Source organism: Brassica napus, chromosome C1 (assembly GCF_020379485.1).
Source record: "Brassica napus cultivar Da-Ae chromosome C1, Da-Ae, whole genome shotgun sequence".
NCBI classification, from domain to species: Eukaryota; Viridiplantae; Streptophyta; class Magnoliopsida; order Brassicales; family Brassicaceae; genus Brassica; species Brassica napus.
The window spans coordinates 41,570,356-41,711,701 of record NC_063444.1 but is presented as its reverse complement, the minus strand read 5'-3'; the positions used below and the strand labels follow the sequence as shown (position 1 = coordinate 41,711,701).

The 141,346-nt window shown below is 35.0% G+C and overlaps 19 protein-coding genes across 21 annotated transcripts in view; 10 read left to right on the top strand and 9 right to left on the bottom strand.

Annotated features, from left to right (window-relative positions):
- LOC106390297 (NADH dehydrogenase [ubiquinone] 1 beta subcomplex subunit 10-B-like) overlaps nt 1-652 on the top strand; it is a 1,345-nt gene extending 693 nt beyond the window's left edge. Inside the window, exon 3 of the mRNA XM_013830729.3 lies at nt 448-652. The gene's annotated coding sequence lies outside the window, so the exon portion shown is untranslated. The remainder of the gene's footprint in view (nt 1-447) is intronic.
- A 1,454-nt stretch (nt 653-2,106) lies between these two features.
- On the top strand, nt 2,107-4,889 carry LOC106390296 (aluminum-activated malate transporter 9-like). The gene is made up of 6 exons (XM_013830727.2): nt 2,107-2,660; nt 2,954-3,091; nt 3,172-3,441; nt 3,522-3,658; nt 3,740-3,886; nt 4,037-4,889. Exons 1-6 carry the CDS (start codon nt 2,261-2,263, stop codon nt 4,733-4,735), a joined length of 1,791 nt encoding a protein of 596 aa, XP_013686181.2. The 5' UTR covers nt 2,107-2,260; the 3' UTR covers nt 4,736-4,889.
- A 348-nt stretch (nt 4,890-5,237) lies between these two features.
- Nucleotides 5,238-9,859, top strand: LOC106390295 (protein CASP). The gene is made up of 19 exons (XM_013830726.3): nt 5,238-5,525; nt 5,790-5,900; nt 6,023-6,201; nt 6,275-6,424; nt 6,617-6,705; nt 6,795-6,904; nt 7,069-7,163; nt 7,258-7,313; nt 7,428-7,593; nt 7,714-7,806; nt 7,943-8,071; nt 8,200-8,319; nt 8,521-8,601; nt 8,689-8,796; nt 8,894-9,037; nt 9,120-9,221; nt 9,298-9,377; nt 9,456-9,548; nt 9,640-9,859. Exons 1-19 carry the CDS (start codon nt 5,417-5,419, stop codon nt 9,698-9,700), a joined length of 2,076 nt encoding a protein of 691 aa, XP_013686180.1. The 5' UTR covers nt 5,238-5,416; the 3' UTR covers nt 9,701-9,859.
- A 21,598-nt stretch (nt 9,860-31,457) lies between these two features.
- LOC106390292 (protein ASPARTIC PROTEASE IN GUARD CELL 1) lies at nt 31,458-33,493 on the bottom strand. Its single transcript, XM_013830724.3, has one exon. The coding sequence runs from the start codon at nt 33,287-33,289 to the stop codon at nt 31,784-31,786; it is 1,506 nt and encodes a 501-aa protein (XP_013686178.1). The 5' UTR covers nt 33,290-33,493; the 3' UTR covers nt 31,458-31,783.
- Nucleotides 33,494-48,452: 14,959 nt separating this feature from the next.
- BNAC01G34120D lies at nt 48,453-49,538 on the top strand. Its single transcript, XM_013836211.3, has 2 exons — nt 48,453-48,890; nt 48,979-49,538. Exons 1-2 carry the CDS (start codon nt 48,783-48,785, stop codon nt 49,075-49,077), a joined length of 207 nt encoding a protein of 68 aa, XP_013691665.1. The 5' UTR covers nt 48,453-48,782; the 3' UTR covers nt 49,078-49,538.
- A 2,286-nt stretch (nt 49,539-51,824) lies between these two features.
- LOC111201973 (small polypeptide DEVIL 7-like) lies at nt 51,825-56,695 on the top strand. The gene is made up of 6 exons (XM_048744547.1): nt 51,825-54,076; nt 54,180-54,225; nt 54,367-54,899; nt 54,981-55,026; nt 55,106-55,275; nt 55,357-56,695. The coding sequence occupies exon 1, from the start codon at nt 51,978-51,980 to the stop codon at nt 52,146-52,148; it is 171 nt and encodes a 56-aa protein (XP_048600504.1). The 5' UTR covers nt 51,825-51,977; the 3' UTR covers nt 52,149-54,076; nt 54,180-54,225; nt 54,367-54,899; nt 54,981-55,026; nt 55,106-55,275; nt 55,357-56,695.
- Nucleotides 56,696-70,209: 13,514 nt separating this feature from the next.
- On the top strand, nt 70,210-73,844 carry LOC106394954 (transcription factor TCP18-like). Of its 2 annotated transcripts, XM_013835496.3 has the most exons (6): nt 70,210-71,364; nt 71,483-71,523; nt 71,628-72,357; nt 72,470-72,565; nt 72,882-73,312; nt 73,621-73,844. In XM_013835496.3, the coding sequence occupies exons 3-6, from the start codon at nt 71,664-71,666 to the stop codon at nt 73,690-73,692; spliced, it is 1,293 nt and encodes a 430-aa protein (XP_013690950.2). In that variant the 5' UTR covers nt 70,210-71,364; nt 71,483-71,523; nt 71,628-71,663; the 3' UTR covers nt 73,693-73,844. The 2 variants fall into 2 exon arrangements, with proteins under 2 accessions (XP_013690950.2, XP_048600503.1); XM_048744546.1 differs by having other exon boundaries at nt 71,483-72,357.
- Nucleotides 73,845-88,664: 14,820 nt separating this feature from the next.
- BNAC01G34080D lies at nt 88,665-89,547 on the top strand. Its single transcript, XM_013831898.3, has one exon. The coding sequence runs from the start codon at nt 88,761-88,763 to the stop codon at nt 89,343-89,345; it is 585 nt and encodes a 194-aa protein (XP_013687352.1). The 5' UTR covers nt 88,665-88,760; the 3' UTR covers nt 89,346-89,547.
- A 1,354-nt stretch (nt 89,548-90,901) lies between these two features.
- LOC106394442 (oleosin G) lies at nt 90,902-92,518 on the bottom strand. Its single transcript, XM_013835012.3, has one exon. It carries the CDS (start codon nt 92,458-92,460, stop codon nt 91,936-91,938), a length of 525 nt encoding a protein of 174 aa, XP_013690466.2. The 5' UTR covers nt 92,461-92,518; the 3' UTR covers nt 90,902-91,935.
- A 93-nt stretch (nt 92,519-92,611) lies between these two features.
- Nucleotides 92,612-93,806, bottom strand: LOC106394441 (single-stranded DNA-binding protein, mitochondrial). Its single transcript, XM_013835011.3, has 4 exons — nt 93,509-93,806; nt 93,199-93,425; nt 92,943-93,043; nt 92,612-92,858 (listed from the first exon to the last, which is right to left on the bottom strand). Exons 1-4 carry the CDS (start codon nt 93,752-93,754, stop codon nt 92,779-92,781), a joined length of 654 nt encoding a protein of 217 aa, XP_013690465.2. The 5' UTR covers nt 93,755-93,806; the 3' UTR covers nt 92,612-92,778.
- A 2,986-nt stretch (nt 93,807-96,792) lies between these two features.
- On the top strand, nt 96,793-102,550 carry LOC125580267. Its single transcript, XM_048744545.1, has one exon. It carries the CDS (start codon nt 97,635-97,637, stop codon nt 101,220-101,222), a length of 3,588 nt encoding a protein of 1,195 aa, XP_048600502.1. The 5' UTR covers nt 96,793-97,634; the 3' UTR covers nt 101,223-102,550.
- LOC106393503 lies at nt 101,355-101,711 on the top strand. Its single transcript, XM_013834200.2, has one exon. The coding sequence runs from the start codon at nt 101,355-101,357 to the stop codon at nt 101,709-101,711; it is 357 nt and encodes a 118-aa protein (XP_013689654.2).
- Nucleotides 102,551-106,871: 4,321 nt separating the features above from the next.
- On the bottom strand, nt 106,872-107,372 carry LOC125580034 (U3 small nucleolar RNA-associated protein 25-like). Its single transcript, XM_048743976.1, has 2 exons — nt 107,111-107,372; nt 106,872-106,999 (listed from the first exon to the last, which is right to left on the bottom strand). Exons 1-2 carry the CDS (start codon nt 107,370-107,372, stop codon nt 106,872-106,874), a joined length of 390 nt encoding a protein of 129 aa, XP_048599933.1.
- A 1,414-nt stretch (nt 107,373-108,786) lies between these two features.
- On the top strand, nt 108,787-113,897 carry LOC106393502 (early nodulin-like protein 3). Its single transcript, XM_048743975.1, has 3 exons — nt 108,787-108,952; nt 111,158-111,219; nt 113,252-113,897. The coding sequence occupies exons 1-3, from the start codon at nt 108,787-108,789 to the stop codon at nt 113,618-113,620; spliced, it is 597 nt and encodes a 198-aa protein (XP_048599932.1). The 3' UTR covers nt 113,621-113,897.
- LOC106391029 (DEAD-box ATP-dependent RNA helicase 51-like) lies at nt 113,755-117,750 on the bottom strand. Its single transcript, XM_048744544.1, has 13 exons — nt 117,592-117,750; nt 116,866-117,266; nt 116,592-116,777; nt 116,207-116,392; nt 115,792-115,875; nt 115,476-115,517; nt 115,325-115,393; nt 114,939-115,238; nt 114,800-114,838; nt 114,602-114,706; nt 114,457-114,525; nt 114,253-114,378; nt 113,755-114,161 (listed from the first exon to the last, which is right to left on the bottom strand). Exons 2-13 carry the CDS (start codon nt 117,226-117,228, stop codon nt 114,000-114,002), a joined length of 1,731 nt encoding a protein of 576 aa, XP_048600501.1. The 5' UTR covers nt 117,229-117,266; nt 117,592-117,750; the 3' UTR covers nt 113,755-113,999.
- Nucleotides 117,751-118,109: 359 nt separating this feature from the next.
- LOC106391296 (uracil-DNA glycosylase, mitochondrial) lies at nt 118,110-120,069 on the bottom strand. The gene is made up of 7 exons (XM_013831912.3): nt 119,744-120,069; nt 119,445-119,665; nt 119,203-119,361; nt 119,084-119,114; nt 118,864-118,999; nt 118,701-118,784; nt 118,110-118,525 (listed from the first exon to the last, which is right to left on the bottom strand). The coding sequence occupies exons 1-7, from the start codon at nt 119,994-119,996 to the stop codon at nt 118,459-118,461; spliced, it is 951 nt and encodes a 316-aa protein (XP_013687366.1). The 5' UTR covers nt 119,997-120,069; the 3' UTR covers nt 118,110-118,458.
- Nucleotides 120,070-120,246: 177 nt separating this feature from the next.
- LOC106390289 (zinc finger CCCH domain-containing protein 38) lies at nt 120,247-123,318 on the bottom strand. The gene is made up of 5 exons (XM_022695185.2): nt 123,266-123,318; nt 123,104-123,190; nt 122,411-122,733; nt 120,638-122,327; nt 120,247-120,550 (listed from the first exon to the last, which is right to left on the bottom strand). Exons 3-5 carry the CDS (start codon nt 122,683-122,685, stop codon nt 120,521-120,523), a joined length of 1,995 nt encoding a protein of 664 aa, XP_022550906.2. The 5' UTR covers nt 122,686-122,733; nt 123,104-123,190; nt 123,266-123,318; the 3' UTR covers nt 120,247-120,520.
- Nucleotides 123,319-123,723: 405 nt separating this feature from the next.
- On the bottom strand, nt 123,724-128,140 carry LOC106393501 (agamous-like MADS-box protein AGL103). Its single transcript, XM_048744542.1, is given in 2 exon segments — nt 123,724-125,020; nt 125,022-128,140. Coding segments are annotated over 2 exon segments (1,038 nt in total). The 5' UTR covers nt 125,103-128,140; the 3' UTR covers nt 123,724-124,063.
- Nucleotides 128,141-129,408: 1,268 nt separating this feature from the next.
- LOC106391020 (UDP-glucuronate:xylan alpha-glucuronosyltransferase 1) lies at nt 129,409-132,835 on the bottom strand. 2 transcript variants are annotated; one of them, XM_013831587.3, is made up of 5 exons: nt 132,635-132,835; nt 132,312-132,548; nt 131,490-132,109; nt 130,247-131,019; nt 129,409-129,850 (listed from the first exon to the last, which is right to left on the bottom strand). In XM_013831587.3, the coding sequence occupies exons 1-5, from the start codon at nt 132,709-132,711 to the stop codon at nt 129,572-129,574; spliced, it is 1,986 nt and encodes a 661-aa protein (XP_013687041.2). In that variant the 5' UTR covers nt 132,712-132,835; the 3' UTR covers nt 129,409-129,571. The 2 variants fall into 2 exon arrangements, with proteins under 2 accessions (XP_013687041.2, XP_013687042.2); XM_013831588.3 differs by having other exon boundaries at nt 132,312-132,545; nt 132,635-132,830.
- Between the last annotated feature and the right edge of the window lie 8,511 nt (nt 132,836-141,346).

Genomic DNA, 141,346 nt, shown 5'->3' with positions numbered 1-141,346 from the left:
GATCTTTGTCTGTTAGATCAACTAAGTGATCAGTAACCATTTGTGTTAGCTGTTATGAAAGAAAGTATAGTCCAAAGTGTATATATTTCTTGTGAAGTTCACTGATGAGATGTTGGAGTGGCTCTATTTTGAGGTATTTGGGAATTTCCCTGGTGGTTGATAGTTTCCAATCTACTATGTTCTCATACTTTACCACAGTGCTAATTTTACAATTGTATGTATTATAATATTTTTAGGGGTGAAACATGTTTTGGACCCATCTCCTAAGTGTCTAGTCTAGGTGAAAACCTCTTAAGTCGTTGTGTACATAAACTATGCGTAACTTTTTGCATCATAGAAGATGTTGTGATTAATATTTATTAGTCCTTGTTGACAACAGCTACTGTTTTCACTTTTATGGCGAGCTTAGTGATCCTAATGTTCTTTGTGTTTGTATTGCTTCTGCAGGTGACGGAGCTTTTAATACAAGACATGAAAAGGTCTTTGGACTCTGCAGATTTGCTCTTGTTTGTTCTTTTTCTTTTGTTGAAACATGTCAGTCTTTGGACTGGCGGATACATGGAAGGGTTTTTATAAGCTTCAGTAATGTATTGAAGAAACTACACTCAACATTAGTCTTTCATTATGCTACCCAAATAAGTCCATTTTTTTCTTTGTTCCGGGCTTCCGGCTAGTTTTTTACTTTCTTGCCAAAAACTGTAGCTTAAATTCTCAGGAAAACAGTCTGGCTTCTGTGTCTTATTCATCAGAGATGATTGAGAGCTATTCTGACTCAACTCAATTATCTTCGCCACTAGGAGCTTCATCCTAGATAATGGAGTTGTCAAGTACCCTTCAACTTCAAATATCTTTGGAAAAGCTCTTTGTATTTCGCAAATTGTTCCTTCGCTTCAGCGTTCTTGTCAAGCAAGCTATAGATCATACCACGACAAAAGTATGGTCTGAATCCCTTTGGATCCTCTTTAGTCAGCTGCTCGTAGCTCTTCAATGCTTCATCCACGTTCTTCTGCAAGAACTCTATGTACGCAATGATCAGTCTCACGTCTCTAATTTCCTTCACCATAATCTCAGCTTCAGCTACAGCTAACGCATCTCCTTCTCCAGACCGATCCTTGACCAAAGAGATGTATGTGTAGATAGTTGGCAACTATTTTTAGGCATCCTTAAGTTTTGTTGATAAATTGTAATACTATATATATTCACGTTTTGAATGCATGTGATTTCGGGCTACTTTACCATTCATCAAGATTTCACATGATTACGTTTTTTGAACAATGCTACACAATATATAGTTATGAAACTCAGCAAACAAGTGTTTTCACCAATGACAGGGTACACCAATGACTCTTTTCTTAACACTCGAGGATTTCGTTAAGGTATATCATATCTGTTCGTTACTATTGTAGCATCATCATCATTACAGAATGCATACATAATGTTATGTTTTTTTTTCAGACTGATACTTTTAGTATAGGATTCTGATGACTGCATCTCCAATGTGGCAGGTCTTTGGGAGACGGAGGTTGAAATTCCTGTGGATTAGGTTTATGAGGTTCATATCATATATGGTAGTGAACAAAAAAAAAAAGAGGTTCATATATGGTAAAAAAACACTCTAAAAACTCAAAAATATCATCATGTTTTTGATCACACAATTGCAGGTTTTGTCACTCCCAGAACTGGATAATTTCTTCTTTAAGGCTCTTTTCAATTGATTAGGTGGATACTTATCATACTAATTGTTTTCTCTGCTTGACTTCTCTTTTATATATATAGAAAACTCTGCTTATCTTCTTGAATTAGCTTGTGTTAAAAAAAAAAAAAAAGCTTCTTGAATTAGCAACAATGGCATCGATGATAAAAGAAAGGTTTTTCTTTATGCGATGCGTGGCTTATAATATAAGATTAAGGAAAATGACAATAACCACTATTTTAGGTAGTAGGTTGGCAAATCGAATGTCGACAAAGAATCGTAACGTGACGTAACGCACGTGACAAACGTCTTTAGTCAGAATTATTTATTATCGCCCACATAAATATTATAAGAGTTTGGAATTGAAAACGTCGTCACTTTGCTTCATATTAGTGGACCATCTCTTTTATTCAGTTTTCCTTTTCTCCCATTCACACTTCTCCTTTTGCAAGGGCCACCACCACACCACCCCCCACCATCACTTAAAGCAGTTTCGATTCTCGTCATAATCAATAATATCTCCGCCATTAAAGTAACCGCCCTCTCTTTCCTTCTGAGGATTCAGTAATGGCGGCGAAGCTAGGCTCCTTCCGAAACGGTAACCACGCGGAGAAACGCGAGCGGCTTCTCTCCAACAACGGTTTCTCCGATATGAGATTCGGCGACATCGAGTCCAACGATCTTCTCGAAGGCGATGGTCATGCAAGGACGCGGCTGTGCTGCTGCTGTTCGTGCGGTGACATCTCCGGTAAAATCTCCGGAGTGTATGAGGACGCTAAAGATGTGGCGCGAAAGGCGTGGGCGATGGGAGTCTCTGATCCGAGGAAGATCGTCTTCTCCGCCAAGATTGGCCTTGCTCTGACGATTGTAGCGGTTTTGATTTTCTACCAGGAGCCTAATCCGGATCTCAGCCGTTACTCGGTTTGGGCTATTCTCACCGTCGTCGTCGTCTTCGAATTTACAATCGGTAAGGACGGCTGGTTCTAGGTATTGCGAGCCTTTTCAAATTGTTACTAAAAATATTTAATAATTGTTTAAATGTTTAAGTTGGTAAGTATATGTGAAAGAGTGTTCATGGTCAATTTATAAGCTAATTATTTTTATATTGGAAGCCTATTATAAACCCGAATTTTAAGAATCTATATGTAGTCGTGTAGTTTATTCATATGGAAACTTATTGGAATAGTCTGGATCTGGCTTGTTTCCTTCTTTTAAACAGTCGTTTGTTTCAATGTGATGACTGTTGTTTGGTTATGATAGGAGCAACTCTAAGCAAAGGGTTTAATCGAGCGCTTGGGACGTTATCAGCCGGAGGTCTTGCACTTGGAATGGCTGAGCTTTCAACACTGACTGGAGACTGGGAAGAGCTCTTCTGCACCGTTAGTATCTTCTGCATTGGTGTGTGTTCTCTTCTTTCATACCAATGGTTTTGTTGGTTTTCTATTTGTGATTTTATAGTAGGCGTCTCTTGTTTTCAGGGTTCATTGCTACTTTCATGAAACTGTACCCGGCGATGAAAGCTTATGAGTATGGTTTCAGGGTTTTCTTGCTGACGTATTGCTACATTCTCATCTCTGGGTTCAGAACAGGACAGTTTATTGAGGTGGCTATCTCCCGGTTTCTGCTTATAGCTCTTGGTGCTGGTGTTAGTTTAGGGGTTAATATGTTTATATATCCTATTTGGGCTGGTGAGGATCTTCATAACTTGGTTGTGAAGAATTTCATGAATGTAGCTACTTCCCTTGAAGGTTAGTACTCATAGAATTTATAGCTTTTGAGTCTCGAGAAGATGCTTGACTGATATTGTCTGTGACTTGGTGTTTTACAGGTTGTGTGAATGGATACCTCCACTGTTTTGAATACGAGAGAGTCCCATCCAAAATCGCCACTTACCAAGCCTCCGAGGATCCGGTTTACAAGGGTTACAGATCAGCTATTGAGTCTACTAGCCAAGAAGAGTCTCTGGTATTTTTCATCATTAAAACGTTATGTTTCTTCTTACATTGTTTCTTGTTTCTGAATCAATTTGTTTTTTTTTTTTTAAAGATGAGCTTTGCAATATGGGAGCCGCCACACGGACCATACAGGACATTTAACTACCCATGGCAGAACTATGTCAAGCTCAGTGGCGCTCTCAAGCATTGTGCATTCACTGTGATGGCATTGCACGGCTGCATTCTCTCAGAAATCCAGGTAACTCTCTCTCTCTCTCTCTCTCTCTCTAGCTTCATTGCTCCTCGTGTCTGAGTAAGATTCGCACTTTTGTCATCTGTTTTCAATACAGTGATGCTTTTAGGGGTAAGAGAACAAAACAGTTGCTCAAAGTTTAGAAACGTTTCACAGGCACCTGAAGAAAGGAGACAAGTTTTCCGACAAGAGCTTCAGAGAGTTGGCGTAGAAGGAGCCAGGCTCTTAAGAGAGCTCGGCGAAAAGGTGAAGAGGATGGAGAAGCTAGGACCAGACGACATGCTCTTCGAAGTCCACTTAGCTGCCGAAGAACTACAACACAAGATCGACAAGAAGTCTTACCTTCTCGTCAACTCCGAACGCTGGGAGATCGGAAACCGATCACGGTCAGAGCCTCAAGAGCTACTCTCCATGGAAGATTTAGATCCACCAGAGAACCTCAAGTCTCCCATCTACGCCTTCAAGTCCCAAAGCGAGGCGGTTCTTGAGATACCAAAGAGCTGGGGAGAGAAGAATCACCGCGAGCCGTTGAATCACAGGCCTACTTTCTCGAAACAGGTGTCGTGGCCTGCACGGCTTGTGCTTCCGACCCATATGGAGACGACGAACGGGAACTACCAGCTGCTGGAGACGACGGAGACGTACGAGAGCGCGAGTGCCTTGTCTTTGGCGACGTTTGCATCGCTCCTCATAGAGTTTGTCGCTCGGTTGCAGACCGTGGTCTACGCGTTCGAGGAGTTGAGTAAGATAGCTAATTTCAAGGAGCCGGAGATTGCGACGTCGGACTCGGATGTAGAGGTAGACGGAGAGAGTGTCGGGCTTGGCCGGAAGATCCGCCGGTGTTTCGGGGTGTAAGGGTTTTCTGTTTGAAAATTCGCATCGGAGGCGTTTTACTTAAACGCGCGAGACTTTAAACTGTTAATTGTAAACTAAGTAACCCAAAGTACACAACTAAACTAGTTAATAAATGGTAAACAAGCAGAGGCGTTTTTAACCCTTATTATCATCATATACTGTGCATGTGATTTGGGGTGTAAGATTTTTATGGACACATAAAATGAAAATATGCTACATATTTTTTTAGCATTAACTCACAACCATACTATTAAGGAAACTTTCATAATTAGTTTGTAGTATTTTGAAATATTGAATTCACTAAGAACCACAATTTACGCGTCTTGGAAAGCATGAATCATTCTATCATTTTGTTGTGAAACTGGAAAATATTTTGGACATACATTTGAGCCTTTAAATAGCCCACGTATCGGTCCATTAAACTTCATATTGATCCTGGTTAGATATTGCTAAGCCTGTTTAGGACCAAGACCCATACAAAAGCGGAGCAGATTACCATTTTACCACCAAAACTCTGTGCAGATCCGATCGAACTAGAAAAATTTCCAGGGAAAATTAAAACAACATTGGTAGAATTCACTTGCTGATTCGAAGAAGAAATCACTTCCCAGAAACTTTATTCGCACTGAAGTCTTACTTCTGTTCTTCGGAGAGCGAGATCAGGATCCGAGGACGAGGATAATGGAGGCCGTACCAGATGGATCGGAGAGAGATAAAACAACTCCTCCTCCATCTTCTTCTTCTTCTTCTTCCTCCTCGCCCATTCCCGTCGTCACCAGTTTCTGGAAAGGTTTGTTCCAGATTCATATATCGAGCTGTCTATTCGCTTGCTTTGAGTCCTCGGTGGTAGCTTGTTGTGGTAGGAGAAATTCGTTTTTTAGGTTTATTTTGGATTCCATTTTTAGTTAGTAAGAGTGAATCAAACTAGAGACGTGATGAATATTTCCATTAGATGTTCCGGAGAAGGCATTGATAGCGTAATGTGATCGGATTGAGAAAGTTTCAGTTGATTGCTTTAAATGATTTCACCAGTCTCTAAAATGTTTTGTTTCAGAATTTGATTTGGAGAAGGAGAAAAGTCTGCTTGACGAGCAAGGGCTTAGAATAGCTGAGAATCAAGAAAACAGCCAGAAGAATCGGCGGAAGCTTGCTGAGAGCACCAGGGGTACCTTTTTTGTTTCACCTTTTATTTTGATTAAGACCTGCTTTTTTTTTATCCTACGTTATTATTGTTTTGAAGATATAGGAGATGTTAACAACGTATTATATGGTTTGTATTGATAACAGACTTCAAAAAAGCATCAGCTGAGGACAAACTTGGTATGTTTAACTCCTTGCTCAAGGGTTATCAGGAAGAAGTAGATAATATTACCAAGAGGGCCAAGTTTGGGGAGAATGCTTTCCTTAACATTTATCAGAAACTCTATGAAGCACCAGATCCCTTTCCTGCGCTTGCCTCTATTGCTGTAATTCTCCGGACATCTTTTGAAAAACTGCCTAAATGATATGCAACTGAACTTACTATTTGATGTGTTTCAGGAGCAAGAGCGTAAATTATCTGAAGTGGAATCTGAGAATCGAAAAATGAAAGTTGAACTTGAGGAATTTAGGACAGAAGCGACTCATCTGAAAAATCAGCAGTCCACAATAAGGAGACTAGAAGAACGGAACCGCCAGCTTGAGCAGCAGGTCGGTCAGCTTTTGTTTTTTTTTTATCTCGTGTTCTAAACTAATGCGACTGTTGTCAGTAAATCTTAGCTTCCTTGAATGCTTAACCTAACTAATACTCCCAGTCTAATAGAAATGCTGTTTTGTGATCTTGTAAATGATAACTGTTGAAGATATTCACATTGATGTCGTGTTGTTTTTATTTGGATTCAGATGGAAGAAAAAATTAAGGAGGTTGTTGAGATCAAGCAACGAAACTTGGCTGAGGAAAATCAGAAAACGTTGGAGCTTTTAAAGGATAGGTAAAAAGGTTTTTCCTCCCTGAATGATTCGCGGGTGTTTTGGAGTTTTGGAGCCATCACCAACATTTCCATATCCACCTTTTGTACAGGGAGCAAGCTTTGCAAGATCAGTTAAGGCAAGCAAAAGACAGTGTCTCCACCATGCAAAAATTGCATGAGCTGGCACAGAGCCAACTTTTTGAACTTCGTGCTCAATCAGGTTGTGCATTGACTCTTACTATGGTGAATCATTTTTTGTGCTTTCATAATCGGTCCTTTACATGATTAGTCTTCTAAGACCTTATCAGTTTTCATTTCAGTCTTTCTTATGTATTTGTTCCTTCATGTCTTGTTAATAAACATTACTTTTATGACTAACATCAGACGAAGAAAAAGCGACAAAGCAATCTGAACTTAGTCTATTGATGGATGAAGTGGAGCGTGCTCAAACGCGACTCCTTTCACTTGAGAGGGAAAAGGTCTTTCACAGAATGCTCTTGAAATGTCATGTTTGAATTAAGGGAATATCCCAAGATGAGCGCCTAATTTTTGTTTTTTTTTGGTTTGTATCAGGGACATCTACGCTCTCAGCTGCAAACAGCTAATGAAGATACTGAGAACAAGAATAGGTGGGGTAGTTAACACTTAAGTGCCCATTTAGCAATGCACATACATTTAAATAGGTCTCTTCTAAGTTTTTCTTTGTTTTGATTTCTTATTTTTGTTGTTCTCGTTTACTGCAGTGATAATGTTGATTCAAATAGCATGCTGGAGAATTCCTTAACAGCAAAAGAGAAGATTATATCAGAGCTTAATATGGAGATTCACAATGTTGAGACAGCTTTAGCAAATGAGCGAGAAGATCATGTTGTCGAGATAAAGAAATTGAACTCGTTGCTCAATAAAAAGGTGAAAATTGTGCTATTCTTTGTCGTTTATACTCTGAATTTTTACTCAGGTTATGGAAATAGGTTTCCCATCGCGTCCATGTCTAATGTTTGCATGCGTCATTTTCTTGTATTAAACTAGGATACTATCATTGAAGAGATGAAGAAAGAGCTTCAAGAAAGACCATCAGCAAAATTAGTTGATGATCTGCGCAAGAAAGTGAAAATTCTGCAGGTATTTATCATTTCTGGTGTTTTTTTGTGGTACTTACTTATTTTCACTTCTATTTAGCTTCTTGCCACAGATCCGTCCTATATTCTTCCTCGTAATAATATTACTGTGTAAGTGTAATGCTGTTATTGCGTATTAGGCTGTAGGTTACAATTCAATTGAGGCCGAGGACTGGGATGCTGCTACCACCGGTGAAGAGATGAGCAGAATGGAGTCGCTTCTTCTTGATAAAAACAGAAAAATGGAGCATGAGGTCACTCAATTAAAGGTACATAACCTTGTACGTAATTAACTGGCGCCACTGTAATTATGTCTCTTCGTTACTCTTTCTCTATTCAGTGACATGAATGTGCACAAGTCAATGTCATTGGTCGATTAAACCTCTTTTTAGCACAGGTTCAACTTTCTGAGAAAACCTCCTTGCTTGAGAAGGCTGAAGCCAAGGGAGAAGAACTAACAGCTAAGGTTAATGAACAGCAAAGACTGATTCAAAAGTTGGAGGATGATATTTTGAAGGTATGTAAGAGTATCTCTTCTCATTGTGTTCGTTTGCTGTTTTCGGATTTCCTTTCATGGTTCTTCTTTGTATTTGTGTTTCTAAGATTATGAGGATTTTCTCACTCTATACACACAAAAATACTGTATGTGGTAACTCGAGAGTAGAAAACCATATCAGAAACTTTGATTACACTTAAACCTCCTCTACTAGTTACACAGGGTTACAGTTCAAAAGAGCGAAAAGGTGCTCTATTTAATGAGTGGGAGTTCTCTGAAGCTGGTGTGACTGAGCAGTCCGAGGTACTTCTGTTTGACCTTTTTTATACGAGTCATGTAGTCTCTCATGCAACATTCTTCTTATCATTTTTTTGGTTTTCTTTTTATAAGGCTATGGATCAGAAACATGTACCGTCAGATCAAGATCAAAGCTCAATGCTGAAAGTTATCTGTAGTCAAAGAGATCGGTTCCGAGCACGGTTGCGGGAAACAGAAGAGGTAACAGGAGTGCACTTGGAAGATTCACTTTCATCTGTCTCGTCTATTTCCTGGTTAAACTCTCTGAATATTTTGGTGGTCTCTTGATATTGCACAGGAAATAAGGCGATTAAAAGAGAAGATAGGCTTTCTCACAGACGAATTAGAGAAAACCAAAGCAGACAACGTCAAACTCTATGGCAAAATCCGCTATGTCCAAGACTATAACCACGATAAAGTTGTTTCACGAGGATCCAAAAAGGTATTTTTCTGTTCGACATTACATTTCCCTTTTGAACACTTGTCTGTCACATTGTTGATTGAAATGTTTCCTCCAACTTCAGTATGTGGAAGATGTGGAAAGTGGATTCAGCTCGGACGTGGAGTCTAAATACAAGAAGATATACGAGGATGATATCAACCCATTTGCTGCATTCTCGAAAAAGGTAAAACAAAAAGAAATTGTCTTCACAAGCCGTACTTAGTATTTAACCATTGGAGTGTATGTGTGTGTTGAAACAGGAAAGAGAGCAGCGGATCAAAGATTTGGGAATTAGAGATCGGATTACACTAAGCAGTGGCCGTTTCCTTCTAGGAAACAAGTAAGCCACTCGTTCTTCATATTCAGAATTAAGTGCATCACAAGATGTATGTTGGGGCTGATTGGGTTTAATTTTCAGGTATGCGAGGACATTTGCTTTCTTCTACACAATAGGATTGCATGTACTTGTCTTCACTTGTCTCTACCGTATGTCTGCTCTCAGCTATCTCAGGTAAAAAGAACTCCACCAAATCTTTGTTTCTTGTTTTTTTTTTGTAACTCCGATATCTGTTTGATTTTGGTGTTCGTTTCTTTCTTTTTAGCCATGGAGCTGAGGAGACTCCAGTCACAGAAACAACCACAAACCTTCCTCGCGGTTTTTAATCTTTCATCCCTAAACTTTTTCGTCTCTCTTTTGTCTGTCTTTTTTCGTCTTCTGGGCATTAAAAGGAAAAAGCTGGATTATGAAATATTTTGTACAGAGGGATACAAATCACTACATACATATAAGCCATAGAAAAGTTTAAGAACTGAACTTTTATATATTACGGTATACAGACGATGAAATAATCAGTGTTCACATTAACCAAAAAAAAGTAACTAGGTGAAAACTCACACAAAGATCGCAAACAGAAATAAAAGTCATGCATGGCGACTCTCAAGTTTTAACGAGTCTTCTCCATCCGTCACACCTTTGGTTAACAACCAATGGTTATTCTCTGTATCTGTCAATGAAATGCCATTCATTTTCAGTCCCCATGTTATAGTTACAAACATTAAAAAGCCAATCCTCTCTTCTTCTTTTTTTGCTTTGACAAATAAGGTCCTCCATAATTACTCGTCACCACCCTTTAAAACAAGTCCATTCCCCTCCAGCTTAGAAAGGTATAATAATTGCTTAGGCCCTACAAAAAGTGTGTTTGTATGTGTGTATCCTCCATACATACATACATATATGTTCATCCAAGAAGAAGAATGTCAATAGAAACGAGATCCAGGTAAAGGAATCAATATGAATAGAGTAATCACGAGAAGAAGTATCCAATGCGATATGCATCTTGGAACTTGTAAGTGGAATTTAATGGATTCCATGAAACTATTTAATACGTAAATCAGTTACACAAAACGTATTTAATGTCGCGTTCTGTTGTCTTTGCATGATCCCAATTTTTCGTATTTAAAAATAACCATTCTGTATATTTTTATTTTCAGTTATGCCATTGATTAATTATTAGATTGAGCTTTCGTAATCTATCCAAATGTTTCATATTTTGATAAACTAAAATTTATTTTTGCTTATCATAAGCAATTGGTTATATAATTGTTTGCCTAGTAGTTTATAGATGTTCTTCTAGTATTGTGAAAGCTATAAAGTATATATACTCTTTATATTTCTAAATAAGTGTCATTTTACCTTTTTTTTTCTTTGTTATATAAAAAATATCATTTTACAATTTCAATGTAATTTATAATTATTTTCAGCTAAATATTAATTGCAAAATGCATTGATCTTACAAATAAATTTGTTTATCTTAAATACTACACCTTTCATTTTTGAATAAGTGTCACTATGACATTTTTCACACAGATTAAGAAAGTTACTGAAATATATGTAATTGTTATTAATTACATCTCTCTAACCAATAATATTTGAGATAAATAAAATTCTTTATAAAATCAATGCAGTTTGCAATTAATTTTCAGTTGAAATTAAGTATAATTTGCATTGACATTGTAAAGTGACATTTTTCGTGTAACAAGAAAAAAATGTTAGAATGACATTTATTATGAAACAGAGAGAATATTGGTTAACTAGTTGTAATTAATGAAAACATATATATTTCATTCATTTTCTTAATACTCCCTCTGTTCCTGAAAGTAGGATTTTTTGGGGGTTTTTCCTTGTTCCACAAAGTAAGATTTTGTGTAATAATATTAATGTTTTTTTCATTTAGAATTAACTCAGTCAATGCTTATTTATGAGAACTTCTTAAATGCTTTATGGGTAAAAGACAAATTTTTTGGGTAACGTTAAGTTTCTTACCAACTTCATTTTTTTCTTTATAGTTTCTTTTTTTTCTTAAGTTCAAAGAAAAGAGGAAAAAGTGAAGCAAAAATGAAACCAGAAGCAAGAATCTTCAAAGGTGAATCAAGAGATGTCTACAGGATCAAATCATACACCGCCCAAGAACTGGATTTGAACAAGGCGTACTATGATGAAGAGGAGCTTCATCCCAAGAAGAAGATGGAACCTAATGTGATGGATCTGCTTAAAATTTATTTGCCTAAGTATTTTTAACATTTTGTTTTTCTGATTTTAATTTCTTTTAAGTTTGCTTTCTTTCTCTCTATAACTAAATAATTTTTCTTGTTTTGATTTAAGTCTCTAAGACCTTTGATGTTGTTTGTTTTCATGACGCTATAAGAAAGACTATGTAACATGGAAGAAAGATGATAAATAAAAGAGCTTAAGTTGCTAAATAATTGATTACATCACGAACTAAAAGACGATCACAACTCATCTGCGAAGGTAGATTACCTTCCTTTTCCATGATAGCTTTCTTCAAATGTGGAATCTTGTATGTGTTTTCACCTTGGACTTTCATAATCTTCTGCATGCATGACTGCAAAGTCAAAAATATCCTATTCACATGCTTTGTGGAGTACTCATCAAATGAGTTTTCTACTGCAGAAACAAGTTCTTGGATGGTCCTTGGACACACTTGGTGTTGTAGTGTTTGAATGGCGTTGAAATATCCGAGGTCTAAAATATTCAAATCCGGTGAATTCGGTGGCTGACAGATTAAACGAATATCAAAACCATGCTGAGAAGCAGCTGCTAGGAAATCTTCATCTCTCGGATCAACGTGTGTCCGTGCGTTATCCTGTTGGATATAAATCGTTTTCCCGAAATCTTCTTGTGGCCATCTTTCACGAATTCGTGGCAAAACTTTGCCAATTAAAAACTCTTTTATATCTTCTCTTTTGATGGAGGTCATCGGTTTCAATTCCATAGTTTCGGCTGCTCGATTTTTACTTCCTCTTTGAGCTGGCTGCATCTTAGCAAATGGAAAAATGCCTATTTTCCCAGAAAAAATCTCATTACCTTCTCCGTCAAAACGTGGACGTGCCATGGCTGCTAAGAACATCACCTTCCCGATATAATTTTTACTTTGACAACTGCGGTACAGCGGATCTTCAACGGGATGAAGATAATAAGTCTCTGTCTTTTTTGTCATATAAAACCACTTCTCGTCGATGTGTACAACGTCGTGCATAGCAGCAAACTTCGGGTGGTCGGGCATAGTGCTACTGTCGAGCATGGAGATACAAAACTCTAATCGAGCTCTCATATTGTCTTCGTTCAAAGACGGCTTTATAGCATTGGTATGACGTTTGATGTGCCCTTCTTTTAGACATCGAAAAAGTGATATCTTGCACACGTCCAAAGAAGCAGCTAACGATCGTAAATTTTTACGACGACGAAGTGGAACATCAACAATTCGAGAAAGATCAATATGAATTTTCTTTCGACCGCAATTACCTTTTCTCCTATGTGATACATCAACAGCTTCACCGCTAGAAGTATTTTTGGCCCTCTTCCAAATTTTTTGTACTGTTTGTAAAGGTACAGAGAATGAATGAGAGACCTCTGTTGTGTGATGCTTTTCTAATTCTCCATTGATGCTTTTTTCCAATAGAGCATGGTAAATCTCCAATCTTTCTCCATCTGTCATTTGTTTCCGATGAGTTGTTTCTTCTTGAGAACTTTGTAATATTCCAGTGCCTAATCATACAAGAAACAAGTAAGCAAGTTACGGTAATCAAATTTGATAAACTGATGTACAAAAAAGGTTCCAAGTAAAGACGTTCTAATTAAATTGTAGGTTAATACAAAGAGATATGACAAAAAAAAATTCATTATAGTAAAGGATAAACACGTTGAAAGTAAAGTGCATGACAAAAAGACACATAAGTAAGCACATCGTAAGTACACCACGTTTCAAAATATAGTCCACTAATACATGCATGAATTAACAAAAAACCTGGATTCATCTGCGAATAATCTTCATCTTCATGAATTGGAAAGGTTGAAATAATATTGGATGAAGTAAACTCTCTTGTTGGACTTTGATTCAAATCAAACAAAAATTCTCTTTCATTGCTTTCAAATGGTATATTTAGGTCAAAATCATGAAAAGCCCTGAAAGAAGTTTTACTTAAACGTTGGAAAATGATCTCTTAATATAGAGTATTTTAGAACATGATTATGATAATTTGGCTCCATTCTAAAATTCTACTTTTGGCTTCTTTCTAAATTTTACAAAGGATAGTTGGCTCCATTCTAAAATTTTGACTTTAATTGTACGAATAGTTTGGCTTCATGTTTGAAGTTTTTAACCAAAATTAAAATGATTTCTTACTAACTTACATTTAATTTTCAAGAATATGAAGAGGTGAGAAGGTGTGCATAAATTGATTAAATTCAACAGATTTCAATGCAAAAATATCTATACATTAAAGACAAAAAGTGCATTAATTATTTTTTAATCTACGTAAAAAATCTAAAAAATCCTATATTCAGGAACAGAGGGAGTATGTATTTTTATGAAATGGAGGGAGTATAAGAGATTTTTATTTGAGCTGCTATTTTCATATCATTTCGAAATTTCTTAAACGAAGGCGTCGAAAACTATCGAGTCTTTAGCGTCGTCCAGACTCCAAGACATCTTTTCCCAACACAAGTGAGGAGTGATAGATGCATACTTGCATAGTATATATAGCGACATCACGAAGACGAGAAAATTTAGTGAAACTCGATTGACGTCTTCTTAGTTCTTACCAATCCCAACGTTATTAGTGTTTCTAAGAATACTACTACTATGTCGACATATACACTAGAATAAGTGATTCAAACTGCGTATCATTTGGATAAAACGTCTCTGAGGTTGTTTATACGTACATTTTTAATAACAATCAAAAGGAAGTTAATTTTTTTTTTTTGACGTCAAAAGGCCATTCTATTATTCAAGCTTGAGGTGGACTAGGTAACCAGACCGGAATATAACAACTAATAAAATGTAACTTCCTATGGAAGGATCTAGCAGTCTTAGCTAAAAAATCTGAAAACTGATTGCGCGCTCGTGGAACATGAATGATGTTGAAATCCGGAAAGCAAATCAGCAGCGTCTATATCCTTTCCAATTATGTCGCAAAGCTAGGCCAGACATGAGGATCATTTATCATTGCTATCAGCTCTTTGGAGTCTGTCCCAAAATTTTGGCAAGTTGAGTGTTGAAGCATGTTCTCCATTGCCCATCGCAGAGCTTCTACTTCCAAATGCAAAGCTGATTCACGTCGATTGAAATTTCTTATCCCCAACAATTGAATGTTTCCTCCACTGTCCCACCTAGTGATGTCAACCGAGAACCTGGACCGCGGGACATGCCCGTTAAGGCTTGAGGCGGGGCGGGTTTGGGCCGAAGATTTAATATCCCGCAAAACGGCAGGCCTCGCGGGTTGGTACTGTGCGGTATTGGGCTCAAAGCGGGATGGCCCAAAAGAATCGCGGTCAACCCTAATGTCCCGCACCCTCTTGCCTCCTCATTTCATCGGGGACCTGAAAAAAACAAAAGAGAGAGAGAGAGTGAGAGAAAGACGAGTCACCGACAGAAGAAATGGAGATCCGGCTACAGAGAAGCTACGGTTAGTCCATCTCGGCTTGTAAACTTCACAGATCAAACTCGCATCTACAGAGATAAGCCTTTTCACCTCTTCTTCTAAGTTTTACATGTAATATTTTCAAGTTCTTTATCCATCAAACTCTCTGCTCTACACCTCTAACGATTTACTCTTGTATAACATGTTCAGGTTGTTAGCTACCTAAGGAAAGAGATCCGTAAGATGCATGCAAGATCCGAATAGATGTAAGACTCTCTAAGACTCCTTGCTCAAGAAAAAGAGATTCGATCAAAGCTAATAATATAATAAGTAGCCGTTAGGATGATGTTTAGTTAGTTGTTGTTTGAAATAAAGATTCGCTTTGTTACTTGTTTGAAATAAAGATTTGCTTTGTTACTTGCAACTATATAGTTCAGCGGATCTTCGCGGTGTAGCTTATGAAAAATCATTCAAAAGAATGAAGAGTGATTGTTCGTTGGGTACACGGCAAGATCCGCTGTGAAGTTAAGACAAGAATTATATAGTTGTTTGTTGCTTGTTGTTTCAATTGTCTATCCTGGTTCGCTTGAACTTGAGTGACTCAGTTTCTGATATCTCTTTTGTTTTTGTAGGTGAACAAGGAGGAGGCTGGTTATGACGGTGAAAGCTGGTGTAGGCTCAACACAATATAGTTGGTTATGGTGTTGACTTAATGTATGTGTTGAGCACACACATGCTTTCCTGTTATAACCAGCCGCTGTCTTGCTTGTTTAAGAAAATCATATACTACTGAGAGCTGAAAGCATTGTAAGTCTTTAGTTTGTACTCATGTTCTTAATCTTATATCAAGTCTCTGATATGTCTTTTTTTTTGTTGGTTTCTTTGTCGAGCTGTTGGAGTGTTGGTGAACAAGGAGGCGTCAGGACGTCAGCTTCCCAATCTTTCATTCTGAGATAGCAGCTTAAGGACCTCAGGTTAGTCACTTAGAAGTTAGAAATAGGAAGAATTGATAGGACAACTTGAAATTGATAGGAGAACTTGATGTCATGTAGCGTAGAACTTGCAAAATTGATTGAAGAACTCGTTGTGTTGCCTTGATGTCTTGTATATGCTGCATTGCTGCTTGTCTTGTCTAGGAAGAGCTCGTTTATGCTAAGAAATAGGAAGAATTGGTATGAAATAGGAAGAATTCGTTAATGTTGCATTGTTGTTTGTCCTCAATCAAATTTAAATTTTAATACTTTAAGTATAAAATTTAATTGCAAAATTTGGTAATATTAAAAAAAAAAACCCTAACACCACTAAACCACGTAGCTTAGGTCACGGGCCGTAACTTGCTAAGAATTATTGAAACTTTAAACAAACCAACCAAAAAGTGAGAGCCGAGAGACGATATGGGATCAAGAGGCGACTCAGACGATCAGTTCACTTTTGATTCAAGCTACACGCCCCTAATACGCTTGACTTCGAGACTCAACAAGTGATGGCCAGACTTGGTGCAGTTGAGGAGATCGCAAGTCAAGTTGCTGATGAAGTTGTTAACGCTGGAGAGAAGCAGAGTTCCAAAAGAAGGCTCATCAGTCTTGATGATTCAGAAGAGGATTCTGATGTTGAAATCACTCCAACAACCCAAACAACGAAGCCTCGCAGACCAACCAGTTTTGGAACTGCTTCGCAGAAACCCATGATCCAATCGACACTGGATCTTGGTAGTGGCTCATCCAAGCAGGCGTGTAGTCAGAAGAAGTATGTTCCTGTGAAGTCGGTTATCCGTGGAGGTAGAAGAAACAAGGGCGTGTCTAAGGGCTCCGGTAGTCAGTCGAAGAAGAAGAAGAAGAAGAAGAAGAAGAAGATGGAAGAGGAGATACCAGAGCTTGAGGATGAACTGGATGAAGAAGGGCTTGATGAGGATGAGCTCGGTGAAGAGGAAAGGGAAGAGAGGCAACGATCAGATGTGTGGAAAGATTTTACGGTGGTCCAGAAACCCAATGGGAAGCTGAAAGCTGCTTGCAATCATTGCAAAAGGGAGTATGCATGGCAGTCCCACTCGCATGGAACTAGTGGGTTGAGAAGGCATCGTTTAAGATGTAAGATGTATCCTAGGAATGGAGGAAAGCAGCAGCAACTCAATGTCGAGGGGAAAATTGTGTCTCGAAAGTATGATCATACTGTCTTCAGGCAACTGGTAGCTAAGACAATAGTGCAGCATGATCTACCATACTCGTACGTGGAGTATGAAAAGGTGAGAGACACATGGAAGTATTTGAATGCTGATGTCCAAACCATATGTCGAAACACAGCGAGAGCTGATGTGTATTGACTATATGAGAGTGAGAGAGAGACGCTGAAGAGAGAATTGGCTAGTCTTCCTGGACGAGTCTCTTTCACCTCTGACTTGTGGACATCAGTGAAACGGGAAGGATATATGTGTGTGAGAGCACATTACATTGATCGGAATTGGAAGTTGAATAGCAAGATCCTGACGTTTTGTGCTCTACCACCACCACATACTGGTATGAATGTTGTTATTCAGCTCCTTGATTCACTAAAAGAGTGGGGAGTTGATAAGAAGGTGTTCTCAGTGACATTAGACAATGCCACCAGTAATGACTCGATGCAAGATATTGTGAAGTCACAGCTGAATTTGGATGATGCTTTGTTGTGTGGAGGAGAGTTTTTCCATGTGAGATGTGCAGCTCACATTCTTAACCTCATAGTACAAGATGGGTTGAAGGTAATTGGAGACTCTTTGCACAAAGTAAGAGAGAGTGTTAAGTATGTATTGTCATCGGAAACGCGTGAAAACTTGTTCCAGAAATGCGTTGAGGCTGCGGATGTAGTAGAAACTGGGGGTCTACTCCTGGATGTTCCGACAAGATGGAACTCCACTTTCTTTATGCTTGAAAAAGCCATCAGGTACCGTAGAGCCTTTGGCAAGTTGGAGACATTTGATAAGAAGGGTTATAAAATGGCTCCCACTGCTGAGGAACGGACAAGAGCTGAGAATATCTGCAATTTTTTGGGTCTGTTTGCTGTGATCACAACCTTGATGTCTGGTTCGAACTACCCGACTTTGAACTTGTATTTCTATCAGGTTTTCCAGATCCATAATTGGCTTCGGATCAATGAGGGAAGCGAAGATGAGATTGTGAGATACATGGTGCCACCGATGAAAGAGAAGTTCGATAAATATTGGGATGATGTCAGTGGTCTTTTTGCAATGGCAGCAGTCTTCGATCCAAGGTTTAAGCTTTCCATTGTCGAATTCTGTTTGGAAAAGCTTGACATGAGTACATGTGATGCAAAGCTAAAGAACTTGCGTGAGAAGCTCAGTATTCTGTTTGAGTCGTACGACAAAAAATCTAAGAATAACTCACCGTCTACAGAGCCACGAGAGACTGTTTCGCAAAAAGCTTCTGGAGCAGGGTCAATGAGACTGTTTGGGAACTACGGTGTGAGTGTTTATTAATTTTTAAACCTTTTGTTCATCTCTCTTTTTATTTCTAATTTTTTTTCTAAATAACCTTCTTAGGATTTCTTTGCATTTCGCAAAGTCAGTCGGGTTGCGACTGGAAAAACACCTCTAGAAGCTTATCTTGATGAACCACCTCTGGACATTAATAATTTTCAGAGCTTGGACATCCTCGATTGGTTGAAGGATAATGCCCATCGGTATGGGGATTTGCCTGCAATGGCATGTGACCTGCTAAGTATTCCAATCACAACAGTGGCTTCAGAGTCCTCCTTTAGCATTGGATCTAGAGTTCTTAACAAATACAGGAGCCGTCTTCTCCCAAAAAATGTGCAAGCTTTGGTATGTACTAGAAATTGGATCAAGGGATAAGAATCTTATGCACATGGTAATTAATTCACATTGTTATTTCTTGTAGAGTACCATTATCCCTTAATCCTAAGTAAATGAAATTTCTGATATTTACAGATGAAGAAATCGATGGTGATGGTGAAGAAGAGAAAGTACCATCATTTCAGTCCATTGTCAATGGGGAAGATGAAGATGAGGAAGCTTGAATTGTTATCTTGATTTGGTGTTTTTATTTTTTACAATCTGCTACATCTTGTTTTACTTGCTTGGTTTTGTTTTGACTGCTATGATTTGGTGTTTTTCTTTATTTAAAATTTGTTAAGACTAAACATCTCATCTTCTACATGCACTATAAGATTTGGTTATCATCAATAACTCGAGCTTGGTTATCATCAGTGACTTTAAGATGAACTTTCAAATTGGTTAAGACTTAACTGAACTGAAATTGCATTCTTAATATACAGACCATCCAGTTCCAATAAGTCGAGCTTGTTTGTGTGTACATGACTTCAAGAACTGATATGAACTGAAATTGACTACAAGAACAATATGAAGTAAGATATGTAGTATGACTACAAGAACAATATGAAGTAAGATATGTAGTATAAAAGCCTGAATTGTACAGCTTTAACACGTAGATGAAGCGTCCTGGTCTCATGGAGCAGCATGCAGCGTAAATAAGTGTTATGGAGCAGCACACAGCGCTTAGAAGTCGATTGGTGCACCTTTTGGTTCGCAGCCCGCGGGACGACCTGTAAAGGACTGTGCATTTCGGCGGGGCGGGCTTGGGCCGAGCTTTTGGAGACTGCATCCCGCGCGGGCCTGACCCGCCGTAACCCGCACAAGAGAAAGCTCGTAGCGGTCCGGGCCGGGACGGGACGAAACAACCTGTTTGACAACACTAGTCCCACCATACCCATCCACATCCACTATACTGAGCCGATGCTGTCCAAGATCCATATAGCAAGCAAATATTATTCAAGCTTATGACTTGGAGCTCCTCAGGAATGACTTCTTGTACCACAGGTTGTACCACTTCGTTCGCATTAAACCAGACTTGACATTCACTCTCTGCATATCGAACTAGCTCCAAAGGATCTATGTCTATCTCCTGAAAAGTTTGTCATTCCTACCTTTCCAAATGCACCAAATTATCCAGGGAAATTTTTAAATTCAAATTGTCTTACTTTATGATAAAATATCTTAGTTGAAGATAAAAAAAATATTACCACCCTTCTAACTTTTTAAATAAAAACAAAAAAAAAGAAACAAAATCCAAAGAATTTTCTTTTTAAACACACAGACAAAAATATGTAATTTTAGGATAACATTGTGTGTTTATAAAAAATATCATCATAAAAAGTATATCATTTGACTCAATTCTAACTAAGGGAACATGTTCAGATAGAACATATTTCAAAATGAATCAGTTTGAATTTTAATTTCAAACTATATATATACATTTTCTACCGGCTAATTTCAGTTTGCACGATAAGTAAGTTGTATCATAGTACTAATATGTAGTAGCATGTAACTATATCCACGTGACTGATGTGAAACTTCTCAACTAATATTGGTAAGTAACTGTAACTCATCATCCGCAAGGCTATACTGACACGTGTCGTGTCACACTTGGGTTACGATCCTGCCGACAAACTGATTCCAGTGGGCCCGGATGCGTAATGGGGACCACCAGGGAACGGTGCTCCTTGACTTTCCTGTCCCTTGTGTCTAATTTGGACGCTTAAATTTGGTAATACACATCACTTCTATGCAATCAATAGTTGCTAATACATCACTACAAATCAAACTATTCCAGAATTAATTACATACAAATCTGATTTTAAGCCAAGAAAACCTTGAACATTCAGTAAATCTTTGTATTTTTTTTTGTCAACTCAGTAAATCTTTGTAAATGATCCGCTTTATTAAATTGTGCTATGTTGGTGTACAATTTTAGTATAAGATTAACATTTTTCAAAAAAAAAAATATGTTTTCGTGAGACTAAATGTTCATTATTTGAGAAGAAACTTGGCGAAAAACACAAAGAGTAAGAACACTCTCTTCCCTTCGCGACTAGAGACACCGAAGGAGCACAAACCCAAGCTCCGACGGTCAGGTATCAGAGCCGGAGGCGACACCTCCTATCTCTCTCTCATTTTCTCTTTGCTGTCTTTTTCCCCGTGTTCCTTGATCAATATACTTGTTGTTCTGTGCTGTCGCAGCCGCCTATGAAGGTCTTCACGACAAATGGAGTCGGCTCCAGGCCTCTTATGGAGGAGCGGTGAGACCCAAGGCGACACGGTGGAGGCGAGAGTCGGCGTTTAGGGTTGAAGCTTCCGACAGATCCAATTTTCAATTTTTGAGAGTTTCGGCTAAGCTTCTCGACGTTCGGCGCGTGATAAGGCGTGACAGTTCCGCCAACATGGATATGTCATCCCTGGCGGCGGTGAGACTGTAAGAGAAGGGATGAAACAGGCAGCGAAAAGAGGTTTTCGGTTTTCGGAGTAGTCGTGCGGCAGTGAACTCGACAATGGCGTTGTCAACCGGAGGAGAGGACCTTGCCGGTGAGCGTGGTGGAACTGTACATCCCAGCGCTGGTGTCAGGCCGGGTTGGACCAATGGTACGAGCTTTGCACTCTTCGATACTGCGATTTGGTCGTCCTCTTTCGTCAACTGAAGTCAAGCTCGCCTTTCAGTCCGGACTATCTTGTTCAGTTCTTGGCCTAGAGTCGGGATGGAATAGGTTGAAGGATTGAAATTTTGGTCGGAATGCACTTTCGGCGAAAGTCTACTAGTACACGGACTGAAATCAAACTCTAAGGATACTACGAGGCGGAACATTATTGGATCCGATCCAGGTTTCACTGTCCAATAGTTCTCATTCCATCTTCGTAATGTGGGGTCAATTTTTTAGGGTTTAAGAGTCGGTCATTTCGAGTCGTGGGATGTACTCAGCTCACTGTAGTGAAAAATATAGCGACAATTTAGATTAGGTAGCGTAGGATTTATCTAATTGATTATGGGTGTTACTAGATCTCGTCGTCTGTATGTTGGGTTTTAATCTCGTGGTTGTAATATGTATTCACCTTGTTGGTAAATGAAAGTCGATGTTGAGAAAAAAAAATATCATTATTCTAAATTTTCATAGGATGGAGCTACCATTTTACTTCTTTCGGCTTTATAATTAACCTTAATATGATTAGATTTTAATCTTAAATACATAAATGGTGTAGGCAGCATTCATATGGCATAATGAAATGGGCGTTGAGAGAGGTGAGTTAATTAAGATTCGTGGAAATTGTGTAGGCAGCATTTCATATGAATCTTAATTAACTCACCTCTCTTAATGCCCATAACGACACTACGTTCATTGGTAAACTTTTTAAAGTGGCTATGGATGACTAGCTAGAACATTAATATAGTTGGTATACTTCGAGAACAGTCTTACAATTTTTTTTTTCATAAAAACAAAAAGAAACAGTCTTACAATTTAATCAGTAATTACCATGAAATTTTCATTAGCAAGAGCGTTGGGGAATTTTTTTCAACATGTTTGTGAAATTTCAACATTAACCTAATCTAGTATGTATTGTAGCTAGCATACATATAAAGTGATCGATCTAACATACACATGCAAATATTAAGTTAGTCCAAGTTTTCTGAAATTCTCCCAAAATGATTAGTCCAAGAATATTATGCCGGTACCGCTTACGTCATCTAACTTTAAATACGATCTGGCTTTGTTGAAGTTGTTAAAATTATGTTACTATAAATTTTTTGTCAAACTCAGAATCTAGCTTATATCAGATACAGATGTCAAGGAAAAATGAACCCATCATCTCCAACAACCAGCACCGGTCCAGGCCTGATGGATGCTCTAATCGAAACCAAACTATGTACATTAGTGAGGTGGATGAATTAAAAAAGAAAAATTAATGAAAAAAATGAACTGTAAAAAATAAAAATATTTTTTTACGTGCTCTAATCCACCGTTTACTTCCCTGCCAACAACAGATAATATTCTTAGAACCACTAGGCTAAAGTTTATTTAGTAATTTTGTAGCCGATAAAATATTTATTACTTTGGCCGTCGGAAGCCAATATTTCTCTACTTGTGGTTAGGGCCGGCACTGACAGATACCACCGCATATAGTGAAATAGTGAACCGTATTTTCCATCACTGTAAAATGCGAATCACTCTTTAAGGAAAATAGATACTTATACGTTGACAAAAAAAAAGGATATTTACAGAAAAAAAAAACTCGAAGAAGAAATAAAGAAAAAATAAAAACAAAGGTCATAAGGATACAACTTTAATGACGAAACTAGAAGCGAGCCAGCTAACTCACCCGTGACTTCATATATGCACATGTCTCACTCTATAGTCGCTAAAATGGCTAAGCAAAATAAATCCTAAAAGTCCACCCTTGTCTATCGTACCAAGACGTGGCTTTCTGCATGTGATCTTACGCACACATAATGTCATAATTTTCCCAAAATTTGTTTAATTTCTTACGTAGTTAATGTGAACCAAAATAAAAAATAAATTATCGTATATTTTTTTCCAATTATTAGTAGTATAAGTTTGTCTTTTTGTGGATAAGTTGTCTTCACTATTTAATCGGCAATCAATCAGTGAATGGATAGATTTTCTGATTCACTCACAGTTCCATGTAAATTTAAATACTGGCATGGCTTAACTTTTCACATTCGGGTGAGAAAAAAAAAAATTTAGAGCATGATTATCGGAGGGTTTTTAAACGATCTTTAACCATAAATCTCATATGGATTGCTTAACTAGTATTTAATTAATTAATTGAACTTTGATCGGACCTAAGTACTTTAGTTAAGATTTCATTAAGATGTGTTCTCCAATAGAGGGATTTTAATTAGGGGTGCTTGATATATTTTTGGTTTTTTAGATAAAATTAAAATAAACATAATAAAATATAACATTTTAAACATAAAATATTAATTAAAACAACAAGGATTAATAAAATAAACGAGCCGACTAATTTGAAAGAAACATTCGGAACTCAGTTGTTGTCTTCATCACGTCCAAATTTAGTCCACAAATGTTCAACCAAATCATGTTTGAGTTGTCGATGCATTTGTCGATTACGAATTCTTGTTTAAAACACTCATCATATTGGCGATATTTGTAGGCATATCCGTTGAAAAAGCGAGATCGACATGTGCAGTTCCGGTGTCTTCTCCTTGTTGGAACTCTGAAACATCAAATTGAGTGTATCCATCTCGTTCGTCTTCTATGATCATATTATGGAGTACGATACCAGCTCTTTGCTCGTTACCTACCACCGGGTCTTTGCTTGTGTTAAGCCAAGCGCTAATGAGAGCAACATCATCTACAGGCGTCCAAGACCTCCTTTCCTTACGCTCTCCAGGAGTCTCTGCTTCCATTGCTTGACTGCTAAAGAGAGGGATTGGGAGGAAGAAACTGTAGAAGCCGGAAAACCGGATCAAAAGAAACGATATAATATAAACGACGTTAAGGAAAATATATATACGATTCAAAACCGTAACGAAAATGAAACCATGGAGTCGAGACAAATCTCTTTCCTTAACTCTTAATATTCACTTCGTTGGTGCGACGGATCTGTACGAATAGGAGTCCCACAATAAAACCATGATAGGTTATCACGCGGCACTCGTGAAGAACCTCTAACGAACTAATATTTCTACGAAACACTCTCTAGACTTACGCTATAGGATTTGCTGGTTTTGGTTGTGAAAAAACGTAATGAGAAATGAAGGAGGAGACGAGTTTATAAAGAGGAGAAGACGAGCCACTTTCCGCAACTGATGCAACACGTGTTGTTTTAAATAAAATGCATGCTGTTTTTTCGGGAATTAAATTGCAAAACTTTGAGCTTAACTTGGTCCAAAAAGAATAGTCTTATTGGGCCGGATGCCTTCCACCAAGACCCAAGACCCAAGACCCACGCCCACGCCGAGCCGGCCGGACGGCGGCGGCGGCGCGCGCTTGGGGAGCCTCCTCCTCTCTGAAGCTGGTTAACCCATGATAGCATGAATGCATATATATATCACTCAGCCTTGGTGTTGCTCCCCGATATGGGAATTTTGCTTCCCTTTCTCCTTCATTTAAGCCGAATTGGCTTTTATTATTATGACCCAAAGGTCCATTTCTTTTCACAGATTTTTAATTATTCTGATCAGCCATGGGCTTAGAATAATCGATCCAATAATCCCCCACATAAATAGAAATGACTCTAAACATATGCAGACTAAATGCAGACTCGAAGGACTCTAAAACTATACTTATTTTAATCCTGACTAGACTAGACAGACTTATCGAGAGTGTTTGCGAAAAATTCACTGTGTTTGAGTTGGTGGCATTTTTAAGCCTTGAACCACTCATAGTTAATATCTGTTGGGTTTACTTTACCAGAAGGTGAACATGATGTCTTGAACCAACCGGTGTTTTATGTAGACCGAGACAACATGCATAACGCAGCTTCATTTTCTTGTAGAACTTAGTTCTCTATTGTGTTCATTGTGGCCCTGAACTATTCCTGGTTTTCATGAGTGAACTTAGAGAGTATAACCTTGCATTTATTCTCCTAGAAACGGCCCCATTTCACACTCATTAAATGATTGACCATGAAAAGTATTGAGTAATACTCCGCTTTATAAGCTATGGAATCATTAAAAGCTTATGATTATCCTTCTCACATTTGTTAGCACTTTTATCATCTTAGGAGCTGGGAAGAGACTACTTTGTTTCAAGTGCTTTGGTTAGATTCTGTTTGATGATTTGTAGGGTTTCAATCAAGCATCCTCATTCGTTATAGGCTTTAAACCCATTCCTTTTGATGATTTAGCAACAACATCTCGTGGCAAACTTTTAGTAAATGGATCCGCTAGGTTGTCAGCTGATTTGATGTAGTCTATTGTGATTACACCAGTTGAGATAAGTTGTCTAATGGTTTTATGTCGTCTTCTGATGACGAGATTTACCATTGTAGAGATTATTCTGAGCCCGAGCTATTGCTGATTGACTATCACAATGTATGCGTATAGCTGGCACAGGTTTCTCCCACATAGGAATATCCAAAAAAATTCTAAGTCATTCAGCTTCTTCTGCTGATTTGTCTAAGGCTATGAACTCAGACTCCATGGTTGATCTGGCTAACACTGTTTGTTTGGTAGATTTTCAATATAATGCTGCTCCTCTTAGTGTAAAGACATATCCACTCGTGGATTTTGAGTTTTTAGAATCTGATATCCAGTTAGCATCACTGTATCCTTCTAAAACTGATGGTTCTTTACCATAGTGAAGCCCAAAATCTTTGGTGTAGCGCAAGTAATTGAGTACTCTCGTTATAGCTTTCCAGTGTGTATGACCTGGATTAGTTGTATATCGACTAAGTACGTTTACTGCATGCACTAGATCTGGTCTCGTACAATTAGTCAAGTACATGAGACTTCCGATCACACGTGCATACCCGTTTTGTGAAACCGCTTCACCTAAATTCTTTGTCAAGTGCATTTGGGGATCTAACAGAGTTTTTGCCGTACTATTAGAGTAATTTTTAAATCTCTCTAATATTGTTTGAGCATAATGAGATTGGGTTAAGATAATTCTGTTTGAATTTCTTGTGACTTTAACCCCGAGAATTACATCTACTAATCCCAAGTCTTTCATCTCAAATGTCCCTTTGAGCATGTTCTTTGTTTGATTGATAATGTCTTTATTGCTTCCGATAATGAGCATATCATCTACATATAGACATAGTAAAACATACGCATTTTTGGTAGTTTTGTAGTATATGCATTTGTCACATTCATATATTTTGAAACCATTTGACATCATTGTATTGTCAAATATTTCGTGCCATTGTTTAGGAGCTTGCTTAAGCCCATAAAGTGACTTTACAAGTCGACATACTTTTTCTTCCTGTCCGGGAACGACAAAACCTTCAGGTTGTTTCACGTAAATTTCCTCTTCTAAATCACCATTTAGAAAAGCGGTTTTTACATCCATTTGATGGATTTCTAGGTCTCTTAAGGCTGCGATTGCTATCATCAGTCTTATTGATGTTATTCTCGTTACTGGAGAATATGTATCAAAATATCCAAAGCTTTCCTTTTGTCGGAATCCTTGAACTACAAGCCTAGATTTGTATTTTCCACCACGTTTTCGTGTCATTATCCATTTATTTCCTAATGCTTTGCAGCCAGGTGGTAAATCTGTTATGTACCATGTATAATTTTACATGATAGAATCAAATTCACTACTGACAGCTTCGTTCCAAAATGGAGCTTCTGGTGAAATCATGGCTTTTGGCAAAGTTTTTGGAACATTTTCGACTAAAAATGCCATTAGGAAATCTTCACTAAAATATTTTTTCTTTCGAGCTCTTTTGCTTCTTCGAGGTTCATCTTTTTCTTCATTTTCTGAAATATCATTTATAGAAATCTCGACGTTTGTCTCAGTTTCTGAGTTCTTGTCATATTCTCTTTCTTCTCGAGTTCGTTTTGAACCTTGTTTTTCCTTATATGGAAAAATATTTTCGAAAAAAGATGCATTTCTTAATTCCATGACTGTTTTTTCATGAATGTCTGATATTTCAGATTTATGTACCAGAAATCGATATGCATTACTATTATATGCATATCCGATGAAGATGCAATCCACGGTTTTAGGTCCAATAGTGACCTTCTTTGGTGGCGGTACCGAAACTTTTGCCAAGCACCCCACACTTCGAGGTATTTATACGAAGGTAAATTACATTTCCATAATTCATATGGAGTTTTGCTAGTTACTTTGTGTGAAATTTTGTTGAGGATATAATTAGTGGTAAGCAATGCTTCTCCCCACATGTTCCGGAGTAACCCAGATTCCTGCAACATTGCATTCATCATCTCTTTTAGAGTTTGATTCTTGCGTTCAGCAACTCCATTAGATTCTGGTGAGTAAGGAGCTGTAGTTTGATGGATTATTCCATATTCTTTAAAGAATGCATTGAATGGACCATCATACTTGCCTCCTCTGTTGCTTCTAACTACTTTAATAGTTGTTTTAAGCTGATTTTCGACCTCGAGTTTAAATTCTTTAAATTTTTCTAAGGTTTCGTCTTTGCTATGTAATAAATATACATAACAATATTTTGTGAAGTTATCTATGAAGGTCACAAAGTATTTTTTCCCACCTCTAGTTTGTATGTATTTTAAATCACATAAATTGGTGTGAATTAAATCTAGAGGTTTATTTGTTCTTTCAACATGAGATGATGGCGTTTTTGTGAGCTTAGCCTGTACGCATATTTCACATTTTTGTTTACTTGTTTTGCATTTAGGAATTAAATTTAAATTCATTAATCTTTGTATAGATTTGTAGTTTACATGGCATAATCTTTCATGCCATATATTAAAAGACTCAACCAAATAAGCAACTGGCTATTTCTTATTCATTGAAACTTTTGGAGCTACAACTTTCGGAGGAACTGTCATTACATTCAACTTGACAAGTCCACCCTTAACATACCCCTTTCCCAAATACATCTCATTCTTCCTAATCACGAGCTTGTTCGCCTCAAAACTTGTGGCGAATCCATTCTTGCTGAGCAAGGTTCCGGAGACCAGGTTTTTCCTCATGTCAGGCACATGCTTCACATTCGTCAGAGTGACCTCACGTCCAGATGTCATCTTTAAAATCACATTGCCGCGTCCTTCAATCTTGGAGACTGCAGTGTTTCCCTTCCTGAGCTTCTCCTGAGTCTCGCTTTTCTGATAGGTGCTGAAAATCGCCCTATCGGTGCAAATGTGGGTGGTTGCACCAGTGTCATACCACCATTCCTTGGGGTTGTTGCTTTCAACCATGTTGGCTTCAGTCATCACATCAACGAGATATTCCTCAGTGAGATTTGCCTGAGCCTTCTCATCCTTGATCTTTTTGCGACACTCAACAGTCTTGTGCCCCACTTTGTGGCAGTAGTGACATTTCCCCTTGAACTTCTCTACATTCGTATTGATCTCAATACCTTTGTTCTTGAAGTTTTTTTCCAGAAGCCTTCAAGGCTGCAGCAGTTTTGGAAGGCCTGGCAGGAGAATTAGTGTGTGCCTTTCCTTTGCCTTTGTGCTCAGCCATGTTGACACTGTGCTCCTTAGCAGTGACTTTGTCAACAGTTCGGTTTCTGGATTCCATCTGAAGCCTCATGATGAGCTCCTCGAGCCCCATCTTCTTCTTCTTGTGTTTCAAATAGTTCTTGAAATCCGCATAGCTTGGAGGAAGCTTTTCAATGAAGCTGAGAGTTGTGAAATAAGGCCGTTTCTAGGAGAATAAATGCAAGGCTATATTCTCTAAGTTCACTCATGAAAACCAGGAATAGTTCAGAGCCACAATGAACACAATAGAGAACTAAGTTCTACGAGAAAATGAAGCTGCGTTATGCATGTTGTCTCGGTCTACATAAAACACCGGTTGGTTCAAGACATAACCTTCTGGTAAAGTAAACCCGACATATATTAACTATGAGTGGTTCAAGGCTTAAAAATGCCACCAACTCAAACACAGTGAATTTTTCGCAAACACTCTTGATAAGTCTGTCTAGTCTAGTCAGGATTAAAATAAGTATAGTTTTAGAGTCCTTCGAGTCTGCATTTAGTCTGCATATGTTTAGAGTCATTTCTATTTATGTGGGGGATTGTTGGATCAATTATTCTAAGCCCATGGCTTATCAGAATAATTAAAAATCTGTGAAAAGAAATGGACCTTTGGGTCATAATAATAAAAGCCAATTCGGCTTAAATGAAGGAGAAAGGGAAGCAAAAGTCCCACATCGGGGAGCAACACCAAGGCCGAGTGATATATATATGCATTCACCAAAGACAGTCTCCTGCTGACTATTCAGAAGGTCTACAAAGTTTGAGAACGATATATATGTATTGGAATCCATATTTGAATGTCTCAACATAGAAAGAAAAAAAGTCAGTTTTGATAGATGGAAAAGAAGAAAGTAATGAGAAGTAGAAGTAGAAGAAAATAATGAGAAGTAGAAGTAGAAGAAGGATATTTTTTTATAGAAGAGAAGAGGGAAAGAGGCATTGATCACATTTGATCAACGAGTTCAACACCCAACCATGTCGACTAGACCCTTAACTAACACATTTATCTAACGCATTAATCACACATCAACTAACACATTTATCTAACACATCTATTTATTAGTACAATGGCAATAAATCTATACAATCCAAACCACAAAAATAATCAGTTGAATCTATTCATTGATCTAAGACATCAAAAGCACAATCAGTTCAAACCAAAAGCATAAAACCGAGTTAACTCTATTCAATTCAACAACACAAAAGTAATCAGTTCACAGGCGCAAACGAGATCAACATCAAAAGCACAATCAGTTCAATCCAAAAGCATAAACCCGAGCTCAATCAATTCAATTCAGACCAAAAGCACAATCAGTTCAATTCCAAAGCATAAAACCGAGCTCAATCTTTTCAATTCAAACCAAAAGCACAAGCAGTCACACACACAAACTAAATCAACATCAAGCTGAGACTATATGCAGGAGTTGTGTGTTACCTTTATTGCCATTGTAGTCGAACCTTTAGACCATTGACCCGAACCATCTTGATCCAAACCATCTTAGACGGACCTTGATGTATCTTGATCCGTTATGAACATTGATGTCCTCTTCATCCCAACCATCTCAGCACACACAGAAAAAGCCAAATCAAAATGGAGAAGAAGAAGACCGGTTATATGAAGCAAACAAATCAAGTTGAAATAAATAGAGACAGTGTAATAAGACCACAATCTAAGACATGCATCAATTCACAGATTAAGACAGTCTAAGACCACGATCTAAGACATGCATCAATTGGAAGTTTAAGACTAAAACAGATAATTACTCTGCTTTACCTTTCGCTTCGTCGAGTTCAGCCGTGGAGAGAGAGGTTGAGCCACCGAGGGAGACGCCGCGATTCGTCGCCGAGGAGAGATGAAGAATGAGAGGCGGTGTGGTGTAGGAGAGCTTGAGAGACGCGTCGTCGGCGATCAAATAGGACACGATCGGCGAGACCACCGACAGATACGAGCTTTCCACCGACACAAATGCCGACGGCTCCAACCGATCGGTGAGAAAACAAGAAGCACCGGCGGATTCGACGAGGAGAGGTGGAGAGACGCGGTTTCGTCTACGACGACGAAAGAGAGAAACCGATGCGTTTTGTGCGAGAGGGAGAGAGAGAGATGTAACCATTGCCCAACACATGTCCATTTAGCACCGATTCTTCTACTCCCTCTTTAAGCGCCGTGTTTTCTAATTAATCCCATTTTTCTTTTTAAAAAATCATTAATTACCTAAGCATTGGGCGTAAGCACTTGCGTTAAAAATGGTCTTAAAGTAGGGTTCTTAGCGGAATATAAGAACCCGTCTCTTAACTTTTAACTAAAAAAGTTAAGAACCGACTCTTAAATAAGAGTTTTAAGAGATGGTTCTTAACTTTTTTAGTTAAAAATTAAGAGACGAGTTTTTATATTTCGCTAAGAATCCCACACCGAGAATCTCTGAATAATCATGCTTTTACTTTCACATTGACTGTTTCATACAGTTGGTAGATTCAGACAACAGTTTAAAATATAAAAGATAGGGGCCACAACAAAAGTGTTTTAAAGACTTTTCTTTTGTTACAATAAGACCCTGCTTTTATATAAAATTGACATGCTCTTTCTCACAAAGACAAGAAACTATCAAACAAATAACTAAAAGCTTCTCCCTCAGACAGCATTTTCAAATTTATACTAATCCTATTTATTAATCGATAAACAGCCGAAAATAACTACCGATTAATTAAATAAAAAGATAAAGGAAACATTCACACTTAAGATTTTGTAATCCATATTAAAGAAACAAGAACTAATAAGAGTTTTACTGATAGAACTGTAAAACCTATTAATCATCATCATCCACTGCCTTTAGCATTGATTCGCTGACAATCCGATAAGATTATTCGCCAGATCGTAAGTGATACGTGTCCCTTGCTGCTGCACGTTCCCGATGATCGACAAAGAAGACGACGTCGGAGCAAAAGCAAAGCAGAACGTTCCGGCGTCATCCACAGGGATCAAGTAATTCTTCGCCGGCAAATCAATCGACTTACCACCGGTGAAATGAAACGCCACCGTCGGGACTTTCACGGTGGAGAGAGACGAGAAGTCGTAGCAAGTGTCGAAGAGTGAGATGCTCGACGTCCCCTTCTTGAGATTCGCCGTGAGTTTAACAAACGCGTCGCGCAGCGAGTTGTAGGCCTGAGTCTGGAGACGAGTCACGGCGGTTCCACAGTCCAAGATCACTCCTCCGGCTCCCGAAGCGTCGACGGCGAACACCGACGAAGGGATGGAGACTTGCTGACCGCCGACGCTGAACCCGCTGAGTCCGACGTAGTAGAAAGTGTCGATCTTGCTGTTGCGGAGAAGCGGAGCCGTCGCGTCTCCGGTTCCGGCTTGGACCGAGTTGAAGTCGAGACTCGAGGACTTCCCCGAGTCACGATCAACGAGGCAGTAGGAGAACGACGTCGCTTTAATCTGATTAGTCATAGACAAAGCTCCACCTCCTAAACCGAGTAAACCGGCCGCTCCCGTGAAAAGACCTTCGTTATCGTGCCCACATCCCAAAGCGACGTCGTTTACTTTACCGTTGGTTCCAAACGTCACCGTATCGGTAGCGTAATCTCCAACGGTGAAAGATCCGTCTCCGTAACTAACTTGGTAGAGACACTTGTCCGAGCGACAAGCGGAAACTTCTAGAGAACCGCACTGTGGGGCCGAGCAAGAGAGAGACTTGAACGTGGAGGACGAAGCCGGGTCGAAAACCGGGTCGGATTGTTGGTAACAGTCGGAGCAAGGCTGGCACTGAATCCAGTTTATGTCGCTTCCGGTGTCGAGCACCATGAACATCTCCTTCGCCGGAGTTCCGACTCCGATTCGGGAGAAATACTCGCCGCTTCCTTGGCTGGCTCCGGAGACGACGGGCGTCGTTAGATCCTCGGGTTGGTATAAGGTCTCGTCGTTGTAAACGGGTTTGAGATCGGATCTGTCGATGCCCTCGACGGCGAATCGGATCTTGGTGGTGATTCCGGCGACTCGGGATGAGTCTCGCTCGAGTCGGCTCAGTACTAGGCTCTTGTAGTCCTTGTGCTGCGATGCGACGAGAGTGTCGCGGGAGTGAAGCTCTAGAGATAGTGGAGAAGATGAGTTGAGGAAAACCGGGTCGGATCCGGGTATTGTGGTGGTGGTGGTGGTGAGTGAGGAAAGAGTCGGGTCGAGTGAGAGGATGTGTTGGGTTTGCTGGAGAGATGAGACAACGTCGAGGACGGTGGTTTCGTGTGAAGGTAGTAGAGAGCGAGAGGAAGCATCGGTGGTGGTGAGGAGAAGAGAGAGAGTGAAGACGGAGAGGAGGGAGAATAATCGCGTGGAAGCCATTGTTTCCGGCGAATATAGTGGGTTAAAGTGGAAGACTGAAAAGTGAAAGAAATGTTAATACTTATAGAAGAAAATTAAAATAAAAGTTGCGGAGAGAGTCACGCCAGAATTGCTGTGGTTATAAAAGCTAACGTCAATAAATCTATCGATGTAACTATTTGGGATTCACATTATGGCTTTTTATATAATTTTAAAAATCATAAATACTAGACATTAGTACCTCCGTTCAAAAATGCGGCCGCCTGGCCGCTTAAGCGTTATTCAGACGTTGACTGCGTCGAATATGTCCAAATCGGTGTAGCCAGGCGTTAGATCCGCGTAAGATCATCTAATTCCCGCGTTGACCGCCTAATTTTCGCTAGACCGCCTAAGTTTTTTTTTTTCCTTCCATATAAAGTTAAAACACAGTTGATTGTTGTTTACTTATTATTTACAGATTTTGTGTAATTATTCATTACTAAATAATTACAATTAGTTATCAAACCCAAAATAAACACATAATTACTTCATTTAAGGATTTTTTGTACCAAACACACCATAATCTAAATGTTCGACGAGGGTGTTTAAAATTATATATAAAAATTATATAATTATGTCTAAGAACATATGTCATCATGTTTAAAATTAGCTAATTATATTATAAATATATTTAATTATATTTAAAACTAGGTTCCACGTAATTTTCGTATATTCTCCAATTTTTTAGTAATTCGCTAGGTCCGGGGTTACTATCCGATTAGCGCTTCGAACATGTATTAATACTGATACTTATACCCAAAACACTACTGCATAGTTGAGTATAATTGTACTGGGTAGAATTTAAACACAAATTACAGCATATAAGTGTACGGACATGTGTAGTAGGTGGTAGTTGATAGGGATTGGACCTGTCCTAGAAATGTGTGACTACGTGCAGTTAATAATTATTTATTTGTACATAACTTCGACACATTGGGGTATCTTTATACTATTAGCCATCAATGGCTTTACCAGCCAATCGAACATCAATCACCCCCATGACCACCAGAGGCCGAGCCCTCGTAAGATCTTCTGTAACTCCGACGCGGCGTGGCACTCGATGTCGGGAAAGGCGGGTATGGCGTGGGTTTTCACAAATCAGGAAGGATTAGAGGTGACTCACGGGTCTTTGGCTCAGGATCACGTCTCGTCGGCACTAATGGCAGAGGCTTTAGCAATAAGAAGCGCTCGCCTCCACGCGATTGATATCAGATTCAACTCCATCTGGCTCCGATCAGATTCTCAAATGCTCGTTGCAGCGTTATCATCGGGACGACATCCGACTGAGCTCTACGGAGTGCTTTCGGACATCGCTACGATCTTCAATTGGTTTTTTCGTTTCTGTTATTTAACTTTCATCAAGAGAAATTTTAATGGGTTTGCAGACTCATATGCTAAGGTCTGCTTACATTCTGGCCCAAGCGATTGTAACCCTTAAACTCTAATTTTAATTAATGCAAATCAGTTGTCAAAAAAAAAAAAAAAAGCCATCAATGGTTTTGATCTCTCTGGACTCTGGATTAGGTTGAAATGGTAGTCAATGAGAGAAGTGGGTAAGTTGTTTACTTCGTTAGACGAGAGTTGGGTTTATTTCGCTTTCCCTGAATTAATATGGTAACGCACCCTTTCGGCCTTGGTTGTTGGGTTTCATTTATTTCTTTGTTTCCATCTTATTATATCCATTTTATTACTCACTTTACTTTATCCCTAAACAAGATTAATGCAATAATCAATAACGATTTATTATATACTTATACATCCTATGAATTTTAGGTTTTTAATTATTTATTTTATTAAATGATGTATTTGTAATATTCGTTCATATTATATTCATTAAGTAAAAAAAAATTTTTTGCATCTTAAACTATCTATTTTTTTACGAATGTGTGATATCATATAAAAATATAAAAATATAAAAAAATGAGTATAGAGTTAATTAGATAATTTTAAAAACAGAAATTTTTCTTTCGTGTGCGATATCATATAAATAATGATCCGTCCAGTTAACAAAAATCATGATTATTTTATGTGTAATTTTTTTATTTTGATCATTTTCTTAAAACTATATTAAATTTTACATATTTTAATTAGAATATTTTTTAATATCTTTACCTTTTTATTTGAAATGCAACTCAATATTTTTTTAACGATTATAACAAAATATTTAAAAAATATTTTTATAATTTGTTTGAAAAATATGAAAATTACATTTTAAATTAAAATTATCCTAAAATATGATAAGTTTTGATGTAAACAAAAACTCAAATTATGTCAAAAATAATGATATTCAATGATAATAACAATTTTAATTGATTATTAAAAAAAATACATTTACAAAAATATTGTTTGAAAGAAAATTCATTTATCTTTCAAATATAAAATAAAAATATTATAATTAAATAATAAAAAATATAAATAAAAACCATAAATTTAGCAAATGACAACTGAGTTATATTATGCTAAAATTTTCTTTCTAACAATTTATCAAATGACAAATAAGTTATGAGCAAATAATACCATATAATTTTTAAAAACATAGTCATTCTTAAATATTTTTTGAATAAATAATTATTTTTAAATTTAATCAACTGAAAATAATATACGTACAATTTTGTGAGTCAAATTCTAGTTTTATTGATGCATGTTATATATTAGTGCTGCATGTTTTAGGTAACATTTTAATGATGCACGTTTTTAAAAATCTTCATTATTAAAATTATACACATATGGATAACTCATGAGTTTTTTTGGTTGATTAAATGACATTATGTCCAAATTTATTTAAGGATATTTCATTAAGGTAACTGAAAAATACAAACAATAAAATAGGAAGTTTAAATTCATTTAAACATATTTCATTAATGTAACTGAAAAGACAAGTAATAAATTAGACAGTTTTATTCGTTTTAGAATATTTCATAAATGTAACTGAAAAAAACAAGAAAAAAAAAAAGTTTAATTAATGAATTAAGAACATTTTCAAATGGATACTTCTCTTTTAATAATATACATGATATGATATGGAATCACTTTTAAGTTCTATACGACTTTAAGAACATTATAATGAAGACGCAATAATAAAAGTTTCCCTTTGTCAATGGCAAGGTTGCAAAGAAAAGAAACGAACAGACAATATAATTGATGCTTCAGTTAGGGCGACTGTGCCATTACACTAGGCATGCGAAGAGAAATTAGTAAGAAAGTAAATCTTATTTTTGCAAAACTTCCGGGAGAATATTTTTTTTCTTTTTTAAACAATATAAATACAAAAATAAAAATACTCAATAAAAAATTTAAACTAGAATTATAAAAATATTAAAATATATCTATTATATTTTAATTAATATTATAGAATTTAAAAATAATAATATTTTCTATAATTTTAAAAAATTTAAACTATAACTTTCTAAATATAATTTTTACATTTATTATAATATTATGATTTTTGATATTTTATAATTATATAAAATGTAAATATTGTTAATTTATTATTTAACCGATGCTGCATTTGGTAGTTAAACAGTTATAAGTATTTCACAAACGCACCAATTTCTAACCATGGAATTAGTCGTATAAATCTCTTAAAACTGGTAGAAATCGCAACCACTCCTATCGGCAAACTTCCGCAACCTCACTGCGTTTGAACTAGTTATGTCTAGATTTTCGCTGTTTGCAACAAGCACGAGAATGGAGTATAAATCTCTTAAAACTGGTAGAAATCGCAACCACTCCTATCGGCAAACTTCCGCAACCTCACTCTAGTTATGTCTAGATTTTCGCTGTTTGCAACAAGCACGAGAATGGAACTATTTTTGTATGGGCCTGATAATGGGCTATGGCAGCGTAAATAAATGGTTTTGTATGGGCATGGGCTACGGCCGAGATCTGCTATCCGAATCTTTTTTGTCAAGTATGAGTGTTGAAAATTGGTTTTGTTGATAACACAATTAGGAAGCGTTCACTTGCCACTGGTTTCCGAAATTTTATTAGAACCGGATGGTTGAAGGCCTCTTAACCTAGTTTACTTTTTAATTACGGTTTACATTTATATACTAAAACACAAGTCACACATGACCAACAAAATTTTAACACATAGCAAAGTTAAAAAAACAAAAACAAAAAATAAAACACACAATTAACAAACAAAATAAAACTTTTCATTCCACGTTCATTTGGCTCACGATTTCAAACTGTTCTTTTAACCTTTTATAAAGTTCTAATTACTAATTTATTCTCTCTTTGCTCTTTTTAACTCTCTCTTCATTGTCCTCCTTTTGTTTTTGTTACAATTTTGACTATACAAAAAAAAACTTACAGATTTATAACTATATTATTTTTTGTATCTTACAGATTGAAGATGACACTTGAATCAAAGCTTAATTCTTCAATATAAGAATGGGAAATAAGAACTTCATCAGCAACTAAGACCATGATTAATCCGGGGTTCTTAGAGTGGAGTTCTTAGCGGGAAGTTAAGAAATTGTTTCTTAACTTTTAACTAAAAAGGCTAAGAACCGTTTCTTAAAGTCCTTATTTAAGAATCGATTTTTAGTTTTTTTAATTAAAAATTAAGAAACAGTTTCTTAACTTCCGCTAAGAACTCCATCCTAATAACCCCGGGTTAATCATGCTCTAAGGTAACAAATTATGTTTTGAGAAAGATTAGGAGTTTAGTTATTTGGAAAGACAAAAAATTATATAACCATAACTTCAAGAATTTAACAAAAAAAAAATACATGATTTCGTATGAGAGAGAGACTTACTGAAAAATCCACACAGCAAAAAAGGATTCATAATTCACGATCTCATTCAGAAGGGCCCAACTTTCTATAAATTTGCGATTATTTTCTTCAATTCAGAAGCAAGATTATTAAATATTTACATATATGTTTTGTAGTTTATCTTTATGAAGTTACTTGTGTGGCTTTGCATCAATTTTATTATATCTAATCGGACATTCTTGATATTATATTTGGATGCTCAAGATGTTTGACAAAATTTATACCGTATTTTAACCCATAAAAGATTGAAAAGAACAAGTATTCACGTACCTGCCATAGACATGAAACCACCACAACAATATTGGCATATCAAGTTTAATACTTTTAAATTTTACATCTACTTCAGTTTTATGACATGAATTTATTGATTTATAATGATCATATCAGATATAATTTTTATGTTTAAGTAGCTGATTACCCTAGAACAAGTTATTTTCTTTCATTTAATAGGGGTTAGACAGTTCCTTTATAAATTTGCATTTAAATTGTAAGAAGAACAATTGCATGTGTGTTTTTCTATTGTCCCGTGTGGTTGTAATTTTAATGTAAGAGTTACATTTCTTAAGAAATCATAAATTTGGAAGGAAGAAACTACCCGTGCGTAGCACGTGGGGGGTAATACTAGTATAAGGGGTGGGTAAAAAAACCGAATCGAATCGAGTCCAACCGAACCAACCGAACCAAAACCGATTCGAACCGAACCAAAGTCTATAACCATTCGGTTGAAGATTTTCCCAACCCGAATGGTTCGGTTTAAAACCGAACCGAACCGAGAAACCGATGTGTTTTTGTTATTATTTATATTAAAAATATTAGTAATACCAATATACTAAAATTCTAATACTAAACCACATATTTTTTTTTTATTCATTAACATAAATTCTTCTAACCTAATATGTAATCATCAAAATATTTGATTTAAAATATTTCATTCATTGCAGGTTTTTAAATTTTTAATGATATAAGAGACATTACTAATGATGTTGTTTTTTTTTTACTTTAGTTAACTTTCATTTGTTTTAATTCTTATATATACTTTTTATGATTTCTTAAAGGTTTTTCTTTCAGTTTTATATTGAATTTAGTTCACATAGTTTATGTCTACATAATTTATGTTGTAAAACACAATTTCTCTTAAAAAAATTAAACTAAGAAGAATCTAGTTAACCGATCCAAAAAACAAACCCAACCGAATACAAACCGAACTGAATACAAAGCAGACCGAATATAAACCGAACCGAACAGAAACCAGACCCAATATAAATTGAACTGAACACAAACCGAACCAAACTAACTATGGTTTACTTCAGTTGGAAAAATACTAGAACCGAACTAACCAAACCGAACCAAACTCGAACCGAACCGAGAAAATAACCGAAGTGCCCACCCCTACTAGTATTTGTCTATTAATTGTAAGAGCATTTCCAAAAAAGAAACTCTATAATTTCAAATATAGAGTTTTTTGCTCTCCAAATGTTTTTTTTAAACTTCAAATTTAGAGTTTCGGAGAGTGAAACTTTATATTTGAAGTTTCAATACTTAAAACTTCAAATTTGATGTTTTATCTTTTAATTTGCATTTTGGTCTTTACAATTAATTACACATAACATTTATGATTCTATAGTATTTTCTCATTTATCATTTTAATTCTTAAAATTTTTATATTTCATAAATGTTTTCAAATTTATTTTTATAAACTCAAGTTTGAAACATAAAAAATAAAATAAATAAGATTTATAATATTTTAAAAATAAAATTAGACAAAAAAAATATTACAAAAAACTTTAACAAATTTTTTTTTAAGGATACATAAATATATAATTATTATACAAATTTAAATATTACAACAATAGTAATAGTCTGGTAAATTTATTCTGAAACTTCCAAAATCTCCAAAATATTATCCACAATATTTTGTGTAATCAAAGATAGAACATTACATAAATAATTTTATGAAATAATGTATTATTTAGCTTGTAGTTTAATATCTAATCATGTATTTTGATTTATAATTTTATATTTTAGTGTAATATTTTATTAATTAATTTTACAGTAATATTTTTACATATGTGTTAGTTATTTTAATTTTTTTAATGGATTTACGTTTATTATGAAAAATATAAGAACGATAGCGAAAAATATAAATAATTTTGAAGTTAAGTTTCAAAATTATGATTTTGGAGAAAAATACCTTAAAACTTTAAATATAGTTTTGAAAACTTTAAACAGACACTACAAGAAAACAACGACATACTGAGGGAAAAAATCGTCGGTATGTCGTCGGAATAACGTTATTCCGACGACATACCGACGAAACAAGTCCTCAGAAATAACTCCTCGGAAATTCATTTTTCCTCGGAAATCCCTCGGAATTTTCCGACGGAATTCCGAGGAAACAAATTTCCGAGGAAACTCCGAGGACCACCAGTTCGTTGGAAAGCTCCTCGGAATATACCGAGGGAGAACTTCCTCGGGATATTTCGATGGACTTTCCGATGGTCCAATCCTCGGAAGTTCCGACGAAATGTTCCTCGGAATTTTTATCGGGAATTTCCGAGGAACGGAGCCCTCGGGAAATTCCGAGGAACGAGTCCCTCGGTATATTCCGAGGAATGAGTCCCTCGGTATATTCCGAGGAACATGTCCCTCGGTATATTCCGAGGGTTCATTTCCTCGGAATTTTTTTAAAAAAATAAAAAATTTTAAAAAAATAAAATTTTTGAAATTTAAATTCAAAAATATAAAATTAAAATTAAAATTGAAAACATATTAGTTAATATTCAAAGTTGTACAAATAAAAATAAAACATTCCGAGTTTTTGAAAAAAAAAAAACTACGGGTCTGGCACGTCCGGGAACACCTCGTTCGGGTACATCATCTCCATCATCTCCATCATTTGCTGGTCCTCCATCATTTGCTGGTTCAGCCTCCTCTGTGCCTCATAGCCCGCCTGTTGAGCCGCCATCTGGGTCTCCAACAAAGATATGCGATCATCCTTGTCCTTCAACTGAGCCGTAAGTACATCTGGATCAACAAAGGGCGGTGGTGCATAAGAAGGAGGAACCGACCGGGTGCGACGACCCAAACCGACCAAACGTCCCTTCTTCTTTGGAACCGACTGAAATAGAAAATAGCCAAATTTAAATCAAGAAATAAATGAATTGAACTTTTAAAAAAGAACTTACGGATTCAACGATTTCGTTGATTCGAAACCGGGACAAGTTGGTCGAAGCCGTCGAAGCGTCATCCTCGGTTTGAAGCTGAGAAATTTCGTCTTGTACCTGAGTTTGGACCAGGGTGACCACTTCCCTCACAAGACCGTCATCAATCTGGCCGGTCTTCTTGTTGGTATACGCCCTCTTCATTAGGGCGAGATCATCAACCGGCTCGCCATCATTTTCTTCCGCCTTGAAAAAAACATAAATTAAAGAAACATTAGAAATTAGAAGAAATGGACAAAAAATAAAATTTCAGAACTTAAATAATTGAAGAAAAAGCAGCTGAACTTACCTTGCGATCCCCCGGAGAGGCAATAGATTGAGCATCCAAGTTATGCTTGAAGACGCCCTTCCATTTACGGTCGCTCCTGCGGTTGGTGGAGTTGGTGGAAGAAGTTTCTTTCGTCTCTTCCTTATCCCAATGCGCACACAACTCCGTCCAGACCGTGTTGTTTATCGACTTTGGGACCTTTTAATAAAAAAAAAAGAAAATAGTTTAATAAATTAAAAAATAGTTTAATAAATTAAAAAATTGTTTAATAAATTAAATCGAACCTTGTTGATTTCCCACTTCTTCTTCTACTCGTGGATCTGCTTCCCATAGTTGTCCATAACTTTATGGACGAAGTGGTGATAGATAAAGAGCGTCTCATCGGAATTCCAGTTGAATTCTTGCTGAAAAAAAAAACACAATTAGTAGAAAATATATATTAAAGATTAAAAATATAAGTAAAAAATTCGAATACTTACCGCAAACTGACGAAACGACAGATGCTGCTTGTCGGTAGGGAAGTGAGTGAAAGTCGGATGTCCCTTGTCGAGGGCCGAGTACATCATACGGTTGATCCATGCGCTGATCCCGGTCCCGGATCGGTTGAACCTAATAAAAAGAACAAACGCTTAATAATGAATCAAATTTTAATGAAAAAAAATATGTTTAATTACCATGTTTAACCCCGTCCATGTGGATACGGAGTGAGATAGGGAAGATGGTCACGACCGGACTGTCGAACCAACTCCGCAACACTCATCACTCCCGGAGGACCCGGAGGAGCAGGAGCGGGTGCAGCAGCGGGAGCGAGAGGAACATAAGCGGGTGCAGCAGAGGGAGATGTATGGTAGGAGCTGTGGGGCGAAGGGGAATCCTGAAAATAGCTGGAATCCCGAGACTGGCTCCCCGTACCACCACGACCACGACGCTGTCGAGGCCGGGTCTGATCATCATTAGACGTGTAAATTAAAAAAAAATATTTAATAAATATAGAAATATATAAATTAATTTTTTTTTCTTAAAAAAAAATCCCAAATAATAGTTTTTAATCACAAAAAAAGTTTTACAGATATTAAAAATGTTTAATAAATATATAAAAATAGTTCTAATAAACAAAAAATAGTTTTAGTAAATAAAAAATAGTTTAATAATTACAAAAAATAGTTTTAATATTATTAAAAATGTTTAATACATATAGAAATTTATATTATATATATATATATTTTTTTTTTGAAAATCCCAAATAATTGTTTTTAATCACAAAAAAAGTTTTATAGATATTAAAAAAATATTTTGTAAAATCCAAAAAATCGAATTTATATACAAAAAACGCTTTGTAAAATCCAAAAAATCGAATTTATATACAAAAATCATTTTGTAAAATACAAAAATCGAATTTATACACAAAAATCGAATTTATATACAAAAAGCGATTTTATAAATACAAAAAAAATAAAAAAAAAATTATAAAAAAATTCTAAATCAATTCAACAGAACAAATTATTCAACCAAATCACAATTCTAAACCTATTATACAACCAAATCACAATCCTAACCAATCACCCTAACAAAAATCTATCAAATCTACACAAAAAACCTAACAAATAGAACCTAAGAGAGTGGGATAGGGTCCTTACATGATTTGTGTAGGTTTAGAGAGGATTGGCCGGAGATATCGTCGGAGAGAAGGGGGAGATCGCCGGAGAGGAGAGGAAAGGAGCCAGAGAGGAAGAAGAGAGAAATGGGGAAGAAGAAGCGGCTCGTGGTTATAAAACCTAGGATCCGATGGATAGTTTCCGTCGGAATTTCCTCGGAATTCCAATTTCAATTTTCGCGAAATATTTCGCGGCTGGTTTGCCCGGTTAAATGAAAATATTCCGAGGAAATTCCGATTAACACATGTTTGGGGTTTCAAAACATTAAATTTTTTTGCCCTATATCATTTCTTATACAAATGCAATGCCTACCATTGAGGAATCTTTGTATAGATGATCATAAACTATGAAATAACAAAATTTCAAAACGAATTGTAAGTATTCCCTTTACCGTTCATTAAAGTGTATAAGTGTTTCTCTTATGTCGTGGGGATTTCGTTCATACAATCGGAAAAGTGTTTATTATAGGGTAAGGAACAAATTTTTGACTTCATAATCAGTCTAAGACACTTAATAAGGGTTATTTAAGTGTTATTCAAACCGCAAAACGTTGTTTTCAGTTTAAAAACTCTACTTCCTCGGAATTTCCTCGGAATATTCAGAGGGAATTCCGAGAAAACCCTTATCTTCCTCGGAATTCCCTCGGAATATTCCGAGGAAATACCGAGGAACTAGTGTTTGGGGTTTCAAAACATCGATTTTTTTTGCCGTATTTCATTTCTTATACAATTGTAATGCATACCATTGAGGATTCTTTGTATAGATGATCATAAACCATGAAATAACAAATTTCAAAAATAATTGTAAGTATTCCTTTTACCGTTTATTAAAGTTTATAAGTGTTTCTCTTATGTTGTGTGGTTTTCGTTCATGCAATCGTAAAAGTGTTTGTTATTGGGTAAAACACCAAAGTTTGACTTCATAATCTGGTTAAGACACTTAATGAAGGTTATATACGTGTTATTCAATCCGCAAAACGTTGTTTTCGGTTAAAAACCCCTAGTTCCTCGGAATTTCCTCGGAATATTCCGAGGGAATTCCGAGGACACCCTTATCTTCCTCTGAATTCCGTCGGAATATTCCGAAGGAATTCCGAGGAAAAAGACTCTATAATCAAATCCCTAAATCGACAAGGTCTATTCCGAGGAAACCCTTATCTTCCCTCGGAATTTCCTCGGTATTTGTATTTAAAAAAAAAAAAAGTCGATGCTAGTCTGTTTCCGAGTCATCATCACCAGATGAATCTGAATCTGGTTCTTGGTGAAACTCTCCAATCACTGGTTCATCCTCTACGTGAACGACGGCTTCCTCTCCGAAGTCGGTTAAATCGACTACAAGGCCAACTCCAGCTAAATCTTCTGCTGCACTTAAGTTGCCGGATGTGCTTGGTTGTAGTGGGTCTTCCAGCTCAAAACTTCCCTGAACTCGGCCTCTCGGGTTGAGTCTTGTAACAGTAACCCATAGATCATCTCTGTTCCTTACCCGGGGGTACTTGATATAACAAACCTGTAACATTAAAAAAATTATTAGTAAAATTATAAATTAATACACATGATGATGAATCATTCTAAATAATTAACGTTTAATTACCTGATCGGTCTGAGAAGCAAGAATGAAAAGATCCTAACATTGCAGCTTTCGCCTCGAATTTACTGATGTAACACCAATTGCATCTGTTCTCACACCTCGATCTATAGTGTTGTCGTGCCAATCACAATAGAAAACAGTACAGCGCAATCCAACCATGCCCAAATACTTGATTTCCAAAATCTCACGTATGTGTCCGTAGTATACATCATCTCCTGATGCAGAACAAACGCCAGCATCATAAGTCGTACTCGAACGTCTCCTCTTCTGAGTTGTGAATGCATATCCTCGAGTACAAAATCTCGGATATGACTTCACAACAAATTTTGGTCCAACGACCATCTCGCGTATCCAATAGTCAAATGTTTCACCTCTGGCCAAACCAGCAGACACCTATATTAATAGCACATATATATGTTATATCAATAAATGTGAATTAGTATAAATATGTGATAAATGATATTTTAATTTGTGTAAAGCACTCACATAAGTAAACATCCATCCAGAAAATTCTCTCTGCTTCATTTCTTCTAGTTCGTCCTCTGTGGCGTATCTATATTCGAACCGCTTTTCTACCATGAAAATCCTGTACATATGATGACAATAATGTAATTAATTAAGATTTAAATTTCAACTTGTTAAAATAAAAATTTGCAAGCTAATTTATTTACCTCTCATATTGAAGAACATCTTCGCAGTTGGTGAGCAAATATGTTTGCAAATTACTGCGTTCCTGCTCAGTAAGTCGACGGTCCTTTGGTTTTCTGCTAAGTCGTCCAACGTCTGTGAAAATGTCTGGAACCGTAACATGATATGTTGTCCGTTCGCCTCTATCATCATGCCGAGCAGGTCTTCTGTTTTTGGTCTGAACTTCTGCTGGAAAGTAGTACTCGGCAAAGTTTGAAGTTTCTTCATTGATCATCTGTGCGACGATAGAACCTTCCACCCTACTTAAAATTTTCACCATCTTCTTCAAATGGAACATATACCGCTCATACAGATACATCCATCTATACTGCACAGGACCACCAAGTTCCAATTCTCTTGCCAGGTGAATAACAAGATGCTCCATAACATCAAAAAATGAGGGAGGAAATATCTTCTCAAGGTTGCACTGAATCAAGGCTATGTTAGTCTTCAAATTTTCAATACCTTCAAGAGTCACTGATCTCGTGCATAAATCGCGGAAGAAACCACTTATCCCTGCAATTGCTTCATGAACATTTCGTGGTAATAGTTCGTTGAAGGCAAACAGAAGGAGGCGCTGCATCATTACATTGCAATAGTGGCTTTTCAAGCCAGTAAACTTTCCTTCCTTTATGTCGATACAGTTACGCAAATTAGATGCGTAACCGTCTGGAAATTCCACATCGTTTGAAATCCAATCAAAGAACGCATATTTTCCCTCTGCATCAAGTCGGTATATGGGAAAAGGAGCCCTACCATTCTCATCAATATGAAGTTCTGAACGAGCACATATATCGACTAAATCCAGTCTTTACTTCAAATTATCCTTTGTTTTACCTTGAACATTAAGGATCGTGTTCATGAGATTGTCAAAAAATTTCTTCTCAATATGCATGACATCTAAATTATGCCTTAGCAGATGATCCTCCCAGTATGGCAGATCCCAGAAAATACTTTTTTTTGTGCCAGTTATATAGGTCTCCAACAGCATCTACCGGAAAACGCTCATGTCCACCGACGTCTGGCGTCCTTTCTGCACCAAAATCTCTTAGTTGTGTCTTCAAATCTTTCCCACAAATTTCCGGAGGTGGACTGTCAAATACCCTCTTCTTCTTCGTAAACAAATTCCTACTCCTACGATATGGATGATCAGGTGGTAGGAATCTCCTGTGACAGTCAAACCAACACGTTTTCCTTCCGTGTTTTAGTTGGAAAGCATCAGTGTTATCTTGACAATATGGACATGATAGTCTTCCATGCGTTGTCCATCCAGATAACATACCATATGCTGGAAAATCACTTATTGTCCACATTAGTACTGCCCGCATTTGAAAGTTTTCTTTACACGAAACATCGTATGTTTCAGCACCTTGAGCCCATAGTTGTTGCAACTCATATATTAGTGGCTGAAGAAACACATCAAGTGATCTCTTAGGATGCTCTGGTCCAGGAACGAGAATCGAGAGAAACAAAAACTATCGTCGCAAGCACAAGTTTGGGGGTAGGTTGTATGGTGTAAGAATGACTGGCCATAGAGAATACTGTCTTCCACTCTTGCCAAACGGGCTGAAACCATCAGTACATGCACCAAGGTAGACATTTCTTCTCTCATACGCAAAGTCGGGATACTTTGATTGGAAATGCTTCCACGCTTTTGCATCTGAAGGATGTCTGATCACACCATCTGTTGAGTGCTCTGCATGCCATCTCACTGGTTGCGCTGTGCGTTCAGACAAATACAACCTCTGCAACCTTTCCGTCAAAGGCAAATACCACATCCTTTTATATGGTACTGGAACTCTTCCACTCGTATCTCTATAACGAGGCTTTCCACAAAATTTGCATGTAACCCGCTGTTCATCCGCCCTCCAATAAATCATGCAGTTGTCGCTGCATATATCTATTACCTGATACGATAAACCAAGACCAGCTACGAGTTTCTGAACCTCGTATTATGAACCAGGAGCTACATTATCCTCGGGTAGAATACCTTTTACAAAATCAGCAATCGCATCCACACAGTCTTCAGCCAAATTATAATCTGTTTTAATGCCCATCAATCTTGTAGCAGATGATAAAGCTGAATGACCATCTCTGTAACCTTCGTACAATGGTTGCTTTCCAGCATCCAACATATCATAAAATCTCCTAGCTTGTGCATTGGGTAAATCTTCCCCTCTAAAATGATCATTTACCATCTGCTCAGTACCTACACCATAATCTACATCCGTTCTACTTGGTTCTTCTAATCTAACCGCTAGCTGAGGTTCGCTAGTACTACCATGTTCATAATCAGTTTCCCCATGATGATACCAAATTTTGTAACTTCGTGTAAACCCACTCAAATATAGATGAGTCCAAACATCCCACTCTTTAATAACCTTTCTATTTTTACAATTAGAGCAAGGACATCTTAACATACCTGTTTTTGCTTCCGGTTGTCGGTGAACTAACCCCATGAATTCGGTTATACCTCGTTGGTATTCTTCCGTAAGCAATCTCGTGTTCGGATCCAAATGAGGTCGATCGATCCAAGAACGAAAATAATTTGAAGAAGACATGTTTTTTTATGAATCAAATTCGTGTGTAAAGAGAGTAAGAGGGAGGATGAAGATATAGAGTGAATGAAGAGGAGGAGGGGTGCTTGTATTTATAGTTGAAATCCTGCCGACAGCCCGAGGAAATTCTGACGGAATTCCTACGGAAACAGCTAGTTCGTCGGAATTTCCTCGGAATTTTTAAAATCCCCCAACGGCTCTCTAACGGCTATAATATATCGTCGGAATTCATCGGTTTTTTTCGAGGAATACATTTTTCCTCGGTATTCCATAAGAATATTCCGACGGATTAATGTTTCCTCGGAATTCCGTCGGTATATCCGAGGAAATTCCGAAGAAACCAAATTTTGTGTTTACTCGGAATATCCTCGGAAATTCCTCGGGATATTCCGAGGATTTCATTTTCCGTCGGAATATCCGTCAGAATACCGTTGTTTTCTTGTAGCTAGAGAGTCTTCTTGGATTTGGAGATGCTCTAAGAACAAACTACCAAAGTACCGGATCATGCTACGAAATCAAGCCGGCTCCTCGTCAATAACTGATTATAAAATAACCAGAATCATCTTTCATCTTCTCCGGTTATTCTGATCCTGAATCTAAACCGAAACGGTTATGAGCTCGGTTTGAGACACCAAAATGAAAATGAGATCTAAAGAGCTTCAAGATTGATAGCTGGGTGAAATATAATTCTAAGGAAGGAGAAGAAGAAAGCGAGGAAATGGCGTTGAGCTCGCTGACATGGGGTTACGCACGGATCATAGCTGGAACACTTGTCGGGGGGACAATCGGTTTCTATGTAATGCATCGCATCGAAGTTAGGTACAAGGTCAGTTTCTACCTTTTAGTCTCTAAGAAAGCTTGTCCTCGGCTTTAGAGTAAGGTGGTTGTTCCTTTACATTTGAGTTTTAACGCAGATGAAGATGGAAGAAGCGTTAAGGCAATACGAGAAAGAAATGAAGAAGAGACAAGAAGATCATGAGAATCTCGGTCTGATCAGTGAAGATTCCCTTTAGTTTTTACTGATTTGCGTGTGAACATGCTTTAAAAGTGTTCGACCAAATGTTCAAAAGAGATTGTTGATTTCTACTTTCTCTCCTGTATACCATATGATATGAAACAGAATGCTCTTCTATTTATTTATTTTTTTGAGCAAATTCTCCTATTTTATATATGGGATTTAGAGGTTTCCTAAAGAATAAATTCATTAACTGAAGTGAATCGTATGATATATTGATATCTTATTCCGTCCAACTATAATCTTCTGTGACTTTTTTCTGCTATTCTCCACGATGAATCCTCTAACAAGTCTGTCTTTTATAGCATTGCTACCGTTATTTTCATATATAACATTTGCTAGCATGTGATGGATTAGACATTTCACTTCCTATGCTTGATATACCGTGTTACCGTAAAAATACGAAAACGTGACATAAATGGGTTTCTATAAAGCCAGTATGGCAAGAAAAAACAAATAGATAGGAAAAAGCCCCTCAGCCTCACAATTAAAGTTGTTTTTAATACTAATTTCAAATGAAAATAAAAATTTTGAGTGCAACAGCCAACACAACAGATAAGGTATGTCTTGTCTGCATGGACTTCACGTGCACGGTGCATCCCCTACACATTGCCCTTTAGTGTATTAATATAGGATCCTAAGCAAGTTTGTTTACTACATTCTCATTGAAGATGAAAAAGATGTGATGGATTAGACATTCCACTTCCTACGGTTGGAAATATATAAAATTCTCCCATGTGATTTTCCACTTTTTCTGGAGAATGAAACCACTAATTTTGACTCTTTTGAAGTTTTTTAGTTGAACAAAACTTAGAAATCTGAATTCATAATCCCAATAGATGTAAAACTCGTTTTGGATTATTCTCTGTTAGATTAAAATTTTCATTATTCAACATTAAAACTGAAACAATATTTTTTTTTCACCGCGTAGGCAAGACCAGAGAATGTGTTACAACACTTTTTTTCAGGTCCAAATACTCTTGACATAAAATCACAATCATATAGGAAATTTGAGCTTGTGTTTAAAAATAACATTCCGATAACTGACAATTCGGCTATTTATTATCATTAATTAATCGGAAAGTTTTTTAAACTTGAGTCAATCAATGTGATAACTAATTTCTTCCAGTATTGATAAGATCATCTGATAGGACATATAAAAAATATCAATGATTTAAAAAGTTTTTACTAATTTTTCAATTCAACTAAATTCAACATATACCAAAAGACAAAGAATAATATAACAAACAAGCTTACACATAATATTTGGAATATATATATATATTTAAATATGGTATATGTTACGTACCAACGATTTGACTATCCGAATCTTCAAAGTAAGTTCTTGTTTTTTTGGTAAAAAAGTAAGTTCTTGTTGTAAAAGAAAAGAAATCTTTCCGTGGTGTTACTAGACACAAAATCATTTATTATAGGTATAACTCTCCCAAATTTGTGACAAGTTAAAGTACTAACGGGTAGATTACACAATCAGAAAACAGTATTTTGTGTGATCGTCCTCGTTTCTAATTTTAGAAAATCGTGAGGCTATGCAATTTGACAAGTCAATATTCAACATTCTTTTCTGTTTTGTCGTCTTGTAAGAATTAATAAATCTTTTTCAAATCTCTCATTTCTCCTCTAGCTTCCATCAGTGGGTTCAGCTAAAACGTACGCGTTTAAAAAGAATCACCAACATCTTAATTTTAAAACACAAGATAGAATCACCAAATGCTTCATATGAAAAATAAAAGCACAATCATGATTACATAACATGTTTGTCTAGACTAAGCGGTATGGTAGTTGTAAACATTTTAGTCACTATACAATCATATAAACTAGTTGCCGTATATGAACATTTAACAAATAGTTCGCGTTTCAGTCTAGTAGATTTGCACTAGACTTTTTGTTTGTGGCTTTAGATTTTATTGCTGTAGAATTTTATGAAAAACTCCAAAAAATTACTCTGTATTTTTGGTTCCACAGAGCACTTGTACAGTTGTAGATTGTTTCAAGAGTTGTGATTTTGAAATTTGTTTTAAAACTTGATTGATGTGAATTTAATGCTGTAAAAATAAATTGGGACGTGGACAGCACCTACGTCCAGTTACCAATCACACCCAAGATAGTAAGAAACGTGAAATAGAAATGTGACCGTCGGCTATTCTCAAGTTAATATTCTTGCATAACGCCACAAAAATTAATAACCCAATAACAATGTATACAATATACATAGTTCTGGAAAAAGATATAATATACATAGCCTATCCACATAGGTTATACGTACAGTAATACTGCACGGCCAAAAAACTCGTGGAAAGAAAGTAGTCTATACTGTATATATATATTCTACATTACTACTTTTCTATTAATTCTTTAGTGGCGTCTAGTACGATAGTTTAAAGATGAGAAGTGTATGATTACCAGCAATTTGCTTTGAGAGGTCCCAGGTGATTGACTCAAAGTGAGCTGTCCACATTTGCAAGGAAGACTTACTTTACCTTAGTTCGCCGTGAATTAAATTATTAGATTACTTGCAGAGGTTAAAAGCCAAGTTTCATAATAGCTGGAGTCAGCAGAGTGGGTACGTTTCTTTTGGAAATTATAGTATACTTTCTTGATGAATCTTTGAACTAAAAGGAGACATGGAAACATTACATCAAATATTTTCAACTACGATGGGAAGCTAGTCGGTCACACTCCACAAGTGGTCTTTGTTTTTGGGGTGTTTCATTGAAGGGTCCCGAAGTAGTGGTGGGGAATACTTTCTCATCATCTCTTTCTCTAGCTCTCACTCCACTATAAATAACGAATCTTCACTTCCTTTTAAAATACCCATTAAACATCACACAAGCATCAATTAAACCATTAACCATATAATAACAAATTAAAACGTGTTATATGGAAACACAACAAAGAATGAGGGAGAAGTCGAAGGAGGAGGCAGTGAAGAAATGGGAGAAGAAGAAGTGTTCTTCACCAAAAGGAGTTGGGAAGGTTCGGAACAAGAAGAAAGGAAAGTTCTACATTATTGGAAAATGTATTACTATGCTTCTTTGTTCACACGAGTGATATGATCATAATGATCATTAATTATCACCCACAGACCACAGTACGTAGTACATATATGTCATATGTGTATCAGTGTATGCAGATAATGACAGAGGTATGAAAAGGAGAGAGAGCTCATATATTTACATCTTTACCTTTCTCTTCTTTGTAAAAGTTTGCATATTACCTCTTTCGGTGTTCTCTCATTTTATGGAGTTGCTAAGAGCCAGTTGTTCTATAGACAATTTCACAAAAAATATATATTTTATTTTTAACAATTTAAAAGCTCTACGTACATTACTTATTAAATTTTTATTTTTAACAATTTAAAAGTCTATTTACATTACTTCATAAATTTTTAGAGGTAATACTAATATTTTACTTATCTATAGCTAGAAACCGGTCATGCGAGTGTGTCAATATTATTGTTGTTAATTATACATATAAGAAACAAGATCCATCTAGAACCAAAGAAACCTATAGAGCAGCTACAAATCAATTAGAAATCCATGTCAAAGTTTCTCATATATCTATAAATATATTATATATACCTATCTAATTAGAGAGTATTATCAAAAACATGAGAAAGTGAGATTCAACGATTAATGATTATATAGAAACGAAAGATCAGCTACAAATCTGAATGATGTATCAGAAACATAAGCATCAAATCTTATCGATGCATGAAGAAAAAAGAGAACTAAGAAACTGGAAAAACCGTCTGCATTATTCTCTTAAGATTGACGTTACACTGTGCGCAAGAGCAATTACAAAAAGAAAGCTGCAGAAATGTTTTTGACTAAATCAAAGGTTAAAAAAAAATGTTTTTGACTTTTTTTTCTTTCAAATTTTCAACTGCTAAATTTCTCACAAACCGAATGTGCATAAGCTAGTAGTGATAGCGTCCATGAAAATTGTTTCCGAAAGTGGTATTTGTAACAAACTGATGACAAATGGTGTCTAAACTGATAGAATTATCAACTCTCACATTTAATTTAAAGGAATTTTAATGATTTTTTTTTAATGATTAATGAGTTCTTCACTTCTTCCCTAATTTTACAGTTTACCATTATTTCAAGTTCTATTTTTAATGACGATAAACTTGCACATGGTATTTCACTTTCTACTTTTAATATGTTTTATGTTGATTTTGTACCACCTGTTTGCCTCTCCAGATTGGTGTCTATGTCAAATCGGCTGAAAAAATGTAAAAAATACGATTTAGCGGTAGTTGCCTTGTTATTCGGTAATGGGCTTTGGGCCTTTTCTTATTGGATCTTCATCGCTTAGTTTACTAAGTGGACAATAGCTATTCAGCCTAAATAATCTTAGATCACATTTTCGTCGTCGTCTCTCTCTTCTACTCCGTTGCGCCACCATAAGTATTATAGGGATGTCCTCTTCATGTATTGTCCGCCAGAGTGTTTTTGGGGTTCATGTGAGTTTGTGAAGTGGTGCTGTGTCAATTGCACTATGGCCAACCTTGGTGATATGCTCCATTGCTATGTACTTTTTTTGTCTACTTTTTCATGTTTCAGTACAATACCCATTGGCTATGCATCAGTAACTAAAGTTGATTTCTTTATGCAGGAATCTGGCATCCTGAGGCATTGATGTTTTACATCTCCGTTTTTCAAAGAGAATTGTGGAGGTAGGGATAACTTGTTTTTAACATGCCTCAGCCACTGTAAGCATGCTCACTTTTTTTTTTACCTTGATCTTAATCTTATGAAACTCATCTGCAGCCAGCTCAACAGCTGTTGATTGTGGACTGGGTAAAGCCGCTGATAAGCTTCTTAATGCATGTTCTCCGCATCATGTGTTTAGGCAAATTATGAATAGCTTCTCCATTGTTGCAGGATGTCCATCATGGAAATGGAACTCATGAGATATTCGAGCAAAACAAATCTGTAAGCTTGCCCAACTAGATGGATGTCTTCTCATGGAGCGTAAGATTCAGTTCAGATTTCAGGCTGCAACTTGCATGAATGATTTGAATTGATTTTTTTATACACTAATTACTGGGAAACAATTGTACATTTCTTTGCACAGACATGAAGGTGGAAACTTCTATCCAGGTACCGGAGCTGCTGATGAGGTACCTTAGCAGACTTAGTTGCCACAATAAATCCATATCTACTAGATTCTTGTCGAGTTTGAATTACATGGTGTTAGATTGTGCTTTTTATCTTTTCATCTATTGAGGTGAAAGTTTCTAATTTTTATTACGTAATTGCAGGTTGGGACAAATGGTGGTGAGGGATACTGTGTAAATGTTCCATGGAGTTGTGGTGGAGTTGGTGATAATGTCTATATCTATGCCTTTCAGCATGTAGTTATTCGCATAGGTACATTACATAGTCGTGTTCTGCTTTTCCCTGACGAGTTTGTTTGAAGTTTGAACTCTAGTCTTTTTAGATAGTTTGGTTTCCACAAACTAGTCTTTGGCGCAGTTAATGACTAATATGCTCAGGAAGTGAACCAATCTTCTGTATTTAGTCTGATTTTGTCATCGTATCAGCGGGATTTGATGCGGGTAGAGGAGACTCACTAGGATGCTGTGATGTAAGTTTTACATTCTAAGACTGTTAGTGATAACTTCTGGAGTCAGTATTGTCTTGTGCACTTCATCAGTGGATATTTTGTTCAGTCTTTGTTTTAAGAAATCAATTTTAGTCTTTACTTACAGGTAACTCCAGCTGGTTATTCTCGAATGACACAGATGCTAGGTGATCTGTGCGGCGGGAAGATGCTAGTTATTCTCGAGGGCGGGTACGTGTTCTTGCAGTTTTTGAACAATCTCTTGTTTTTAAGAAGCAGTTTTAAAAGCTTTTCCTTTGTCATTAATTGCAGTTACAATCTTCGATCAATATCTTCTTCTGCTACATCAGTGATGAAGGTTAAATCTCTTTTTCAAAATCTCTGTATGTTTAAGGAGGAGACATACGTTTATTCATGATACCGCTTAATCGATAAAGGTGCTTATGGGTGAATCCAGAGAACGAGTTGCCTATAGCGACTACGCCTTCAAGAGCTTCTGCAAACTATTATTGATGTAATGAATATCCAAATTAAGTTATGGCCATTACTTGCTACCGCCTATTCCAAATTACTTTCAGAGTGGGAAACACGTCTGGTTAAAAACAAAGTGAGTGATCCTTCCCAAGAAAAACAACTGCATCATTCTTCGTTGCATTATTCTCTTAATGGGATCTCACTGGTTTTACAGAAAATCAGGTGAAAAGGAAGCTTCTTCGGGTCCCTACATTGTGAAAATGGAATCGAAAGAAGCTTTTGTACAACGTTCTCTCTGCTCGTATGAATTCAAGATCAAAGAGATGATATAAACACATCTTCCTAACCCCTCGTGGCAACTGTATTCTAATTCAAAATCTTTTGATACCACTAGAATACTACTTTGTCTCAGAACACTGATCTAGATATCTCGATTCTGTTCAGTATTTATTTTGCGTGCTGACATAATAGATTTCTATACCAACGGTGTTACCTGCGAACTGAAGAGTTTGCTTGAGCCAAGGCAGTAAGTTCATGGAAGTGAGTAGCAAACAGAGTAGGAGCTTTCTTTACTTGAACCAGATGCTCACATATTGCCCATTCTAAACCTGATATAGTCACCAAGATAATGTTAACAACATTATAAAGCATATTCACTCAAAATCCAAATAAAGGAAGATAAAGTGCAATTAAACTACCAAAACAAACATAGGTTGATGTTCCACCCCCCCCCCCCCCCCCCAGTTCGTCGATTATTATCAGTTTTCTATCAGTAGCTCCTTTTAAAATCTTGACCTTTTACGCATGGATGTCTGCTTCCTTCTAGTACAATGTCTCCAACACTCTCTCAGCATTATGATATAAAACTGCAAAGTAACAATCAAAGAGTACAAGCTTTCATGCAACATCAGAAGGTCTTAATGATGATGTACCTGTGGTCGATATTGACAATATCATTCAGCAAGAAGAAAAAGGAAGCTTCCTATTCAGCAGCTACACATCAAAAGGAACTCATGGAGCAAGCAATCTGGTGTACAACAAGATATTGGAATGGACGAGTTGATTAATAAAAATAATGCTTCTGGTTTAGGGAATCAAATCAACAACGTTATGGTCATGACATTGCTTCTAAATCTGAAGGAACGGAGACTGGAAAAGTGTTGCCATGTGCACTATCTCATTCAAAAAAAATGCTTCACCAAAGGTACTCTATTTCCAAGTATCTTATGCAGAGTTCTAAGATAATTATGCGGTAACGTACACAACTCTATCTCCCTCTCATCTATCAGACTCTTTGGAAAATGTTTCCTTGCTAGTAGAGTTTGAGCCTACTCCCAACCAAGTACGCATTATGGAATTTGTTCCATCAAGTATTATCAAACACTGAGGACATACAGTCTTCAGCAGTTGATCTTTTAACCTATACATCACAAGCTGGTCTATTCGAAAGTCATACTCGTTTCACCGTGCTAAATGATGTTGATGAAACTGGGAATGAGCCGATGAGCTCTCTCAGTTTGACAAAGGGTGGAGAGCAGGGGTGAAGGTACATGGGCAAAGAGTGGATCAATTGCCCACCACAACTTTTAAAATATCAATGTATTTTTAAAATAAAATTTAGTGAATGCCCCATATGTATATACAATACTTTGTTAATAAATTTTGTGTTCATATCAAAATAATTTCTAGATTCGCCATTGGTGGAGAGTGACTAAACCTCTAATCAAATACCAATGATTGGAATGGACGAAAGTTCAAGGGAGAAGAAAGCATGGTCGTTGTGGAAGAGGTTCTTCTCACTAGCTACTCAGTCGACCATATCACTGCTTGGTTGTTTTAAAATGCTGCCTAAGTTCTATTGTAGGCTAGAGGTTTTAACAAAGATCATGAAAATGTTCATGTAAACTTTATTTCACATAAGGCTCTATGTCTTACCTTGTAACCTTTTGCTTTTAAATTGAATGCCCTTTAAAAAAAAAAAAAAACAACCCAAGGTTGTACTAACCAAAGAGGTAACTTCTGGCCTACAGTTAGTAATGTCAAATGGGCGGGCTATTAATGGGTGGTCCGTGTCCAAATAGATATGGCCCGAAATAGATAGGCCCATATTGAATCATAAATAAATTTTGTCCAGATGGACGAACCCAATTACCTCCATGGGCAACATTGGGCTTAACCACTTGGACAATGGTCGGCCCAATAAAGTTTAATATCTAGGGTTTAGAAAATTGGGGGAAACATACCATTTTTTTGGTTTCATCGATTCTTCGATTTCTTCTTCGCCGTTTTCGATTCTTTTTTGCCTTCTTCGATTTGGAGGCTCCGATGAAAGTTTGATTTCGTCTTCTCTGATGGTTTGATTTCGTCAAATTTTTTATCTGTGATTTGTGTTATGGTTTTTCAATATTAGCTTCTGATTCATATCTTATGTGTTAGATGGATCTGTGCACTCTCGGTTATTGAATCACGAGAGCTCAATCCAAAGTCAAAACTCACTACTCACGAGGGATCGATTAAGTCACGAATAAGGTATGTTCGTCATGAGATCTATTTGATTTTGTATGTTATCTGTTGTTGTTTGTTGTTGTGTTATATGATGTGATGACCCATTTTCACTCTGAAGATAGTCTGAAGATATCTTTGATCTTCTCGTGAATCTGACCCATTTGTGTTTTGTGATCAATCGTATAAGTGGTTTTGGTACTCTTTGCTACTGATATAGTTTGAAAATAAGAATATGCTTTGACATTTAGTATGGATGTTGAAATAACTACATACACACGTTTGTTTGCTTAAGTAGAACTTACACGTATGCGTATGCTCATCATAGACTATAAGAATTGTTTGTGTATGATGATTGATGACCCATTAGTGCACTCTTTGCTACTGATATAGTGAATAGTTATGCAAGGTTGCTTACTATGTACTGTTGTTGTCAGAAGACAAGTCAGTGTCAGATAATTAATGGTTGTTTCATGGTTGTTCTGAACTGTTGATTTCATATTTTAATGGTCTCTCTTGTTTGTTACTATGAGTATGTCTTTGTCTTTTTGTGTCGTATGTTCTCAACATGTATAACTGATGTTTTCTCTTTTGTTCATGTAGATGAATGCAGATACATTGAACCTGAACGATGATGACTATTTGAGTATTGAAGACATGATGGCTGAGAATGAAGATGAGCAGAATGCACAAGTTGATTATGTAACGAGTGCTGCTCAGACTAGAGGTAACAAACGTAGGCACTCGATATGTTGGAAGAACTTTACTATTATAGGAGATAAGTTGCCTGATGGTAGTCATAACGTTAAGTGCAATCATTGCAATCATCTCTACAACTTAGATCTAGGTAGGAATGGAACTAGTACTATGCTTAGGCATTCGAAACGGTGTTCAAAGACTCCTGGATGTACACCTGGTAGTAATAGGAAGCTGAATATGATGGTCTTCTGTGAAATGATGGCTATTGCTATAGTAGAGCATAATCTGCCTTGCACATTTATCGAGTATATAAAGTGAGAGATGCTCTTGCTTATGTGAATTCAAGAATTGAAGTTCCTCGTAGGATCAGCTTCACTACTGATCTTTGGAGAGCAATCACGGTAGAGGGTTATTTGTGTCTGACAGCTCACTATCTTAACGCAAACTGGAAGCTACACGCGAAGATTGTATCATTTTGTGTGTTTCCTCCTCACACTGGTGCAAGCATTGCTATGAAGTTAATGGAGATATTGAAAGAGTGGGGCTTAGATAAGAAGGTATTTACTGTAACGATGGACAACGCTACTTCAAATGATAATATGCAAGGGTTTCTAAAGAGACAGCTTCGCAAGGATTTGGTATGTAATGGTGAATTTCTGCATATAAGATGCGCGTCACACATCTTGAACCTGATTGTTCAAGATGGCTTGTCAGTGATTGGTGAAACTCTAGAGAAGATTAGGGACAGTGTGAAATTTGTAAAAGGTTCAGAGTCCAGGGAAAAGATGTTTGAAGCTTGTGTGGAAACCGTTGGGATTCAGAATAAGAATAATGTTGGTATTATTTTGGATGTGACAACGAGGTGGAACTCGACATTCTTGATGTTGTCTAGAGCTATTGAGTTTAAGGATGCATTGCGTAATCTCTCTGAAGTTGAGCCAAGCTACACGTGTTTTCCTTCATATTTGGAATGGTCAAGAGGAGCACTCATCAGTGAGTTTTTGTCTCCATTTTCTGAGATGACAAACCTGATTTCAGGCTCTTCTTACCCTACTGCAAACTTGTACTTTATGCAAGTGTAGAAAATAGAGAGTTGGCTGAGACATCATGCGACTTGAGAAGATGATACAATACATGAAATAGTGAAGATCATGAGGCAAAAATTCGACAAGTACTGGGATGACTACAGTGATATACTTGTAATTGTTGCAGTTTTGGATCCAAGGTTGAAGTTCAAGTGCTTAGGGTACTGTTATACCACTCTAAACCCGTCAACAAGGAAGGCTAACATGGATCATATTCGTAAAAAGATGGAGAAGTTGTCTGGAGTGTATAAGAAGAGTACTAGGACTACTACTACAACCACTTCAGAAACCACATTGGAGAGTAGTATACCAGCTGGTTATGGGGTAAGTAGTCAATCTATAGTCACTGGTTTTGGTACTTTACTACTTGGTTAGTTGGTTTGCTCTTAATCACTTTTTTAATGTTTATACAGCAGGGGTTTTTTTATGCATTCATTACTCAAAATGCAAGAGAAGAGAAATCATCTTTAGATGTGTACTTGGCTGAAACGGCCATGGATATGTTTGCTTTTCCGAAACTAGATGTCTTGGAATATTGGAAAAATAATAAAGCTCGGTTTAAGGAGTTGTCTCGTATGGAGTGTGATGTTCTTTGTATCCCATTACAATTGTATTTTCAGAGTCGTATTTTAGTGTTGGAAACCGGGTCCTTACCAAGTACAGAAGCCGACTACTACCATCCAATGTACAAGCTCTCATATGTATAAGAAACTGGCTCTGTGGGTTTGAACGGATGAGTAAGTCTTCTTTGCTTGTTTATGTTATGTGAAATACTTGTTTGATATGTATTGAGTCTTCGAAGTTTTTTCCGTAATCTCAGTTTCTAGGAGCAACGTTGTAAGCTGTCATAGTTGATCTGTCACTAGCAGTCACTTTAGACTAGATCTCATCTTTTGTATCGAGTCTGATATGTATTGAGTCTTGTTTTGTTAACATCAGTTATGGACTTCTTGTTGATATGCTAGGTGATTCTGAAGATAAAGAGGAAGAGAATGAAGGTGAATGTGAAGAAGAAGAAGAAAACGAAGAAGAAGAAGGTGGAAGAAAGAAGAAGAAGGTGGTGACCAAGTGAAGAAATGACTTGCGTAAATTTGTGTCAATGTGTTTGTTTCTGTTATGTGAACTTGTGAACTTGTGTGTTTTCACTTTTTAATGTTGTGTACTTGTGCGTTTTTTGTAACTTTGAAACATGAAGTTTAAGTTTATGACATTTTTAAAATTGAAAACTTAAGAATCCTTACATCTTTAAAACTGAAAGTTATGTTGTTTGCACTAAGTGGACGTACGAGACCTGTGGACAGCCCATCAAATCATGGTCTTATCTGGTTATGGTCTCATTTGGATATGGTTCTATTTGGGTTTCGACCAAAAATATCCAACAAAAAAATGAAGCCCATTTGGACACACCCAACTCCACCCAACCCGCCCATTTAACAAAACATCCATCTCAGAAGTCAGAAAGTAACCATGCATACATAAACTGTCTAATTTGGCGGGAAACGGATTATGTGTGGATGTTGTTGGTCCATTAAATAAAAGGCCCATAAACCCATATTGGGCTTATTTGGCTAAACAAACATTTATTATCACATATCCATAATTTTGAGTATTTACGAGAAGAAGAGAAAAATATTTTATTTCTTTGTGGAAACATGATTAACGACAACATTGTTTGGATGAGGATAGATTTTCACAAAATCATTATCCAAATAATTTATGTGATTAATATATATATGCATATAGAGATGATAAGTTATCTAGGAAAACTTTGGACAAAGGGAAGTGGAAGGTTTGTACTAGAAAGCACTATATTGGCTATCGAGGACGATGATGGCCCTTTGATGAGCCACAAAAGTCATATGAACTTATCTTTATGTCACTTATGATTCCAAATAGTCAGGTATATTCCCCGTTTTTATTGATTCCTTATTTATCTTCATCAGTTGCATTTTTTTATTTTTGAAATATTCTGTTGATTATAATGATCTTTGATCATATGTGATCTTCATGGATGTCTTTTTCTTTACTAAACACACATATTTTCTTTTTGGGGGAGAGAAACAAAGTTTATTGATGATATTGAAAAGCAAAAACTATAATGGATAAGTGAGTCTGTACAAAAAAAAAGGTCCAATTGTTTTCATTTTTACCATTTTCCAAAAATTTGAGTGCATCGTCTAATAATTTATGATTGTAGTTTTTTTTCTTCTAAAAATGTCAATTCGATAAGAGTTTAGTACTGAAACACTACGAATGTTGACATTGTAATTACTGTTTGTCGCATCTTTATTCTCACATAGTTGAGACAAGAAAATGGATATCGGAAATTAACAGTAAATATTGTGTTATTTATTTTTTATAAACTATGGAAACTGTTATTGACAGAACTACAGAAGATATTATCACAAAGTTTAAATGTCCCCAGTTTCTTGTCATGATGATATTTAAGAAAAACTTTATATAGAGTACAGCCAAGCCAATCTAACCAAGCCATGATATAACACACACACATACACACACACTTATCTATGAACATATAATAAACAATCCACACGCACACACATATACACACAACATACATCATTTAAAATTTATCTAGTGTGTCAATTATAATCGAAAAAAACATATTTTGTTATGTCTTGTCCCACTTCGACATTGTGTGACATCAAACTTTAAGAACACACCATCCGTCATATTCAAGGCTTAGTTATGGAAAATTATCTAATTTCGATATTGTTATCTAAAATTATCTGTTTATAAAAAAATTTCAAAAGTAAACTTTTATCATATGTATATACAAACTGATTCTTAGGAATAGATAAAACTACAACTAAATTTGGATATATTTGTAGAAGTAAGCTCTAGATTTGTGCGTCTTCGAGCAAGATCTAGTTTTATATGATCATCCATTCGATCTCTAACTTTACATATATATTAAGACATGACGTCTTATGATAATCCATACAAAATACATAAATAAGGATATATAAATTAAACAGGCTGTTACATCATAAACCAAATTTAGAGGTGAAGCATTGTGCAAAGATAAAGTAAGCAAACAAAAAAAGGATAAAGTAAGCAAATTGAATATTTGATTGTGGTTGAAGCCATTATAAAGGTTTGAAATGATTGAAATAAAAGGTCGGGTATCATGAGGTTACATCGCCAGGAGGAAATGAACATCAATTTCTTAACTTTAATAAGCCTGTTAATTTAAGATTAAAATGCAGACTCAATAATCTTCTTTTGGAATTAGACAAAAATAAATAAATATAAACCATGATAAAATGAATTCGTTTGAGAATATACATATACTATATTCTACAAATAATGTAATTCAACATATACAAGATATGAGAAAGGCTAATTAGATTACATCACTGATATAAACACTAAACTCGAGATTTTTCTGTGGTTAAAATGTTGAACAAAACATAATTTGTTCTAAAAAGTATATACTCACACATTTTACCACATTATACTTAGACTTTTTCTTGGGTTCACCAACCAATAGAAAGTTGTCATTTTAGATCTAATATCTTTTAATTAAGGAAACAAAATAACTTGCCAAATTATATTATGCTTTTAAAATAAAAAATAAAAAATTAAATAAATAAAAATAACAATAGTTCTAAAAAAAGATTATTTAAAAAAAAATATTTATTTTTAAGATTTAGAGTTTAGTGTTTAAGATTTATAATTTAGAATTTATCCAAATGTTTAGTGTTTTTCCAAGGGTTTAGGGTTTACCTAAGGGTTTAGGGTTTACCCAAGGGTTTAGGGTTTACCCAAGGGTTTAAGGTTTTCCCAATGGTTTAGGGTTTAGGATTAGAGTTTAGGGTTTAGTGTTTTGTTGACAACATGTTTAGTGTTTTTCCAAGGGTTTAGGGGTTTACCCAAGGATTTAGAGTTTACCCAAAGATTTAGGGTTTAGGATTTGAGTTTAGGGTTTAGTATTAGAGTTTAGGGTTTAGTGTTTTGTTGACAACATTTTTTTTTTGAATTCGTTTTTTATATATTATTTTAATTTATTTTTAAATTTTATTTTGAAAAAATAATATAATTTGCCAAATTATTTGGTTTCCTTAGTTAAAAAATACTAGATTTAAAATGATAATTTTCTATTGGTTGGTGAACCTAAGAATAACTTTTAAACTTAATGGAAAAAAGTATGCTTCTAATAACTATTAGGAATATTTTTAATGATCACATACGATATCTGATCAGTATGGCATGCATCTCTAGATTGAAATGTTATATAATTTTTGTAAAGAACAATAATATGAAAATTTGGTGTTGTCAAATCTCCTGAACTTAGGCGTGAAAGTAGGAACATATTGTATAGCCTATATGTCTATCTTTTCGTCATCACTAAACCTCAAAGAAGCACTACATCAACTTCTTATTCTCCCATTAAGTTTGTCACGATAATATGTTCTTTTCTCATTAAAACTCAAATACCTGAGATAATATCGTTTCTCTTTATTCATATGTAAACTAACATGACATAATCAACTTAGATAATCGTGATCTATATTTAAGAGGTGACTGTAAATAAAATAGTATTATCTCTTCTTTTCTTTTTTGCAATTTTAATATTTATACTTATTTGACAAACCAAAAATATTCTGAACCACATAGTGAGTTCAGACACTCTTCAGGAACCATTTTTTATAGCTAGTTCCTTTAAATTAATTGGATAGTTTTCTATTTAATTTATATGTTTTACTATTTTGTCTCTCAAAGTTCTATGAGTATTGATTCAAGAGTGACGGTTTAATTTAATTTTCTTATAGAACTTTATACATTTTTGTCATTGCAAGCAAGAAAATCTCTACAAATAAAAAGAAGTTTAAGAGTATGGAAGGAAGAAGTCAATACTGAGTTCTCCCATGAAGAAAAGTGGAGACAACCACACATTATTTTCCAGAACACATTTCTTTGAAAGGAAACTGCGCAAAGGAACGATAATCAAAAAGAGCATTGACTCTCTTTGCTATAAATAGAAAATGATTCATTATCAATTCAAGAACCAAAACAACAAATATAGATGATATGTAAATAAAGTTGGAATTTTGTACTTTTGGTAGTGATAATGAGTGACTGAGATTTGTAACCAACAAAATTGGGAACAGAAGGTAGCTAATATAACACATAATGAAAGCACTCAGGGGAAAAGCAAAACCAATACCCACTTTGCCCAAAAAAAAAGTTTCAAAGATTAATCGAAGATTGAAACTTTAATTTGAGTTTCACTATAAATAATTTAAACTGATTCACAAAGAAAAACTAAAATTGTGATATATGTTGATGTCTTCTTCATGGGCTATATGAGAAAGAAAAATTGAAAGCAACCATAGAAGAAGCCAGCGAGTCCTTCCATTATAGTCATGTGGTCCTCCTGATAATGGCAGGCCTAGGGAGATAAAGAGAGAAGAGAGAGAAAGAAGAGAAAGCATGGGATGCTTGATAATTAGGTACGAGAAGGCGGCATGTATAAATGGAAAGAGAGGATAACAATGGATGACTATAATAAGAGATTTTTATTTACAATGGCAGTGTTTTATCTTTGCACGTAACTCCATAATATTCCAACAGTATGTACGTATACGTGCATATATCATATATTGTATTTGCGTACGTACTTGTATAGGGCACTGGTGAGTAGCTTGTAACTATTGTGTTCGGCATTTTACGAAAAAAAACTACTGTGTTCGGTTTTCACACATTAACGAGGTTGGAATGACTCTTCTTTCGTTCTCCCAACTAATTCCTCAAGATATGTAAAAGTACTATTGTGTCATAATAACCTATTTAAAATGAATAGTGAGTTATAGTCTTATAGATATACAATAAAGTTAACACAACACCAGCTCACCATATACTCAGCTTTAAATGTTTAGAATGATGTTCTTTTAAAAAAAATGTTAGAAAAGATATATCAAGTATATGTTTTTCATATTTAAATGTGGAAAATAAGAGAAAATAGTGATGCAAAGCTTACAAGATAAGCACGAGAGAGAAAGAGGTTCTCTTTTTAGAGAAAGCGACATGTAATATATGTATGAGATATAATGTGTGTGAGATAGTCAAAAGAAAATAAAAGAGTGGTCGCTCATGGCATACTGAACAGAGAACTAAAGCTTTTTATGTTCTCCTAATATTATTGCAGCTTCATTTTCTTAGGGTTTCACACTGCCACGTGCAGTCCTCCTATTTGAAAATGAAAACTTATAATCCTGTACCTCTTCTCCAATTTGACAAATTTTATTATTACTAGGCTACTAGCTAATCATCTATAACTACAATTAACTTCATCCTCTTCATGAAAATTATTCTAAGCATAAGGGTTTCTTGATGCAGGGCTTGTAACAGATTTTAATCCTGTTCTCCATGCCTCGTTATCACGAATATTAAACAAACGCGTTATAGTAATTTTGTACTTTATTGGTTAAACAAACGCTTTATAGGGATTGGAACCAGATCTACGGCTAGGGGCGGGCGTTCGGGTACCCATTCGGGTTCGGTTCGGTTCTATTCGGGTTTCGGGTTTTCGGGGTCAAAGATTTCAGTCCCATTCGGGTATTTCTAAGTTTCGGTTCGAGTCCGGTTTGGATCTTTGCGGGTTCGGTTCGGGTTTGGATAACCCATTAAAATTATTTTTAAAATTTAAAATTTATTATATACTTTAAATTTTCCAAAATTTATAAACAAAATAATATATTACATACAAATTTGAATAACATATGTCAAAATACCTAAACTTAACATATAATTTGATTTGCTTTGAATATTTGGATAAGATAATCAATAGACATTTCAAGTATTTTTGGTGTTTTGAGTATATTTTAGCTATTTTAGGCATTTACTTTTGACTATTTGTATATATTTTCAAGTATTTTGGAAAATTTAAAAATATATTATATATTTTGGATGTTTTTAATAGACATTAAATCTAAAACATATTATATAAGGGGTATAGAAATCTATTTCGGATACATTCGGGTACCCGAAATACTTCGGTTCGGGTCGGGTTCGGTTCCGGTTCTTTACATACCAAAATTTTGACTCCGTTCGGATATTTAATCAATTTCGGTTCGGGTTCGGTACTACTTTTTCGGGTCGGGTTCGGTTCGGGTTCGGTACTACTTTTTCGGGTCGGGTTCGGTTCGGTTTTTCGGGTTCAGATTTTTTGCCCAGCCCTATCTACGGCTAGATCCTCGTCGTACGGCTTTCTTAACGTGGGAAGAACTCCTCTCTTGGCTACGAATCTCAGCTGCATCAGCACCTTCAACCCTGAAGAAAATAGCTACCCAATTTCTTCTCTACAATGTTTAGAGGCAGCGTAACTCTGCAGTTCACCTCAACGGATTCTTGCCATTGCAGACAACTTTCAACATCATCGACAGGGAAATCCGCAACACCATTAGTGCGAGAAGACATAGGAGGAAGTTCACGACTTTTATGCAACTTTGGATTAGATGACTCGTTCTTCTACTCTAATTTTCTGTGCATACCTTGTTTTCTATTTCTTTTTTGCCAAGGTATCATTAACTAGGCTTTTGTAACCCTAAACCTTTCGTTCTATGATATTCACATTTTAGAAAAAAAAAAAAATGTCAATGCTTTCGTCATTTTTCCAATTTGAACTCAATGGGATTTCAATAAGTAGACGTGAGCAAAAGGGGTTGCCCTTTTTCAAAAACTACCTCATTTATCTTTTCTAGATTCAATTGCTAAAAGTACCTGATGACAAAAAAATATTTAATTGCTAATTTTTTTTTGCTAATTTTAATTGCTAAACTTTATAAAACAATATGTTTTTTTGAAAGATGTATAAAACAATATGTTGTTTAACCTTTTGATTAGAATGATTCTAGAAATGCCAAATGAAAAAAGATATTTATTTAATTAGGGTGTGTGTGTTAGATCTATCATTTGGATTTATTTTTTTAAATGATTCATTCTATGAGATCATGATTTTTCTTTTAAGTTATCCCAGTATATAATATTATAAATATTTATTCAAATCCAAAATTATAGCACTGGTGATTCGAAGAAATACATGTAATTATGTAAGAAATCGTTGTCGTAGTCAGCCGCTGTTGGAAATCCATTCTTTCTCTCTTCTTTAACTTCTCGCAAGGAGCTTCTCTACTCACATATAGTCATTTTCAGGTGCCGGTGGTTCATTTCTATCAAATGGCAGTTTTGCGGTTGTATTCTAGATTTTATTTTTCAACGCCTCAGTCTCTTTTCTTTGTTTCGTAGTGGTGTTGGTGGTCACCGTCATTGGCGCTTGTGTGTGTTCACTGGTATCGAATTCTATCCAAGGAGCGGCTGAGTTTTCGTCCAGGGTGTTGGACCTGTTTAATTAGATTGGTATATTTTTAGGCTTCTCTTTGCCAACTCCATTAAGGATTTAATATTTTAGACCACAACTTTTTTCTACTTTTGCTTTATATTTTTCTTCTTCATGCATTTTATTGTAGCAAAAAAACATGTAAGCCTTTCAAAAAGAACATTTAATTAATTTAGTGCTATTGAAAACATTTTACATTACTGTTTTAATGATGGAAAGTTGTTTCAGAGAATTTTTAAATTTAATACTATAAGAAATTTTAAGTATAGTATAAATTTTTTAAGTTGACAAAAAGTGTTTTAAAAAATGATTTAAATAGAAAATTGTCAAAATAATGATAAAAGTGAAAGTCCCTTTAGTCTAGTGATCTGACTAAATGTTCATTAATAATTTTACACTATGAGGTAAAAGTTTTAAATTCCAGGAAAATCGGAATTATGCAAATTAATAAAGAAAAAATTTAGAACATATATGCACTATGGTACAAAGAGCACCATCAAACGTGAACCCATAGGACGAATCATGTGATGCAGTCATATAAAATTATCTATAATATTTTTATAGTTTATAATAATATAATCATCCAGCATTAAAAACATTAAATTGATCATATTTAATTATATACAGAATTCAAAATTTGTGTTTGACGTTTATATAATACTAGGTGAATGTCCGCGGTTTCGCGGGTTTGAATGTTTTGTAACAATATATTTATTATAATTTTTAAAAAATATGTTTTTATCATTATGTGTTTTTGTTAAATATTTTTTCTAAGAATAATTGTTAAAAATGATAAATAAGACTATTTTAAATAGTTTTTGATATTTTTATTGATATTTTACTAAAATTAGTTATGCATAATATTCATGATTCAGTTTTTAATAAAATTACTTAAGTTTTGAAGGTATATAATATAACACTGAAACTTTTGAAATATTTTATATAGTTTAGAAATATTTGATTGCTAAAAATGATTTTATGAAGCAATATATCTATTATATAAATCACATATTTAATTACCATAAATTATTTTGTGCAAATAACTAATTCTAGAACTAAATTTCGTACTCATAAAATAAATAATAATTGAAAATTCATTAACAAATCAAATTATAATATATTTTTTTTCTCAAGCTCTACATATGATCAACACCTAAGTAAAAATCAATTAAGTAATTTATCATTTAATATAAAATGAAATTTAAAAATATATTTTATAAATTAATTTATAAGCTTGTATAAATAAATTAAAACCTCTTATCATAATTTAAAACATATGATAAGCCAAGATAAATAATTTTATAAATGTATTTATAATTTTTATAAATGTATTTATAATTTTTATAAATGTATTTATAATTTTTATAAATGTATTTATAATTTTTATAAATGATTTATAAAGCATGCATGAATTTTATTAGATATTAATAGCTATTATAATTCTTTATATAGAAATATAAGGCCATATACAAATATAATCTTTATATAAGAATATAAAATCATTATATCGAGTTTAATAAACCTTTTTTATTTACTATTTTTTGTAGTTTATAAATATATAAAAATCGATCAAACATTATTACTTTTTCTATATTTTCAACAATTAGTTACCATAAATAATTATTTATAATATTATATAGATTGTTTGGCAAATGATATATATTAATTGTTTATAGATTTATTTGTAATATTATGTAGATTAATTTATAACAGTTTTTAAGATTTCATAAATGATTGACACATAAACAAATATCTTTTAAATGACTTTTAAATTAATATATAGTAGAATATATAACTTTGATTTCAATCTCTTAAAGATAATTTACAAACTCTTATAATAATTTAAAATATACAATAAGCCAAGATAAATAATTTGATAAAAAAATTTATAGATGATTTATAAAGCATATAATATGAATTTTAAAAGATGTTAATAGTTATTACAATAATTTATATAAAATATAAAGCTTTTAAATAAGAATATAAAATCATTATATTGATTTATATAAACGATTGTCGTTTATTATTTTATGTATTTTTTAAATATAAAAAAGGATCAATTAATTTCTCTTTTTATAATTTCAACAATTAGTTACCATAAATCATTATTTGAAATATTATGTATTTTATTTGGCAAGTGATATTAATTGGTGATAGACTTATCTTTTCTTTTAGATCTAATTAAAATAAATAAAAATAAAAATCATCGACCAATCAAATTATAACAATTTTGTAAGAGTTCACCTATGATCGACACGTAAGCAAAAATCACTAAAGTGACTTCTCAATTAATATATAGTAGGATTTCTATAATTTCAACAATTAGTTACCATAAATCATTTTTTGTAATATTATTTATTTTATTTGGCAAGTGACTTACATTTTCTTTTAGATCTAATTAAAATAAATAAAAATTAAAAATTATCGACCAATCAAATTATAACAATTTTGTAAGAGTTCACCTATGATCAACACGTAAGCAAAAATCACTAAATTGACTTCGCAATTAATATATAGTAGGATATATCATGTGTATATATATTCTGATGTTGGAATGCAAAAACTTTATGTTCTTCCTTCCCTCTCATTTCCTTAAAACTGAATATTAAATTTCCTCATTTTCTTCTTAAATACTTAAAAGGAATATAACTTAATATATATTCCCTGATTTGTGAATACTTTATTTTATTTATTCTGTATTCAAATTTTTTAATTTTGATGATCTTCTTAATATGCAAATAAAACTTTATATATAACTCTTTGTGATAGCTTTCATTTCCATTGAACTAAATCTCATTGCCTTCGTTTTGTCATTTTATCATATCTTATCTTAATTAACTAAAATATGCTAAATGATATAATTAAGTTGATAGAGTTTATTTAACTAAACTCCATGTGTCACTTTATTGGTACCAAAGATACTTTCAGTAAAAATTTAAGGTTAATATAATCATCAAATATATGATTTATCGACAAACACACATTTAACCCAAACTAGAAAAATATCCTATGAAGTTAACAGAAAATGTTATTGTGATAGCTCAAAGATAAGTTTAGTAGATTAGATGATGTATATCTATATTTTGATTTCATATTAATTGTAAAGATATAAATATAGATATAAATCTCTAATTATTTATTTTTGATAGATATCAAAGACTTATTTTTGAGTTCTTAGCTAATTTGTATTAATGAAATATCTCAAAGAAATCTAAGAAGATAAACAAAGACAGGGTCCTATATATTCTCTTAAAACAATCCCCAGAACTAAATATAAAGGAGATTTATCATCATATTTCACAAAAACAAAACGAATATATACTTCTTTTCATGCCAATAAGAAGAAAATTAAGCAAAAGTAAAGAAAATAATTTCCTCTTCAAAAGCATACTCTCCTCTCAAATTGATGTTGTTCCTTCTCCATTATGATATCTCTCGGCCTCTCTCTCTATAGCTGTCTCTCTCTATAATTTATCTTTTTCTCTCTCTCCATTCTAGTTCATAGCACATAGACTTATTTAAGTACATTGCCTGTGTTGTCTTTCTCAACCATTAGTCCTTTACTTCGATAAAGGTACTCTCGTTCTCTCACTCCACACATTTAGACATAGATTCTCTTGAACAAAGACATATTGTACCATCTGCCTAATCACTATTACTGTTCCTTCTTTCATTTTTTCTTGATTTCGCAGGCTAAGGAAGAAAAGTTTTGATTGTCTTCGTCATTGGAACAGTAATCTTCTCTTTGATTTTATGCTTTCTCTCATTTTTTTTTCTCTTTTTGGTGCGTGTGAAGAAGGTTTTGGTACAAGTGTCATTCTCAAAATTTTGTTTTAGGTTTTAATTTTGTTGCTTCAAAACACCCAAAAGGACATGAACAACAACAAGACTTTCAGTACTACAAGCACCATCAATGAAGACTACATGTCATTCCCTTATAATGACAATTATTGCTCACAACCATTACTCCCTTTTAGCCCTTCCTCTACCATTAACGACCTCTTGATTCACTCCAATTCCAACATATCAAACAATCATCTTGACCATCATCATCAATTCCTACAAGCAGCTTCTCCTTTTTCTCAATTCGAATTCGTCCAGGATTTTTCTCTCCTCCCCTCTTTCCTTCCACAAAACATTATCCATAATGATAACCAAACCATAAGCACCAATGACCATCATCATCCATCCCTTCTTCCTTTGAACAACACCATTGATGAATCCCAACTCATTGAGCCGTCGGAGACCATAACCACACACAACGAAGACTCCCAGAGAATCTCAACTACTCAAGACCCGAAAATGAAAAATGCCAAGAAACCAAGCAGAACGGACCGGCACAGCAAGATCAAAACGGCTAAAGGGACAAGAGATCGTAGAATGAGACTCTCTCTAGATGTCGCCAAAGAATTGTTTGGCTTACAAGACATGCTTGGATTCGACAAAGCCAGCAAGACCGTTGAATGGTTGCTCACACAAGCCAAACCCGAGATCATAAAGATCGCCAACAGCCTTTCTAACCAGTTTAAACACGGCGGATTCAGCAGCGGAGATGACTCCCAAACCCGTACGTATACATTCTTTCTAGTTTTAAGTATACTAATGTTTTCATTTTCTTATGAAAAAATTTGATCTTCTTCATGCTTAATCTAAAACTCTGAGTTTCGAAATTAACCAAGGACCGGCGTTAGGATCAACGGAGACATCGTCTGATCTATGCGAATTTGCATCTGTGTGGACAGTCGAGGATAGATGCAGCAACACTAGCATGACCGGTACGTACGTTAACCGTTGCCAACTTTTTATAGTTACAGTTTCAATTTTCTATCAAAGAGTTATAGTTTTATATATATTTTTCGAAAAAAGACAAATTGTATTGATATTAAAAAGATTTTACTAGATACATAAACATGTTTTTACAATTATTGATACAAATAGAAGAAACTGAAACAATTTGATAAGGAAAGGGAAATTGTAACAAATTTTCATGTCGAAACTCGTATAACATATGAAATACGAAATAAGCTAACATATGAAATATGTTGTCTCTTCTTTGTGTTATTTTTCATATTTATATTCACCATTTCGTAGAAAATAAGGTGGATGGGAGAACAATGAGAGGGAAGAGAAAGATGTCGCAGCGAACGCCCATTTTGAAGGAGATGTCTAAAGATGCCAGAGCCAAAGCAAGAGAGAGAGCAAAGGATAGAACAATGGAGAAGATCATGAAGAGAAGACCACAAGTAAATGCCGTAGAAGAAGTAGAAGCTCATAATCAGCATGATGAGGTAGTAAAGAATAATAATTCTGGTGTTAATTGGACTACTTCTTTTGAGGTGACGCCCAGCGGAAAAAATATGGAAGAACTTTGCAAGAACAATCGTTTCGCAGTTTACAACGATATTGTGGTGAATAAAAAAGATCACATTTCGGAAGAATCATATAATATGATCAGCCAATTGAATTCATCATTTCCAATGCTTACTCACCATCGCAGCCAAGGTGCAGCTACTTCCATGGAGGTAACTTATTCTATATCTACAAGTCACATTTCCTTACATATTTTTAAGAAGTTTTTTTTTGTTGGTTTCTAGTAAATTCAGTTTTTGTAGGCTACCTCAAATCCCTAATTACCAACAGTACTGATTATTTAATACTATATAATGAGATTATCAGTTCGTTTTATGTATTGTGGGTTGGTTATTTATAATTAATTATCATCTAGTTCCATATCAAAAAATAATGGAAAGGGGCGCCGTTTTTCAGTTGATTATATTATCTCTTTGCCAAATTTCATCAATTTGTTTTTGTTTGGTTACGTTCCTTGCAGCAGCAGCAGCAGCAGCAGCAGCATCAGGTTAGGGATGTTCATCACTTCTTGTACAACTATCATAATATGTGATGATGATATAAATTACCGTTAATTTCTCAAATTAATATATAATAATTTGTATATGTGAGTCTTATGAAGCTTTTTTGCTTCACTTTCTTGTCACATATTAAATCGATGTAAAACAATCAACGCCTTTTATATAATTTTGTTTAATTATAGTTCGAGTCGAACCTTATATGCATAGCATTAAACCCAATTTCGTTAATAAATGTGCTTGTTCTTCATTCCAAAATAAAACTAAAGTAACAATATGTGTGTTTTTACTTTGTGGGAAATCGTCTCTGTCTACATGGATTCAGAAATTGTGTCAAGTGGTGAAAAAAAAAGCTACTCTCTCCGTTTTATAGTAAATGAGGTTTAGACTTATTCACGTAAATTAAAAAAGCGTTTATTTATATTTTTATTAAATATTCATCTAGCCACAAATCATTCAATGATAAAATCTAGATTTTATTATATAAATGGTCAAACAACATAAAAATTAATAAGTTTTATATAGAAAAATTAAAATGTCATTTAATTTGAAACAATTTTTTTTAGAAAATCTTCAAGTATTAAAAATGGAGGAAATATTATTTATGGTTTAATTCGCTTTCACTCTACTGATTCTCTTTATGAGACATCTACGTCAATTCTAGTATAGTCCATTAAGCCGAAATCAAGAACTTCAAAACCTTTCAAGGATATTAACTTAGTTAAATGGAGCAACCTGTGATAACTATTATGTATAAGTGGGTTTAGGTTTACACACAAATTCATGTGTCTAGAAATCTAGATATATTATTATTCAGAGACGTTATCACTTTCTAATTAGTTTTTATTTTAGTGATGTGAAGCTAGCTATTTACTTTGTCCTTTTACCAGTGATATATATACATATATTATAAAGGGATTGAAGTTTTCAAAGTTATTCTGGATCGAAGTACAGATAAAAACATCCCAACAGTACGATTATGAACCTGATGTAGAAACTGTTTTCTATTAACATAAGAAATTATATATTCTGACAGAAACATATATATACTACAATAAGCTTGTTTCACTAACGTCCCCGTGTTCCATTTGTATGCTAATAGAATATACTTTGTTTGATAGCCTCATGGAAAATAAGTTTTTATCTGATTTGGTGCCACTTGCAGATGACCTATATATTGATTTTCTGTCAAACCTTTAGTGGTTGAGTTAGTTGTAGTCCAGCATAGAAGTATTTAATTATTCATAAAACATATAGGTCTGACCAGACCACACGCACCATATGCTTGCAATACATATTATTTTCATAGTATGCTTTTCCTAGAGTAGCATGTGTTGTTGTGTACCTTGGTTTTCCATTTTTATTAGGTCTTCTGGTGGCTCCTAAAAAACACATCCACATGAAAAAATATCCACCAGAATTCCATCTACAACCTCATAAATTTCCTCATTTATTCAGAAATAGAATAAATATTGAAAAATATGTAAGCATCTGATACCGAGTTTTTTTTTTCCGTCGCAACTGGAATTTGATTAAACAGAGTTCTGAAACGAAGCTTACAAACATAATACCATACACAGACAAACAAAGCCCGAATGATTTACGGGAACCTACACCCAAGAGATTTATGGGAACCAAACTATCATACCAACTTGAGACAAAGAAGAGACTAATCACTAGAGGGTCTCCAAATCCATAATACTCAATCATGCCATCTGCACATCGCCAAAAGAGCTGAAAGACAAGAGCTCGAGTAGAACCACACTGCTACAAAGCGGAGAGTGAACACCAAGAACCCCACCAGACTCTAAACGGCCGAGATAGTTGCAACATAACAAAGAACAAAGGCAGAAACTTCACCACGACCATTACCAAGAGGAGCCTAAACCGAAAACAAGCTCAAGCAGAAGATAAAAAAACCTTGAACTCTGACCGGGAAAACGCCTTCCAAGACCTCCAATTCTTACACGCGGACCCTCGCATCCCAAACTCAGCCATCTACCGACTGAAGAATGGCCACCTCCTTGCAAGAGAAAAACTGAAGGACGGAACCACTGCGACGCTAGTAACCCCACTAGAAACACACAGCTTCTAGGAAGAGAGAGTAGATGCTCCCGCAACAAGACCACATCCAAAAGACGAACCACAAACCAGACTTGAACCAACTCCTAGCATAGCAACCTTGAAACGGATAAGAGGAAAGGCCGAGCACATGAAAAAGACCAGGCCAAACCAACAAGAAATCTGTTATAGAAACTAAAGCCGGAACATCTGGCCCCGCCAAAACAAACCCGTTGCTAAAGACACAACAGACACCAACCAGAAAGACCAACCCCAGCAATCAACTCCAAAACCACCGCCAAGACCATAACGCTACAAGACCATCTGATTTACCAACCCAAACAAGCACGAAGGAATCCGAGGCACGACTCGATAAGGGACCACCATGAACCGGCGGCTGACCCAACCAACTAGCCACGCGACCTCCATGAAGATCGTGACCCGACACAAGCTCCTCGAACCAAAGCCCTCCGCCTATCTAGAAACACACCCTAACATAATCTAAACACGAGATCTACTAAATACAATGAAAATAAAGCTAAACGGACCGGCGGTGGCGCTAACGGAGCCGCCACGCGCCGGTCACCGGAGTTGCAGAGATGAACGGTTGAAGGGAGAGATAGGGACGAGATGATAAGGTGACTGTAAAATTTGTAATATATATATCGATGTGCAAACACAATACATAGGAGTACTCTATGGTTATGTCGGAAAATTGAACCAATTTAGAATAATATCATAATTCAACTATCAATATTAGAGTCCGTTTAACATTTTGTAAATCTGTTATGATTCAAAATGTCTGAAAATGTCTCGTAGTTGGTAATAACAAACACGCATGATAATTGCAGGCTAATGCCAAACATAAAAGACAATATGGGAGAAGAGATTTTAAAAAAAAAAAACTTGGGAGAAGAGATTGTGTTTTGTTTGGATTGTAAAGTTTGATTTTATTGTATTAATTAGTTACTGGATAAATAATACAATGGAGGAAGAGTGTACACATTAGAAGAAGTCCCAGACACGATGTGTCATTAACTTTTAGAGAGGAATATGAAAGACACTAAATGGTCTTAGCAAAAAAAAAAACTGTCTAATGACAAAAGTGGGTTAAATGAGTGACGAGACATTTGAAAAGGATAAAAAGGAATAAGTACACAAATAAAAACAAAAGAACACTATGTATATATCAAAAATCATTTATAAGTCTATAACAGTTTTGTTTTTTTTTTTTGTTTTTTTTATAACATCTCAACTTTATTGATATCAAATCAATGTAACTTATTACATGAATCAGAAATTACATTAAACATGTTAATAAGAATTTTTAACAGAGACAGTAGTAACACGATGCTTCCTAACGCATTCGTAGGATAAGCTGATTCGCTAACAGTTTTGTTTTTCTTATGTATATCAACTACCCGACAAAAATGCACATATTTATATTAGGGAAGCTACAATTACGAAAACTCAATATTTAATTAATCCGATTTGACCATTCATTTCTTTTTATGGAAGTGTAATTTTTATGTAACATTTTTTTGTAATATTTTATTGTTCTATATGGGTGTCTACATTACGACCAACGGAGTGCCATTGACTAAAATTTGATTTTCTTTAAGCAATTGTTTTAAAACCAGTTCAATTTCTATGAAAATGGGAGAAGAGATTGTGTTTTGTTTGGATTGTAAAGTTTGATTTTATTGTATTAATTAGTTACTGGATAAATAATACAATGGAGGAAGAGTGTACACATTAGAAGAAGTCCCAGACACGATGTGTCATTAACTTTTAGAGAGGAATATGAAAGACACTAAATGGTCTTAGCAAAAAAAAAACTGTCTAATGACAAAAGTGGGTTAAATGAGTGACGAGACATTTGAAAAGGATAAAAAGGAATAAGTACACAAATAAAAACAAAAGAACACTATGTATATATCAAAAATCATTTATAAGTCTATAACAGTTTTGTTTTTTTTTTTTGTTTTTTTATAACATCTCAACTTTATTGATATCAAATCAATGTAACTTATTACATGAATCAGAAATTACATTAAACATGTTGTTAATAAGAATTTTTAACAGAGACAGTAGTAATCGTAGGATAAGCTGATTCGCTAACAGTTTTGTTTTTCTTATGTATATCAATTACCCGACAAAAATGCACATATTTATATTAGGGAAGCTACAATTACGAAAACTCAATATTTAATTAATCCGATTTGACCATTCATTTCTTTTTATGGAAGTGTAATTTTTATGTAACATTTTTTTGTAATATTTTATTGTTCTATATGGGTGTCTACATTACGACCAACGGAGTGCCATTGACTAAAATTTGATTTTCTTTAAGCAATTGTTTTAAAACCAGTTCAATTTCTATGAAAATGCGACCCCCCCCCCCCCCCCCCCCCCCTACAAAAAAAAATGTTGATGTCCCTTGCTAAAGCCCCTCCTAGATACAGGTGTCTAAACCGTAAATACTAATTTTGGTTATATCCCCCGGCGCACACTCTGTAGACCTCGCATCAAAGGACTTAACGTTAGCAAGAGAATGAAGTGAAGCTCAGGTTTGTACACCTCAAGGACAGATACGCCACAGTTGAATATATAGGGTTATGGGAGTACCTCAACCAGATCTCCAGATCTCTGTCTGCAAGACAAATGCTGCATGAGAGGTGTCTCGCTACAAAGCAGGTCTTGCTTGGGTTCTAAGCGGAAGCTCCGATCTGACAGGACGGCAAGGAACATCGATCCAGACCTTCGTAAACTCTCCATTGATCGTTGAGGCTCTGGCGGCAAGGGAGAGACTTTTTATGGCTGCAAATCAAGGGATCTCGAATCTCTGGATGTGCTCCGACAATCTAACGCTCATTGCAGCAATTAACAACAAGACACAGAGGAAGGAGTTGCTGGGAATCATCAAGGATATACACAACCTATCTTCTGTATTTGTTTCTATCGCGTTTTTCATAAAACTTACATGTCTCGTAATAGTTAAACAAAATGTTAACCCATCCAAACTCGTCAATGTAATTAAATTATACTCGTATGTTACTTTAGACAACCATGTTTTCTTGTAGTGATAATTTTTTTAATTTACATACATCAATTATAAGAAAATGAAAACATATATTTATATATTTGTAAAGTCATGTGAACCGCAATGCTAAACATATAAACACTAAATATTACATTAGTTACAATAATATCAAACATAACAAAGACGATATAGGGAAAAATATTATGTGTATTGTTTAAACGCAAAGCTTGCGTTATTGTAATTGGTTCTAGGTAATCAGTAAAATGAAAGAATAGGTCCTATAACAAAGAATTAGAGGAGGTCGTAAAAACGAAGTGTCGATCAATTCTTTAGAGAAAGGAATATGAAACATGTATTAGAAGTGATTAAAATGAAATTCTACGAAAGGAGAACATATGTTAAATGAGTAAACATATAATTTAAAAAAGATAAAAACAAATAATTCTACAAAAGTTATGCATATATTAAAAACATTTATAATCTTTTAAACATTTCATGACGCATCATCAATGTAAATATATATCTTACTTCTTACATCAACTAATCGACAATTATATATCAACTAGTCCACCAAAACATATTTCTATTTCCTAATACTGGTGAAGTGGAACGCAAGTGGAATGCCAAACATGTAAACACAATGATAATGCAGTACTTGTGTAGACACCGTTCCAGGTAAAAGAATTCAAAATATAATTTATCAAAAGTATTTTTGGGTTTGTTTTGAACAAACCTAGTGAGTATTAGAATATAGGACGATGTTTATGATTATGAATAAGCAAAGCACTAGTAAGTTTATCTTGTTCACAGAGGAAAGGAGAAGGAAATTTAGAGGATTCTCTTAAACCACTAGGTTACATTATTCTCAGAGGAAAATATGGAATAAGAAAAAAGAAATACAAAATCGACTTATAAAAGAACAACAAAAGTTGAAATATACTATAAAGTGGCCCCATTTGTCAAGATGTAATATCTCTCTGGAATTCAAAAGTTGACAGTGTTACAAAAAAAAAGAACTTAAAAGTTGACAAGAAAAAAAAAATCTACGGACCGAAAATAATTAAAATAACAATACATGGTGAAGACTACTGAAGAGTAATTAGAGAACTTACAGAAAATAACTGTTAATTAGTCATATAATTTATCTTGTTAACTGTGGAAACGTCAAAAAAATCAATTTGGAACAATTAAAGGGGATTAATCAATCTCCGTATGAAGAAAAAAACTCTGTTAAGAGGTAATTAAGCAGAAGAAAACAAGAATTAAATGGATATGCAAGATTTTCTCTTCTCAATTCCACTCGGCAAAGCTGTAAAAAAACCTATTGATAGAGAGAAAACTAGACGAAAATACGAGACTGATGAATGAAACAAAAAAAAAAACCTAAATCTGAGTTACCAAAAAAGCCCTAGATCTGGATAGCGAGAAGCCAGAACTTTGACTGTCATCACCAAAAACAAAATAAAAACTAACGAATCCGACCTTCGATGTACTTGTTAGAGATACAGATCTAGAAGTATATATAAGAGAATGAGACCCAGAAACCGCAAATTAATTTACCTGACATCGTCTCTCTCTCTCTCTCTCTCTCTCTCTCTCTCTCTCTCTCTCTCTCTCTTATGCTTTCAAACCCTACTATAATTCAAAGCCCTAGTAAGAGAGAGTGTGGCTTTGAACAATAGATACCAACCCTACAAGTAGGAGTAGAGAAAAAAATGTACGCATCCTGCATCAATGGCGGATTTTTAGGGGTTTCCGGCAAACATTCTTGATTTTTTCTGTTTTTTTTTTAAGTAAAGATTTTTGTTGTTGTTTGGTTCAAAATGGTGAAGCGAGTCATTCATAGGTATTAGATGGGAAGTGGCTCATTTAATTTATCTTTTTTTTCAGTTGCCAAACAGTCATCGCATTTCTCCTTGGTGAGTGGCTCATTAGGTTAATATAAGTATAGTTCTTTTGAAAAAAGAAGCGTAAGTATAGTTTAAAACTTAATATCAATCATATTAATGAACCCGCCTCGCTTTGTTCACGGTGATATTTAGCATTAGCATTGTTTTCATGGCTTTTCTTATCAACTTAAATTGGGTTCTTTCTAATAATTTAAGCCCATAATCTCTTCGGATTGGAGATCACAGAAGATATTATAGTAGAATTTTTCCCGGTATCGGTGTTCGAGACTTTCCTTTTCTGATTCTCTATATAATATCATTATGGTTAAATACTCCTTTTCTTTTTGTCTCTGCACACAAATTTTGACTTTGAATCAAGTTAGTTTTTTTTTTCATTTTGTAATTTCCTTTGTTTACAATTTGAATACGATTGTCATGATGTTTTCTGCAGTTACATAACAAACACACACCCAATTAGAACAACTGGACATGCATAAAGGAAAAATGAAAAGAATGATGGTAACATTAAATAAAATAAAACAAAAACCGACGAAACAAATTAAAACTTCCTATTAACAAGCATAAATCGCACGTAAACATATAATTAAGCTAAAGCTATATTCTGAATTTGTAAATTAAAGGCATCAATAATTTTAAATGCATTTTAAGCATGGTGTTAAAATTATATGTCCCTTGCGTCGTTAGGAAGATCTTTTCTTTAATAATTCTCAAAACAAAATTATTTTCCTTGAATCCGCTACAACTTCAGCATAATAGTTTTCCACTAAAACAAAAATGGATCCAAGGTGATATTAGTGGCATAGTTTTCTTTGGTGGTGAATTTGACTGAAATTAACTTCTGTTTCCATAGTTAGCAAAGTTAGAATATGATGTCAGATCCTTTACACATATATTTTTCTATTCAATGTGTTTTACGTAGTAGAAGAATATGACAACTGTTGGTTTGTTTTTTCGATTTAACGTAGTTACTTTTTTTTTTGGCAGAGGGGGGGGGGGGGGGGGGGGGGGGGGGGGGATATTTTGAACTTGCATTGTTACAATATGCACTAAAAGTCCTAACTGAGCTCAAGGACAGACGTTTGATATTGTATCTACTTTGTTAATTTTTCCTTTTGGATTGTATCTGCTTGATTATATATTTTTGGGGAATTGATATAAATTTGATTTTCTGCATGTTTTTTTGCTTTTTGGATTAACAAGTACCTTAATTTTGAAATAATCAAGTACTTGATAACTGATGAGCTCAAGCATAGACACGACTGATTACAAGTCCTCATTTCTTTGGCACATCATATCACACATCTTCCTAAAACCTAAAGTGGTTTTATGTTTAGCCATTTAGTTAAAAAAAAATAAACAGAACACGATATCCAGTGGCCTCAATGGGTCAATATGGTAGGTATGGCCATTGAAATAAATAGGCCCAAAACGTTAATCAATTTTAGATGTATACGACTGTTAACGTGACCCAAAGCCCACAGATTTGATCATCCTCTGCATGATGATATCTCAAATGAAACAATAAGAGCATGTTTATTGCTCTATCTTAACAGCATATCTTAGATTAATTACCATTAAAAAAATTAAAACAAAAACGCAAGACGCATCTCTTAATTAAGAGAGGAAGGAGACGGTCGCTTAGTGGCACGTGTCACAGATCAATTGGATAGAAGAGAGGTGGAGAGTTGGTTCCGTCTCATTTCTCGTCTTGTTTCTCTTTCTCTCGATTTCTCTTCTTTCCGAAGGCGAAATGGCGACTTCTCTCCGTATCGGCGGTCACGTCTCTGTCGGTGGCTCTCGTGGATGAAGGAAGACGGCGTCTCTCTATCGGTTGGTTTCCTCCACCAAGGAAACCGGCGACTTCTCTCTCGCAGTGGTTATCTGAGGCGAAGATCAAACGGTGAATCTCTATCAGCTGCTCCACCGAATCGAAAGGTAAAGCTGCGTTAATAAAGATTTATGTTTGAATATTTCGATTATGCATGTCTTCGATTGTGTCTTAATTTGAATCTCTATGTTTGAATCTTAATTTGTTTTGATATTTCCTGTCTTTGTCTCTTTAGATTGATTGATCAAGAGGCATGATCAGGGTTAAGGGACGATGAAGAAACTCGAGAGTGATGGTTTCTGGGTCACCGTTGCATTGTCTTGTGATTGTGGGCAAGACACATTCCGATTGTTCATCAAGGTAAAAGCTATCAAATTCAACAGAGGAAAGTCGCCGGGCAAAATGAGAATGATATTCTCAAATTGGCTCATCAGATATTCTACAACAACCATAACAAGAAATTTAAAGCTTGGAAGGAGCTCCGGAACGACCAAAAGTGGTGTGAGCTATCCACTACCAAGAAGGAAGGAAGCTCTAAAAAGAGAAAATGTGAGGACGGGGAAGATTCATCAAGCTCTCGCGCAACAGAATCCAAGCGTCCTCCGGGTGTTAAGGCTGCAAATTAAGGCTAGTGGGAAGAAGACGCTGGTAAAGGAGAATGCGTTGAATGACTTTCGGAATATGTGGTCTATAAAACAACATGATTTGGCCATCAAAGAACGATTGTCTAAGATGAGTCTACTTGACAGTCTTATTGCCAAAAAGGAACCTTTAGCTGACTATGAAGAAGCCCTCAAGAAGAAGCTAATTAATGACTTGTTGTCTAATTAGTTTAACTCTAAGTGTAGCTGTTTTAATTTCCTTTGTTCTTGTTATGTTGTTCTTGTTTTGCTACAATGTACTTCAAATGTTCTCGGTTAAATGTTATGTTCTTGTTATGCTGTTTTTGTTGCTAAATGTTCTCGGTTAAATGTTCTTCTTGCTAAATGTTCTTGTTGCTAAAGGTTCTGATTTAGGGAGAGCTGTTGATAAATCTTATGGTTGCTAAATGTTCTGTTTCTTCTAATGCAGGTGAGAGAGCTGCTGCTAACTACTACGAGGTCAGGTCATGATTTGTAGCAGGGAGAGGTCACGGAGTACACTACTGTGAGAGAGGTCACGGAGTACACTTTTTGTATCACGACAGAGAGACAGTCAGTCACGGTTTTTGTATGTTTGTATGTTTGTATCACGAGAGAGAGAGAGAGAGAGTTAGTCACGATGTTTGTATGTTTGTATCACGAGAGAGAGAGAGAGTCAGTCACGGTTTTGGAATGTTTGTATGTTTGTATCACGAGAGAGAGATAGACAGTCACGGTTTGTCCCGGGATGGTAGGAAGCATCGATTGTATGCATTGGGAGGGAAAGAATTGTCCCACCGCTTGGAAAGGGCAATATTCTCGTGGTTCGGGAAAACCCACAATCGTTTTAGAGGCGGTTGCTTCATATGATTTCTGGATATGACATGCGTTTTTTGGACCTCCAGGTACCTTAAATGATATCAATGTTCTTGATCGCTCTCCTGTTTTTGATGACATTATAAATGGTCAAGCTCCGCAAGTGAATTTCTCGGTCAACGGAAGAGAATATCATTTGGCTTACTATCTCACCGATGGTATTTATCCGAAATAGGTAACTTTTATCCAACCTATTCCAATTCCACAAGGGCCGAAAGCAGTTTTATTTGCTCAACGTCAAGAAACTGTCCGAAAAGATGTCGAGCGTGCTTTCGAAGTCTTGCAAGCTCGATTTGCCATTGTTAAAAATCCAGCGGGTTTTTTTGGATAAAATCAAGATTGAGAATATTATGAGAGCATGTATTATATACTCCATAATATGATAGTAGAAGATGAACGAGATGAATACACTCAATTTGATGTTTCAGATTTCCAACAAGTAGAAGGCACCGGAAGTTCACATGTCGATCTCACGTATTCTACATATATCCCTACAAATATCGTCAATATGATGGGTGTTCGAACTAGAATTTGTGATAGACAAGTGCATCAACAACTGAAAGTTGATTTGGTCTAAAATATATGGTGTCAATTTGGAAGTGATCAAGACAACAACTGAGCTTCGACGTCTCTTTGAAATTATGATCGTTTATTTTATTAATCTCTATTTTTATGTTTTTATGTTGTTTAAAAAAAATCTATGTTTAATATAATATCTTTGATTATGTTTTATTTAATAAATAAATTTTCACTTCAATAAAAAAAATATTAAATAATTTTTTTTAAAAAACCTTAACTTAAGAAACTACCATTGGAGGATTAAAAGTAGGTGTCTCTTACCATAAACTCTTAACTTACTTTTAACCCTTAAATAATGACTAAGAGCCCACTAAGGGGTTTTGGCAATAAACATGCTCTAGTGCATAATAGTCTCGGCTCCTCAGTTTAATAATTTAATTATACTAGATGATTCTCCCGTGTTCATGCATGGATATAAATATTTTAAAATAAATATATTATAACTTTGAATTTAAATAATTTATATTTATAATTTATATTTATAATTTATATGTATATTTTATATTAATAATATTATATTTTTAAATTAGATATGTGATTTTGTATATGTAATATCTACTTCTTTGAAATTCAACCATAATATTTTGTTTCTCTATATTAATATTTTGATAACTTTTTAATTTTATATTTAGGTTAGTTGTTCAGAGTAAATATATAAATATATTTTAGTGAGATTTGGTATAACATAATATATTTTTATTTTGAGAATCAAATAGAAAAAATAAACTAAAGTGTGGATTGATTAAAAATTACATAAAAGAATATAAAGATAATATTTTAAATATCATGCAAATATATTTTACAAAATAAATTAATTGTTAAAGTTATTTGAATTTTACTTTTACTTGAATATGTTTTGAGGTGTCCATAATTTATATCTATAAACTTAATAAAATATTATTATAAAATAATATGTTTTATTATTTTATTATTTTAATATCAAGATTATTTTTGTTAACTTTCTTTTTTAATGAAATCATGATATATATAAATATTATTAAAAATCTGTTTTTATAAATTGTAATTTTTTATTATATATGTTATTGGAAAAAATAAAAAAGTAATTAAAATAAAATGTAATTAACAGAAACTACCAAATAAAAAGGAAAATAAATTTAATAATGGTAATTAAATGTAATATTTTAAATTTATTAAGAGTACCTTCGTAATCAACCATCGTGAGAATTAACGTGAACGTGAGCGTGACACGTAGAAAACTGACTTCTCAAATAATATTATAGAAATTCAACATACCCTGATTATCTGGATAATATCTTTTATAGATGTGGTTGTGATTCTCTACTAGTTTATAGTGTATATATACCATATAGTAATATTGTAATAGCTGACAAAAAAAAAAAAAGTAATATTGTAATTAATATAAAACAAGTCGAAAAAAATTAGCAAATTAATAATACAATTACAAGAAAATTGTAGGTAATAAGAACACTATAATTTGAAAGTCAGGAATTATTTTTTTGGTAAAAGAAGTCAGAAATTATTCTGTGCAATGCAATGATCCAAAACGTACGGTCAACAGTTCTTGGAACCATGTACTGAGAAGATTCACATATTTGGTTCCTTTTTACATATTTAATAGAAAAAATTGTATTAGTTTAATACTGATGACAGAATGAAGATAGCCCGAATAATCAAGCGCAAAAGTGATATAATAGTATACCTTTGTCCGGAGAATTATATTGTTTTGTTTGAACTGAAGTAAACATTTTTCTTTTGTAGGGGGAGGCTACCTAACACTCCTGATATCGTGCTTCCTAACTCCCCTTCAACAGCGATTCTTCTTCGTTAATTATTTGTACCAAACTATTTGAATTTAATAGTTTAGCATTCATATTCCACCAATGTTGTTGAAAATGTTGTTATTTATGCATAAGCATATCGCGTTTTAGAGCTTTTGGTAATATGATAGGGGTACTACTCGTAATGACTTTGAGAAATAATAAAATAAACGGAAAATCAAACTTGATTAGTGGGTTAAAAAAGAAATACAGGTCGTTCCGGTCAACTACATTTAGCGTCCCTTAATGTTCTAATTAATTAACCTTAATTAAAATGGCTAACCACCCACGTAAAGTGTTAGGTGTTTTTATATGTGAATGATACGTTATTTTTTATCGAGGATCAAGTGTGGACTATTGGACTAAAAGAGATTATTAATTAATGGATACACCCAATTAAAAAAAATTGGTAAACTTCGATTGCTTTATAGATGAGAAAACAACAAGAAACAATTGCTCGTAGTATTTTTTTTCAGTCCCTTATGTAAATAATTAAGCGAACACAATAGGCTAATCAATACCCAAAATCATATCAACTTCATACATAGCTATCGTAACAATAAGTATATAAAATGAACGACCGAGAGAGACCGAGTCAGAGTTTCACAAACAAAATAAAAATCGAAAAACTCGGTGGGCCCCCCCCCCTTTTACCAGTCACCGTTCGTGTTGTGTTATTGTTTGGTTGACGCATTAAAGATCAAGTTGATTAGAAGCCAATTGGCAACTTGTGTCCACTATCTCTAACCCAACCTGGTCGATTTCATCTGGTTCGTGAGTGTTAAGACTTAAACACGTGTTTCGCAAAACAAGTAGAGGATAAACTACGTGGTGAATCGTAATAATGAACTGCACTTTACAATTGTGACGGACTAGGATATAGATCCAACACACATTACATTAGAACTTTACACATTTAACATAAGGACCGTATCTAACCCTGTTCGGGAACGCGCTAACCGCTAATCGGGCGGTCGGATTGGGCCTAGCGCCTAAAGAAAAAATCGGAGATTAATCGAAAATTATACGGGGCGGAATTTTTAGAGTGTTTACTATGTTATAAAACATGTTAATCTTTAATTGTGTATAACATTAATACATTTTCATGTTTAAGATTGTATAAAACACACAAATAGAATATATAAACTTAATATAGTGTAATTTTCATCAAAATTATGAATATAAATGATATTTATAAAATTTTAGATCAAATAAATAAATAAAATATTATTAAAAAAATAATAATAAAAAAATAGATTAGGCGGTCGCCTAGACGGCTAGGCGGTCATTTAAGCGGTGTAGGCGGAAAAAATCGGAATATCTAATTTTCTACACCGATTTGGCATAAATCGGGGCGGAAGAGTGACGCGTAGCGCCCAGATGGCCGATTTTTAAAACGGGGTATCTAGCATATATTTATTTTACATCAACCTTGTTTTAAAAAACTACCAGTCAGGAGAGATCCGAGTATAACAAAATTCATAAATTCTGCTACGTATTTGGCGGTTTATTTGATGTAAGCTCTAGAAAATGAAAAAGACCTCATCTAAATTTATATGTACTCCCGCAAAATCTTTTTTTTTTTTAAACTAGCTATTGCGGTGATATCTATACCCCTAATCAGGCTCACTTGCGGTTTAAATTTATGTTTATTAATTAAAAGAGTTCTAATTAAAGATGCTGACGCATATTTGTTGTGATTTTGTGATAAACATGGAAGGGATAAGTTATTGCACACCGGCCAACACCTTTGAGTGGGGTTTTCACCTCCCTTTAATTGCGTAGCTGACATTTGCCCCAGCAGTAGTGCTCGTGTTGATATACATGATCAGACGAACAAACACTTTTTTTTTGGGTCAAACGAACAAATACTTAAACAAAATAATACAAAAATATGTAATTATATATTACAAACATATAAAACAAATCAAGTTTAAATACTTTCTTGTTATAGAGCTCACGAATTGTAAGACAAATACTATTTTTTCAAGGAATGAATCCAAACACGTTAGTGTTTTACCTAGAGATCGTTGATGCATGTCTCTCGCATGCTCGTTAGGTTTCATACACAAAGCATATCTAATGCAATCATCGATCTCATATATTAAGAAGTCATTATCATTCATTCATTGATATCATTATACAATACGAGATCATTACAAGAAATCAAGAAAATGTCAATACAATAAAATATGTCAACGCAAAGGCTACCGGATCAGTCGGTAACCAAACACATTTTCACATTAATGGACCCTACACTTACGCGTGGGTTTATATAAATACACGTAACTCACCCATTTCAGACCAAAGAGAATCACATTAAAAGTATCCAATCGTTGAGTTTAAACCCTTTTTCTTATCACCTGCCGGAGAAAACGAGGAAGAACATGGAGATGTCGAGAACGGAACATGTTTCCTCGACGCACAAGCGTCTAAACGTGAGTTTCATCGTCTCTCTTATGGTACTTTGTGCTAGACACGCAAGCCGAGTCTCCAAGAAGCTTAAACTGAAGCCAACTCGTAAGGCAACTCATCTCGAAGACCATCTCGAGAGCCCCAACTCCGGTGGAAACCACGGAGAAGGAGGAAGGTTTGGATGGAGTCCGGCGAGGGCTTTTTCGCCGATGAGAGGACGTCCGAAGGAGCTTTTGACGACTTTGAGCAACAAAGCTAAGACTATGGTTGGCCGGAAGAATAAAGCTTACGACGTTGGAGGTACTCCGGCGAAGAAAAAGACGGCGGTGGAGATGGTGTTGGAGGAGGAAGAGGAGGAGTTTGGTATTTGGCAGAGAGAAATTTTAATGGGAGGAAAATGTGAGCCGTTGGATCATTCCGGCGTGATCTACTACGATTGCAGTGGACATCAGCTAAAGGAACTGCCTCCGAGGTCGCCACGTGCCAGTTTGGTGCCGGATCGTCCGCCCCGTTCGTATGTCGGGTCGGTGTTGAACCCGACGGGAAAGGAAATGTAAATTTAGTTTGAGAATATGATTGATTTTCTGTCTGGTGTGCTTATGAGGTGAGTGGTAATTAAAATCTCTAGAAGTTTCGTTCTTGGCTTGTTATTGGTAGATGATATCACGTGTTATGCATATTGTTGTGTAATCTAATTACGTTTGGAAAATTAAAAAGTTTAGTGAAAAATCCAATATAATAAGGGGCAAGTTTTATTTATTAACCGTTCATTAACATCTAAAGGCATGCAAAAAAAAACGACTAAATATGGTTGATGATTTATATATTTAAAGTTTGAATCCATTATGCTAAAAAAAGGCTTCAACGATGGCATTACCAGCCGTATTAATGATTACAAAATACAATCGACAAGTATCTACTTAGACCAAATCAACGGGTAACGTCCGGCCAAACTTGCGTGTTGACTTGATTGGCGGAGGCTTTTTGTCTGCTGACCTTGACCTCAAATCATAACACAAAGAAGTCAACCCAAGAAAAAAGTAGAGGTTAAACTGATTTCAACTATCTTAGACGATTGCTAGTATTCTTTATATCCCTAATGTCACGTTCGAGCGTATGGTTCTCTTTGGCGTATGAATCTTCAATTAATGACTCATTGCTACTATGCCTGGACACGGATCCCGATATCCGGATTTTTGAAGATATTTGTGATTTGCTTCGTATGTCACAGATATCTAATTTTTCGATTTGCTTTGCTTCGAAAAAATACGGATATTCGGAAAAACGGATATCCTGAAAATAAATAGATATTTGCGGATATTTACGAATACTTACAGATATCTCATATGTTTTGATTAATACAAATAATCTTAAAAATTTGATACAAATATTTTTTTGCATGATATATATGATAAAAATTAAAAGAAGTAGTGAATCTACATAGTTTGTAAATTTTTTGAACTTAGTTAACAATTATAATAACACAAAATTTAAGAAAAAAATTATAATTGTCATAAATGTGTTCTCTTCCTTTTATGTAATACTTTTATATAAATAATAATGTGAATAGAATTTATCAAATCCTATGTTAGAATAATAATTATATAATTTTATACATTAAAAACTTTAAATATAATCAAGATATACATGTACTTATATATTGCCGGATCGGATCGGATATCTGCTTTTCAAAATTTTAATATTTGTGATTTGCTTCGATTTTAACGGATATTGGTTTTTAATATTTGCTTTGCTTCGAAAATTTACGGATATCCGAAATTTTCGGATCGTATCGAAACGAATAACGAATCGAAACAAATTTAACAGATAAAATGTCCACTCCTAATTGCTACAACATTCATGAATCAACAACCCACAATCTATGTGAAGTCCGGACGGCTATTTTTTTCTTCTTAGCCACCAATATTATGAAGTGCATGCGTAAAATTTAGAATTAAGATATTTTTTATAAAAGTCTTGGAATCTTTTCAACCTGTCAAGCTAATATCGGTGAACATAATTTTAGACTAATTCACCAATAAGCTTTTTGCCTCTCCAGTTTTTTACTCATATTGTTTATTCTGGGGATGGCATACAATTTAATTCAATCATAGCATATTTGCTTCCCACTGTATTTCTTTTTTTTTTCTTTTTCTTTAGAATCAATGTAGCTATAATTTTTTGTTTGTCAGAGTTTCAACTTTCAATTCAACCTCAATTATAAATACAAAACAATTCAAAGATGGACAATTGTCATGTTCAGGAGACGTATAGTTAGGGCTGTAAATCATTTTTAGGAATATAATGTTCTAGTTTTTTTTTTTTTCTAAAACTTTGACGAGACTGAATTCTATAATGTTTTTGAAACACTTTTTTTTTAAACACGACTGCATTTTATAATCATACAAATAACTTTCTTTATTAGAAAAGGACACAGCAAGGATCGATGGAAGATGAGAAAGATACTCCTATTAATCTGTCATACACTGCTTAGAAAACGCGATCTACTAAACTATACAAATGATAGTTATCATGTGTGGTTTATATTGTATATACTCTCGTCATTCTTCAGAAAATATTACATAACTGAAATACGTTTGACCATATATTAAAAAGGGTAAAATATTCGCCAAAAATGTGGATTTCATTTCAAGTGACGACCACGCACACCCAAAATCTCATAGAGCTTGTACATAACCAGATATATTATTTTCTTAAACGAAAATAAAATAACAAAAACGTAATATTAGTACCATGCATGAATCTTTTTCATCCTACATAAACCGAACCGGCCAGTTTTCTTACCCAAAGTCGGGATTGTACACAGGGAAATGAACATACATTTTAATAAGTCTCCTCACTCTATGGACTTCCATTTTGAAAAAATTATGTATATATTGATATGATAAGGTAAAAATATAGTGTATAGAATAAAAACAGTTGATAAAATAAATAAAATTGTTTGCAGAAAAATAAAAAAAATTAGGTGAATCTCATTTTATTATAATATAAGTATAAAAATTATATCATAAAATTAGTTTTAAAAATAAAAGTTCGTACAATTTATGAAAAGCTTAAAGATAATTTGTAAATAATTTTGTTTTGAATAGGGTCTTAGAAATCTCAGAACGGACTCTGATCTTACGCTCAACCAGACAATACAGACCGGTTTAGGTTAAGCACCAGGGGGGCTGCATCTTTAGCCCTACCGTGGAAGTATCCACCGTACTCTCTAGCGTAATCTTTGACGTGCGAGGCTGTGTCATAGATCCGACCACGTGCATAGTCCATTTGATCCGATCCAGCCAGGTGCATTCCCCGGAAATAACGGTACGTCCACGATACGATAGCCACCGTTCCAACAAGAAATCCCACGACTGTTAAGCACCCGCCAACAAGGACAGAACCCGGAAGCCAGATCGGACCCGAGATGATGATCAAGGGAAGAAACGCAATGAAGCCGAACGCGGTGGCGGTCACGGTTACACCTAGGAGGAAGGTGAGAAGGCCTCCGGATATGAGGAGAGCCAGGAAACCAAAGAGATGCGAGGAGGTTGGTGAATGATATCGGAGAAGGCGGAGAAGCGAGGCGTAAGGGATGTTTCTTTCGGTGGTGTTGCTACCGTAGATGGGCCAATATCGGGACTCGCCGGTAGAAAGCGTTTCGGCCATTGTAGAGAGTGATTGTTGTTTTTGTGTGGGTGACGTGACAGAAAGAAAACAGGAAAGGGTAAAAACAAACTTATGACAAATTCAGCTTTGAGGTAGCGTTCATGCATGGTTCACAAACACGTGGAGATTGGTATTTGTTTTCATCTCAGTCTTAAATCGAGATATTGGTTTTGATTCGGTTAATCTCAAATGTATTGGTTCGGTTTATTTGCCACCACCAACTAAACAAAAACAATGTAAAAGGGCTACTGACAATTGAAGAGAAGAAAACTACAATACCGAACTGTATACCTTGATGAGAACTTGTTTGTTAAAAAATCAGTAATAGCCAACGCCTCTAAGCTCAGAAGAACTTGGCTGCTGCATATCACCAGCTTTTCCTAAAAACACAACTCGGCCTGAAAGAAGAAGAAACAGAGATCAAAATCTGATCTTTTTCCCAATGAACAAAAACATTCTCTTGGAGTTGATCCAGTTTATACCGTTTCTACGGATAGCGACTTCTCTAATACGTCGAACCAAACCAGTGACTGGATCAGTGAAAATCTTGGTCTCCAGATTACCCTCCAAGTAGACAATGGTGCTGTTGTAACATGAAAAAAAGCAAGCTTAACATTTTGGTTTCTAGCAACTAAAACTCGCTTAAAGTCTCATCCTTTTTAACCAATTCAGAACAGGATTCAGTTCTAACACGAATCTCAGAAGATCGAAACACCATCACATGAAGAGAGAACTAACCCTGGTTCAACGTTCTTCAAGACAAGATCAGCCAAACGCTCAGGGTAAACAGAGACACGGTGCCACTGCACAGCAGAACGGCTCGCATACTCTCTAGGGTCTTCGTTAATCAACGGTCTCCGGTTATTCCTAATCCCACCGGTTCCCACAGAGAAGAGAGTAACCGTTCTACCACTCTTCAGCTTCTTCTGCAGAGGTAGCTGCCCCACTTGCCCCACCAAAATCGCCTGAAGTAGATCAACAACATTCAGATTCAAGAGACACCACCATTTCCAAATTGAAACTATATGTATCCATAGAAGCTTGGTACCTTGAAAATGCCAGCGTCGAGGCCGTTCTCGAGAGGACGCTCTTCCATCACGCGATCTTCTCCCGAGAAACGATGATTCCGATCTGAGGCGTTGGGTTGATGGGGCGATTCAGTGTCTGAGATGGAGGAGGATAACTCGTCGACGTTGTTGTTGGTGCAGAGAGATCTGGGAGATTGAGAGAATCTGGGGTTGGATAGGAGAGATCGGTAGAGTCTTCTAGAAAGCGTAGCCATTGAATTCGCCATTTGAGCTCCGATGTTAGGTTTCTGGGTTTAATATATAAACCTGATAATTTTAATTTTATTTTATTCATATTTTAAATTATTAAATTAGATGAAATTTTAAATTAATATCATAAATTTTAAATTTTTATGATATTAATTTAAAATTTTTTTTTTATGATATTAATATCATAAATTTTAAATTTTTAATATTTTATCATCCCACTATACATTAAAAGAGGAACGTAACGTAAAACAGGGCGATGGCAAAGGCGATTGCCATCTGAAGATGAATCTGCGTGGGATTCAGATATTTCTTTTGATTTTCGAAGATCGTAGTAAGCTCTCTCATTCGGAAAGCGGGATCTCGTTAGATCTCGATGGTATTTTTTATTTGGGGGCGGATTTGGAGGGATTTTTGAAGATTGGATTATTTGGGGGGAAATCGGGAATCCAGGAAAGGAATCTGGCGTGGGAATGTGATAAGTTGATAAGATCGTTATATTTGAAAGCAGGAGGGAGAATGGATTGGGGGATTTTCTTCGTAAAGGTATCTCTTTGTTCTTGCCATATTCTGGGTTTGAAGGAACTTTATCAGATTTACTCAATTATGTTTTTACATATGGTATACTTCACGGTGGTTTGGGTGTGGGGTTATGGGTATTGTAAATTAGGAAACTCTCTCGAATTACATGATTATAATGGTTCTTATGGGGATGTGGGGGATCAATTACGATTGCTAATTGGGATCGTTTATGGATGTTGTGCTAATTGCATGATTACTCTATGTTTCCATTGTGATCTAATTTGTAGAAAAAATGATTCTTCAATTATATCTCAGATTATACGCTTTTACTTGCCAATTGGTTCTCAAGATTTTCAATTCTGTCAATTATCTTTGGTGATTGCGAAAAGTTTGGAAAGTTCTTGGTGTATAAGTAGAACGGTTTTACCGTCTTTGCTCCATCACATTCCCTGCTTTTGTTTCACTATTATATTTTCTTATTGGTTTTCTTTTGCTTTGGCTGAAATCATGTCGCAAGGAGAATGGTTTGTCAAGTCCGGAGGACAGAAGAAGCAGGCACCAACGGGAGGCTTGAAGATCTCCATTCCGAAGTTTGACAATTCCACTCTCATTAGGGGGTACTCAAAGACGCTTATTGGGAGATGCATGAACCCGGTCAAACAGGAGATGAAGCCGTTGTTGTATCATCTTCCGCGCATCTGGAATGTGGAAGAGAGGGTGGTGGGCGCTGACTTGGGCCTTGGTCGGTTTCAATTTGATTTCCAGGAGGAGGAGGATATCGTTGAGGTACTCAAAAGAGAGCCCTTCCATTTTGATAATTGGATGCTCTCCATTGTGAGATGGGAACCGGTGGTGGAGGATAATTATCCATCTAAGATCACTTTTTGGGTGAGGGCTATTGGGGTTCCACTACATTTTTGGGCGGAGCCAACTTTCAAGAGCATTGGGGAAGCTTTGGGAGTGGTTCGGAGAGATGATGCCATTGAGATCAATGAAGGGAAGGTGCGTGTAACTTTGGATGCTTTTAAACCATTAGTGTTTTCCATTACGGTGGAATTTCACAGTGGGGAGGAGACAGTGGTCGCGCTGAGGTATGAACGTCTCCACGGTTTCTGTAGAATGTGCTCAAGATTGACACATGATCAGTCCAAGTGCCCTATCTCAAATGGGGTGAAGGAAGAGAAAGGTGATGGCCCAGCTGATGAAAAGCCGGATCAAGGAGGGAAAGCTTTGAGCTATAAAGGGGCAGTGGAGTCTAAAGCATTGGAGACTAACTCTAGTGGGGATGTTAGGAGGAACAGCCAACATGTCTCTGGAAAGCAAGATGTCAAAGGGAAAGGCGTTGTGTATGAGGGTGGTAAACAAGTTACCAGTGGTAAATTTGGTCCAGGGAGGAGGAGTAAGGAGCAAGGGAGATCGACGGCGAAATATATTAGGAATGCGTGTTATCTGCCACCTCAAGAACTAAGGGATAGCTATGCTATGGCCACTGGTGGTCTTAATGGCCTGCGCAATCAGGATTTTGGAGCTCATCTGGACCCGCAACAGAAACTGATGCTAGAGGCCTTCAAGAGTGGTGAAAGTGGAGAGGCTTCAGGGTCAAAGGCGTGCAAGGCCCTTTTGTTTGACAATGAGATTGGAGAGGAAGGTCCTCGGGAACTGTTAGGAGATGATCAGGCTGCAACTGAAGTTGCCGCCACTGTGGAAAATAAGGATCTGAAGGAAGAGAATGGGATGGTGCTTTCAACTGTGGAGAATGGTGGGAAGCAGACATTGGAGATAGAGAGCAAGGAAGATGAGGTGATCGGGGAGATGGTGGCGGGTCTAGATGAGGAAGATGGCCTCTTCGAGTTGGAAATGATGGAGGATGGGGAGGAGGAGGCAGGGCTTGCTCAAGATGTCTCAGCGGAGGTAAAATCTATGGAGATTGAGGAGGCTTTCTCAACTGATGAAATGATGGAGGTGGCAGGTGAGAAAGACAATCAGGCTGCAAAGAAGAAGGCTGGAAAGCTCATGGCTGCTGCGATGGGAGGGAATGCGAAGAAGAGGTTGGTTCAGAGCTTGGTCTCTCCAAGGAAGAAGGCTATGGCAAATCAAGGTCATAAGGCGGGGGACAAGGGACCGCTTCCTACTAAGAAGGCTTTGGTCAAGGCGAAACCAGCCCAGGACTGATCATTTGAATTTGCTCTGGTTCCTTTAATTTAATATTATTAAGAATAAGTGTATGGCTTTTGATATAAAGTCTATCTCTACTCCTATTTTATTTCCTTGGTTTATGTTGTCTCTGAGGATGTTAGAGGTATGGAATAAAAGAGTTGGTTCTAGTGTTTATTGTGTTGATTTTAGTGGTTTGATTGTATTGACAATGGATGGTCATGTCGGTGGTGTTTTGTTGGAATCGCGAGGATATAGGTTCTCCTTGACTCTAGGCTTTAAGTGGATTGAGGAATGTATAGTGGATGGTAGGAATATTAGATGCTTCTTGTATATGTTTAGGAAAAGAACTTGGTCTTTTGTTCGGGCTAGGTTTTTGGAGTTTACTGGTATGTCTCTGGTTCCTCTTGTGGTGTGTGGTTGTGAGGACTTTAGTCCAACAAGTATATTTTATGGAGCAGTCATGATTTATGACAAGAGGTGTACGAAGTGTAATAAGTGGAGTGGTCTATGCGGCTCTTGTGGTATATGTTGTGGTTGGGACTGGGGCTCTTTGGAATGTAGTTGTGATATATGCTATGGTTGCAGCTCTTTGGAGTGTTATGATTGGGAGTGGGGCTGGCTATATTGCGGTATTTATAGTTCATATAGTTGTGGTATTATTTTTGTTCATGTGGTTATTTAAGATATTCCAAGTTTTGTTGAACTAGTTTTCAGATTATGGGGAATGGTTTTCGGCCATGATAATACGATGTGGTCTTATGACTGTCTAGTTGAGAGTATTATGTTCATTATTGTTATGGTATGGGGAGCGTGTGGAATGGGTAATCAGATTGTGCTCACAGACAGCTTGTATGTATGGATGGTTTTATTAGATGTACGTAACTGCATGTTTTTTGTCTTATATACATCAGGTCCTATTCATTTTGCATTGATTTTTGATGTTTTTGTGGCTATAATCTTTATGTTTCCATATGGGGATCGAGGTGATGTGTTCTGTGGAAAGACAACTATACGAACGACATGTGTTTTTCAATATCATGGTAAGGACTGACAAGACAATAGGTGGGGACTTGTTATAAGAGATGGTTTGTTATGGTGGATAAGGGGTTTTCCCAAGACAAAAATTTTTCGGACGGGATTTAAGGTGATAATTTGGTTGGGAGTCAAATATCACACGGATTTAGTAAAGGAAGTTTATATAACTAAAAAGAAAGTTTTGATATGAAAATTCTAAGTTGGAATTGTCGGGGAATGGGAAGTAAGTATACAATCAGTTACTTGAGAGAAATATGGCACAAACATAGACCGGCGTTTCTCTTTTTGTCTGAAATGAAACAATGTTTTAACTTTGTTCAAAATTTCCAATTTCATTTTGGATACCAATATTTGCACACAGTAGATCCTATTGGGAGAAGTGGAGGATTGGCTTTGTACCATAGTCATGAGTCTCCGGTTACAATACTTTACTCGAGCAATCGAATTATAGATGTCGAAACAAGTTATAAAGGGAAAATTTTTTTTATATATTTTGTATATGGGGAGCCGGTTCAGGATCTTCGTCATCAGGTCTGGGAACGTCTTACCCGAATTGGTATAAGTAGAGTGGAACCATGGTTTGTTATTGGCGATCTTAATGAGATAACGGGTAACCATGAGAAAGATGGGGGAGCGCTTCGGCATGCATCAACTTTTTTACAATTTAATAATATGATTGAAAATTGTGGTCTCTTAGAATTTCCTTCTAAGGGAAATACTTTGTCATGGAGCGGGAAGAGACAAGGACAAACGGTCCGGTGTAGATTAGATCGAGCTTTAGGGAATGTCGAATGGCATAATCTATTCCCGTCATCTTTTGTGGAATATCTAGGTATGATAGGTTCGGATCATAGGCCCATCGTTACAAGTTTGGATGAGAAATTAATCAAAACTAGGAATCAATTTCGGTTTGATAAGCGTTGGATTGGTATGGAAGGGCTTATGGATTCCATTGCACATGGGTGGTCTAACGGAAACACACGGTTTAATTCGGGTGTTGTTGATAAAATTGTTAACTGTCGGCATGAAATATCTGTTTGGAGGAAAAACAATCCTCCATATGGTAAGGAAAAAATAAATTCGCTGCAGAAGGCTTTAGAAGAAATTCAGAGTGACAATACTAAAACATATGAGGAGGTATTAGAGGTGTCCAGGAAATTAAAAGAGGCTTATAGAGATGAAGAACTTTATTGGGAACAGAAGTGTAGAGCAACTTGGCATGCCAAAGGGGATCGTAACACCAAGTTTTATCATGCGCTGACTAAACAGAGGAGAATACATAATAAAATTGTGGGTTTACATAACAGTGGGGGTGACTGGGTTACATCAGAAGCAGAGATTGAAGGAGTTGCGGTTGATTATTTTAATGACCTCTTCTCCACAACATCACCGACAGATTATGATGAATTTTTAAATGCGGTACCTACTTTGATAATAGAGGATCAAAATAGGACTTTAACTTCTTGGGCATCAGAAGAGGAAGTGAGATCGGCTTTATTTATGATGCATCCGAAGAAGGCACCGGGGCCGGACGGAATGACGGCATTATTCTTCCAGCAAGCTTGGTCGATTATTAAAACATATATTACTGATATGGTTAACGAGTTTTTCAGAACGGGATCTTTGGATGAAAGAATAAACATGACCAATATTTGTCGTATTCCAAAGACATTGAGGCCAAGCAGAATGACGGAGCTGCGTCCCATCAGTTTATGTAATGTTGGATATAAAATTATTTCGAAGGTGTTATGTCAACGGTTAAAGAAGTTTTTGCCTCACCTGATTTCAGAAACACAATCTGCTTTTGTTTCTGGGAGGCTGATTTCGGATAATATTTTAATAGCGCAGGAGATGTTCCATGGTTTACGGACAAATAACTCATGTAAAGAGAAATTTATGGCTATAAAAACGGATATGAGCAAGGCATATGATAGAGTTGAATGGCCTTTTGTTGAGGCTATCTTATTAAAACTGGGTTTTGCACACCAATGGGTTGCTCGGATAATGTCCTGCATTTCTTCGGTACAATATAAGATTTTAATTAATGGTCACCCAAAGGGACATATTATACCGCATAGAGGCTTGCGGCAAGGTGACCCTTTGTCACCATATTTATTTATTCTGTGCACTGAAGCATTAATAGCAAATATTAAGAAGAAAGAAGAGGAAAAATTATTAACTGGGCAAAAAATTGCACGTGGAAGTCCGGCAATTTCTCATCTATTATTTGCGGATGATAGCCTTTTTTTCTGCAAAGCTAATAAACAAGAATGCGAGGTCATTCTACAGATTTTGAAAGATTATGAAGGTGCCTCAGAACAACAGATTAATTTTTCGAAATCGTCCATACAATTTGGACATAAGGTACCTGAGTCAACACGATTGGAGGTACAGCAGATATTAGGTATAACTATACTAGGTGGTATGGGAACTTATCTGGGGATTCCAGAGAGTCTGGGGGGCTCTAAAACACAGATTTTTGGTTTTCTTAATGAAAGGGTTAATAACAAGGTCAATCATTGGACTCTCAGATTTATTACGAAGGGTGGCAAAGAGGTTTTAATTAAATCAGTGGCATCTCCCATGCCAACTCATGTGATGTCTTGTTTTCGTCTACCAAAAACGGTGACTAAGAAACTTACGAGTACAGTTGCTTATTTTTGGTGGGGTGGTAGCGGAAACTCAAAAGGTATGCATTGGTTTTCGTGGGATAAGTTATGTAAGGATAAAGCTGAAGGGGGCATCGGTTTTAGAGATATTCAGAATTTTAACACGGCTTTATTAGCAAAACAGCTATGGCGTTTAATCGATAAACCGGATTCGCTGTTTGCAAGAGTCTTCAAAGGACGCTATTATCGGAAATCAGATCCTTTGGATCCCGTCAGATCATACTCTCCCTCTTATGGATGGAGAAGTATTACATCCGCTAGACCTCTGGTTAATAAAGGGCTAATCAAAAGAGTGGGAACAGGTTCAAGCATTTTAGTCTGGAATGATCCTTGGATCCCCGCTCCTCGCTCGAGGTCAGCAACCCCAAAATTTTCGAATCAATTTTTGAATCCATTACTTAAGGTGGAGGATCTTATTAATCCAGTAACTCTGTCTTGGAATCTGGATTTACTCAACGCATATGTTCATCAGGACGATGTGAGTACCATATTGAGTCTAGCAATTAGTCGAAACCCTAAGGCGGATACTTATGGCTGGCATTTTACGGATCACGGTAGATATACAGTTAAATCTGGATATCGTACTGAGAAATTATATCCTGATATGGGACAAACTAATTTGGACATGGGGCCAAATACTAAACCTTTACTGGCACATTCTTGGAAATTGCAGTGTTCACCAAAATTGAAACATTTTGTCTGGCAAATAATTTCTGGTTGCTTACCGGTATATAAGAATCTCCACTTACGTGGAATTAAATGTGATATGCAATGTCAGATGTGTGGGGCTGAGGAAGAATCCATTAATCATGTGTTATTTGAATGTCCTTTCGCACTTCAAATTTGGGCACTATCTAATGTACCGTCTTCTCCAGGAATTTTCCCGACCTCATCCATTTTTACAAACATGGACTATCTGTTTTGGCGATTACCAAAAGAACCAGATTTGAGATATTTTCCCTGGATTCTATGGTTTATTTGGAAAAATAGGAATGGAAATTTTTTCAAAAATCAAACATGGGATCCTTTCGATCTACTCCAGACCGCACAAATTGAAAGTGTTATGTGGGCAGAATCACAAACTAAAGATCCTCCAAATACATGATCATTACAAAATGTGGATCATCTTATCATAGGTGATAAAAGTAGATGTTATATCGATGGATCTTGGAGGGCACAAGATTTGTGCACACGACAAGGATGGTTTTATGAAGCAGGTGGATCTACTGATACTATGATGGGTGCCATGTCTATTCGCAAAAATCTATCACCTTTACATGCAGAATGTGAAGCTTTGATATGGGCGATGGAGTGCATGAAGACCCTACGAATCTCAGAAGTGGTGTTTGCAACTGACTGCTCTCAACTGGTGAAGATGGTGTCTACACCAACAGAATGGCCAGCGTTCACTACACACATGGAGGAGTTTCTACGATGTAAGGAATTTTTTCATCCCTTCACTATTCAGCATATTCCGAGGGCACAAAATACATTGGCGGACAAGCTGACACGAGGTGCTAGAAATCAGCCTGCTGCTATGGTTTATGTTGATTCGATTCCTCCAAGGTGGCTCTTGGATCAGGAACCTACTTAGTTTCGTTATAGCCTTTTGTTGTAAAAAAAAAAAAAAAATTAAATTAAATTTTTAATATTTATATTGGTAATCGATGTATTAAATTATATTCTTTTGTTTTATAGTTGTATTTGTGGAATGTAGATTTACTATTAAAATCATTGTAGTAATAATCAAATTATGAAATGTGGATTTGAAATTAAACACATTTTGTATTTGTAGACTGAAAAAATCCACTGCATTGAAAAGATTATAAACAATCACAACCCATAAAACATCAACAAATAACAATACATAAAAACATTATATATTCACTATAATTTAGATTTCTTAGATAGATTGTATTTATATTATGTTTTGTATTTTTAAATTTTTAAATTTTAATGTTTTCATGTTTTTATCCTATTTTTCATGCTTCCATATGTTTTTGATATTTTTATTTTTATTTAATTTTCATTTTTTATTTTATATAACATTTACTATTTTGGTTTTAAATATATTATTTTGACAATATTTGTGATTTTACGGATCAGAAAATAATTTGTTGTTCGTCATGTACAAATACAAATTAATTTATTTTAGGTTAGGAATATGATTATTTAATTTTCAAAATATATAAAAATATTTAACAGAAGTATACAATTTACATTTTATGACATTTATTTTCAATGTTGCTTTACCTTTAATCTTAATTTTAAAATTGTAATAATCTATATTGAGATCAATATTTCCAATAAGAATCAGAAAAAGTGCTATAATATTTAGTCATTAAAATTATAAACTAAATATAAGATATAAGTAATTATGATATTTTTGGTAGAACTTATTAATATATATTGCTAATATCTGTTTATTAATTGAATATCCTAAATATAATGATAAGTATATATATATATATATATATATATATATATATATCTGTTTATTAATTATCCTAAAATATCTGTTTATATATATATATATATATATATTAGTAGAATATTTTAATATTTGTTTATTAATTATCTCATATTTTCAAAACAAAAAGTTATACAGTGACATATCAAACCTTTACGGGATTTTGAATTGGTCTTATTTCACATGTCATACATGTTGTAAAAGAATGAAGAATTATCTGTGTATTATTAATGATCAATAGAGGTTCTTTATATAGGAATTACAAAGTATAGGAAAAAGGAAATTATCCAAAACCTAATACAATAGGAAATAGGAAAAGATCTAAAACAGAGTAAAAGGAAAAACATCCTATGTCTAAGTCGGCCAAAGGATAGGCCGACTCTCTCTCCTCGGATGACCGTCTCTCTCTCCTCCATTGGCCACGGCTTGGGCCTTGTCTTGGTCATTGGTTATGGGCCATCCACTTAATGATTTATAACACTCCCCCTTGGATGCCATAACCATATGGGTTTGTATCATGCACGACGTTGCCTCATTAAAACCTTTCTAGGAAAACCAAAAACCCAAGGTGGGAAAAAATAGAAACCGTAGACAGGAAAAAGAGTACAACACATGACACTCCCCCTGATGAAGGCATCACTGAATATCCTTCAGCTGGCGCATTCCTATCTGATGAACCAGCTTCCTGAATGTTGAGGTTGGCAGAGACTTGGTGAACAGATCGGCCGAATTGTCACTGGACCGAACTTGAACCACTTGAACTTCTTTAGCCTTCTGCAGGTCGTGGGTGAAGAAGAACTTGGGCAAGATGTGTTTCGTTCTATCTCCCTTAACGTATCCATCTTTGAGCTGAGCTATGCAAGCTGCATTGTCCTCATAGATGATCGTTGGTTCTTCCTTTTCCTTTCCCACGGCCAGGCCACTCTCCTTTAGGATATGGCCGGTCATGTTCCTCAACCACACAAGCTCTCGGCTTGCTTCATACATGGCTATGATCTTGGCATGATTAGATGATGTTGCCACTAAGGTTTGTTTTGTGGACCGCCAACTTACTGCAGCCCCACCGTGTATAAACACATAACCTGTCTGAGCTCTAGCATTGTGTGGGTCAGATAAGTACCCAGCATCTGCATATCCGGCCAAGCTATCTCCTGTCGGCTCATATAGAACAATCTGAGGTCGGTTGTTCCTTACAGATATCTGAACATATATTTTATTCCATTCCAGTGCCTAAGTGTCGGACATGAACTGAATCTAGACAGTAAACTCACGGCAAAACTAATGTCCGGTCTAGTATGACTAGCCAAGTACATTAAGGCTCTAATGGCACTTAGGTAAGGCACTTCCGGTCCGAGTGTCTCCTCGTCCGGCTTCTTTGGTCCGAATGGGTCCTTCTCAAGGTCTAAGGACCTCACGACCATAGGACTCGACAAGGAATGAGTCTTGTCCATATTGAACTGCTTGAGTATCTTTTTTGTATATGTCTTTTGATGCACAAAGATTCCATTATCCACATACTCAAATTGCAGTCCCAAACAGAACTTAGTTTTTCCTAAGTCTTTCATTTCGAATTCTTTCTTTATACATTCGACTGTTCGGGAAATCTCTCCAGGGTTCCAATTACATTCAGGTCGTCCACATAGACAGACATAATCACAAAGCCCTTTCTGTCAAATCTCTTTATAAAAATACATGGACTTATTGGATCGTTCTTATAACCCTCTTTCATTAGGTACTCTGATAATCTGTTGTATCACATTCGACCTGATTGTTTCAAACCGTACAAGGCTTTATTCAGCTTAATGCAATGTTTTTCTCGAGAACCTTTCTTATCTTTGAGCTTAATACCCTCTGGAACTCTCATATGAATTTCATTATCCAGTGGACCGTACAGATACGCTGTTACTACATCCATTAGGCGCAGATCAAGCTTCTCTTTCACGGCCAGACTGATCAAATATCGTAATGTAGTTGCGTCCACCGTAGGGGAATAAGTTTCCTCATAATCTATTCCTGGTCTCTGTGAGAATCCTTGTGCTACAAGCCGTGCTTTGTATCTCACTACTTCTCCTTTCTCATTTCTCTTTCTCATAAAGACCCATTTGTATCCCACTGGTTTGACATCTCTAGGTGTCACGGTTATAGGGCCAAAAACGCCTCTTTTCTTTAATGATTCTAACTCCACGTTTATAGCTTCTTTCCATTTGATCCAATCTGATCTTTGCATGCATTCATATATGGACGTGGGTTCTAGATCCTCATCTTTTTCCATGATCTCAAGTGCTACTTTATAAGCAAATATATCATCGACGTCGATATCATTTATGTTCCATTTCGTTCCAGACATTATATAATTTATAGAGATCTCTTGATTGTCCGGCCCTGTTGTCCCATGAAGTTTGGCGTCCCGAACCCCATCATATGGAACGGTCGGATCATTTGGCATGGCCGGCTCACTTTGCTCGACCGTCTGGGTCGGCTCGGCCGGTCCATTAATGTTCTGGACGGTTTCCTTGATGCTCTCGGATCCAGCACCTCTCTTGAACTTCCGAGGCTGTTTATCTTTGGAACCAATAGGTCTACCACGTTTGAGACATTGTTTAGACTCTGTAGCCACTTGACCTTGTCTCTTCTGGACATCTATTCGTATTGGTGCATTACAAGCTGGGATATACGATTTTGTCACTCGATTTGGGTCAGCAAATGAATCTGGCAGTTGATTAGCTAGCTTTTGAAGATGTATAATCTTTTGGACTTCCATATCACATTCTTTAGTCCGAGGATCTTGACAAGATATTGATGGTCGAGACCATTCGGTTTCTTTGCTCAACAGGCCGTTATCTCCCCCAAAGGTCGGATATGTGGACTCATCAAACTGTGAGTCTGCGTATCTGGCCTTAAACAAATCACCGGTTGTTGGCTCTAGATACTTTATAATGCTTGGGGAGTTATATCCTACGTATATTCCCATCCTCCTTTGTGGTCCCATTTTAGTTCTCTGTGGTGGAGCAATTGGAACGTAGACGGCACATCCAAATGTTTTGATGTGGGACACGTCTGGCTAATGACCCGAGAGTAACTGGGATGGTGAATATCTATGCTCACTAGATGGCATGATGCGAATCAGTTCTGCTGCATGTAATACGGCATGTCCCCACGCTGATACCGGGAGCTGAGACCGCATGAGCAATGGTCTGGCTATCAGCTGGATACGTTTAATGAATGATTCGGTCAAGCCGTTCTGTGTATGTACATGTGCCACAGAGTGTTCTACACTTACCCCCATGGACATACAATAGTCATTAAACGTCTGGGACGTAAACTCACCAGCATTGTCAAGACGTATAGTCTTTAAAGGGAAGTCTGGAAAGTGTGCTCTCAGTCTTATTATTTGAGCAAGCAGGCGTGCAAATGCCAAGTTTCGTGTGGACAGTAGACAGATATGCGACCATCTGGTCGATGCATCAATCAGGACCATGAAATATCTAAACGTCCCACTAGGTGGGTGTATTGGTCCACATATGTCTCCCTGAATTCTTTCCAGAAAGTTTATGATCTCTTTATTAACTCTGGCTGGTGATGGCCTGGTTATGAGTTTCCCTTGTGCACATGCTGCACATGTGAGATTGTATGGGACAACTCCTTTGAACGTGTGCGCTTGTGAATTCATCATCAACTTTCGCATCATGTTAGTACCGGGATGACCAAGCCGGTTATGCCATAAGGTGAAATTGTCGCAGGCATTCGCCTCGATCATACTGACCTTTGCATAGTATGGGCCAGTAGACATTGCAGGTAAGGTTTCTAGGATCCTTTTATAGCCTTTGGTGATCGAAATTATGTTAAGGAATTCTTTATTTCCTTCTTCCCATGTTTCAAGATGGAAACCATTCAATCTTATGTCTTTGAAACTCAATAAGCTTCTTTTAGAGCTTGGGGAATACAAGGCATTTTTGATCTCTAGATGAGTGCCCTTAGGCATTAATACATATGCCTGGCCGTGACCTTCAATCAGGCCGGCTACACCTGCAATGGTGTGTACGTTTGCACTTTGCATTGTGAGATTTAAGAAATATCTTTTGTCTCTAAGTATTGTATAACTTGTGTCACTATCCACCACGAGTATGCTCATCTCATCATTCATTTCTATAAATAAGATTTCATTTCTCAGAGACTTTATAAAACTTTAAAGTTTTCTTATTATAAGTTTAAACACCAAAAATAAAAACACCAAAGCAATCATAAAACAACCATAAAGCAATAAAACAAGTCGTATCGAAAATTTTAGTCTTTGAGACAATCAGAAGTCTCAAAATCTATCAGGTCGTCATTAGCAACATCAGATTCTCTATCAGCCTCATATCCGGAATCATGTACCATATGAGCCTCCGGGTTCTTGTCCTTAATACTTTCTTGGTAGAGCTCACATAAGTGCTTAGGAGTTCTACAATTCTTGGCCCAATGGTTGCTCATCCCACATCTGTGACAAACGGATTTGGTCGAGTAAGACGGTTTGGATATACCGCCTCGACCTCGGCCATAACCGCCTCGACCACGGCCGGGATTGGAACCACGACCACGGTTATTGTGGTTTCCTTTCCGGCCGGTCAAGTATCTATCTCGGCCATTCGAGTAATTGTCACGGTTCCTGTATCCACCTCGGCCTTTGCCGTGTGATCTCTTATCATTCTGGATGTAATTGCACTCGTTGGGATTTTTCTTTTCAACTTCATTGGCCTCTGGTAATGGGGCTGTTCCAACCGGTCTAGCTTCACTGTTCTTCATCAGGAGCTCGTTGTTTGCCTCGGCCAGTAGCAGGCACGAGATCAGATCAGTGTATGTGGCGAAGCCTTTCATTCGGTACTGCTGCTGCAGTATTATGTTTGAGGAATGAAACGTAGAGAATGTTTTCTCAAGTAACTCTTCTTCGGTTACCACTTCACCACAAAGTCTCAGCATCGAGACCGTCTTAAACAAGACCGAATTGTACTCATCCACTGACTTATAATCCATGAATCTTAGATTCTTCCAGTCATTTCTAGCCTTTGGGAGTAACACTGTTTTCTGGTGATCATATCTATGCTGTAAAACATCCCAAAGCTCTAGTGGATTTTCCATCGTAATGTACTGATCTTTTATACCTTCAATGAGGTGATGGCGTATAATACTTATAGCATGTACCGATTCTTATCGGTCTCATTGTTGCCCTTGATGATAGTATCACCAAGTCCTTTTGACCTTAAACTGATCTTTGTATCTAGCGCCCACTTCAAGTAGTTATCTCCGGAGAGATTAAGGGCTGCATAGTCTCTATTTGAGATTTTCGACATCTGAATCACATTATCATTTCAATTTAGGTTCACAATGTGATCATGTGGCCGCATGGTATATTAACAAGCTCGGCCACAAACTTGTCTTACGCATTTATGAAAACAATCAATCTAATCGACCATGGTGCGAACAATCAAGCCACACGGCCATGTAGTCAAACAATAGGGTCGGATATGTAAATCTACTTGACCATGGTGCGAACAATCATAATTTATGATTCTATGTATGACAGAGAGATTAAGGCCACACGGCCATATGCTTTATCAATGTAATCAGATTCGAATTCGTATGTTTTATATGCTGGCCGATTTTTAAACAATACGAATGCAATTCAATTCAGATTCATATGTATGCAAACAATCCTAGGGTTTCCGATTTGAACACTAGTAGGATTCAATTTCAAGATTAAGGTTTCAAGGCCTTTAGGATTTAAATTCTAGATCAGATTACTTCAATCAATCTAACAATCTTAAAACCTCAGATCATTAAACACTCAATCAATTAAAATCGGATTCAGTCCTTTAGGGTTTAGGGTTTCGATTCCAAAACTTAGGGTTTCTCAAATTCAAATCAGGAACAATCAATTAAGTTCTAAGGAATCATTTCTATGTTACTAGTTATGAGATTGTCGATTTTAAATTTGTAATTTCTAGGGTTTCATCAAGAACAAAGTTTCCATAATAATGGATTAGGGTTTTGATCTTTCTAGGTTCTCAGATTAAGTTATACCTTTGCTTTGTAGAGGTTTAGAACCGGACCACCTTTAGAGAGAGAGAGAGAATCATTCGGATGCTTGTAGGTTCCAATCGGGTCGTGGATGAGTGCAGGCGCGAGCTGAGGACGATCGCAGGCTGTCGGCTTGTCTCTGATGCGAGCTGCGAGGAGATCGGGTCGTCTCGGGTGCGATCGCGTCTCGGGTTTGATCGCGAGCTGGACAGGTTCTTCTGAACTGGGACGTGAGCTGAGAACGTCAAGGATTCGAGATGGATTGTCTGAGTTCTTGGATGAACTAAGAACGTGTCTAGGGTTTTTAGGTATGGTCGCCGGCTTAGGTTTTTAGGTTTAGAGGTTTCGATTTAGTCTCAGGGATCTAGAGGCTATCGTGATGATAACGTGTTGTAAAAGAATGGGGAATTATCTGTGTATTATTAATGATCAACAGAGGTTCCTTATATAGGAATTATAAAGTATAGGAAAAAAGAAATTATCCAAAACCTAATACAACAGGAAATAGGAAAATATCTAAAACAGAGAAAAAAGAAAAACATCCTATGTCTAAGTCGGCCAAAGGATAGGCCGACTCTCTCTCCTCGGACGACCGTTTCTCTCTCCTCCATTGGCCACGGTTTGGGTCTTGTCTTGGTCATTGGTTATGGGCCATCCACTTAATAATTTATAACAATACAAAAATATTTATCTCATTTTACACCAAATTTTGAAAACTCTTGTATAAAAATAACTATAGTTTTAAAAAAGTCTTAATATAAATAAAAATCTGAACTTCTCCAAAAAGCTATAAACATATGCAATGCATGTATGGTTTTCAAAAGGAATAAGTGTGCTGCCAAAAAAAAAAAAAAGAATAAGTGAGATTATACAGAGAGAAAATCTTAACTCAAGCAAACGCATAACCACATAAAGATATCCAAAATAAAAGCACATAAAAGGTTTAAAATGACTTTCTGATTTTCTAATTTTTGTTTAAAGAGAAATCTTTGCTTTTTAGGTTTTCCACGAAAATAGAAAATTTGTGTTGTCTCTTAGTGTCGACCTGTTTTTTAGCAATCTTTTGCACCTTTGCATAATTTATTCTCATAAGTCCTCCTACAGTCTTGCTTTTCTTCTTGAAAGCTAACTTTTTACTATCACTACTCTTTGATACAACTGAAAAGAAGATCCAAACATTTTATTCTATTTTTGTAAATTTTAGATTTTTTAAAAATAGTTTTAATTTTGTGGTGGTTAATATTTACAGGAAAGTGTGGCCCCTAAGTTTCAAGTTGAAGACAAAACTGGTTTTGGTTGCTCTTGTTGGGTAAAGTTTTTTTGATTTATGTATGTTTTTGATTCCTAGATGCTTACTTATGATTATAACATTGATTAACTAAGAGAGAATATCTGTGTGAAACAGAGTTACTCAGGAATAGTAATAGCATGTATTCTCTAAATTCTTGGTCACAAACATAAGACGTAAGTTGTCATGTGAAGGCAATACTTCTTTGGGATGTAATTAACATAAGAGCCATTGAGAAGTTAATCAAATCTCACTTCTTTCTTCACTCTGCCTTTTCTCAATACTTTTGTGTGTATGATTAATAATATATTTGCATATATGGTCATATCTGCATGAACTTACGCATGTATATCATTCAATAATGGTTTATAATATAGATTAATGACTTAGAAAACAGTAAGATTATTGTCTTTTTATAAGATGACCGTTCATCTTGTATTTTCAGAACTCGTTGTTCTTACCTTGCTTCTTAGCTTCAACATGCTAACAGGGTAAGCATGAATAAGATCTGTGTAAAAACTTGAAGTACGTTCCGAACCTACTTTCTCCATCCGAACCGAAATAAGGCATAACCAGCCACATCACTCATCTTCTTCATCCTCCCATACGCACTAATCATGTAAAAACTGACCCAACATATCTTGCTTGCAAAAATTTAATTTTTGAGAGGGTCAGACATAAGCAATATCCTTTGTCATGATTTTGAATCTAGTTAGTAGTAACCCACCTTATCCTTGAAACCAAAATCAACATTTTAAACGTGACTACCGATCTTCCACTTGTTCCAAGCTATGGAGACCGAATTTTCATATGTTCCCGTTTAAATGGCTTTTCCATGAGCTTCTGGTCTTGGGGTTCTCAAGTTTCTGTTATAACCCACACATATAGGGAAACAAAAGCTCAAACTTTCGTATCCAGTTCACAGATAAAAGAGCGGAAAGAATAGTGACATAACCCCTATGCTTGAAAAGCCGTGGATTTCAATAGCTAATCAACAAAGTAAAAGAGCATACAAGAATATTGAAGTAAGCTTGTGCAGCCTGCTTACCTTAATTGATTGAATCTCTTCCTTCTGTTCTCCTAAGAAGCATTTATGAGTTTCAATCCACTCTGCCCTTGATGCGTTTGAATTCACACCACACAAATCTGGCTTCAAGAGAAGGTACCTCACAACTTTTTCCAAAAGCAAGCTTTGCAAAATCATGTTTTTGTTTTCTAATTTTAGCTTCCCATGATTTACATTCATCTGCATCTCCAGCGTTGCAACTTTCCTTCTGCACAACAAAGGTAAAAAATTACAATTGTTACTGTCGCAATTTAAAAGTTAATTATGGTTACGAGAAGTTTACGTTCACCGTGCCAATTCTATCTATCTTCAATATTTTTCTCATTTTTGTGTCGTTTTTTTTTTATTTTGGTTATTGCTCGATATTAATATTGATTTTTGAGTTTATTTTCATTTCGTTATTTTGTTTTGGCCAGAGATTTAGAAAATGTTTCAGATTTAAAATTATTAAATAGATACATACTTAGGTTAAGGTCCGCGTCTTTTGCAGAATAAATATTTTATATTTTTCTGCATATTATGACTAAGAAATCAGTTACTATTATGTAATAAATTGGTGTGCGCATATAAATCAAATGATCGTTCTTGTTTATTCGCAATCATTTTAGGGTAAATTAATCAAAACAATCAATTTTATTTATCGTATATGATATATAATTAAATTTAAATGATATTAACATAGATATATAGTATACTTTTAATATGGATATTTATTAAATGAGGTTTCTACTCATATGATTTTATGATTATTTGCTTTTATGATTATTTGCATATTTGTGTAACAAAATTTTACACCAACGATTTTTTTTTTAACGTGGAATGTTTAGTGGTTTCAATAATTTATAATCATTTAAAAAACAATGAAGATTTCAAAATTAAAATGTTAACTTTTCAATATATATTCAACGCATATATCAAAATACAAATATGTATTTTCATATGATATATAGTTTAATTTAAACGATATGAAATATATATATATATTAACATGAACACCTATTACATAAAATTATTTATTCATATGATTTTATAATCATTGTATCTTATTGTGGAAAAAAATTAGACCTTGATCACAAAAGTTTATTTGAGACTTTTAACAATGTTAGTAATTTATACTTGTTTTCAAAAATTCAAAATACAACATATACAAAAAAAATCTATTTTTTATTATTATATGATTTATGTAATTATGTAATTTATTTTAATAATAAATAATTAAACAAAAATGATAGAAAATATACAAATTGTTAGAAAATCTTTATTATTTAAAATCATTAATTGATATATATATATTAATCATATTAGGTAATTTCGTAGGTTTTATTTAAGGAAAAAATATATAATAATTTTAATTTGATAAATGAATGGTCAATAATGGACATACTATATAATATAACATTCTCTAACAATTTAATTTTGGATTAACAAAATTCTCAATTGATTCTCAAGCCGCCACGTAAGCAAAATTAGCATTCTAATTATGTGAAAACTCAGCAATGCACTTTTTAATTAGTACAAACTACATGTTATAACTTTTTTAATGTTTCTCTATTAATATACAGGGGATGTATTATTTGTGTTAATTAATTTTTTTATATATTTTTAAAATTTATAATAATTTGATAAATTAAATTTGTTGATAAAAATAGATAGATAACTTGTGACTGATTGATAATGGAAGAATAACATTAAATTTTATTATATTATATTAATCATCTTAACACATGCATCTGATAATTATGAAAAAATAAAAATTAAAAAGAGATACTACAATATATGAGTTGTATATCTAGTATCTATGCCAAATTTAGAAGATAATAAGTTTGAAGAAATTCTATTATATTAAAGATTGGATCAAGTAGAAGATTTAGAATTTTATCATAATCATTACTTCTGCTTATTTAACAAAATTAAAATAATAGTATAAATTTAATGACTCATTAATCAAAATTACAGGAACATGACAAATAAGCAAAACTACTTAAAATCATGGAGAAAAGAACATGACAAATATACAAATTCACTTTTCAAATAATAATACAGATAAGTTTTATAGTAGTTCATAACAAAACGCAAATATCCCACAAAATCGGATATTTCTCAACAATTTCCAAGTCATGATGTTTTCACAAATTTTGCTCAGAAAAGAAAAATGTCTTCACAAATGTTTCAAAAAAAAGAGAGTAAAATACGTAGTCAAATACATTAATTATCCCTCAAGAAGTGGACAAGACTAACAGACCTCGATGAGAGATTTTTATTTTTGATGAAGGTTTCAAATACAAGAAAGACTCAGTATTGGTGGTGTCAGAAGACGAGTACAAGGAATGCAAGGCAACTAAACCGCAACTCTATTCCAACAACCAAGACACGGTTTTCAAACTAGACCGTCCCGGTTTGTTTTACTTCATTAGTGGTGTCTCGGGTCAGTGTGAAAAGGGTCAGAAGATGATCATTAAAGTCATGGAGACCGAGTCTTCCCCAGATTCTCCTTCTCCTTCCTCTTCTTTTTCCTCTCTTTCGGCTTCAACTCACAAGAAGAGCAGTGCATTGAAAACTGCTGTCCAGTTCACTAGTTCCAGCTTTGTGGTTCTTATTGTTTCGGTTTTGGTTTGGCATTAGGTCAGATTTTAGTTCCGGTTTAGCATTCCAAATAACTACACTGACCGGACCGGTCTAGGTTTCATTCAACATGTTTTCACTTTTCTTGTAGGTCTAATATTACCTAATTATGTGATTCTTTACAGTTTCCTATATTTCATAAGCAAATAATCTCTTGAGAAAGCTGCCATTAGTTGATTAAACCATTCTTATAACAACACAGAGATCTGAGTAGTACAAGATGTGTTACACAAAAAAAAAAAAGTACAAGAAACAACAATCTGAATTAAAACAAAACTACAGTAGTTGGGGCAAAACTTGGTGGTGATTGATAAAACAAAGGTTTCCAAACCAGAAACAAGCAAAGTAATCATAATCTTTTTAGTCAGGTCAAGACATTTCATGCCTCTTTGGGTGTGGACTTGGCTTTGCCATAGGGAGTGTAAGGAGAGAAGCCATTGCGACCTTGCTGATTCCTCGCCTTCCTCACCTTTCCAGCTCCACTTTCTATGTTCAGATGCACTTTTGGCGGCGAAGAGAAGCAGAAGGATAGAGCAACCGCCTGTGACATCCCATGACAAAATATGAAAACCCTGGTTATATCTTCCAACCTTGCAAGAAAAAACAAGAGTTTATTTGTGTGTGAACTATACCTGAAGATCTAGCCGGTGAACATTAAAGATATCTTTCAGAGAATGTGAATTGTATGCTGCGATATAAGCCCTGTACGCTTCCTTGGCTATCTTGTTCAGATTATAGTCGTTGGCAACATATTTCTCCTGCAGGACAAGAACAATAAACGATGTTTTACAACGAATCCAACTACACATTCAAAAAGACTGAATCAGAACAATTACCAGAGCGGACCGCACATTCAAAAGCTTCTTCTCATTGAACTCAAGCTCTTTTACAGGTACTTTTGCAGCCTGCGGGTTTAAGTACAAATCAGTTAAAAACAAGTAGGTCTAACCACAAGAAGATTCTAAAAAAAAACATTCATACCTTAAGGTAACGAATAAATTGAAGCTCTTCAGGGATCAAGACAAGCAATGCTTTTCCCTTTGCTCCTTCTCCACGGGCTGTTCGACCAACCCTGTGGATATATTCCTGAAGACAACATCAACCATAAAAAATCTTAGATGCACATTAATAGACAGAGCGGGATATAGAAAAACCAGAAGAGCAAAGTATATCTCCTACCGTTGGCTTGTCTGGAGGATCATATTGTATAATCCAGTCCTACATAAAACACGATTCAACACAATGTGATTTTAGTAACACTATTGACTCATTGAGTATAATAAAAGTGTTAGTAATCAATGTAAGAACATACACGTACCACGGCAGGAATGTCGAGACCACGAGCAGCAACATCAGTGCACAACAAAATACCTTTCTCTGCTTTCATAAAGTCGAAAAAGGTTTTAGTTCTTCTGTTCTGATCCAGTCCTCCATGGATGTCACAGCTATCCAAGTTGATTAGCTTCATGATTTCGGCATGGAACTGTACCGACTTGCACGTAGAGAAGAACACCATTATTTTCTTGTTTAGGTTCTTCTTCAGAAAAGAAATTAGAAGGAGAAGTCTCTTTTCGCTCGGAACAACGCAATAGCCTTGCTCCAATCCTTCATTTGTCACCTAACAGTTTCGGAAAATTATTAAATAAATTCTCCGTTGCATGGTCTTTAAAATTTGATTACGAGAGCTTTTCTTGTGATTCATACCTTGCGTCTACCATCATCGACATCAACAAGAACAGGAGACGTCAATGACACTCGAGCAAGATCTTGAACCTGCAACGATACACAAAGAGTAAGAATAATTAAGTAACAGCAAGAACTAAGAATGACAATACCGAAGATAACAGAAAAATACCTTCGAAGTCTGGGTGGCAGAGAATAGTGCGGTTTGCCTAGTCTGCAGAAACATGGTAAAAACTTTATTCAGAACAAAAATCCAAACCGTAGTAATGCCAAAGACTTTGGGTGGGGCACATGATTTGTGTAAACATCTTAACATACAAAACTATTTCGCTAGTGGGTTTTGGCTGAGGAGAATAGCAATACCATGGGAATATTGTTTAAAGGAAAGGAAAGAAAAGAAATCTCTGATACTGAAAGGTCTGCATTTATCTACTTTTCTCATTCTTCTTTAGATTAACCTTAATTAAGAGAACAAAGAGGTAACTTACCTTTGGTAGAATTTTTAGAATCTTATTCATGTCCTCCTCAAAATTTTCTTCCAGAATCCTATCAGCTTCATCAATCACAAGGCACTACAATTTAAAGGAGCATATGTAAAGATACATATCCATTAGAATCATATACTGCACAAAGTCAAGTGATCACATTTTTCAACTAATAGTACGACTACAAGCCAGGCTAAACATCAAGTTATAAGCGACACATAATGTAGTATTCCTTCTCTAGCTCTCTGACAGAGGTGGCAAGATGAATACAGCATAATCTGATGTATACAGTTCATCTATGGCTCTTTTACTTGTATTATTTTTTTCATAGAAAGACAACAGTCAGAATTTTCAACATCCACTTTGTCAAAAATAAGACAATAACATGCGCCAATTAGAACAATGAAAAGGAAAGTACCTTTAGGTGTTTAAAAATGAAACCCTTGGTATGTTGAAGATGGTCAAGAAGACGCCCAGGAGTTGCTATCAGCAAATTTGAACCATTTGCAATACGTTGTGCTTCCGACCTTCTGTTATTTCCACCGATAACCATACTGACAGTCAGTGAATGATGCTTCACTAGCTCCTCCGCCACATTTTTAGTCTAAAATATCAAAAAAAAAACATGGTAAAAAATGGGGATGGGAGGCCGTAGTAACTAAGAAAACAACATTCACACTTTACAAAACCAAAGCATTTGCAATGAGTAATCTACATGAAAGCTGAGAACCTCACTGCAAGTAGAATAACAAGACTCATCTACTCAGAATGAGAGTATGGTAGAGAAAGAAAAGAGTTTTTACCTGAATAGCAAGTTCTCTTGTGGGGCAAATAACGATGACACCAGTCCCGTTGAGAGGGGAGAAGCGCTCTTTAAAGAGCAACTCAACAGCCGGAATGAGGAAAGCAAGGGTTTTACCAGAACCAGTCCTGGCAGCACCAAGAACATCTTTGCCCTCCAAAAGAGGAGGAATTGATCCAGCTTGAATCTACAATGATTAAGAGACTCAGAAACATGTACTAGTTTTTGAAAGTCTGGTATAAAACATGAGAAAAGGGTTCCAAGGTTTTACGTACTTGAGTCATGTGTTTAAAGTCCATCGCCTTAATAGCTTCGAAGGTCTGCTCTGACAAGTCAAGGGATTCAAAAGTTTCGTTAGTCATTATCCCTTTCGCTACAACCACCATCTTCTTCTCTTCTTCTTCTTCTTCTACTTCCTCTTCCTTTGCTTCCACCTCTTCTTCTTCCTCGATTTTGCCTCTTCCCTGCAGCTTCTTCACTTTCTTAACCTTCTTTTTGATTTCATCAGCGTTTTCCTCAACGTTATGGGTTTCTTCTTCTTCTACTTCCACCTTTTGAAGCTCGTTCTTCTTCCCACGGTTTCGCTTTCTGATCCTCTTCTTCAGCACATCGCTGGATTTCTTCTCCAGCTCAACCATGTCTGAGCTCTAAATCTCAATCAATCAACTCTCTCTCTCTGCAGCAAAGTTGAAGAAAAAACAAAACTTTGAGAGTAATTCTAAATTTGTGAAAGAGGTCCACTTCTAAGACAGTTTCACTATCAAACGATGTCTGTAAACGAGTTCTGTGTTGTAACCATTAGTCTCTAAAAACCGTCAATTTCGATTCTCACATCCAAAGGTTAAAGATTTATATACCAAACTAAGATGACTAGATGAGTAAGAGCTCGTGTGTTACAATACCGACAGAACAGCAATTAGGATTACCAAGTCGCAGTATCGAGACAGAGCTTCGGAAAGGAAGGAACTACTACTGGAAAAGTGAACAGTGAAGAAACTTACATGAAGAAACGAAACTACTTGAAGGTTGCGATAGCGAAGAGAACTCCAGCGAGAGATATGAGAGTGTGATACAGCGGCGGAGAGAGAAAAACAAAAATAAAGGGTTTAGGGTTTAACGACTGTTGCAAGTTGTGTAACCTTCGACTTACTTTTAAGAAAAAAAAAAAAACTTTTCTCAAGGATAAAATCTAGAGAGGAAAACCCCTGATTAGTAATAATGTTTCGATTCCGACCCCAAAGTAAAGTTTCAAATCTGTTCACCCAACGACTTTATTTTAAATAAAAACATTCCGTTGCAAAATCCCATAATTCTTTACCATGTGTTAAATTTAGTGAACTTTATTCGTCCAGTAGATAAATTTTAACACGGAATTATTAAATTTGACTCATTTTTTAGGGGTTGCATAAAAATCTTCAAAGCAGTCATTGATGACTTCAACTGTGGTTTTATATTCACCTCAACATCTTCAAACTTCTGGCTAGCTTCCATGTACTGTGGTTTTATATTCACCTCAACATCTTAAACCATACTTTTAATAAATCTAACCATCCATACTTTTTAAAGTTGTGCATACATTGTAGCAACAAGGAAAATTCTACAAGTAGCACGCACCCCTAATATAATACACACCATTCTTCATAAGAGTACAAAATGAAACAGTCTCCCCACTGCTACTTGGACATACTCGGATACACCTTTAACAGCCTATCCTAGGCGTCTAGGATTCTGTGATAAAATAGGAGGAGCATTATAACGATTAAAGCTTCAAGCTCTGTTCACCAGAAGGGACTGCAAAAAATGGTTGGCTTCCCAAGAACACTCATGCTTCGTCTTGGTCTCAACTCTCAACACGGCGGTTTAAGAGATTAAAGTTGCCATTCTATGGGAGGAATCCCCCTCTGTTCGAGTAGCTGGTTTGCTTGAGAGAAATGTCTGTTCAAAGGTTTGAGTATTAATGTAAATTCAGCACTAGGGTCAACAACATAAGCACATTACGCAGACAATTGCAAGTCATTTAATGTCTTTCAGTCTCGCAGAAACACTGGTTCCATTATGCATGTGATCAGGTATGAGAAATTAAATATGAGGTTTAGCGGAGTGAGCTAACCTGCAGTTGAAGAAGCCTCTATGCGCAGACAAACCAGATGGATGAGCTGCTGTGAGTATATGATGTTTATTCCCATCTATCAACCTGCAATTGATCATAAGAAAGCTTTGCAGTCTCATACAAAATAATAAACTACGAATAAGAAAACCAAACCAAAACCTACTTGGATTTCTCTTGAGCATATCTTCCCCAGAGGAGAAAGACAACACCTTCCTTCTGCTGCGAAATGCTTTGAATGACAGCATCAGTGAACTGTTCCCATCCTTTCTTTGCATGTGAGTTCGGCTGCTTACTCCTTACTGAATTACAAGGCAACACAACCGACATTACTTTTGGCACTTTTTAAAACTTACAAGCTCACCACACGATGAGATATTATTTACCTGTAAGAACAGCATTCAACAGCAAAACACCCTACAAATGATCAAACCAAGAAGTGATTTACATGAGCTAACTCCAAGTAAAAACTGAGAATTGAAGTAACATAGAAACTCCATTTCACCTGCACAGCCCATTTCTGTAGATCACCATGACGCGGGATTGAACAGCCAACATCTTTCTGAAGCTCCTTGAATATGTTCAACAGACTAGAAGGAAGCTTCTCTCCTTCAGGCACAGAGAAAGACAAACCCATAGCTTGACCAGGTCCATGGTACGGATCCTAAACCAAACAGAAAAAAAAAAAAACTTGTTAAAGCGCAACAAAAAAATCAGGACCTCCTCAAAAGAAACTAACGTCTGTACCTGCCCGATGATGACAGCCTTGACTCGGTCGAAAGGTGTTGTATTAAGAGCATTGAAAACCAAATGCTGCGGCGGATATATCAAAGGGCCTTTACTCTCACGTTCAAGGAAGTCAGAAAGGGTCTTGAAGTAGGGTTTTTGCAATTCTCCAGGGAGAGCTTTAAGCCATGACTCTTCGACTAACAGCTCATTCAAACGCACGTGGCAGCAGCTTCCTTCAGCTATAACAGTTTCCAGTTCCCAAATCAATCTAAATCATAAAACCCTAGAAAACCACAAACCAGCTTTAAAAATCAAACCTTTAGCTTTTGCGACCTTCTCGGAGCAGACGGCGAGGTTGCGTTTGGACGTGGCTACGGATTTGTTGAAATCGGAGCGGGACGAGTCGTCGGCGACGGAATTGGTAACGGTTACTACGCGAGGCGGCGATTTTGAGGCAGAACACAAACCGCGGGAACAACTGGCGGCGGAAACGGCGGGAAAGTAGGAAGCTTTGAGGCGTTTTGCGGGATGAATAAAGTCAATTAGGGTTTTAGATGTGGACGAAGCCATCTCCGTCTTCAGATTTCAATTTCACTACGAACATGAGATCCCAATTTCTTTTTTAATTCCCAGAAAAAAAAATCAGAGGAGAAGAGTTAAAATTGGCGGGAGCGACGGTACAGGCCGGTTTAAACCGGTTAAGAGACCAATCGTATAATTCCCATTTCAATTTGATTCATTTACATCTAAACCGGTTCTCTCAACTTTGGTAGTTTTGTTGATAAGAACAAGAACCAAAGGGATCAAAGAGAGATCGACATTGAGACAAAAGAGATGAGGATTACCGAAAATCTGGTCTAAGTTTCTATAAAAAAGACAGAACACAGTCCTTGGTCTATGAGACTGGACCATACCACCATGTCGGAAAAAGAAAAAGGAACATTCAGGACAAAAATCTCTAACGGTATATATCTACAGAACTGGAAGACGGTGACAACAACAGAGCCTCACTTCATCTTCCATAAAAGACTAAGCAGGTTTTAAGAATACAGTTCCACACAAGCTTAATGATGATGGCGAGAGATGAAATTAATTTACGTCTTCTTGGCTTTACTGATATATGCCTGAAAATGAAGATAGAAACATAAACAACGGTTAGTAACAGTTTTCGAAAGCAATAAGTTAAGGCCTATTTATATGTAAGAAGGAACCTGAACGAGCTTTGTAAGCTTCGGTTTGGAAGCGGATAGATAATGGTCAATCTTCTCCTGTGTTTGAGGAACGTTTCCACTTGGCATTGAGCCAGTCACTTTCTCAACTACTTTCTTCACTATGTTCTTGTAACCATCTTTCTTCATCTTACCTTCTTTCCAAGCTGGTTTCAGAAGCTCCTTCACAATCTCAACAAGCGCAAACTTGAACGTCCTCATTCCTTTCGTGTCTTTCATCTCTTTCTTGTCTTCTTCTTCTTCATCGCTCCCATCATCAGCATCTTCATCTACAATGTTATCAGCTTCTTCTCCAGCTTTCTTACACTCTTCTTCTTTACTAGAAGCCTTGGGGTTTACCGGTAGAACCTGAATCTCATCGACATTGCTAACTTGTGATGCAGTAACCAGTGGGGCTTCGTCAGTGTCAGCACTCATCCCAAGTGGGGTGTTACTCTGGGTAGCATGATTTGGTTGAACAGCCAAGGAAGATGGCATCTGCAATGCTTGTGTAAGCTGTGGAAGGGGCCGTCCATTTGCAAGAAGCTGCGCTATAGTAGCTGAGATGTTGCTAATCTGATCTATTTGTTCCCTGGTGACACCACTCTGGACCGGAATAGCTTTCTCCTCCACTGAATGATGATTATCTTGATAAGCTTTTCCGCTCACTGGTTTACTCAAGTTCAAGGAGAAATCTGTAGCAGCAGCAGGAGCAGGAGCAGGAGCTATCACTTGTTGTTGAGTTCCTCCAGGGGTTGGCGAGTTTTGGTACGGCAAGACATCATGATAATTCTGATTATATGCTTGAACCGGAGCAGTGTTCACCACATTGTTGTAGTTCTGATGAGAATCAGCTACTATAGGTTTCTCAAGCATGGGTTTGTTGTCACCATATGAATACATACCACTGCTCCTCTGATCATCAACTCGAGACTTCGAACTCTGACCAATAACGCCAACACCACCAGGTTCTGCTTCCTTCATGTGTTTTTCCAAGTTATGAGCACCAAAGTTCCAATCAGGAGACATCTCCATATCACCAATCCAGCCACTACCCTTAGTTTCACAAGTCCCTTTACTGAGCTTTCCATTATCCAATCTTTCATCACCGTTCCATCTATTATGACCACTGTGATAGTTGTTGTCCTGTCTATAGAAGCTGTTCTTGTTCTCTTGAGGCTGCTTTCTATCAGCACCACGATGATGAGAGAACCTGCAATGATGGCCATTACGACAGTTCCCTGCTGCGAAAAACTTGCAGGGGATCTCCGAGCTCCTGCGGAACCGTCCCTCACCATCACCACCTCTTAGTTGCGTTTCTTTCTCTCCTGTCAGCTCGCCTCTGTGTCTTCTCAACCTCGGATCTGATAAACCATGTAAATGCCCCCTTCTTGAATGTTCCTCCTCAGGAAAATCAGTATCATGATAGTCTGATGACCTTGCAGCTTTCATCATCGTAGCCTCCTCTTCTCTGAAATCATTGGAGTGGTGATATCTCGTCTCCCTTGGCTTTCTACTAGCTTTATCTTCCCAACCGTAATCGCTGCTGCTTTGATCACCGCCTCTCTTGCTGAATTCATCTCGTGTTCTGGTCTTCTTGTGTCTGTCATAAGATCCTGCGTGATCTCGTCTTGGTCTATAGACAGGGCTTCTGCTACGGCTTCTACTTCTGCTATAACTTCTACTATCACTCCTTTAGAAGAAGAAAAAAGTAAGAAGTGAAGAACAAATATAAATAAGAATCTTTTACTTGTTGTAACAACTCGAAACACTAACCTATGTGAAAGTTGCTGCCTAGTTTCATCTTGTTCAAAATAATAACTGTTATCGTTATTCTGTGAAGCTCTGCTTCTAGTCCTAGCTTGACCGGAGTGTTGATCATTCACAGACCTCCTACTTGCATTAGCATTACTGTCTGCGTTGAAGAGGACAGGCTGTGGATCCTTGTCACGGTAATGAGAACCTGATGTTACATCTACGCTAGGATGATGATGTGTGTCTTCCTCCTTGGAGTCCCATTTGGAAACATGTTTCCTTCCAGAACCACTCATTTCCAACGCCTACGACTTGCTGCAAACTACTAGTTACCACCAAATAATCTGCAGAAACAATGGGAAATTTCTGGTGTTGTTACATATGAAATTTAAGTTACAGCCTCAAGAGTATAGATCTCCAATAGTGAAACCATTTCACAACAAATACAATCCACGACCAGAAAAAAGAAACACTTAAATGTTTATACGAGTCAGTTAATCCAAGAGGATCGGTCATGTCTTGCAATTGAAAAGATTGATCTTGACAAGATCCTGATAATATTATCAATTATTATTAAGTGAAAGAAGCCCAATCGTTGCAGTATAAGAATTGACCCCCAGATTGAATCCAAAATACTCGCTAAACTGAACTTAATAGATTCGAGAAATAAAACATAGAATCAAAATCAGACAAAAGAAGAGAAACAGCACTCACTTGAATTCGACTACTTGCCATTCCCCAACAGGATAGAGAGATAAACCCTAACACCAGAGTTTCTTCGCTTCAAGGATTTGTAAGAGACTGCTCGTGAATATACGGATGTTAGAAAGACAGACAACGGGTTTAACTGATTCAGAGTGTTCTTCTAGGTCTTACTTATTCTTCTTTTAGGAGAAGGATAGGAAGCAGCCTCCACCAAAATAAAATTATTTTTTAAAAAAAATCTTCGCTAAACTTTGAAGGTAATAAGATCTTTGGTTAATCTAAACCGTTGATTTAAAACTCTTTTGATCTCAGTCGTTGGTTACTTCTTAAACTAGCCGAACAGCTAAACACTTCTTTGTACTTTCTCCTTCTTCTTCTTTTTTTAACATGATGATTAGTGATAGATCCCTTTATGTTAGTTGGACTAAACTTGAAAGAAAAAAAAAAACTTGAAAACAAATTGTTAACCTAATCCTACCGAGTTATAGAATCATAATATGTTTATGAGTTATCTTATCTAGATATATTAAATAGGATTAGGAGATTATAATCTCTATATAAAAAAAATGTTGCTAACTTTATGAATTTTGAGATTGAGAGATCTGATAGCTTTAGTTTTTGAATTAGTTTTCGCAGTAAAGAAGTGTGTTTTTTTTTTTTTTTTTTTTTGATCAAAACAAAAAGAAGTGTGTTTTTTATATTGAGTTTCTTCCGATCTTTGAATTCTAGATAGTCACAAAAAAGGCTTCCATAAAAGGGTTTTTCTTAAGGAAACATTAATATTATTTTATCATAAGAGAATGCTCAGAATAGCAAAAGCAGAGGAGAAGAGACACTCGTGGAGATAATAGTAATAGACACAAAGGCACATTGGCACATAGCGACATAATTGAAAAGGACACAGACTAATCAATGTTTTTTTTTTTTTTTTTAAGACTAATCAATGTTTTAAAACTGATAATTGCATCATCAACCAACAAATGAAGAATACTGGAACTGAGGTCTGATATTCTGTGTTGACCCATCCACATATTGACAGGCCGGTGCTGCTCTTTGCGCCGGAAACTGAACAAGCTGATGTGAGAAACCATTGGTGTTACTGTTGTTGTTGTAGCCGTACATGTCCATGTTCTGCAACCCGTTAGTTCCTTGCGCCCAAAGTGCCCCGGAATAATCTTCCACGTTCATGTTGTTGATCCCAGTTCCTTGAGGAAAGCCAGAGTAATCTTCGACCTTGGAACAGTTCTGGTTAAACTGGTTTTGAAACATATTAACACAGTTGCTGTTGAAGCTGTTGTAGGGTATCATGTTCGTGCTTAGAAACTCATTCCTTCCAGTTTCTTGTCCCCCAAGAAAACTCGAGTACATATCATCCATGTTTGGATACTGGTACACCGTCAGTGAATTTGGAAGGGGAGCCAGAGATTGAGCTTGGTTAGGGAGTTGCTGTTGAAGATGATTCATCTGCGTCGGTTCTTGATTAGACATGTTCAAGTAACGCATACTCCTCTGTCTCTGAGATTCAACAACAGCTCGAAGCCTATCTTGCATTATGGTTTGCTTGCGTTCCAAGGATTGAATCAGCTCCGTGAGTTGCTCAACAGAGCAATTATCAAACATGGGATCCCAATCTGAATACTTGTAACTGGATTCAAGTTTCACTTTCTTCTTCTTGTTCTTCTTTTTGGGATCCTTGTTGACCTCCTCGAGAAACTTGTCAAGATCCCATTGTTTTATGCGTCGCTTCACCTCGCTTAACTGGCTGTACCTTAGAGCCATGTCTTTGACCTTCTCTCTGTCCTTAGGCCATGTTCTAAGCTCCCCGTCTGATCCGTAGCAGATGACGCAGACTTCGACCCCGCAGAGAATTGAAAGCTCCTCAGCTTTCTTGAAGACAGTCACTTGTCTTTTAGCTAAGCTTGCTTGCGGCTTTCAAAGAAGAAGCTTTCTGAAAAAGGGTTGGTCGAAATTGGGAAACTTTAGTGGTTTTCGACAAAGATGAAGACATCGTTATGTTTTGCGCATGTGATTGTGAATTGAATGAAGAGTTGTGATTATTGTTTACATATTTTCTTAATATATATAGAGAAGATACATTAGTTATTTTCCATTTTTGGTTATCAATGTCGAAGATCCTAAATGATATCTGTTAGATTCGATTCCCTTTTCTTGATCTGATTTTCCTTTTATTTAACCTCGATATGGAAAATGTTTTTCTTTTGGCTTAATAATTAGGAAAATCCTTACACATACAGATCGTGTGTGTAATGTATACATGCTACACAAGTACACAACAACCGCCTACGTTGAGAACTTGAGTATGATGTTATGCTTAATTTATTTTATCTAACTATACATGTATAATCTATATTGTATGTATAACTACTTTGAATTTTACTGACGCTATTATTATTTTAAATTAGCTTTAGAATTATTCTTTTTAATAAATAATAGCATTAAAATGGGATGTACATGTGATGTGATCGTTTAGTTTATGTTCTTCATTAAGTAAGTCAGTCTACAATCTATATTTCGGTATAAATACTTTGAATTTTACTAACATTGTCAATATACCCGCGCTTTCGTGGGTTATATACGAAGTTGGATATGAAATAGTATTTTGAGTATATTGTGTATTATTATGTTATAAAGTCGTATCGAATACATAAATTTGTTTAAAATTATTAACTAATAAGTTTATTCAATATTTTTTATATACACTCTTATGTAACTCTTTCTTAAGTATGAAAATTTTACCTAAATTTGATAAACGATCCAAACCAATACGAAATACAGGTTGAGGTTCGGGATTGGGAAAAAATACCTATTAGATTTTTTTGGACATGCAGGTCTCTGTTGGACTCTGGGTATCCAAAGTACCTAGAATGTTTTGTTCATATTGTGTATATTTGAGTAATTCATATATGTTCTGAGAATAAAAAATTATTGTAAATTTTGGATTCACGGTTTCTGTTACAGTTTAAGGTTTTGGGTAAAATTTCAAATTTTAAAAATATATTTAAAATATTGGATATTTTTGGTTCTCGGGTAAGATTTTGGTCTTTTAGATATTTAGTTATTTCTCGTATTTGTTTGATTTTGGGTATTTTCGTGTTTTGATTTTTTTTTGGCTTTTCGGATTATTTAGATATTTTTGTCCTAAATACTCGAACCGAGCTAGACTCATTACGTAGCCAAATTACATAGTAAATTTTACAGATACTTGAATTATTGACTCAAACTGACCTGGAACTAAAAAGAACCAATCTGAACCAAAAACAAAAAAAATTCAAATACCTAGTTGGATATAAATGTCCAAGACCCAAAAAACTTGGACCTGAAAGAAACCGATTTATATTTGACCGGAAGACCCGAATGCCCAAATCTAACCTTTCACTATATTTTTGTGCATTTTATAAAAGTTACATTTGTTCCGTTGGTGAAACTTAAGATTTATTTGAGAGGTTTTTGGCTAATTTAATAGTATAGATTTGTAGGTTTTTTGTTGAGCGGTAAAAAAAAGATTTGTTGGGGTTTTGATAATTTTAAACTTATCTTAAATACTAAATTGTTATATATCAATAAAATAAAATTAACATAATATATAATTTTTAAACTTATCTTAATTATTAAGTTAATGAGATATATTTAGAGAAGAGTATAATAAAGTGTATGTGATATTATATTTTGGTGAACCAAATTTATGTGGTCGTATATATATGGTATAATCTTTTTCGTTTACAAAAAAATATAGGTCCAATAAATAAAAGCTTTGACTAAATGATTGTTATAGAAATTTAAGGTAACATATTGTTTGTCCAAATCAAAATCAAAGTAAGACCAAAATATTATTAGTTAATGAAAAGGTCCAAACAACATTTTATAAGTAGATTTATTTAAACTCATTCTCTTTTAATAGTACTGATTAATTAACTTTCGAATGAATAATTTAAATAAATAATCGCATAAAGTGGGACGTAAATAAGACATGTGTTTAATTTTAATCATGTTGCTAAACTACAAAAAGAAAAAATAACTAGGTTTTGATCCGCGCTTTAAAAGCGCATGATTAATTATTTCGGTTTTATAGTAACAACAATTTTTTATTAGAATTTTAACATTTGCGTTTAGATGTCTATAACCTTTGTTATAGTATATCTTCTCAGTCAAAAGTGTGTGGCTTATTTAATTTTTCTGTAATATGTTAAAAAAAAATTTAAAGATGATATGTCTATTTAATTAGTATTTGTATTTTAAAATATAGAAAACACTTTCACTAATGAAAGTGTAATAATGATATGAATTGTCGATTTTAAAATGAAATTGAATTTCCTCTATCTTATATATATCATAGTCTAAAGAATGATAAGATTATAAACCCAATTAATTTTATTTATCATTATTGGGTTTTTATTGTAAAACTAACACAATTTTTTAAACATAATAATTTATTATATATTAAAAGCTTTAAAAATATTTTATTAATTTGATTTATATTTTAAATTTTTATATATTTGATATGGTTGGTAAATTTATTAACAATTAGTGGACTTAGTTTAAGGGTTATTAATTTTTCTAATGTTAATAATAATAGAGATTATATACAGTTAAAAAAAAAGATTTTTGGGATTCGGCTACCTTTTTATTTGTGTTTTGGTTACTTTTTGTATTTTAAATTTTCTTAAAAAGGAAATAATAGTGTATGCCAAATAATTTAGAAGGTCAAACAGTAATCCTTGCAAAATTCATGTAGAAAATATGTAAGTTGATATGTATTGTAGATATGATATCTTCTTAAACTTTAAAATTTTCCATATACTTTGGATTATTTCAGTTTATAATCTTGAAATTCATATCTACATATATATATATCAATAGGTAACTTAATCAAAAATTTGCAATATTTTATAGATCATAATCTGTTTTTAAAATCATAAAGTTAATAATATTTAGTGTTGCACAAGTTATTCATATGAATATATTCTTAGAAATTACGGAAAATTTCATGTTTACCATTTTCATGATACCACTTTTCATCTTTACCACCACTAAATGAACATTTTCAAAAATATATTCTTTATTAAGTAGCAAAATACTCTTATGCCCTTGTTATATATATATATATAATAAATCATTATTTAAATAACTAAAAAATAAAAAATGAAAAAAATTATGTTTTCGAATTATATTTTTTCAAATTTGAACTTTTTTATAATTTTTTTTGAATTTTTTTTTTCAAAATTTCTTTTTGAAAATCAAAAATTATGTTTGAAACTATATTTTCAAAATAAATTTTATTTTTTTAGGTATTTATTTATATATTTATTAGAAACCTAAATTTCACATTCCAAAAACTCTACTCTCCTCTTCAACTCTAAACCCTAAATCTAGATTAGTTAACCTTAGGAGTATAAGTGTTTTTTACCCTTTATTAAAAGTGAAGTTAAAAATGGTTAGTGTAAACATGAAAAGTGGTACTATGAATGTTGTATTTGTGGCAATTTCCCTAGAAATTATGCAAGTTATATATTTTTATATATATTCAAAATCTCATTAATTCTCATGTCAAAATTATGGAAGTTATATATTTCGAAATTAAGGAAGTTCTATATTTTGTTATATTTGGCTATTTTAAAATGAAAGCACAAGTTATTTATAGGGATATCATCATACAATTTGCAAATATTTTTAAAAATTAAAGATAAAATCGTGTATGATAACTGAAATGGGTTAAATACTTAAATTTGTTACAAATTAGTTAGTTAGATTATTCAAAAATAGTGTTAGTGTATAAGAATATTTTGTAAACGAAGAAAAATTCTATTTTGTTACAATTCAGTTAAGTCGATTATTCAAAAAATATTGTTAGTGTATAAAAGTATCTTGTAAACAAATAATAAATTCTATTTTGTTAAAGATAATTGATGAAAAACAAAACACTGTTTACTAAAAATATTTTAATTTGAAAAGACATGTAAAAATCTTTGCTAAAGATATTAGAGTGTTTAATATTATTTACTATATATTGAAATTAATAGTAAAATACAATTACAATATAAACATGTGAAATTTTTGTTTGATTTAAAAAAGGAAAATGATATACTAAGGTACCTTTTTAAAAAATTTATTGTTAGTGTATACTATGATATACCCAAAATATAATAATTTTGAAAACATATGTAAAAATCGTTTAAAAATTATGTATGGGTTAATTAGGTTGTTATGTACTCCTAGGATTCAAGGTGAAAATCCGTCAGAACCAAGAAATCAATATGCGAGTGGCAAGGAATTGTAAATACTGTTGAAACAGAAAACACCTCAAAAAATGATCTTCTGTTTTAAATAGTAGTGATAACATTTTATTCCAATAGAGAGATATAAAAAATTAGTTATACATCTGATATTTACCTAATCTCACAGGAAAAGAAAAACACTTATGAAATTCATTAATATGTAATTGGGTACGCATGTATCACGTCACAAGTTATGGCCGGGAAGCGAGGATCTCCGGACGGCGGTGATAGCCGGTGGGGTAGGTACAAAAGACTCGTCGTCCGTCCAATTTGAATTTGATTCTCCCCAATGCCTCAACATGCTTTTCCAGTTACACAATTTATCAATACAAGTCTTGAATCTTGGGTCCTTTACTCTTATTTTCCAGTGGCCGTCGGTGTAGTTTGCGGCCTCGGCTTGCCGGCGATCATATTCCAGCTGTGCCTTTTGCTTGGATCGCAAGTAACAGAATTGGTGAAGCTCCTACAAAACAACATCAAATATTTATCGTTAAAACAATATTAACATATGAAAGCCTTTTTCAAAAAAAAAAACAATATTAACATATTTTAAAACATTAAAAAAAAACTTATAGATTTACTAGTATGTGTTTTAGGATTCAAGTTCCATTGAAAAATATTTCATTTTCAAAATAAAATAAATTTAAAATGATTTAGATTTTGACCGGATCTACGTGTCCAGAACCTCTTAGTCATTAAAAAAAAAGTGATTTTGTAGTGGAAAATATTCTGATGATGCCATAGAACTTTTACATTTTTTCCGTTTTTGCCCTATGACACACATGCTAACATCTACCTAAGAAAAATGATGTGTTCATGTCTTAGAATTAGGGTTTAAGAAAAAGAGGTAGCATCATACCTTTGGCATTGCGTCGTGGACCATCCACCATCGTCGGTGAGCAATATCCGTCGCGAACTCAACGAATATGTCGGAGTTGAAGTTACAGTCATAGTCACGGTAACATAGCCACGGTTTCATTCCCAAGTAATGAAGAACATAAAGAATCGGAGGCTCTGCTCCAAACAATTCCGTTTTCTTGCGCCTCACGTCATCTTCATCCCCAACCCAAAAATGCTTCAAGAAATTCATGTGTTTCGGAATCCGATGCCACCATGTGAAGACCTCGTTTAAGTAACCCTGATCTCCACCGTTGTACGACTCAATCTCATTTATATGTTCCATCAAAAGCTCAAACGTACAGTTGCAAGGCTCGATCACCATAACTCCCGAGTTGAATAGGGTTCCATTGTTTCCTGTCGCTGAGATCTCAGGCATCGAGAACAAGAAGTCGATGTTTCTCAGGATTAAGAGATCAGCGTCGATGAAGATGATCTTGTCGTAATCAGTGAGTTGCCATAGTCGGAATTTGCTGTAGTTCCACTCGTTGTAAGCATCTTTCTCTGCTTTAGGGTTTCGAATCCTCTGTATCGTCCTGATTTGCCACCCCGCAGCTTCGAGTCCACTCCGGTGGTAACCGCTGATGTTGTCATCGACCAGGATCACGAGGTCTCTTGTTGAACCGGACTGTCTTATGCTCTGAGCCGCAGCAATTGCTCCACAGACGTAAACATGAGCTGAATGAAGGATGGTAGCGTAGGCTTCTCTTTTAGGGTTTCCTAAACTTGGTCTCTCTGTAGAATCCACGGAAGAACACTTAAAACTTATGATCATGACCGAGCACAGTCGGATGAAACATAACAAATGTTAAAGAGCTACTCCCTTTGTATACAAAAAGATTGATGTTTAAGGTTGTTCATACGTATTAAAAAAAATTAAATACTTACTTGTATCTATTACATTGTAGTTTTACTTTTAATTAGTTTTAAAGTTTTATGTGTTTCCTAATAAAATTTAACCACTAAAATTTACATGAATCTTTTAGCTTTAAAGTAATTAATAGCTAAAATATCAATCTTTCAAATACAACAAAAAAACCTAGAACATTAATCTTTTAAATATGGAGGGATTAAAAGTAGCTTAAATCCCAAGTTATCAAATTTTGATTGACCTAAAAATGTTTATGCCACCTAAATATCAAATCCGGCTCTGCTTAACATCATCTATATTCAAATTGAAACAAGTTAGGGAATATTTGTTTCACCTTTGATGCCGAGGGGAAGAGAGAGCTCACAAGAACCTATAGGAAGCTGAAGCTTGTCTCTCAAGGTATCAAGATTAGGTTTATATAACCAAACATCGCCTCTCCGAGACACAAGATCCTTACACCGAAACAGATTCGGAATCGGAAAGCATCTAGAGACAAACAACACGTGACCTCTGAAAAACCCTTTTGCCGAAGCGGCCACCGTCGCTGCCGCCAGCTGCAGATGCAACCTCCCGACGTCTCTTGACCAGTTCCCTTCGTTCCGACAAGGAAGCTTCACGACGATCAGATCGAGTCTTCTTGTAGGTACTTTGATCTTTGGGAGATCAGGACAAACAGGAACCTCTGTTTCTTGCTCCTCATCGATCCACTCTGGGTAGAGTGCGTCCCAAGTCACGTTCTTATCTGCATAGTCCAGCTCCAGTACGACAACGTTTTCCTCATCCTCGTTTTCTTTAGTCTTGGCTAACTCTCTCCACCGTTGGATCTCGTTCGAATCGAAATTCAAGACACCGATCGTATGGCCTTCTTGGACGCTCTCAAGGGTTTTGGTCACATCGTCCCAATTTATGTCCAGGTCTGAAACATATCTTGAATCTTGTCTTCTCCATATCCATCTAATTTCCACACATGGTCGTATTAATATACACAAACCAAAACTTCTATGGTTTTGAAGAAATAAAAAATATAACCGGCACTTGAATCACTAAAGGAAAGTCATAGAAGAAGAAAAGTGATAAATTGAAAAATTATATTTCAAAAGATATTAAAATTGTATTGAACAATATGAGGTCAATATTGTTATATAAAAGAGTTTACCTAGAAGAAGAGTGGGAAAGGGAATGATGATAAACTTCAGGGGAATAGATGATGGTGAAGAGAGTAGCCAATAGAAGGATAAACAAAATAATCTTTACGATCTGAAACTTGCTGCAACAACAATTACTGTTTTTGTCTCCTGTCGGAAAATTGATGACATTAAAAGGTTTCACCATATCCGGTCTGCCACCGCCTTTGCTGTTTCTCCGGAATCTTCTCTTGCATATTGCTTCACTGCTTAAAAGTTAAAACAACACACACATACAAACCTTTTGACATTTATTTTGTATATTGTATGCTTAGTGAGAGTAATATGTGCTTACATGGAAGCGGAGAGGCGACGCCTAGAGTCTCCGCCGGTTGCGGCCGTGGCTGCAGTAGCGGCGGGGGGACTTGCCATATAAAATTGGTGGATAGAAACACTAGAATTGGACAAGGGAGAGGAGAGGGCAATATAGGTGAGACATAACGTCTCTTTTAATCTTCTTATATTATATATTTCAATATTTTTGTTTTTGTGGAGATAAGAAAATGCATATTGCACACCCACCTTTTCTACTAAAATATTTTTAATTTATATGTTTTAAATTGTGTATATATAACATGATTTTCAGTAAAGTCCAATATGCATTGTAAAGCACTTAATTATAAGCTAATCTGTTGATGTATATATCACTATATATATATTGCACGCTTTGATTGAAATATTATGGATAACATTTTCCATTATGGATAATATTGCACGCTTTGATTGAAATTCCATTCTCAGTTTGAAACTTTCTTGGATTGATATATGTCCACCAAACTTTAATCATTTCTTTGTAAAGAACACAAAAACATATTTTCAAAATAATAATGATTTAAACAAAATAAGATACATTAAAAAATAATTTTAAAATGTATCAAGGCCACATACATCATTTAATTAAGCAAAAATAAACCTGAAAGGTAAGTCATTGTTTATTTTCTTCATTTTGAGAACGTGGAGTCGTGATTACTGTTAACACTAGACATATAAATAAAACAATTGTTTTAAGTTTAAAATTTTCTGGTTTCGACTATTTGAAACATAATCAAAACATATTAATGATAATTCAAAAAAAATCAAAACATATTAATGACGTATTCTAATAACAAAGCAACCGTTACCATTAACAAACAAAAACTGATAATACTAAAAATGATACATAACGTGTTGTTAAGCCTTGGTGACAAAGTAAGGTGAAGATAAGGTAACACAAGAAGACAGCTAGCACAATAATACATTGATTCATGGCTTGCAAGGTTCAGAGGTCCTTTCAAGAACTGCTTCCACCAAACCTTCTAGTGTTTTGAATTTGTATTTATTTATTGATTTAATCACAATATATACTAATCTTGATTATGTGGCTTAACTAACTGAGATTAGTGTAGGAACAACTACCGCTTAATCAGTGTAAGCTTATATTATATTCTGACAACTTATGAATAATGTATGAATATCTTAGCTAGATAAAAACGAAAAATCTAACTTCTTGGTCGTTGGCAAAAGCAAATAAAATATAAGAAAAGGAACTTGGTCAATGAGGAATTGATGACTAGATTCATATGAACATAATAAGATTTTCTTTGCGGTAGACTGTCACGTCTTTTTGGCCGATGGAGATACATTTGACGCATAAAGTTTAGAGAATGTCGTATATGTGAATAACAAGTATATGACCTAGATGATGGACATGATAAAGTAATTGATTAAATCGGAAAATGGTATGTATGAGATTAAATAGTCTTATTAATTAACTTCTAAGCTTCATTAAAACTTGGAAAGACAAAGATAGGGAGGGACATGTGTCAATCAGAGGACTGAAGGGATAGCTGAACCTGAACACATAGAAGAAGATGGGGAGTTGAAAGTGCAAGAAATGTTTTTGATAGGAGCCTTGCACCCATCGCTACGTATGATTCATGATATTATTATATAATACAATCTTTTATTCGAATCTTAAAAATGGTGTTTCTTCATTTGTGTTCATAACTTCATACTGTATTAATATTAGGCACATACACATCTACGTACGTTCGGATGAACGTGTTGTTGACAAGCGACATTGTATATTTGTATTGGAAGCGAAGCGAAGGAAATGTATTTTCGTATGTTTTACGTCTTTCCTCTCCAAGGGCCTACAATTTCACCAAATAGTTTATTTTTTCTTTATGTGGCTCCGTATTAAATCTTAATATTTCCAAGATAATATACTGATAGTGATAGATTACAAGTTAACTAGGTGATACCCGCGCCCTGTCAGAGTGAATGGATTAAAAGAGATTATAACTTTTAATCTATAGATATTAGAAATGTAAAAGTCATAGTCACAAGATTACATGTTATATAATGAGTTGAGACCCACCATAAATATTTTGCTTGCGAGATCGAATTTGTAATAAAGGTTTGGGAAAAAGAATGTGATGAGTAGATGTGATCAAAACAACCTATTTATATATACGATGAGGAAGGATTAGATTTCAAATGATAAAGTCGTATGTGATTAATTATATAAAACATTCACAAATTCATTAACCAAAACTTGCGCTCCAAGATTATCGCCCAAATTACCTTAACAGACCATATACCCTATTGATCACGTAATTTGCTGTAAATAAAAAGATTTCATTCTTAAACTTATTTTACATACAGCCACTGATCACGCAAATTCAGTAGTGAAAAGAAAAATAATTTAAAGATTCGATAAAGTTAAGAACACAAGGATTCAATTGATGTAACTCGTTTAAAACGTATATAATGAATTGACCACAACTCTTTTAAAAAGAATATAGTATTTTTTTGTCAACATTAAAAAGAATATAGTATAATCCGATAAAAATGTAAAGATTTGATAATGACTTGTGCATGATGAAATAATGTATGAAAATATTTATGTTATATAATAATAAATATGTGTGATATAATTTAATTTTACAATACAATATAAATTTTTTAAAAATTATAATACATGTACAGTAGAACTTCTATAAATTAATAATCGATAAATTAATAATCTTTATAAATTAATAAATTTTTTCGGTCCCAATTTAGGCCGGTTCAAAATTTGACACAAATCGATAAAATAATAAGATAATAATTTTTTAGAAAATGAAATTCTATGTAAATATATGGTCCCAATAAAATTGTAAATTAATAAGTTATATGTATACATATTTTATATAAGTAAGAACATATTATTATATTATTTGTTTTATATTAACAATGGAATTATCTTTATATTTTCTTAACACTTAATATATTTTTGATGAAATTTAGTAATATTATATTTAAAACCACATTTAAGTTCTATATAATATATATTATATACACCAAATAATATAATAAAATTAATATAAATGTCAAATTTCAAAAAATAACATTAATGTCTATACACTGAAATCAAATATTTTTCCTATCTTAGAATAAATATATCATAAAATAAAAAATCTAAATAAGAATTTTTTTGTAAATTAATGTCTCTATAAATTAATAAAATTTCAAATTCCTAATTTAGTTATGATAAAGATACAGTGGTATCATGCCTCACTCTTAATTAATAATTAGTATTCAATGTGTCATATATATTCCTTAACGAATATACAAAATTATAGGAGGTTCAAATTAAAAGTCCATATATGGCAATGCTAATTTACGTCTCATTATTGCTCATAAATTAATCACTATAATTTAGGCAAAATGTATTTATGAAAATTGGTTATGAAATATTACCAAATGGCCAATAGTTTTCCAAGGTTATATACGTGAAGATTTAATATACCATTTACATATATGATTGGGCCAACCTTTAATTTAAATTGATATAAAGAACTCTTATGATTTACAGTACGACCATATCAATTATATAATATAATTATTTTGTATATATTTATATACATAATATAATTATTTTTTTTGTAATTGTAAGATCATAATAAATGAGTGTTAAAAAAATATATAATTATTTTTATAGACAATATGATCATATCAACTATATAATATTAATGTTTTGCATATATATTTATATAACTATTATATAGTTATTTTTTTTTGCTATATAGTACAGCTATATCAACTATATAATATAATTATTTTGTATATATTTATAAAAATATATAACTATATAATTTAGTTTATATCAAGGCGGCTTATATGGACATTGTAAACATGTTCTATCTAAGTTTAATATACAAACATAACCATGATAAAAAAATCGTTGATACAACTAATGATTACAAATTTCTAATAAGGTAGGTTTATAACAATGGCAATACATGTAATTATTCTAGTAAAAAAAAACTTTTAGTTAAAGAATGTGAGAAGAGCTCTTGTGATAACACGTAGAAAATAACATTTTGGTTAATAACACATGACTGCAAGGTTAATTTATAGGAATGCTCCTCTTTTAATATAAGAAGGAAGCATATTTTAGAGTTGTTCATATACTAACCAGGATCAAAAATTTCGTTGTTTAACTTCCAGAAGTTTGAAACACACAAAACATCAATTTACTATCGAAAAAGTTGGCTCATCAATGATTTTTTCAACAACATATGCATTATACGGCGTTTGGATCCAACTTGCTAATACAAACAACGACTCATATCATTAGACTATATAAATTTTGATCGTTTAATACGACACTTAACTGAATCAAAACGGTCCAATAATTTAAGAAAACATATATTTATATCAAATCAACATATATTTATATCACAATTACTATAGTGAACAACCAAAGAAATATGATGAAAACAGACAAGCCACCGAAGTGTATGAATTTGATAGCACACATAGAAGACTAACTAACAGAAAGAACAGAGTACGTATTTTCCTTAGGACAGCGCCAACACTAAACAATATTCCATTTTCTTGAATGAACTCATTTTGAACTTTTGGAGCATTACCTTTGTAAATCAGTTTTGTGATTCATCAAAGCATGCAATACTTCTACTTTGCAGAAAAATATACATCTTTTATTTATCCATCTCGGTCGTGTTTTCGTAGTTATCCCGTCCTCTATGTTAAGCAAACAATGGTACAAGTACTACTTGAATAATCTCGTAGATGAAATCTGGAAGAGATACCCCATTCTTAATAGTTTAACTAGACCCTGGCCCGCGCGGATATGAATTTTCAATTTTTAATTATTTATTTTATTAAATGATGTATTTATAATATTCGTTCATATTATATTCCTTAAGTAAATATTTTTTTTTGAATCTTAAACTATCTATTTTTTTTACGAATGTGTGATATCATATAAAAAATATAAAAAATGAGTATAAAGTTAATTAGATAATTTTAAAAACAGAAATTTTTCTTTCGTGTATGATATCATATAAATAATGATCCGCCCAGTTAACAAAAATCATGATTATTTTATGTGTAATTTTTTTTATTTTGACCATTTCCTTAAAACTATATTAAATTTTACATATTTTAATTAGAATATTTTTAATATCTTTACCTTTTTATTTGAAATGCAACTCAATATTTTTTAACAATTATAACAAAATATTTAAAAAATATTTTTAGAATTTGTTTGAAAAATATGAAAATTACATTTTAAATTAAAATTATCCTAAAATATGATAAGTTTTGATGTAAACGAAAACTCAAATTATGTCAAAAATAAGGATATTCAATGATAATAACAATTTTAATTGATTATTTTTAAAAAAATACATTTACAAAAATATTATTTGAAAGAAAATTCATTTATCTTTCAATATAAAATGAAAATATTATAATTAAATAATAAAAAATATAAATAAAAACCATAAATTTTGCAAATGACAACTTAGTTATATTATGTTAAAATTTTCTTTCTAGCAATTTATCAAATGACAAATGAGTTATGAGCAAATAATACCATATAATTTTTAAAAACATAGCCATTCTTAAATATTTTTTGAATAAATAATTATTTTTAAATTTAATCAGCTGAAAATAATATCCGTACAATTGTGTGAGTCAAATTCTAGTTTTATTGATGCATGTTATATATTAGTGTTGCATGTTTTAGGTAACATTCTAATGATGCACGTTTTTAAAAATCTCCTTTATTAAAATTATGCACGTAAGAATAACCCATGAGTTTTTTTGGTTGATTAAATGACATTATGTCCAAATTTTTTTAAGGATATTTCATTAAGGTAACTGAAAAAGACAAACAATAAAATAGGAAGTTTAATTTATTTAATCATATTTAATTAATGTAACTGAAAAGACAAGTAATAAATTAGGCAGTTTTATTCGTTTTAGGATATTTCATAAATGCAACTGAAAAAGACAAGCAAAAAAAAAGGAGTTTAATTAATGAAGTAAGAACATTTTCAAATGGGTACTTCTATTTTAATAATATAGATTATATAGCAGACTTTAATAAAATATAACATATGTTAAAATCATACATTTTGAGATGTATCAAAAAATTGAATAATAAATATGTACTAGGTGATTACTCGCGCCCTGCGCGGGGTGAGTGGCGCGGGGTGAGTGACTAAAAGAGATTTTTTAATCTATTGATATTAGAAATTTTAAAATTATAGGCACAACTATTGGATCTAATGATATATATCGAACGGAAGTGTGCATGTATATATAATGTAAGCTTAATTGTTTCTTTTTTGAAAAAACTTGTGTAATTGGTTATGTGTAAATTAAATATATTTATGTAAAATATATATAATAGTATGAAATAACTTATATTAATTTATTATGAATTTAAGACAAAACAAAACATAGGAAATAAGATTATTGTTTTCATAATAAAAATTATGATTATAATTTTTAAAAAAACATATGTAATAGAAAAATAAAATACGAAAAAACAAATTATAAGGAAACAAATAAAAAACTGATAAAACCAAAATGCCGCGAAAAGGGTCTTCAGAATTGATGGTTTGTGATCCTATAGATAGAAATAATTAAGAATTAGTTTGCTAAACTAAACATACCTACTTACCAAATTCACTAAACGAACTGATATATCAATATATCTACTGGCTTTAAGAATTAGTTTACTCTGATATGTAAATATTTGAACTCAATTACTTTACTAAGAATTAGTTTACTCTGATGTTAGTCACTTTCTCATCTCCTATTATTAGTTCGGATTTCTGGAACCTTGATCCAACTTTTGTCTTCCCCTTGCAGATAAGTTTAACACGAATTGGAAATAAAGGTTTGAGAAGACTCAATTCTGCCAACATAGTATGATTACCCATGCCAAAAATTTGTATAAACTTTTTGTGAGATCTTTTAACCGAGGTGATGTGCATAGGTTTAATATCTATATATATAAAAAATATGTTCGCCTCACTCCTGCTTTGCCACGTGGAAAATCGATGCCTGACATGTCAACACGTGTCCCAGCTGTATTAAACGCAGCACTTCATTTAATCTGAAAATTTGTTGGGCTTTTATCGTTAGGGGAATATCTATAGTGTTTTGGGCTACTATTTTCTGATTATGTATGCGGCCCGTCGGCCCAACCTCGATAACCCTAAATCTAATGAAGTAAAGAAACGTAAGTCGTCTCTCTCCTTCTTTTTGTGGCGCTTGGAAACGTCTGAGCTTCTTCCAAATCTCTGAAACGTAGGTCATCTCTCTCCATCTCATTTAACATATTTATAATACTTATGTTTTTTAATATCACTGTAAAAAAGTATTTTATTTATTAACTCCATTAAAATATTAACAGTTAGCCATTAAACTAAATTATTTTAACAAAACAATTAAACAACCACAAAATGAAAGCTCACGGAGTTGTTATAATATATATTAGCCGACCATTTTTTCTAATTGAAACTGTACACACACATAAAAAACTACACCAGTATTATATAATATTCAACTTTTTTCAGATTAGATGTCGTTCTAATTTTTTCACACTAATTAAGAAAAATGTTAAATGTTTCGTTTACCCCTATTTAGTTATTTAAAACTTATTGATTCTTTTCTACTATTATGTAAGGATTAAACAAAATTAACACATATTAATTTGAAAGCATACAACCTCACTCACACCACATCTAATTTTTCATGCGGTTGACCTGTGGTAATCATTTCCTCGCACAGATCATTTTGTAAAGCAAACAACACTAACACATATTAGTTCCAAAGCAAATCTAAGACACTACCAATAAGAGCTAAAACGTATTTTCTCCATGCCCAAACATCTTAACAACCATAAACATTATTATACATTTTTTCAAATCCTAACATAAAACACATGCAAAAAAAAATATACAATAATATAGACATATACATCATACGTAAATTATATTCCGCCCGTAGGGCAGGCCGATCCTAGTGTACTATACATAACGGTAATCACGATTTGACAATTAGTATTTAGAATCAAAAGATAAAAAAAGCGTAGAGGCTAATTGAAAAACATAATATTTGTACTTCCTTATTTACAAATATTAATTGATCTGAATGTGTACTAAGTTGATCTGATGATAATTCTCATATATTCTTTTAATCTTCAATGGCATATAATAATACAATTAGGTTAACATTATATATACTATTTTTATGTATTATATGTTTTTTTTTTACATATTTATAAAATAATAAATATATATATTGAATATTTAAAATATAGTAACTATTACATATATAATTAAATTGGTGTGAACATAAATAAATTCCATTAATCCAAACAATCACTTTTTCTATTTTATATGGTATATAATTAAATTTAAATGACACTAACATATATATATATATATATATATATAATAATAATTTTAATATTGATATATATATATATTAAATGATGTTTTCTACTCATTAAGTTTTTTGATCATTTGTATATTTTTATAACAAAAACTTTAAATCCGGATTTTCTACAAACAGTAGCAGAAGCTTGGAATTGCTCAGATACTATTTATCACTCTCGTGTAGCTTTATCTAGCTTTCACAAAAAGTTGAAGGCTCTTAAGGAGGCTCTGCGATTGCTGAATAGAACTCATTATGGAGATCTCCCAAACAGAACAAAGCA

Excerpts from the sequence above, each read along its gene's own strand:
- LOC106390296 (XM_013830727.2), top strand. The coding sequence starts at position 2,261 with ATGGCGGCGAAGCTAGGCTCCTTCCGAAACGGTAACCACGCGGAGAAA. Across the intron at positions 3,092-3,171 it reads CGTTAGTATCTTCTGCATTG|GGTTCATTGCTACTTTCATG; the intron begins GTGTGTGTTCTC and ends TCTTGTTTTCAG. Across the intron at positions 3,442-3,521 it reads TGTAGCTACTTCCCTTGAAG|GTTGTGTGAATGGATACCTC; the intron begins GTTAGTACTCAT and ends GGTGTTTTACAG.
- LOC106391029 (XM_048744544.1), bottom strand. The coding sequence starts at position 117,228 with ATGGTTGAGCTGGAGAAGAAATCCAGCGATGTGCTGAAGAAGAGGATC. Across the intron at positions 115,876-116,206 it reads TCATTTTTAAACACCTAAAG|TGCCTTGTGATTGATGAAGC; the intron begins GTACTTTCCTTT and ends TTTAAATTGTAG. Across the intron at positions 115,239-115,324 it reads TCGATGATGGTAGACGCAAG|GTGACAAATGAAGGATTGGA; the intron begins GTATGAATCACA and ends CGAAACTGTTAG.
- LOC106393503 (XM_013834200.2), top strand. The coding sequence starts at position 101,355 with ATGGGTGCCATGTCTATTCGCAAAAATCTATCACCTTTACATGCAGAA.
- LOC106394442 (XM_013835012.3), bottom strand. The coding sequence starts at position 92,460 with ATGGCCGAAACGCTTTCTACCGGCGAGTCCCGATATTGGCCCATCTAC.
- LOC125580267 (XM_048744545.1), top strand. The coding sequence starts at position 97,635 with ATGAAAATTCTAAGTTGGAATTGTCGGGGAATGGGAAGTAAGTATACA.
- LOC106394441 (XM_013835011.3), bottom strand. The coding sequence starts at position 93,754 with ATGGCGAATTCAATGGCTACGCTTTCTAGAAGACTCTACCGATCTCTC. Across the intron at positions 93,426-93,508 it reads TCGACGCTGGCATTTTCAAG|GCGATTTTGGTGGGGCAAGT; the intron begins GTACCAAGCTTC and ends GATCTACTTCAG. Across the intron at positions 93,044-93,198 it reads TTGAAGAACGTTGAACCAGG|CACCATTGTCTACTTGGAGG; the intron begins GTTAGTTCTCTC and ends ATGTTACAACAG.
- LOC111201973 (XM_048744547.1), top strand. The coding sequence starts at position 51,978 with ATGGAAACACAACAAAGAATGAGGGAGAAGTCGAAGGAGGAGGCAGTG.
- LOC106390295 (XM_013830726.3), top strand. The coding sequence starts at position 5,417 with ATGGAGGCCGTACCAGATGGATCGGAGAGAGATAAAACAACTCCTCCT. Across the intron at positions 6,425-6,616 it reads ACCGCCAGCTTGAGCAGCAG|ATGGAAGAAAAAATTAAGGA; the intron begins GTCGGTCAGCTT and ends ATTTGGATTCAG. Across the intron at positions 8,320-8,520 it reads TGGAGGATGATATTTTGAAG|GGTTACAGTTCAAAAGAGCG; the intron begins GTATGTAAGAGT and ends CTAGTTACACAG.
- BNAC01G34080D (XM_013831898.3), top strand. The coding sequence starts at position 88,761 with ATGGAGATGTCGAGAACGGAACATGTTTCCTCGACGCACAAGCGTCTA.
- LOC106393502 (XM_048743975.1), top strand. The coding sequence starts at position 108,787 with ATGCGAGCTGCGAGGAGATCGGGTCGTCTCGGGTGCGATCGCGTCTCG. Across the intron at positions 108,953-111,157 it reads AACGTGTCTAGGGTTTTTAG|CTTCCCATGATTTACATTCA; the intron begins GTATGGTCGCCG and ends TTCTAATTTTAG. Across the intron at positions 111,220-113,251 it reads TTTCCTTCTGCACAACAAAG|ATTTTTATTTTTGATGAAGG; the intron begins GTAAAAAATTAC and ends CCTCGATGAGAG.
- LOC106390289 (XM_022695185.2), bottom strand. The coding sequence starts at position 122,685 with ATGAGTGGTTCTGGAAGGAAACATGTTTCCAAATGGGACTCCAAGGAG. Across the intron at positions 122,328-122,410 it reads AGGCAGCAACTTTCACATAG|GAGTGATAGTAGAAGTTATA; the intron begins GTTAGTGTTTCG and ends CTTCTTCTAAAG. Across the intron at positions 120,551-120,637 it reads AGCTTACAAAGCTCGTTCAG|GCATATATCAGTAAAGCCAA; the intron begins GTTCCTTCTTAC and ends CTTCATTTTCAG.
- BNAC01G34120D (XM_013836211.3), top strand. The coding sequence starts at position 48,783 with ATGGCGTTGAGCTCGCTGACATGGGGTTACGCACGGATCATAGCTGGA. Across the intron at positions 48,891-48,978 it reads GCATCGAAGTTAGGTACAAG|ATGAAGATGGAAGAAGCGTT; the intron begins GTCAGTTTCTAC and ends GTTTTAACGCAG.
- LOC106390292 (XM_013830724.3), bottom strand. The coding sequence starts at position 33,289 with ATGGCTTCCACGCGATTATTCTCCCTCCTCTCCGTCTTCACTCTCTCT.
- LOC106394954 (XM_013835496.3), top strand. The coding sequence starts at position 71,664 with ATGAACAACAACAAGACTTTCAGTACTACAAGCACCATCAATGAAGAC. Across the intron at positions 72,358-72,469 it reads CGGAGATGACTCCCAAACCC|GACCGGCGTTAGGATCAACG; the intron begins GTACGTATACAT and ends AAATTAACCAAG. Across the intron at positions 73,313-73,620 it reads GTGCAGCTACTTCCATGGAG|CAGCAGCAGCAGCAGCAGCA; the intron begins GTAACTTATTCT and ends CGTTCCTTGCAG.
- LOC125580034 (XM_048743976.1), bottom strand. The coding sequence starts at position 107,372 with ATGAAGAACAGTGAAGCTAGACCGGTTGGAACAGCCCCATTACCAGAG. Across the intron at positions 107,000-107,110 it reads TTATGGCCGAGGTCGAGGCG|AAAGTATTAAGGACAAGAAC; the intron begins GTATATCCAAAC and ends AGCTCTACCAAG.
- LOC106391296 (XM_013831912.3), bottom strand. The coding sequence starts at position 119,996 with ATGGCTTCGTCCACATCTAAAACCCTAATTGACTTTATTCATCCCGCA. Across the intron at positions 119,362-119,444 it reads AGGCTGTCATCATCGGGCAG|GATCCGTACCATGGACCTGG; the intron begins GTACAGACGTTA and ends TGTTTGGTTTAG. Across the intron at positions 119,115-119,202 it reads TACAGAAATGGGCTGTGCAG|GGTGTTTTGCTGTTGAATGC; the intron begins GTGAAATGGAGT and ends GATCATTTGTAG.
- LOC106391020 (XM_013831587.3), bottom strand. The coding sequence starts at position 132,711 with ATGGCAAGTCCCCCCGCCGCTACTGCAGCCACGGCCGCAACCGGCGGA. Across the intron at positions 132,549-132,634 it reads CGTCGCCTCTCCGCTTCCAT|CAGTGAAGCAATATGCAAGA; the intron begins GTAAGCACATAT and ends TTAACTTTTAAG. Across the intron at positions 129,851-130,246 it reads TCCACGACGCAATGCCAAAG|GAGCTTCACCAATTCTGTTA; the intron begins GTATGATGCTAC and ends GTTGTTTTGTAG.